Source organism: Phalacrocorax aristotelis, chromosome 4, assembly GCF_949628215.1.
Source record: "Phalacrocorax aristotelis chromosome 4, bGulAri2.1, whole genome shotgun sequence".
Taxonomy (NCBI): domain Eukaryota; kingdom Metazoa; phylum Chordata; class Aves; order Suliformes; family Phalacrocoracidae; genus Phalacrocorax; species Phalacrocorax aristotelis.
In genome coordinates, this window is record NC_134279.1 from 63,201,127 (window position 1) to 63,345,305 (window position 144,179).

Sequence of the window (144,179 nt, forward strand, 5' to 3'; positions counted from 1 at the left end):
TACATTAAATCAGTATATTTCTTCCTAAGAATGCTTTTCTTTGAAAGAAATATACAGGCTGACTGAAACACTATTTGTTTTACAGCTACTGTTCTACAGATTTACAGCATATGATTGAGTACAACAGCATGAAAAGAGTCAAATTGAGCCTGTACTACAGAAAGTGAACGCACGCTTTTTATTTTTTTCCCTTTCTGAAAGAAATGTTCCTAATGTCAGCAATTTATTTATCAGTTTGCAACTCTCACCTGCTTGCTTTCCTCTTTGGTTTTAATTCAAAACAGCTGCATGAAAAATTATGTATGGAATAATATACTGAAGAGCATCAATTGCTTTGAAAAAATCACCATCAAGGTCTTTTTTCTGAACCTAAGTCCTACTGCTCTTCTTATGTGCATTTGACTACATTGAAGTTTAACTCAAACATTGGATGAAACTCAGAATCAGAGAGAAGTTTTAAAATAATCACGGGAGTTTACAACAGGCACCAGATATAACCTTATATTTAGATATTTTTAATTTTTAATATTTTAGTATTTAATGCATAATCTCATGTTTTTATATGAAGTAGCTACTGTTATTATTCCAAATGGTATAAGACTTGCTACCTCTTCAGAGAACATTTATTTGTCTCTTGACAATGGTAAGAAAAAGCTTTTCACCAGGATTTTGAAGAAAAATATGGTCAGTAATTTACTCCAGTAGCCTTCAGAAATCTCTGAATACCTGAGAATATACATTAACAACCTTTTGGAGTCTCAGATCTCCAGAAAAGTAAAATTCCATTCCATACACTTGTCAAGGCATTTTTATAGTTTCACCAAGTAATTAGTGTTGATTTGAAAAGGGAGATAAAGACATAAACTGGGATATCAAATTATTCTCTCACACACAAAAAAGCAAATAGCAGATTATAATTCTATCCCTCCCATGTACCAAAAATAGACCTGAAGGGGAAAAAAAAGTAAAAGTTAAGTTCCCAGTCAATCTCTTCTTAATAAACCTGCTCTAAATGGATTTGGACTTGCCAACAGTATTTATCTGTTTTTATCTTTAATTCCTTCTTTTCAGAACCACTCATTGTTTTCCTTCATCATACTCTGTCCTCTGAACAGGTTCTTCCCAGATATGTCTCATTAATTTTGAGCGGTATCCGTTAGCTTGCACCTCTTCAGTACTGCTCATCTGCATCCCAGTCCCCCATTACTTCAGTTTGTTGCCATGATCCAGGACAGCATTGAAGCTTTTTGGTCTTCACCCTCATCCTCTGAATCTCTCACCTCTCAGCTGGAACTCATTATTGCTTCAGTGCAGAAACACTCATCCCTAAAACTCACATTTGAGGGAGAGATCTGGCTACACGTCAGACATAGCATAACTCTGATGAAGGGCAAAGATCCTTTCCAAAATCCATGCTGTTATCTAGGGAGAAAGGGGGAGAATGATTTAGTAACCTAATACAAACCTGAGCAGCACAAAGACACACGAGCTCATTATGGAAAAATTATCTCCCACAGTAGACTTGCTTAGAGCACGCTCTTTGGCACAGCGATTGTTTCTTCTTCTTTGTTTATGCAAGGATAGTACAATGGGGAGCCAAACTTCATGGGCACCATGGGGCATCAACATGACATAGAAAATCAGCATCTGAAGGAAAGAGCAACTCTCATGACAGTCTATGTGAGACTGATTACCCCCAAATTTAGTTTCAGTCATCAAATAAGTCAGCTGCTCCTACTTGTTGATATGTATTGGACTGAAAAGGAAGTGTTTTTGTTTCCAAATGAAAGTGGATTAAGAAAAGCAGGTGTCTGAGACACTGAAGCTTCCCCTTTTTCTACACTTTTGGCTGTTCATCTCATTTTCAGTTCTGATAATTAACAGAGCTAACCTCCAGTCAGTACTCTTCTTTCCAGTTCATTGTTATAACTGGCACACAACTCATGGTTTCTCTGCCTATCACAAAAGAATTGCTTTCCTTCTTCTCTGCCTTGTCCCTTCCTCATTTAAATTATATAGGGTTTTGTACATTTCCATTGGCCCAGACTGCCCTTGCTGCTGGCTGCTGCCTGTTTCTGCAGCCTGCTCTCTATTTTGTTGCTCTGCCTCCAGAGGTACGGACAGGAGGTTGAGCATTTTCCAAAGCAACTCAATGAGCTTAGCCGGAGTGAGGCAAAAACAATAGCAGTTGGCAGCAAAGAGTAGGCAGACTGACAGAGGCTTCTAAATATTATGGTGTTAGAAAGCATACAGGAATTGTAGAGACGAAGAAAATGGAAGAGAAAAAATGCAGGACAGGAGAAAGCAAAACATAAAAGACAATGATGTGGTCAAGTGACAACTTCAGCAAGCTAGGAACAGTCTATTGTATTAGACACCAGAAATCTGGTTTACATGTAGACAGACAATACTGCTGAGAGAATGGTTCCCCTTGTTCTGCTTTCATTGTCCTCTCTTTGTTCCCTCCTCCTCCTTTCTCACTTCTTTTTTCCTTCTAGTTCTTTGAATTACTTCTTTATGCTATAGATTTTTCAGCTCTTCAGTTTATCTCTCTTAGCTTTTTGCTCCTGTGTTTGAAGGCGAGATGAGGAAGAGGAGAGGAGTTATACAAGCTTTCAACGCTGAGGACAAATGCTTGGTCTTTGAAGTAGCAATAGAGAAGGAATCAGCAGAGAAAGGAAAGCACTTGTTTCTTTCTCTAGCTCTGGTGTTAAATTTTGTTCCACTATCCTATTAAATTTTTTTTAAACATAGCACACGTTACTTTTCACACATTCTTTGCTCATTTCCAATAGCACACAATTATATGCATACAAACCTGGCAACATCAGGTCACTACTGTGCATAAGTGTTATTACCAGTTCTCACAATCTTATCACCATTCTTGTAATATTTAATGCTTTTCTTGAAGCCCCATCTCTCATATTCATATCATTATGTGACAATCTCAAGTTATATTCTTTGAAAAATAAATGAAGGGTGGGATTCATCTCACTTAATTTAATATGTGTAGAACGTAGACATCTACATCTCAGCTAACCCCCTAGGCTGACTTTATAGTCAATGAAGAGAATTAGGCAATTTTAAAGCATGGCTCATCTGATCTATTTTAGAAGTCTATTTTAGAATGAGGTATCCTTCACTCAAGAAGTGCCTGTTTCTCCCCACTGATACAGAGGAAGTCCAGGATGAATAGCTGAGCTGCAGATGATTACATTTCATCAGATGAATCCTTTTTACTTCTGGGCTTTGCAGAAAAAAAATCAGAAAGTAATGTCTAATATAGATGACCTTCTAATTACTACAAGATTAATATGCAAATAAGAATAACCCCAAATATTTCCTTTAAAAACTTACATAATTTACAAGAATTTCAAGCTTTAATTTCTTTGATCTATTTGATGACCAGGGTCTTTTTTGTTGTTTTGTTATTTTTTTAATACCTGAAACTGGTATTAAATACTGCTTTATAAATACCATTTCCCCTTCACTTCAAATCTTTCTTTGTCTCTTACTTCATCCACCTTGCATTTCACTTACTTTTCAGGGTTTTTTTCATTTTCTGAAATTCACTGTATTGACTTCTGCCAGGGTATGTGGAAGGTAAGAACATCTGCTTCAGAAGGTTATCTGATCAAGGACCTTTTTAATGCAAAAGGAGATAAGAAGTAAAGGGGAAAAGGATAATACAGAAAGACAAACATGGTAGACAAAGGATAATAGAGACAACGGCAAAGACCAAAAGTCTGCAGCTACTAATCGCTGGACCATTAAGAAACTCCAGGCTGTGCTTTGGAGAGGATCAGCCAGTACTTTTTAACTGACAAGAAGGGGGAAACATGGGTATTCAAGATATTTCTGGGGAACTATGCAAAATTTATGAAGAAAAGTTTAGGAGAAGGGGATGAGGAAGGAACAAAGAGGTGATTGGACAGAAACAGGCATAAAAAGGAATGGCTACATGTAAAACATGGCTGGTCATCGTGCTTCTCTGATCCAGCCCTCTGCTTGATCATCAAAATCTGCCCTGTCTTCTCAGTAAAGCCTTTCTTAATGATCTCTCTGTGTACACTCACGTTCTCTCCTGGTTCTATGTGAATGCTGCAAGAACTAGGTGCCAGCTGCCGCAGGGGACACCAGGCTGAGTGGATTTGGGGCCAGCAGCTAGACTCACGCCAGGGGTGTGGGCACCCGTGGCCTGTGGATTCAGCTACTGGAGCCAGTGTGGTCTCTGTGCCACCCACTGGAGTGAGTGGGGTTCTTGCCCCAGCCACTGGGGTGGAAATGGTGTGTGTCCTGAACACCAGCTACTGGCTGAATGGGGCAGGCATAAGTGAGGGGCTCAGCACCGGCAGCTGGAGCAAGACTGGATCACAGCCTGCGTGCTTGGTGCCGGCTGCTGGCGGGGGTGAGTGTCTGTATCTCCCCCAAATCAGGTGTGTGGGGTATATGTGTTTACTAGCGAACTTCATGCAGGGCCAGCCAGCGAGCAGGGGACCTGTGGAGGGGATCAGAGGGTGCAGGATCTGGGCAGGGGTGTTGGGTGGACAGAGGGGCTGTGCCGCTACTTGGGGGACTAGTGAATACACAAGTGCTTGTGAATCTGGAGTGGTGCATATGTGCTTTTACTAGTGACATTTAGAAAACTTTAAAAAATAACTGATATTTTTATAACTGGCTTTAAAAATGAGATATCCCTCCCTCTCTCTTCTTTTAGTCAGAGTTTGAGGTTTTTTCTCTTGTTTATGCACTACATCTGGCTGCATTTGACACACCTTGTAATACGTGTCCCAAATAGAGCTGTGTGCAACTTGGCAGTTTCACTTCCCAGGAGCTCATGCAATTACAGTCTGTCAAATATATATCACTTAGCTAAGCAACAACTAAGGAGAGCAATAATAACCTACAAATTTTTCATGGGAAAGAATTATCGAAGGAGAGGCACTATTCCAAGTGACAAAAAAGGGTTATAGCTCCAGGAAGAATAATGAGATAAAATTAAGGAGGGTGTTTGGTTTGATTATTTTGCTAAATATCAGGGAGGGAAATCATCCTGACTGGGGAATTATTCACCTTGTTACTCCTCTAAGAGAAATATTAGAATCTCTATCACTTGGAAAATGCATTGGCAACTGAACAAAGGGGAAAATAAAGAATAATCCACAGGATAAAAAGGCAATGAGTTTTTGGGGGAGTTGGATGCTTTTTTCAGGCTTTTAAAAACTGTTTTAGCCTGTGCACAATCTTTTGTGAATGTATGAGCAGCTTCTCACAAGCTACTGAATTTGTATTTTTTAACAAAATTCTATGGGAAAAAAATATTCAAAAACATTGATCGTAAGTAAGTTGAATATTTTAGTGTCTGTTTGAGATTGCCAGGGAGAATTTTATTATTGCCATAGTATTAAAATTATTGTGGATGGAAAGGGATAGGAAGGGATGTGAGGGTGGGATGTTAATACTACGCTGAATAATAAATATTATTCATGATGAATAGGTAGCGAAGGCTGGACAACAGTATGAGTAGGGGGATCGACACTGCACTGTGAAGGATCCCCAGAGCAAAGCTGTGGGGGAGAACCTGTCCTCACTGTGGACAAAGTCTAAATATCCATCACCATCTTTCAGACTGATGAACAAAAGAGCTCTTAAAATTCAAGCAGTGTTGGTCCAATGCCTTGTGGGCAGAGTTGTAAGAAAAGCCCCCCTGCCTTCTTATATGACACCAGCCAAATCCTGGCTTTTGGGGCAGAAAAGATTGTGAAGCTTTGTTGTCTCTGGGTATTCACTCACTGTCTACCAAATTCTCCACAGATTAAACAGCCCTGCATTTTCCTGAGTTGGTGTTTGTGGTACAGCTTCACTCTATTTTCTGTCTTCTGATAAAACAAAATATCTACTTGTTTTTCTTTTTCTTTTCTTCTTATTTTTCAGTATTATCCTTGCTGTATGCTAAACAAATCACCATTAAACAGTTTGAATATGAAGAAAAGAGTAAGAAGTTAGTGTAGTTTCATCTCAAAATGAAAATAATAAATAGTCTGCAAAGGGCAAAGGTTGGCTGTTTCTTGCAGAATCTAATTTGCTAAGCTTTGCAAATTAGACCAAGAAAACTGAATATGTGTGAAGTTTTTACCTCATTCTGTACTCTGCTATTCCATAAATGGTTGCAGGATAAAACTATTCAATTAAGATAAGGCACTGTATATTGTTCAGAAAATATATTATGCCTTTTTGAAAGTAAGTTTCTGTTTTCTCATCTTTTTTTCTGAAGTTTTTTCTTATGGAAAAAGTTTCTCTTTCTGTGTTCTTGTTTAACTCAAAGCACTTTTTGTGATCTGAAATAAAAAAAATCTGTATTAAAAACATTGTAACACATTAAAAAATTATGCATTAGTTTACTGACCCCTGGCTTCAACAATAAGCCATATGTCATATTTCCAGTGACAGTGTTAAATCTGTGATATATTATTTGATATCTTATTTTACAACAAACATTTTATCTATAATTCTATATTATCATGTCTTTATGTCTATAATTATATAATCTATTATACTGTTATATTATTATATCTTATTATACAAGAATAATGCAATATTACAATCAAGAAAACAGGACCGTTATTATAACACAGTAATCTATTGTATATTAAAAAGCACATGGATCGTAAGTAAAGACGAAACCATGACTCAAACAATTAATGTTTTAAACTTTGTAAAACCCTCCCTGTCAGCAATTTGTAAACATACGTCAGAAGACATTTGCAGGATATCTTCCTGAGATCAACTGCTCAGTGAAGAAATAAATACACAGATCTGATCATTAGCATCTACAGCTGAGTAGATGAAAAGGACAATAATCTCATCCTACTCATTTTTATTTCTCCGCATAACTCCAGAAATTTCACAGTAATCTTATATTCATGGGGTTCCCTTACTCCACCACCATCATACCAGAGCACGCACCTACATACATGAATGTGTTCTCAGAATACCTCTCAGAAATATATACGAATTATCAGTTATAAGATACATTAAAAATTAAACATCCCAACATTACACAGAAATTAGACAGATTTGTCCCACTCTACAGTAGCAATTAAATTAAAATAAAAAACACCCCAACTCCACATTTAGAAAACAGCATTGTTCTGTAAGGACTGAGCACCCCTGTGTTTGATTTTCAGATGCTCAGTCCTGCAGGTGAAAATTGGGGTCCCAGCGCGGTTATCACAGTGTCTTAGAAACTAAAGTGTTTGGGAATGGAACCCATTCACCAACCCATTATGTTAAAAAAATTATAAACACTGGAATGAGAAAAAAGGGTTCCATGAAAAGTCCTACTTTTGTTGCAGTCATAAACACATATGTCAGCAGTTACATGCATCTGGCACCTCTAGCTGAAACTAGCGTTTACTGGGTGTAGAGTTTACACTACAGTCCAGTGTCTTGACTGTGAAATCTCAAGCAAGTCTTAACCTCTGGCTAAGAAAAATCTGTAATCTTATCAATGTTTTCCATTAAGCAGAAAAGCAACATGTGAAGGAAGTCTCCTCTCCTCCTCTCTCTCTCTTCTCTCTGCCCCCCCCATCCCTCTCTTTTTTTAAAAATGCAAACCCTGAGAGGGATTTGTTGCAATTTTTTCCTGTAGAACAGGAAATGTAGAAGCCAAAAATGCATGTTTCTGCCTCCCAGCTGAGAACTGACAGTGCTAGGCCACCGATTTCAGTACGTTGAACCCTGCATCCTCTTCTGCATAGCAGAAGAGCTTCAATAAAGAGACCATGCTGGAATCTACAATCATGTTTCGGTTTCAGAATCTATAGTTTCAGTGGTAGACCAGCTGACGATTACTGCTGCAATATGCACCAAGCCGAATTAGTGCTAATGTTCTGAGTGGGAAGACTGGTGCAATAACAAGAAAATTTATTTTGGTCTTGCTGTTACAACCTTCCACTCCTGGGGGGAGAGGGAAGGCAAGGGTTGCTTTCCTGATCAGGCATCCCAGAAGCAATATATTCTCTGTTACTAGAGGTTAAGATTAACTTGAAAATTGACAGCAGGAAGCCCCAAGCTCTCAGTCACAAAAGAGATACAGAATTATCCACAAAATAAATCCTTGCAAAAAAAAAGCCCATCCTATGTCTATCATTTGACTCCGAAAACTGATGAGCATTCCTTACTCCTGGTGATTTTAAGAGGTAGATGTGACCTGAAGGTATTGCACCTAGCTGTACCATCATTAATTACCTTCAGTTACACAGCATAATGTAATCAGTGGGTTTCAGCTTATCTTTCCCACAAAAGACTGGCTTTGTCTATTAGCTGGTGCTGTCAGAAAGCTTCGGGAGGACACTGAGGAGATAAACTCACCTGCTTAGGTGACTTTAGACTCTCAGTTCTTGAGATGGAATCCACTGCCATTTCACAGAATCAGTCTTTCTCACAGCTACTGGAGTAACACAAGAAAAATGTTTAAAGCACATTATAATGATGTAATTGCATACCATCTACTCAGCTAAATAATGGTGAAACATAGGCAATATACTTTATCATCAAAAAAGTCCCATGCTCACCATAATTTTGTCCAGTGGGTTTTTTGCTAGGCAGAATTCATCTTGCCCTGTCAGAAATGGACATGTGATAAGTTTTTATCCTGAGCAAGCAGGAGCAAAACAGAAGAAGGTATGTGATAAAGAATACACAGGAAGAAACTGAAGTCAGATGCACATGGTCTGCACTGCTTTCTTTTTCCTAAGGCTCCAAGACACATCAAAATGCCTGAAGCGCTACGGTGTGTGGGGGCCCACCAGAGGCAAAGTCTGTGCACAGGTATAAATAAATTCTATGGCATCACTGCCACAAGAAACAATTGGTGTAGGTAATTTGGCTTACCAATTAGTGTAGGCACCCCACAGAAGTACAGTTTATAATAAGTAATTTAAGCAATCTGTATGTAAAAATTAATGAATAGGAACACACAGAATCTGAATAATTTTTAAGCAAGTGAAGTAAGCTATTTTCCATGTTGCACAAACATAATAAGGTCATTTAAGAAACAATTACAAGGCACCACAGAGTGAATAAAGTATAAAACCACAATGACTGATGGCCAATATAACCTTTCTTAGTTCCCATAATTGCCTATGTGTTCTACAAAGTTAAGGGACACATGCAATTTAGCTCCTCCAGTATGATTAGCTATTACTGAGGAAATAGGATGATTCCAGAGGAGGCATTTGGCTCAAGGAATATAGAATTAAACAATAGTTTCTTCATACTGCCGGTAGTTTTTTTTTAAATTCTATAACTTTTTTTAATTTATACTTTGAGAAGATGTTCTTGCCCACTCTAAAATGTCCGTCAGACTTTCAGAATCCATCACTGAGTGCTAACACGGTAGCTGTCATTCAGAACATAATTCTTGACAATTTTCTACCAGATAATTCAACCTACCATGTTATCTTCTCCAAGGGAGTGAAATAGCAACACAACAGGAGCTTAAATTGTAGTTTTATCCAGAAGATTATTTCGCTTGTGAAGCAGCTGATTTTGAAAGGTTAGAAGTCCTAGAGATGCTTTACATTCTGCCAACAACACAAGGTACTGATAAAAGTGAAGTTAAAGCAGCTTCTCCAATTATCATCAAATAGCACAGGATATACTCGTATAAAGCTTCCAAAGTCTGCTAACTTACCTGTACTTCTCTGACTCTCAGATGCTTATGATTACACAGTTTTACTTCTTATAAGGAGGAGTAGATTATACCTTACAAGTTGCCTGGAAAAAATCTTGATTTTACAGTCTATCAAAGTCTGACATAAGAAAGACTTAAAATATTTTCATATATCATTACTGATAGAAATATTGATTTATTTTAAGCAAGTTAATATAACTCTTAATTATGGCTTTTGCTTAAAGAATGATAGCCATTTCTCTAGTCTGTTGCAGTTACCAGATTTGATGTAATCAAACCACAAAGCTTTGCAAAGTAGAAAAAAATAATACAATGTAAACAGACTCTTATAATAGAACTATTATGTCCTTGAGATTCAAATGCTTGTATTTAAGTAAAAATCATGGTTCCATGCAAAAATTCAACAACAGAGCTGGAATGTAGCTGCCTTTTGATACATTAAACCTGGATGACTTATTTTAAATTAATCAAAAATGTAGAACTCAGCAAGAGAATGCTTATTAAAATCCTCCTTATGTGGATATTTCTCATTAACTTTGAAAAGCTACTTATAGCAAACACTACTCTAAGCTGAGCACCTTTCTATTTTGTTTGAGTATTGCACTTTGTGGTTTCTTTTACAGACTCTGCAAAAAAGCTTTGACCTATTTTTTTCTACTCCATTGAATGGACTGTCATAAATAGCATTTCTAACCAAATTCATAATTTGTGGTCCAACCAAATGTACAGCCCTCCTCAGCATTGCCTTGTAAGATTAATACCATTTATCGTTACAGTATTCTTATAAGTAACTATAATTTTTCCCATTGATGAATTGAGGTAATGGGAAGTGAATGCTTTACCAAGGATCCCACCAAAAATCAAAGGGAAGATATCCATGCCAATCACCTAGGTCCTAGTCAAGATAAAATCAATAATCCAAAATATCTGACACCGTACAAGAAGAAAGCTGACAGTTTTTAGACAGCTCACTATTTTCCACTATAACCCATTCTGATTTAAGGTATTGTCATGGCTATCTCTAGAATCACACTTACAAAATATCCTTTTTCTGACATAAACCACCTGCAGTCCCAGAAACAAAGTTCTTCTGTCTCTATTGATGGAAAAGGAGAGATTTTAGCCAGTTTGGAAGTTTGGGGTTGTGGTCTGAAGCCTGGGCAAGAAGAACCTGAAAAGTGATCAATATTTCTTCTTTCAACTTCAATCCTAGAGAATTTTTGAAAGGCCAATTAAAATCTGAATAGATAGTACAGATTTGGGTGGGCTTTACCATGAGAATTTTGAAGTCCAGTGGACTCAGCTGTAGAAATCTCTTCCCAAATACTTTTATCTCCCAGTCAGAATGAGTCCCCCCAGTCTGCCAAGAAACTATGCCCCACAGCAGCCTCAGAATAATTTACCTGCCACCACTTGAGCGTAGCTTCCACATATGAAGTCGTATCTATTCTTTTAACAACAGAGATTTGTCTCTTAATAAATTATATTTCTTCAAAGGCTTCCGTTGATATAAGAACTAAATATTCCCTTTGTGTTCAGCATTACCATTTAAGTTGAAAAAAATTTAAACTTTTAATCTCCTGAATAATTGTAATTATCTGTTGTCTTTGATATAATTTGCTCTTTGGGACAGGAATTGCCTAAGAATTGTCCTCCAAACCAGACATTTGGCCCAAATGGAAAGCAAACCTGTATGTGCAGCCTGCTTATGCCCTCCAAATCATGGAAGTGTGCCAGGCAGGTTTGTACACTGCTAGGCACACTCCTTGCAATCAATTCTGTGTTTCAGATATGTGGATGGCAGTCAAGCAGGACACAGAGAGCACTGCATTCAAAACCTCTTCAGAGACAACTCTTCGTGAGCAGTACAGACATGTCCAGGCAGTCTCATTCCACATAAAGCCTAAGCCACTATGGAAATCTAAAATGATGGATAGGTGGTAAAACATTTCTCAGATAAAGGGGAAAAGTCTGTTTGGTCCCACACCATGTAACTGTGTTTCACACAAACTTTGTAATGATTCCTGAGCTGTGCTGTTCCACAGAAAGAGTACTAGGTATAATAACAAATTATAGGCTTTACAAATGGTGTTAACTAAATGTTTAGCAGCTAAACAGGTTAGCCAAAGGTATAGCCCTCTTGCATTTTGTAAGATAAATCTAGGGTAATATATTTGCACATAAAATAGTTTTTTCGAGATTCTGTAAGTATATAGGAGAGGACTTTGACCTCCACTCAGTCTTTAAGCTGCAGGAGGAAAAAAATCCTGTTACATGAAAATACTTACAATGAACACATTCAACATTTTTCTACCTCTTAGAAACTATTTTCTAGCTCAGGCATAAAAGTCCTTCAGAAAAAGTATCTGTCTTCATTATTTTTCCTGAAATGCGTAGTACAATGGGACTGAGACCTCTACCTATACCTACTGAAAATAATAATAATGCATATGAAGGATGTCTTTCATGTCTGCAAACACTTTCTCACTCTAAAGAATGCGGTCTATGGTATGTAAGTACATAGACTTTCATTGCATAGTCTTAAAAATCATTTATTTAGATGATGCAAAGTGTTCTGAGAGATCTTATATTCATCTCTTCTTGATCATTGGCAGCGACAACCTTGGAGTATTTCCCTCTCATTTGGCACGCTGATGTGTAGGCAGTACACCTGGATTCTCCACAGGTAATAAGAGCCTTTTATAAAGAAAACTCAGCCTATAGGATCAGGTTTGTTCATTGGCACAAGTACTCATCTGGAGATCAGTAGTCTCAAGGGCCCCATGTCTGTTCTGCAGTTTGTAGATCATGTCTCACTCTATTTCGGGCAGAAAGGCCAAACTGTTCCCCTTCAAGAAGTCTTTTTTGTCTGCATTAGAGCTACCAATTCCAGCACCAGAACTAGAGGAGAAGGCAATTCATGACCTTACTTTCTGCTTCTCGTGCCTTGGGACACTATCAGTCCCAGAGGTCTAGCTGAATTTTTTTTTTATATTGTCTTATGATTTGAAAGTAACATAGAATAAAACATTTTCTGGAAGAAAAGAAATGTCTGTTCACAAAATCAGCATGGGACTAATTCTGAACAAGGAACAAAATCCCATTAAATTAAGGCCTGATAATAGACAAGGCCATTTGAGTTCTGAACAAAAACACATACCAGCATATTTGTTTTCCTCCCTCTAGGAAGATAAGAGAAATGGTTGTAGTCAGTATCTAACTTCCAGTAATGCGCAGGTGCCCATCATCATTGTAGGATTGCTAGTCTGTCTGACAATTAGCCAATACACTGATTTTTGTCACTGGCCCAACAGGGTCACATTTTCTTTTCCTGCAGAAGCTCTTTTTAAATAGCATCTTTTGGAGACAGCTGAAGTTCATCAGTCGATGACAGGAACTAGACAGTGCCATCTGCCTTAGCAGCAGTTCAGGTAATAGCAAAGAAAGCTAATTGCCAAATGTGAAATGTGCAGGAGTGGAATATTTTTTTATAACTTCCCATTAAAAGTAGTTCTGTGTGGCACTATGTGATACTTTGAAGAAGCATTCAAGTCTGCTCTAAAAGAGCTTAGCTACTAGTCTAAGTATCCTGTGTTGAATAATATGTAATCACATTTTTGTTGCTTTTGATATCTGAAGCAGTTGGATATCTTTGGTTAATACCCCACAGCATTAAGATGTGAGCTTTATACGAGCATGATAACTGTACTTAAGAGATATATACACAACCCAGTGGGGATTCTTATTAAGTATATTTATTAAGTAAGAAGAAGAAGAAGAAGAAAAGAAAGCGGGGACGGGGGGGGATGGCAGGGAGCGAGAGAGGAGGAAAAAGAGAGAGAGAGATGGGGAAAGATAGAGAGATATCACCACCCTTGGATCCAGCGCCAGTGACAACAGACATTGACGATGCTCTGGTGGGTGGGCACATGCCAGCCTCTTTGTTGTAGTGTCTTTTATAGTCTAAGCCCCACCTTCAGTTATGCCTCCTTACATAGTTACGAGCTTACATGGTTCTTGTTCCAGAAGTTTCATGATCTTCTGCCCAGGTGCCATTGTGAGGGGTGGTTGTGAGGGCAGTTGTAAGCCCCTTCCTCAAATAAACTTTGTATGACCTCACCAAGTTGCTATGTGAGGCCCAGCAGAACCTGGGACTGCGCATCCTCCAATGCACCTCCCCACACCCTGTGTCCATCAATTTCCTGCCTGCAGTTCGATACATCCCACTTTACAACAATGTTTGAGACGTTAACTCTTTCAGTCCCTTACACAGAGGCATCTCCAGGATGCTGCAGAGTAGAGGAGAAGCATTACTGAATTTACTAAACAGGTGTCACATTCCCAGTTCTCACATATCCCAAGTTATGGTGAAAGTGCTCAAACCAGAGCAGCAGAAGGTGCCTGGAAAAGGGGTCTGAGAAGGAGTTCGCTTTGAGGAATTCAGTAGCAGCTGTGACAAGAGATGACTGCTGACTCTGGGGTAGCCCAGAGGTGTGATCGTCTCCTGATGGAAGGACGCTCTAGGTGGGAGAAGGGACAGAGGGAGGGACAAACCACCTTCATTCCTCAACAGAGCAGGGCTGACAGCTCAGAACTGCATTTCCTCTTCTGAGGTAACTTTGCAAGTATGTCAAAGGGAGAGGAAGGAACAGACTTAAACTGTGATGGAGATGACAGTAATACTGCTTCTGGTTTTCATTCAACAACCTTTTAGTTTAAAAGGCATAAACATATCTGCAGTCAGAGACAATATCTCAAGCCTACCTCATCCCAAATGGATTTTCTCAATTCAAGGCGACAGATTCAAGCTTTTTCCACCAATCCATCCTATCATAAATACATAGTTTTTTTCACACAGTAGCCCAGGTTCAGCAAGATAAATTCCTTAGCACTAGGTAGTCTACAGCGAAAGGTGGAAAGCACAGGGTTTGCCTACCAACAGTGAGGCAATCCATGGATCTGGACCTACTCCTCCAGTAATCATATACTCACCACATAAACTAGTATATCAAGAAAAGATCAGTACTGTTTCAAAAGGGAGAAAAACAAGCTCTGGTCACTCTAGGAGACTTAGCTGTGCTCAAGAAGAGGTTGGACCCCCTGGAGCTGCAGAAGTCTTGCCAACCTTGCAGCTGTGGATAGGTGGGCCCTGAAGAGTGCTCTAAAATCACAAATGTTCCTCCACTTAGACTAATTTTAGCTCACAGTGTGTAGCATCATGGAAAAAGTATGAGTCTGGGTGTCTGGTGCAGGCCTGTGAGTACTATCCAGGGAGCCAACTGCCTAACTCTGAGGAAGAGTACAAGTAAAACCAGAAGTTTATGTAAGAAGCAAAGAAAGGTTGGAACTACTGCCTGTTTCTTAGAGGTTACGTTAGTAAAAATCTGTAGTAAAAATTTAGCATACACCTTTCAGCACTATCTTCTAATCTAGCTCCAGTAGATATTTATACTGAGTAAAACTATTTCATATTTAGAAGATCCGTTTGCCGGCATGTACACAAAATTTTTTGGACTCCTGCACTGATTGGAATATAATTTCTATATTGGGGATCATTAGAAAAATTAAAACAATGTCTCCTTTAAAATTAAACACAAGCTGCATGGGGAATCTGTAGAGCTCTGTTCTCACTTTACAGTTTGGCAATAACACTTAGCCCTTTGGGCCAATAACTGGGTAATCGAGACGTATTATTATTATTTCTGAATTGTCTGTAACACTGGTATCTACTCACTGAGGTTTGCCAAGAATCTGAACTCCCAGAGCAATGCCTTTCAAAAACTATTCAAAAAATTACCTTTTCTACTACATTCTAAACTGTAGCATACACTTTCTGAAAGTTTGTCATATTCTGAGAGTTTGCATGGAATAGGCTCCACACAGCAGACGTCAAGAGGAGAAAGGCATTACTTATTATTATTATTGTCTGCACAGAGACATTGAACCTAATTAAAAACATGAGAATTATAAAAAAATAATCATGTCCTGTTCTGCTTCTGAGTCACCAGGGATAAGAACACCCAGATTTCTGCCTACTAGTTTTAAGTTTAGTATCAGCAAAATCTTTGCTCCATCATAGATCTAAAAATGAAAATGTGTCCTTTTCCAGAATACAGGATGCCTGTCCTTTTATTGAACTTTTTAATCTCTTAAAAAGTCTTTTTTTTTTTCTCCCCCTCATCTTCTGAATCAGAACTGGAGATCTGGGAAAATTCTATCAAACTAAGTTCATCTTTAAGACAATACTTTTACCCAAGATTTTCTCTCAATCAACGAGAACTACAACCTTCAGCCTGTGATAATGCAGACTGTTTTTTACAGGATTACAGGAACCATGTCTAAATTATGCTTCTCTATGACGTAGTCTTGGACTGCCACACTCTCTGATCCAAATTCCCATGAGCCAAAAATGTTGGATTTGGCAAGTTTGCAGTTACACATGGCCTCCAGCTGTTCTATGATAGGTTAGGAAATAAACTGGCCTCCAGCCAGCCCAACGTATTCATATCAAAAGCTGTATAGTAAGTATTATATGTGTGCAAATGTAAACATTCACATTTTATTCCCCTTTCCTCAGCAGTCCACAGATCATTTTCATATTACTAATAGAACAGGAAATCATGGGTAGGACTTGAAAAAGAAAAGGATATATTTAACTCCAGCTGAGAACTATATGAAGTCTTCAGCATTAAGCGTAGCCTCCTAAGAAGCATATATAAAAATTACAGCTATTCCACAGTTTAAGCAACATATACATAGCTTTCATACAGAAAGAGTGGTTCAGAAGAGACTGAGCATTCATTAACAGAGGCATAGGCAGATGTATTCTTGTTCCAAATATTAGCAGTAGTTTAATGGTATTTCTCAAGCTTTTAAAGGCACACATACATTACAGGAATTAGTGTGCATTTTGTTATAGGAAATTAGAATGAGTTCCGTGATACATTTTAGTGACAGGATGTATGGTCAGTTAAAAAAACAAACAAACAAACAAACAAAAAAAAAAAATCACAAACCACCCAACCCTTTCAAACCTTTTAAAATTAAATGAAAGTGCCCATAATCAGCATAGAAATGAAAATCCATCCATTATACACCGATACTTATCACCAAAAGACACTATAAATAGAACCTAATAAAAGGCCAAGAACAGTGCTCTCTGGCATGCTGTTTCTGAAGCAGCAAATACAGATACAGAAAACATCTGAACAGGACACACAAGATTAAATTCAAACCAATTTGATAATTAAACAGAATGTATGGCATCAGTTCTTAAATGAAATAATAATATAGAGCAATAAATGGTCTCAGAGAGACAACTAGTCAGACTAAAAAGTCTAGAAGAGCAAGTTAGTAACTGCATTAGCACTTTTTGCTAGTAAATCACTGTAAGAATCTAAGCAGGTCTTACTGTGGTAGTGATTTTGCTAGAATCATGACTGAAATTTGTTACCTACTTAGCATGGATCAAAAGACAGATATACAAAGAAAGAACTGCACTTCATAAAACTTTTGACAAATAACAATATTCTAAGACTGGTATGTGCCTTGAATGTAACTGGCTACATTTCAGTAAGGTTAAATTTTTATTAAAAAGCATTTTCCTCCTTTTTTTCCCCCTGCGGTAGAAATTTATATACATTCCTGTTGTGACAGATTTCTTACCAGAGAGAAAATAAAAATTATTAAGGAAAAAAATTACCTAAATAATAATAATTTACATTTCCAATAATAAAACATGAAATTTTAAAAGTATTTGTATCACAGCTGTCACTACACAGCCCAGCTGAGATTATGCTTAAAATGGTGAGGTATAGATCTGACCCTAAGAGTTTACAGAATAAATGAGAGGTATCAAGGGCTACAGTAAGTGTGTAAGTGGCTTCCACTAAGTTTCTACTAGAGATTTCACTACTGCTGCTGACATCACGTACAGAGTATTACAGAGGGTTCAAATACTATGCTGCTGGCTAGAGCAGAGTCTTAAAATGGATTCCAGGATCTTAGGATATCTAGGATGACATAATTAAGATATATAGAGGAAAAACAAATAAAAGGAAATAGAGTAGACATGTCTATCTAACTGGGAGATGTGCATATGCACCACCAGCCCTCTAGTCACACTCTCATCCATATTTGGTTACCCTGGTGTCATAGTTTAACCTCAGGTGGCAACTAAGCCCCACACAGCTGCTCACTCACTCCCCCGCAGTGGGATGGGAGAGAGAATCAGAAGAATAAAAGTGAGAAAACTCATTTTAAGATAAAGACAGTTTAATAAACAAAGCAAAAGTCACACAAGCAAAGCAAAGCAAAGGATTCATTCACTACTTCCGTGGGCAGGCAGGTGTTCAGCCGTCTCCAGGAAAGCAGGGCTCCATCACACGTAACAGTTACTTGAGAAGACAAACACCATCACTCCGAACGTCCCCCCTTCCTTCTTCTTCCCCCAGCTCTATATGCTGAGCATGACATCATATGGTATGGGATATCCCTTGGGTCAGCTGGGGTCAGCTGTCCCGGCTGTGTCCCCTCCCAGCTCCTTGTGCACCCCCAGCCCACTCGCTGGTGGGGTGGGATGAGGTGAGAAGCAGAAAAGGCCTTGGCTCTGTGTAAGCCCTGCTCAGCAGTAATGGCAGTATCTCTGTATTATCAGCACTGTTTTCAGCACAAATCCAAAACATTTCCCCACACTAGGTATTATAAAGAAAACTAACTCTATCCCAGCCAAAACCAACACACCTGGGCATTCCTGCCACTGCACACTGCCTGCGAATCAGGGGAACTGAGAGATCGGGACCCTGCCAAGTGCCACAGCACCCACCCACAGACCAGCTCAAACATAGCCTAAGTGACTTGTTCCAAATCAGAAAAAGAGTTAGGGATCATTCTGGAGGAGAACCAAGGATTCCTAACTCCTGGCCAAAAAACTGTACAGATTTATATTGTGAAAGCTGACTGGGAAGAAAATGAATACATGATTTAGGAGTATCACAGAAGTGCATGGAAGTAAAGGACCTCCAAGCACAATCAGTGTGTGTGTTACCAGATGACCAGACAGGCTCTGGCTGCACTTTCGCAAGGAATGTTATGCTACCTCCCTTAATAGATTTACCTTCTGATCAATAATAAAAAATTTGCTTTCCCCAAAAGGCCAGGCAGACTGGAAGTAAAACACCTTTGTGTGTACTCAAAGGTAAAGTAAGCACATGGAGCTTTAGCTGATTAGTGATTACAAGATTAGCCCTGGGAGGAAAAGATCTGTAAGATTTATAACAGGAAAGCACTTTTATAGGCCTTTGCGGACCATCTGGTAGAATTTAACAGAAAATTATGCATATCATAGAATTCTTTGCTGGAACTTTCCATTACATCTAGGGTTTTTTCTGTCAAGGATTTCTCCATACATTGTGCTGACACAAGGATTCCGTGGGTGAACAAATGAGCTCTGCACTCATCATAATGGGTAACTTCTCTCCACTCTTTCATTCTATCACAGAAGACATAGTAGTGACACTAAAAAAGGAAATTTTGGGCCATTTACTGGCAATACATTATGCAATTCTGCTCCTTCCTTAACCTATAGGGCAATACATACTGCACATCAAATATGCCCTATAGCTTCTCTGCTGTCCCCTTTACCAGAATCTTCAAAAAAAACAGAGGCATGGTATTGCCATTACTTGTGTCCATAGGATAGCAAACTATTGCACATTAACCTGTATTTTCAGTACCTGAAGCTTTGCTTCTTTTTCTTCTCCTTCAGCGTTTCCTTCCTGCTCCCTGCTTGAGACCAGTTTCTCATAGGAGACCTAGTTTGGCACAGCAGTGCAGTAAAAAAAGGCATCATGATAGATTCTCCATGACGTAAATTAGAGTGCTGCAGTCCAATCACATCCTCATCAAGGTCCTCAAATGAAACCTCCCACTGAGATAGAAGCTATTGGATTTCCATCTGTGTGTCTCTTGCTGTCGGTGGCTATTGTTTAAGTAAACATTGGTTTGTATTACTTTCTATTTTTTTATTCAATACATGTTGATGTCTGGTTAAAAGGAAAGAAAATTGCAGTATTAAAAGACTAGTATTTTCAGAGTCTTGTAATGTAAATTGCTAATTTAAAACCCAAAATATTGTTAAAGTGTCTTTATTTAATAGCAGACGATTGCAAGCTGTAATTTGCAAGCTGTAGTTGCAGATGGCAATGTTTTTCTCTTTTCAGCAGTACAGTACAGTATTTACTGCAGTGATCTGCAGACAATGACATACCAACTGCGAAAGAAATGCTCAGGGGTAATACAAACTATCAGGATTCCCATGAGGTCCAGCATGTGAGGCACCTGCCACTAAAGCATGAAATTTAAATGCCAATTAAAATGTTAAGATCTCTTACCTGGTCTCAAACAACTCTTCATAATATACATTTTTAGTACTTTCGATTACCAAGTATATTTCTAATACAAAACAACAGCACTTGTTTTCTTTCTTGATTTTTAATCCCTTTGGATTGAACACACTTATTTTCCAATTCAGACCTGGAGGCCCAATTCTGGATTTGAAACTGACAGCCACCATCTGGACCACACTAGCAGAAATGGTTGTATGTGGTCTGGCACATGCCTAGCATGCCGTTCCCCTTCTTGTACATAAGGACATGCCAAAATACCAAGCATGTAGCTTCTCTTGCATGTATTAAACAAAATCTTTCCCTTCTATTTCATTTTGTTAAACAACTCATTAATGTTTATTTTTCAAGAGAAAAATTATTTAACACTGTCTATTTAACAGCATTGTATAAAACATTTAAATACTGTATTCTGTAGTGCCATCTAGGGGATATAAAACCTGGAATAAAGCGCTCATCTGATAAAGAAACAATAAACACTAAGAAATCAACTATGACTACCAGGGTAATTTCTTATGTATATCTAGTGTTTTGGATTATTTTTTCATATCACTATAGGAATATTTGAACAAGGTCACACGTGTAGTGTCATATCTGTAGGATCCATAAATAGCAGAAGATATATTGTGCTGTACTTCTGCTTTATAGCCCAATAATTCACAAAAGCAATCTTAAAAAAAATATCCCCAATAAAATCAGTGTCATGTTCTAAAACAGGATTTAGAAAAAAATTCTAGCTTTAGTTCAGTTACCAGGAAATAGATGGGATTTGTGTGAACTAAAGATATTTATAAAAAGATTAGACATGTTATTGTATAAAATTATAGGAAACTGGAATAAAACAGGAGAGCTACTGGCACTTTCAACACTCAACCTCATTCAGATTTTTTTTATCTTAAGTTCCCTGAACCAGATGCCATTACATAGAAATTTCCAACACTTCACTGAGGAAATTTTTAGAAAGTATTAATTTTGTATCATATTGATAGCTAGAATGATCTATAAGCTCTTTGATCACATTTGCATTCTTTGTTCTTAAACAAACCAACTATAACAAGTTCACACATTAAATAAGTGATTGTTCAAAAGGGGACTGCAGAGCAAAAAATTGGAGACTATGAAACCAGAGAACGATAAGCCTATCTTCACTCAGACCACAGAAATGTTTCATTAGTTCATACCAGCACATAAAAAGAGATATCTCTGGATTATCAACGGCATCAGCTGCCAAAACATCACTGAAATTTTTTGATAATTTACACAGGTAGATAACTTGGCTACACACTCACATGATCTTGCATTTTTTCATAGTCCCAGTAACAGATCGTTTTCCAACCATCAGAATGAGAGACAGGATTGTTGTTTTTCTTTTGAATCTCCAAACCTTACATTTTGACATTCTATTTGGAAACCATGTACATTAAACATTTACAACGATGTGCTGAAAATCATTTCTTCATAAGGGTAAGATTTGAAAAGCACCTAAAATGTGTCCTAAGAACACATATGCAATGGCTTTAGATGTGCCTTTTATTTGGAGCTATTTTAGGCAGTTATCAGCCTTTGATCCTGAGACTAGCTTCCATATTCAGCTGATTGCCCCCAGCTCCCCCATCCTCTCACTGCAGACTGTCATCTAGATGCATTATCCTTTATATCCTCCAGTCACCCACTCTGCATCATAAAAAACCATATTCCTCCCTTCTCACCTCCTCTAGCCCATGTTCCTGTAACTTCTTTACATTTTTTACCACATTTAAACAACATGCGCTACACTCCATGCCTTCCAAGGCCTCTACCCTGTGCTCCCACTTGGAGGGACAAATTGCACCCATGCCTTGGGCACTTGAGTGTGCATAAGGGAGCAGGCAGCAAAGTCAGGCTGTTACTACACATCTTCTGATCAATAGTAATTGTTTACTGGGCTCTTGACATGAAGATCAACAGGTATACTGTAACTTAATGAAAGGAGAGGCAGAAGGTTCCAGATGCAAATTCCTATGGGAGGTCATTCTGTATGTACTTAGCCCACAACACTCTAAAAAGGATTTATAAGAGATGATGCAGTATCTGAAGCTTTGATTCTGTTAAGTGGTGTTAGAGCTGGTGCTGCCTCCCCCAGCAGCTCCAGCTCAGGGCTCTCCTGCCCAGCTGCTGGAGCCCAGCTCGGTGCTCAGGGACACAGGGTCCCTGTCCAGGCTGAGGGACATGGCTGCTGCTTTCCTGCTTGCATGTTCAACCAGTAGTGAAGCTGCAGACATATCCCAGAGATGCACACAAACACACACACACACATATATGCACAGGACACTGAAATGGCTGGTCACACAGACTGCCACAGAAAAGCTGCTGCCTTCAACAGCACTTACATACAGAACTCATGAATCACAAGCCCCGCCAGCCAAGTACCCTCCCTTCCTCTTCACCTGGTAGAGACAGGAGGTCACCAGTGCAGACACACACGACACTCTTTCGATTCATAGGCACGCACACATATGCAGATCTCACAAGTACCAGCACAGCTCCTATGTCCATCCATCACCCCTACCCACACCTCAAGTCCCCTTACCTGCCTCACAGGTCCCCTACTCACCAGCTGCTCCAGCTTGATGCTCACAAGAAAACACACACTCTCCAGCCACCAGCACTGAGCCCCTCACTAGCCTCACTCACACCAGTGTGAGGCACCCCCCAGCAGGTGGGAACACACTCTGTTCCCACCCCAGTGGCTGGAAGTTAAAGACCCCCACTCACTCCAGTGGGTTGACACAGAGACCCCACTGGCTCCAGTAGCTGACACCACAGGCCCCCACACCCCTGGTCTGACTCCAGTAGCTGGCACAAAACCCACTGACAAACATACAGGTCTCACCAGTAACTGGCACTTAGGCCTTGCAACACACATACACATGGGATAGAGAGTGACGATACACAAAGAGGTCATGAAGAAAAGATTTAATAAGAAGATGTAAGAAGATAGGACAGACTTCAGTGATCAGACACAGGGCTTGGTCAGACAAGGGCAATGACCAGCCCCATTTTACAAGTGACCGGTCTCCTTTATATTCTTTCTGTCTACCCACCTCTTTGTTCCTCCCTGATTCTCTTCCCCAGCACGTTCCCAATGGGTTTGTACAGCTCTATCCATTCCTGCACACCTCCTGGTTTGGGACCCCCTGGTTTAAAACTTTATCAGTTGCAAAGTCCAGGATGATCTTCCTGGAAGTGGCAGGAATGGGTTCTTGATAGCCCATGAGTTAGTGTGCCTGGTGAGGTTTGTTTCTTGTCACTGTTTCCATGTTTGCTTTGTCAGGTGTGTGTCTTGGTATATTTTGTTTTCTGACTTCCCCCTTTTCCCTTGAATTCCCAATTGGCAAGGTGCCTGATCAGGTCCCAGATAACCTCACTGGAATAAACATTCTCACACTGTCTCAGGCCCTCTTCAATTAGTGTGATTGACCACCTTTGGTTCCCATCACTGCCTCCCTTATCATTTGTCTGTCAGATTTGTGTCTCTTTATGTTCTTGTTTATGGCTTCTTCCTTTTCTGGTTATCCCGCGCCTCATTGACCAGATACCGTTAAAGCAGCAGACACTCTCCTGCCACACACCCTTATAGATTCTGCCACCTTGTGAAAAAGCATAGCAGAAGCTCTGTCTTCCCCATGCTGGCTGATGTTGCTGACCCACCTGCCTATTTCTCCTCGCTTTCTTTTTGGAACTACTTTCATAGTTTATTCATAGCTTATTGTTTCCTTTACACCAGTGCTGACCATAGGTGGAGTATTGTTAATGGGAGAAGGAGGTATTTTCAATTTTTTTTTCAATAAGCACAGAAGGACTATGAAGAATATGGCACAAAAACAGTTGATATGTTTGAGATTCTCCAGGATACAGGACCTGGATTGGCTCAAAAACTTCAAATGAAATAAAGTTTGAAGCAGTGTTGATATAGACAAAGATGCAAAATACAGGCTTTACAACAGCAATTATTTTTGAGGATAACAATCTGTTCACATAAAACACCATCTATATTTAAAATAAGAAGTCACAGGAGATCAGGGGAATTACAAAGCAATGAGACTTACTGTGCTTTCAGGGAAAGTAATTAAGAGCCTAATTAAGGATAAAACCATATAAAAACAAAAGTAAAGCTTGATGGGGGGAAAAAAAGCAAAACTTCCAGAAGGGAAAGGCACTTTTTCCTACCCTGATATACTTCTTTGAGGCAATGAATACTCAAAAAAGGTTTTGTGGGCCAAACTCAGAGCGGAACTTGGAAAAAGACAACTAATTTGTGGAAAGGGCAACATTTACTTCATAGTAATATAAGGTAGAGTAAGGTACCCAAGCAGTTAGCTGACAGCCTGGAAAATTAGATCTTACCATACTCCACCATAACTAGATTGTGTACCCAGAATCAGATATCCATAACAAAGTAGGAACTTAAGGGGATTCTAATTGACCTGCTATATACTGCATGACAAAATTGACAGTTAAGGTATCTATAAGAGTATGCAAGAGATATAACATCCCCATATGGATAAAGTATTGAATTATATATTATGGTTTTACTTCCCCTGTATGGGATGGGATAGGGTGGAGTTATCTGTCTGGTCTAATGTCACAATAAATGTCAGTTTGGGAATAGCATCTGGGTCTCCAGATTGCCAGTAACAGCTGTATTTTTCACTTTTAATACCTGTAGGAACTTAAAGGCTGCTGATACAAACCCAGTATGATTTTCAAGTATTTCAATACCCACCTCTGTTTCTTCTAATACAAAGCTGAATGCTTCTGAAAAATCTCCTTTGGCATCTATCTGAATCTTCAGGCACCTTTTAAAATTTAGCCCTAAATTCTCTAAGCTCCTTTGGAAAATCCCAGCCTTTATCCTTTTAGGAATGAAAAGAATGAACTGCACAATTTGAAGTTAAGAAAAAGTAATAACTCATGCTCACAGTATCAGCAAATTAACTACAAATACGTGCTTAACATTCTTCAAGAGAAAAGCTCTGCAAGAGATAGGACACATCAGAAAGCTTATAAAGCAAGATAACAATTATTTTCAATATAATTCTTCTAACCTGATTCTGAAGGCCTCATTTTAAATTATTTAATGGTTTTGATCAGGCCACAGTGGGTTTTTTCATCATTTGTTTCGCTGACTAACATAAGAAACATAATTATCCATCAATTTTATAAAGTTTGCATTTCATCACATTTTTAATATTGTAGAATTAATCATGCAGGAAATTCAAGTGCAGAGACTAGAATGGATCATATTAAATAAATGATAAAACTAGGGAAAAAAACCTTATTTTTTAAACAAAATAGCAGGCTAGCAGGACTTCATGTAAAAGCTGTTACCAGTTGTGAATGATTTCTTCCTTCTACCAAATGGAACGAATAACTTTTAAAATAATATTCATAAAGTTGTGAGGAAAAACGTAACAATAACACTTTAGAATTGTACTACATCTTTCACCAAATATCTATGAAGATCTTCCCAGCCATTCAATTGCACTAGCTATGCAACTCGTCTACTAGGCACTTCTCAAACAGGACTGAGTAAACTGAGGCAACAAGAGTTCTCATTGTAGAGGTTGAAATAGAAAGTAAGTGTCCTGCTACCCACTGCTGTACTTTTTTATTTCAAATAATGCTTTTGCTACCTCATTTAAGAAAAATTAATCCTTAATTTTCTGGGCTTTTTGAGCTTCACCCAAAACCTGACAACATTCCTTGGGGAGAAAATACACTGATATTGCATGACTTTGGATCATCCAGTCTCAGACTTTTCTAGGTGAAGAAGGACCATGACAGATTTCTGTAGAACACCACACTACCTAATAAACTAGGAGCAGAAGCAAAGAGCCGACATGTATAAGGAGAAAGAAGCATTTGTAATTATGTTCTCAGGGTACAAAAAAGAAGGTTTCCCGTTCATCCTATGCTATAGATAACCTTCTTTGTGTGATATTCACAGCCCAGACTTCTATCATGGTATTAGCAGTCTCTTAACGTCAGAAATAATGCTGGTGAAACTTGTCATCTAATCACTTCCTCACAAGTTAGAGTAGGATCAGCAAGAGAAAACTAGTGAATTTGTATTTCTCTGAAGTTACCTCTTTAGAAATGACTGATTTAATCCCAACCTTCAGTTTATCAGTTCATAACTTTGTTATAAAAAGGAACTACTTCTAGAGCATGATACACGATAGTCTCTATTAATATTTTTGTCTTTTGACACATTGCACATCCCCACTGTAATGAGACAATTAGAACTGCAATTGTAAATTTGCTGCAGCAGCCAAAACATTCCGAGTGCGTAGAGTCCTGTATTGAGCAGCTAGCCTGGGACTTCTGCCCCTTGGCTTTTCTCCCCATACTGCAAGTCAGCCACGTGGATAGGTGAAACAGTCATTATTACAACAGGTCGAGAAAGTACAGTGAATTAAAGATCTGGAAGCATGGTAAGTGATATGTAGAACACCTATTTGCTGAGTTCAGCAGCACGTAAGCATTGCTAATGTGACTTCTCTTTTGCAGGAAGTGTAGCATTTCATTGTCTCAGGTGTCACCTGGCAGTCCTACACATATTTAACTCTTTATACCAGCCTGCATGCCAGTCTCCTGCAGCATCACATCTGTGTGCTATTCTTCCCAATATCCCCAGCTTCTCTGTTTCACGCTGCACCATCATAATACCCAGAACTGGAATCATCTAGCTGCCATGATACCCAGGACAACAGTCCTCACATGGGACCCCACATACCATGGTTGCTACTGAACTGAATGAGAAGCTAGCAGAGAGTGACCCTACGGCTGGGGCCAATTACAGGCTAGTTATTCTGAATCTTGCTATGGCTAAGATCTTTGATATACAACTGTATACCCATGCCAAGTGACTGGTTATTTCAGAGGTGTTTAGCCTCCCTTTTGGCACTCTCTGGGTGTGGTACATGCAGGAGCCATGGCAGCTATCGTCTCTCACAGTTGCTCATCACCTCCATTTCAACAGCTTCTGCTCACTTAGGAGTCATCACACAGAGAAGAGGAAACTATAAACAAAATGGGCCAAATAATTCAAGCCAATACAGAAGAAAACATATTCTAGGGAACAGCAGCCAGCTGAGAAGAAAAAAAGTCTCTCTTGTTCTCTTTTTATGTTCTTTCCCTTTCATCTATTTTCTACTATTACAATACCTTTTTTCTGTTGAATTTTGAACTTAAGCAGTAGCTGTGTTCCTGAAGTGATTTTCCTGTCATTGTCTGTTGCCTCCTTTGTTTCTTTCTCACTTCTTGCCCAAGTCTTTTTTCCCCACTCTTTCATTCACTCCCTCCTCATTTTAGCTATTTGTTTGACTCTTCAATATCCCTCCTCAATATTGTGTCCCCTTTTCACCTTCAGAGAGCTCTCTGCCTGTTGCTAGTCATGCAGAAAAATTTGTCTTATATGATGTGCTGTAAAAACTTAGACACTAAACAGAGGCATGTCTGTACAACACCATAACTGTTTAGATACGTATGTGACCAGCTGGATCCTTCTATTTAATTTCCATCCCAGGCAAAGGTGATGCTGTGACTTCATTTCATGCTTTGTCTAAAAAAGCATTACTTTAATATTAAAAAGGAGCAATGGCAGGAAAGGATTAAATGGCACAAAAAAATTTACGGAACATGCTGACGCTATCCCTGATACTTGAAGTTAAAACATACCATTAGTGCCCCAAAATAAATAATCTAAGGCATCATATTTCTACAGTCATTTTTCTCAGTCAGGTATGTGCAAGTTAATAAATCTGTTGCCTGACCTTAGTACAGATTACCTAGCTAATGCTCTGTTTATGATGGGTAAAGCTCAGGAAGGATTTTGCACCACGAAGAAGCTATGACATCAGTCTTTTAGGAAGGCAAGAAAAGAAAAAAATGAGTTCTAAAAGCATAATATATATTCTATGCCAAGAGTTAGTAAGCCATTAATTGTACTTGTCGTAAATTTAATAAAAGCAACTATAATTAAAAGCTGAGCAATTCACAAGCAAGTACTATCCAGATGCTGAGCAGCTCACAAAATGAAATACTGGCTATCCCCAAAAGCAGCACGCTAGAGGACCTATACGTATTTAATGAAACAGTTGAGAGGTCCTGTAAGCTGTGCAAAATATCTGCACAGATGCCAACAATTTTTCAAGATGCTCAATTAGTCTGTTTAGGATCAGTCACTTGCATGTTTTTTAGGAATGTTACAATGATCTTTTAGACACAGATGAATTAGAAGTATTTAATTGATACTGTGTTATATTCAGAGTGCTGCTGGCAGACACAGATCTATAATACGGCTAAAACTATCTTTCTGGAGAAAGATAGTCTTTCTCCAGAAGAGTCCAGAAGGGCCGAGGCCATAGCTGGATGTTAAAACTAAGCTTGAAGTCCCCTCTCCCATGCCACCAGGCTCCCATTCCCACATTCTCTTTTCTTCTTTACTGGACCATGTACAGTACTGTACAGCTACTTTTGAACCAGGAAGGGCAAATTTTCAATACACACATTCTGGGCTGCTTGTTAGATGGGTCAGTTGCCTACTTAGGTTCACTGAGCAGCTGCAAAAGAAGTACCAACACAACCATGAGAGCAGTATGGGGATTCCCTCATGTTCATGGAACCCTCTTAAAAGAGAGGCAGTGTGAATTTGTATCCCAACTTTAGAGGGGAAATACTAGCTATTAGGTTGTAACACAGATGTAACCTCCTCCAACTGTGTTTTTGAACCGGATACACCTTTTCTTGAGTCTAATAGGACATCTCTCTAGCTGGTGAGCCCTATGGGAGTCTAGGTGAAAAATTAGCGCTAAGTCCTAAAGCAGATACCATAAACTAGAACACAAACAGTTCTTTGTACAGCGCAGTCCATGCAGCAAGTGGCGGCACATAGCAGGAAGCAAAGGAGAAGCAGAAGGAACAGATGTGAATACGAAGGATATACTGAAACGTGAAGGAAAAAAAAAGTGAGATGGAGAAAAGGGCAGAGAGGAAAATGGCACCTATCATCTGAATGATGCTTTGCATTTTTAGACACTGACACTCCTTCAGAGGCTTTCTCTGCTTTGTTATTCTGCTTCTACCTTCTGCCATCTAATAAATCTGTTGTTGTCTCTCCCTTCTTTCCCCCAGTACAAAACAGAGAAAACTCTATATGTATTACCATGTTCAAGATGAGCACAGACTCAGTTTCAGAAGAATATTTAGCAAAGTTAGAAAAATAGAGAAGATTGCTTCAGAAACTTGTTCAGGGAGTTTGACATTCGCATTTCACCTACAGCAAAATTATTACCTGATATGGAACATGTTGTGTACTCCTATAAAAAAATTTATATTTTCTTCATTATTGAGACAGAAGGAAATAGCACCATGCCTACTATTTAGATGACAATATATTAATTTTTCTCCCCAACCAAAATCCAGCAAATAGAGCCTAACAGACTAAGCCAGCAAAGGTGGCTTTTTTGACAAATACTTTTATGGGGTCTCTAATCATTTTAATTACACAATATCTTCTGCAGTCAAGGAAATTCAATTTCACCCTATCTGCAGTGTGTGACTGGTCAACTACCTCACTTTGTTTCTTTTGTTCTGTGACTGGTTCAATGAATAGTGAACAGCAGATATTTTTCTTCATGTATAAATACTCTTGTTCTAGTCCAAACATGATAAATTCCCAGGTGTTTACACAATCAAAATCCATTAGTGCTAACTTAGATCAACAGCTACAGAAAAGTGATAGGGACGTGGTTAAACCAAAGATCTGATCACAGGTCATTCACTTAGAATTCATGAACACACCATTGGAGGTATTTCAGCACTCCTGACAAGATGTATGTCAGGCAGGATGGGATAATCCTGAAAACAAGGGGCAATGGGCACAAATTGGAACACAGGAAGTTCCACCAGAATATGAGGAAAATCTTCTTTCCTGTGAGGGTGCCAGAGCAGTGGAACAGGCTGCCCAGGGAGGCTGTGGAGTCTCCTTCCCTGGAGACATTCAAAATCCACCTGGAGGCGTCCCTGTGCCCCCTGCTCTGGGTGTCCCTGCTCAAGCAGGGGAGTTGGACAGGATGATCTCCAGAGGTCCCTTCCAACCCCTACCATTCTGTGATTCTGTGATATGTACCCTGCACCACTGAAGTTGATGGGTGCATTAACGCTATAGTCTAGATTTTCAAACATAACTCAAATGCACCAATATGGAGACAGGAATCATAAGTACTGTAGGATCAGGCGTTGACTGGATAGTCACTGGACCAAGATTCAGTGGTGATTTCAGGAAGAAATATGCTTCTACTTTCTGTTATAAAGAATAATTCTATTTCCCTTATAAAGAAAAGAATAATCTCTTATGAGAATTTAGTTAGAGCAGCAAGTGTTTTCACTGGTCTATGGAAAGGCCAAGATAAAAATTTCTAACACTTTGTTCTTGGAGAGATAGTTAATTAACTGAGAGAGCATCCAGCTGCAGGCCTCATGAGTATATACAGCACAAAGCACATCCTTCAAATTTAACGGGGTAAGCATAAACAAACAAAACCTTTTCTTTTTTTCTGGCAGTATATATGGCTTCTCAGGATGCACTTACTTCTTGCATTCTGCAGTATGCTCTTATTTCTTCTCTGGAAACCCCTCATCTAAGTTATACATCTTGCCTAGTATTTTGTCATTGGCTGTTTGTTCTGGTGTGGACTATCAGCTTTGTCCCTGGCTGTAAATGTCAAACCAAGCATTCCCAGCAACACCATTGCAGCCAGAAAATTATTAGCAGAACTAAATTCGGCAGCCTTATCTAATTGCATCACCTCAGTCACCCTTTCAGCACCCTCAGATGAATCTAATCTGGTCCAAGGTTTTTAATACATTCAGTTTCTCTAAGCAGTCCCTAACCTGTTGCCCTGTCCCCTGTTGTTCCTCCCCACCCCCAGATGTGCTGGTACAGAAAATTTTGCTTGTGAAGACAGAGACAAAAAACTCATGGAGTCATTCAACCTTTTCTGTACCATCTGTTTCTCCTACACTCATCAATGGACCCACATTTTCCCTGAACTTCCCACTGATTCTGGCATATTCTCCTGTTACCCCTTATGTTCCTGAGTACTTTGATCTGCAGCTGGGCTTTGGTCTTTCTGATTTTGCTCCAAATGCTCAAGCAATTCTATTTGTATTCCTCCTTTGTTGCCTAGTTTCCACTTCTTGTGTGTTCTTGTGTTCCAGTTCATCCAGAAGTATTCTGCCTAGCCAAGCGACTCTTCTGCCAAAATTTTTCATCTTCCTGCACAAATGGAAGAGAGTTCATTTCTGAACTTTCATTAACTTTTCTTTAAAAAACAACTATTTCAGTTATGCACTTTTTCCCTCATGGTAGCTTCCAAAGGGAATTCTGCCTAACAAATTGAAATTTGGGCAAAGAAATTGCCTAAACAGATTTAAAACTGCTTTCCTGAAGGCCAGAGTCCTGACTCTGCTGCATATCTTCCCAGCTTTCCTTCAGACCCTGACCTCAGTCATCTGTGAAGAGCAGGTCATGTACACCATTATACTGTTTGACCCCTCCAGTATTTGCACTGGGAAGTAGCCAATATGCAGTATAGTAACTTCTTGGATTGCTTGCACACTGCAGTTCTTCCAGAAAATGTCTGGATGGTTAAAATCCCACACAAAGGTGAGGGTGTACGAGCAGCAACCTCCTGCTAGTTGTTTTTAGAAATCTTCTTTTCCTGTTGGCCCGGTGGCCTGTAGCATACTCCCAGTACCATATCTCCTACATCACTCATCAGAAGACCATGAGAAACACATTTCCAGTTTCAAAGGAGAGGTCTCCAACAGAGCAACAGAGAGGTTTTCTTCTTTTCCTAATTTTGCTAGATAGGCTGTAACCACTCTCGACAGTGTCCAGATCATGCATGGTATTGCACCCGATCTTCATGATTTTGGTCTTATCACAGGCTTATGGAAGTGCATGGACTTCCAGGGCTTTCTTGATAACCAAACTCTGCACACTGGTGTACAGGCACTTGAGGAAAGCCATGTATTGGCCTGTTCACAACTTTCACTCCTACAAATGGCTTTGTTCCCAGTTATGTTTGTTCCCTCCCAAATTTGCAACAAAATAACAGTTTCCTAAGCCATTTAGATACTACCCATCCTTTCTCTAAACCCAGCTTTGTGCTTTGTGCTTTGACTCCACGTGTCAACACCTACAGAAATGCATTTCTGCCAGATCTTCCTTTTGGTTCAATCTTAGCATAGCCAGGTCAAAAGCCAATGGAAACAAGGCAAAACACTAAGGGATATAACACCAATGGTGTGAAAGAAGTTCACAGGAAGTAGCAGTAAATCAAAGCTCAGGGCGTACAAGCACCAAACCACACCACTATAGCACAGCTCGTTTCTGTGTATTTTGCCTTAAATTTGTCTTTAAAATGTGCTTTAAAAAAATAACAGCCACTTTGTTGAGTTGAGCACCTGGAAAATGCATGGCTTCCCAGTGAAGATGAATGTTTCCTCTTATAAAAAAAAGCAAATGTGATCAAAAACCTTCCAAAACAAAACTGCAAACAATGAGAAATTTATTTTTTATATATATATCTCTATATGTCTTTATGATAAGCCATGTCCTTTAAAGCCTACTGACCAGTTAAAGCTAGGCAGCCTATCCCTACCCTTTGTCCCCCTCGGATGCAAAAAAGCTAGAAGAAATATCGACTTTTAGATTTGTCTGAAGTAGAGTACCTCATTTTAGTTTTACTCAATAATAGGAAAAAAGCACATACCACTCCCCACCGCCACCCCGGAAATAAAAAAAAAAGGCAACTCTCTCTGTTTTTTATATTCCCCATGAGGAAATTTAAATATGTCCAGATTGAATGCTACATTAAGTCTAGGTCAAAGAGGTATGTCTCAGCTTAATAAGGTCCACTTTATTTGCCAGTGAAGAGACTCCTCCAGGATGTGAGAGAAAGAAATACCACAATTTGCTCTCCAGAAACTGCTAGCATCATTTTTGGTGCATATTAATGCAGTTCAGTACTGTCAATGAGGTGATTATTTGCTCCCTAGAGATCTCATCTCACAGCTAGTCTCTAGGATCCCTAGGAGTTTTCACTTCATGTGGTGCAAGGTTATGAATTCTATTCTACAGCTGATTCCAGCAATGCAGTCTCACAGAGAAGCCATCTCCAGTTCTGCTTTATCCACTAATTCACAAAGGTATAGAAACACAGGTGTAATTTTTCACTTTACACAGTTAAATCAGATACTTCTTCTTCTTATATCTGTGAAGCCATTTTACCTCCTTAGAGGAGGTTTCATTGCTGTTCATATAGGTACTCTGACACTTCTCTGGGTACCAATAGCTGTAAAGATAGAGTGATACTAGACCCAGATTCCCTAAGAGCAAAGGGTCCTGGCATGCTTGTGTAAGCCAGTTTCTCTGCTTTGGTACACAAGTCAGAGCAACTGAAGCTAGCTGAGACGTGGCTAAACAGGCTTTGATCATATGTAAGCATTTTTTTTTAATGTTGGACCGAATAGAGTTGATGTATTGACTGGGGGCAATGAATTAAAGGATGCATCTACATTAGTGCTTTAATTCAGGAGCATGCTTTGAAAGGATTACTTGCTGCACTTTGGCTCAAATCACAGAGGAATCTTGGAGCACACAGTCTGGATGTCTTTTGGATGAAACTAGAAGTACTCCAGGAGTTCAACTCATACACTCCAAGCACAAATGCGCATTTAGTCCACTGGACCAGACTAGTGCTTATCTGAAGCAATCCCTCTGAAATTCATGCTGCTAAGACACCAGCTGTCAGCACTGATCATATCACTCTCGAAACTCACTTTCTTGAACATACTGTCCTAATACAAACATAACTGGACTACAGTGGACTTCACAGCTTCTTGTGTTATGAAGAAATAATATTTCAGCTATTATTCTAATCTTGAAGCCACTGCAAGATATAATTTTTTGTTAATAGTTTACAGCAATTAAAACACTTAAATTTTAATGAAAATACTTCTCATTTTTTATATCCACTTCCCATTTAAGTCCTCCAAATTCTTTTTGTATTCATAATTTGTATATAGTAGTGGACTCAGGCCAACATGAAGATACTCATGAAGTCTTTAAAGAAATTCCTCTGTCACCCACCAACCTGATAGCAGTATTTCTTTTAGTTGATACATGCAGCATAAACACGCTGATACCTACTGAAAACCAGCAACCTGTTCAGAGCTCTGTCTGGAGTATATCTAAAGGATCATCCCGTCCTGGATTGTCAAAGTAGGAAGTAAGCACACCTTGTCATGCTAACAGCTGCTTTCAAATGCAGCCAAATGGACATGTGAAGACAGTCACCCAGGATGTAAGCTCAAAACTCTCCTCAGCAAAATAGTTATATGACCCTAGAGCTCTCATAACCAGTTGCGACTATAATCCTTATTTTCTCCTTTTAGAAGGGAAGCAAAAGGGATAGGTACTGGCTATGTAAGGAGCTGACTGCATGTAATACTTGACTCCAAAGAAGATTCAGAATGGGATTTTGAAGTCAGCTACACAAAGTTAAGTAGCTATACCCTATCTATTTCCTCTGCATTTTCCTTTCTACATTTAACAGATTCTTGCCTAGCTAGTTTTGATGTTACATCAATTTCACAGCCCCTCTTTCTTGCATAGCAAGAATGGTAGGGCAGCTACCTACACAATAAGCATTTCAACAGGAGTACAAGTTCTTCCTGATTTAAACTTAGGTAAACTTGTTTTATATTCTGAGGACTAAGACAGAACTTAGCACAAATATATTTCTGTCTTCTGACTTGTGAAAATGAAACAGACATTTTGAATATTGTTCTTAAAATAGTCCCAAAGAATTTCCTCTGCATGAAGACAAGCTACCATGATCTGAGAAACTCCATATAAAGTAATGTGATTCTCTATGCTCTCATGCCATTTTCAAAGGGAGTACTTGTGTCCAAAGGTTGGGTTTTCAGCTGGTCATTGGGGTTTTTTTATCATCCAAATTACTAAAATGAAAAGGAAATGCTATACCTTAAGCACCTTTCTAGAGGCTTCCTTTTCATACCTTATATAAAATATTGCCTTCTTGTCACCAAAGCACTTAATAAACAGACTCCACTTTGTATTCCACAACCATTCCTCTTAGAGGCATAGGATGCTGCAGTAGTTATGGAAATTAGCTCTGTGTCCCCACTAGTACACATTTTAAAACAGCATTATCACCACAGCTTTGTGGCATATCAGTTTCTGCCGGTGTTTGTGTATCTTCCTGTAAACAGTCCCTTTTAATCTTCTGAATGCAGAATCTGTAAACTCCCTCAGCAAAAGAAATAGCCAAAGTGACTGGTCACAATGCCACATACACAAATCTATATATGCCTGCATCTACTCATATATATCCATTAAAACAAACCCCCTGTATCTAATTCCAAAAAGTTAACTCTGCTTGATCTCAGAAAACAGAATTGATGGTTACAATTGCTATAGATAGACTATAGCTAAGTATCCTCTTTATTTATCTTGTTATTTTTCTGGTCTCACCCATCAGCGTGTGCCATTTTAGGAGTCATTAGATATAAAAAATGCCTCCTGTTCAAAATGGCTTTTAAATGAAAAGGCGAGCTTGATTCCAGTACATGCTGTATAAATTTAGAACTACTGCATGTTTGTCTACATCAGCAAGCACAAAAGAGTTACCAAAGAACATTAATCCCAGCTCACAAGCACACTGAAATCAACAACAAAGCTTTTCTAGCTTTTTGTTGCACAACTCAGATCTCCTATAAATGACTATGAAAAATCCTTCTCCTCCCTCTACCCCAAAAAGGCTCTTTAAAACTAACCCCTTAGAATAATTATCTTCCCATTGTAGTATTTATCATAGAATGCAGCACTGATGTGTGTGAAGGAAAAGAAAATGCTATATTTCTGCCACATAAAATGAAAACAGAGTTCTTCAAGCATTTTATCTTTGCTACTTAAAATCCTTGGACATAAATGCTATGCCCATTACCCTATTCTATGTTAGTCATAGGGAAAATCTGCTTAGATTTTTTGTCATGCTCTTCACTACAGTGCATTAAGTGACCTGATTAACGTGTGTTCTTTTGTCAGAAGAGAAAATATACATGAGTGCTTCATTTAATAGGATTCTTAACATACTTTTTAATGTATAAATATAAGCACATTGCTGTCTATTTTTTTCAGGGAGGAAAGACCGCAGAAATATATGGTCCACTTAGAGCAAATTTGAATTAATCAGTACAACATGCACTTTGTGTCATTTGACGGCAGACAGCCTGCACAGCTGCACAGCTCTATCATTGCTGTCCAGCTGCATTCCAGCTGAGAGGTGATGGATCTTTTTCTGATCCATATAGGAAAATCATGCCATAGTTACAAGCTCAAGTTTCTGAACAGATAAATATTACACTATCATGGAGAGCTTTATTGTGTGAGAGTGAAGTTATCTAACATCCTCCATCAAGCATCTTCATCCTGGAGCTTCAGGTGATTGGGATGGGCTATGCTTAAACTGCAGCATCCAGTAATATTTCCTAGCTCCTTGTCCTGGCACACACTCTGGTCACATCCAGGCATACAAGAGCCCCAGCTTCTTGCTCCCTATTTGCCATTAGAATTAAACATCTCTATTTTAGCCAAAAGAAACCTTCAGTATAATCTATCCTGACCCCAAGTTGGACAATCAAGAGAACAGAGCTCCAGGACAGACCCTAGAATATATGTCTACATGCAAGCCTATAGTATCTTTTTGTCAGTCTTTAATGGGAAGTCTATGCAGCGAGAAGATAATAGAATTATTTAAGAAAAAAACTAGATTTAAAGCTTCGGTAAGCTCACTGGCTTTCCGAAGCTTTCTGTTCAAGGTGTCATAGTCCATGTGAGACTCAACAAAGGCACGGCAATGGAGGGAAGAACATCTGTCAAGGTGAGATAGATTCTCCTAGCTAACCAAAGCCAGTATAGAGCACAAATGAATGTATGAGTGGCCTCAGTAATCACAAGTCAAATTTATCTATATTGCTATGGAAATTAACTGCTTACAAATTGTGCAGTGTCCCATACTCCTCTTGCCTAGCAAAAATAGTCAACTACCTGCAGCTGTAGCATCCAAATTCTCTGAAATGGAGCTACTCCTCAGAGCTCTGTTGAGACAGTATAATTGCGTCTGATTAGAAACTCTGCCTAAATAAAATCCTAGTTATAGAGCTAAATAATATAATACAATGGGCTAAAAAAATAAATCAAGAGAAGGCAAAGCTGTTTTCCCTCAACCAGCAAAGTTCAGGTGTTCCTGTGCAAACACGCTCATTGTTAAACAGTGTCAGCATATTTGGTTCTGCAAGCTGTTTTGACTTTGTCTTCTTCTAGTTAGCTCATTAGTGAACAGCTCTTATAATCAATAACTTGCCAACTGGGAAGCTAAGAGTTTCTTATCCGCAGCTTTGCATGTTTCAGAGTTCTCAGAAATATTGATGAAATTGCATCCTGTTTTCCTTAAACAACATCTCTCTTTGGGGTTCATTTTAGCCTATGTATCAGAGCAATTGAAATATTCTTGATGTCATGAATAGTCTTACTGTGCCCACAGTATTTTCTCTATATGCTAAAAAAGCTAAAATAGATGCACCGTATTCTGTATTTTGTTTTTCAAGAGATATTAGTTGTCTACCCCCAATATTCCCCAATTAAATCTATGGATGTGCAAAAAAGTTATTAAAAAAAATTCTTGGTTTGAACTTGCAGCATGTTAATTATTCTAGTGGAATTTCCTGGCTGAGTACATCTTCTGACTCTGACAATTCCTGATAAAAATAAAGTATTCCTTTGCATATACCGTGGGGTAGATAAACAGACACTTGGTCCACAAACTTTAATGCATTCTTAGCTCACACCCCAGCTTACCCAGCACTAATTTGTCCACATCCATACCTTCAGCAAGTAGAGGTTTAGTGTGAGATTTTTATAGGTTATGTAAGGCACAATTTAAATTCTATGTTGTGTTTCTTAAGAAACACCTTTGTGGCTTTCCACGTGGCTCTAAAAGGTTTTATAGCACCCAAGAGTTTCTCATCCACAGTATTGCATGCTATAGTATTAATGGGGCTCCAGAGCATCTCACATAAAATTATCCCACTTCTTTGAAGGGGGAATTGTTTATAACGGATACCAGGGTCTGGCCCTATATATTTCTGCATACACTTGTCAAAGTACTTTAAAACTAACAACCAGAATAAGGAGCAAACCTAAAATTCAGTTTAGTTGTTACTGAAATGTATGTTAATAAAAATTGGTTCTTCCTAAAACATTTTCTATAGCCAGTCTGATTATCAACAAAGTATGCTGACTAACACTTTGAGCTCTCTAACTATAATCTCTTTCCAACCAACCCAAGTCATTGCCCCATATGTGAGTTGACAATGCATCTGGCTAAAATTCCTCACTATCAGAAATGCCTGTTTGAAGCAATTTGGCTCTCTAATGATGTAAGCTTAATACTCAGTGTTTCTTAACACCTTGCTTCATGATAATTCTGCTTTCCCAGAGCTATGCCAACATATTTACTAATATAGAAACAAAAGAATCAAAATATTAGATCACACCAAGGTCCATCAAATCTTAATGATCTCTAAGAGAATCCAATTCAATTGTTTCACAAGAAAGTGTAAAACCATTACAGAGTGGAATGAAACCAAGTTTCATGCTGGTCTCACATCATTAGAGTTAAGTTTAAGCTCTGAAATGTGAGATATAATATGGTTTACAAAGCTCATATAATTCATTGTAATGACTCTGTAGATCATGATTATCATTATAAACGTACAATCCTTTTTTAGTTTTGCTAAAGTTTTAGTCTCATTCCTTTCTGGTGCACTATAGTTCTACCATTTAATTACATTATGTGTGGGGGAAAAATTATCAGCTTTCAATTTACTATCTTTATTACACAATCTCCTGAACTGTTTCCTGTATAGCATGTAGATGACTGTCTGAGTCCTTGTGGAACAGGTTACCCTAATGCTGCTTAGGTTTTATGTAAAGATATTTATTGTGTAATTATGTAAGGAAGCCTAGTATCTTGGCTAGATATCTCTATTTTTCTAAATCTAAGTAAATAAAATAAATTTTTTTTTAATGCCCCTTTTGTTCTTGTATTATAAAACAGGAGGGGAAAATGCTTTTAATCTTTCTTCATTGTTCAGTATTTTGTATACTTTTACTATGTCCCCACTTACTCATTGCCTTTCCAAGGAAAGCCCTCTCAATTTTCTTACATAAGAGCTATTCCAGATTCTCTATAATTGTTAATGTCCTTCTCTGAACCCCCTTATAGTTCTCTGATATCTTTCTGGGATGGGGTGATCAACTCTGTGCACAGTACTGTACAAGAACCCCTATTACTGACTCACAGAAGCATAATAATCTCTCTTATTTTTCTTTATCCTACTTCATATGCATCCTAATATCATGCTAGCTTTCCTGACTGTGGCTCTGCACTGAACTGCCTATAATTATTTCTTTCCCTTAAGCAATACTCTTAGCTTAGCAAGCTGTAAAGTGCACAAGTACCTTTAATTTTTAACTTCAGTATGTGCTGCTTTGTATTTATTAACACTGAATTTCATTTGCTTTTTTGTTACTCACTGAGCATTTTTAGGTCTCTGAAATGTTCTAGTGTCTCCTGTGGTCAAGCAAATTTCCTTCATGAGGGATTAAAGTGACTATTGGAATAACTAGATCTACTTCACAGGCCAGAGTATTATGACTAGGGTGGATAGATCAGTCAAACTGGTCAAGGGATGGGCTTAGATAATAGCTTTTGAGTAAACCTCTCAGATCTCAGTAAACAACCAACAACAACAACAACAAAAACAGTAGTTGCTAGGAAATGCAGATAAATATAAATCCTTTTTGAGTTACAAACAACTGGCATTTGAAAATATGGCAAGAGAAACACTATACATGGTGTTAAGAAAGATACATCCCATGTATTGAACAAATAAGAGATAACTGTTAGCATTCCAACCTTGGTAACTTGATGGTAGCACAGATTATAAATGCATTATCATGTTACCTGGTATTGTGGATAAGATTTTCTTTTTATAGCTGAATCAGAGCAGTAATAAGTGTGAGTCCAGCACTGAATTATATTTTCAGTCTGGGGGGGTTTTTTCTGAAAAAAAAAAAAAAAGATCTGTTAGCCATCCTCTTCTTTTCTTATTTGTATTCTTATAATTCTAGGACCCATAGAAGCATGATTCATCTTCTAAATGTAATCGCTTATTTTAGACAGAGAAAACATTTCTGACTAAATTGTCAGTGCTTCACGTCCTAGCAATGTGTAATCATTACTTTCAGAGCCATTTGTATAAACTACAAGCTTTCATATAGGCAAAGAACTTAAATTTCCCCATAACATTTTAAATTTGCATCAGAAGTTGTTTATGGAAAAATGTGTTTTGGAGAGTATGCAGTTTAATTTTAATCTTAACATAAGAACTCTGATCTACATAGGTCTGACTCTGCCCTGAAATATTTTTAATAAAAAAAGCTACATCACCACAATAATAAGCAAATTCGCTCTTTTGTCCTACACATTCTGACCTGAGAGGGGTTTTTTTCACATATTTGCCCATATTGATGGAGTCTTCTTGCATTATTCCCAGTGTAAACCCAGAGGCATCAATGACTAGGAAGAGAAAAAAGCATAAATGTCACCAATTACCACATCCCACCTCTGGATATGTCTTCAGTTCATTATACAGAATTCACATCTCTGTTCAGTTTGCTTCCCTGTGATGGCATTTGCTTAGCCTAAACATTTTGATCAATTAAAGATAATGCTTTATTCATTTATTTATTTATTTATGGGGAAGTTTAATCTCAAAATTTCATTTGGGGTGAAGCTAAACATCTCATTTTTCTTATTTTGGGAGAGGGAATGAAATATGTTTGTTTTGTTGAATCCTGTTGTTTGCTTTTATTTTTTCTGAAGCCATTTATCAACTGCATTAAGATAATAAATCAATACGCTTTGTGGTTTTAAAAACCATTCTCCTGAAATATTTTAGCTGGGTCTAATTACGGCATCATTTAGTTTCTTCTTGAATTATAATGCCCAGACTAATTGCATTTACCCTCAAACATAACTTTCCTTATTTTTCTTTCCATCATTCCCTCTAATTTTATGACTTGCTTTTCATGAATGCAAGTGAAAATAGCATTAAGCTGTTCACTCAATTCAAAACTCTGTTTTTTGTTTACACATATTTTTCAGAAGTTTCAATATAGAAAGAATCATTGATACTTAATCCTTACTCTACTAAAGCTAATCAGTGATTAACCATGGCCTTCAATCAGACCAGGACTGTATCCATGATTTCTGCACAAAGATAAAATGCGGAAGCAAAACCAACTTGAATAAGATCAGGTTTGGCACTGTTATGGAAAAGAGGGTAAAATGATTGCATTTCCATTATAAAAGAATTCTTGCAGAGCCTACTTGAAAAGCTCTAAAACAAAAATGTTGCAACATTGACCTAAAAAAATCTCACCAAAACCCATCATTTTACATGTGAACTAAGTCTCTGGTGAAATTTGTTTTGATTTTTTGAGGTTTTGTACTCTTTTGCGCACTTATCTTCCGTGTAGCACATTTCACATACAGCTCTTTTCCAGTAAATACCTGTAAAATACCACAGAACATGGTTCTAGTACAAATAGAACTAATACAGCTCCTAAAAATATGAAAACTAACAAAAATCAAAAAACAATCCACAGAAAGGGATATTGAGAAGGGAAATATTTACTCCTGTCAAACCACTAACCTTTTTCAAGAAAGTCAACTTTTTCTTCTTATTCCTTTTTGAAATGTGTTGTGTTATTATATATAATATAATTCCTAACTGCAAATACATGTTATAGGATTTTGCCTTTGAAAGGCTTTACTGAAATGCCTTCCATTATAAAAATCATACAGGAACAAAATATAAACAACCCATGCTAAAAGCACTTTGCATTGTGAACTGAACAAACCTGTGGTTTACAGCCCATGACAGACATACACAAAGCACCACAACAGCTTGCATACCTGACCCAGTGAATGGCAGTAGAGTTATACCAGGGATGATTTGGGTCCAATGTATGATTATATCAACTTAGTGGCCTCAGTAAGGGAAACTGGTTACTTTCAAACTTTCTCATTCACTTTGAGGGGGACAAAATTTTGCCATAAATTTCTGAAGTCGAAGGGAGTGGGAATGGGACAAGGAAGACAAGGGACAGGGACTGAACTCACAGAGTTATGAAAATGGGGGGAGGGGGTGTTTTTCTACTTAGGAGTCTGGGTGATATAAATAACTATGCTCTCTCTCCTTTCTCCCTGTGTGATTAATTAGGACATCCTAATACTCATCTAATCTGTACACATCGAAAAAATGCAAACAAATGAAAAGAGGTTCTTTAAATGACATTTTGCATCCAGATGGAGGGTTCACGCAGAGGCTCTGCAAAGAAAGGCCTGGCAGATCAATCAGTCTTTAATTCACAGTTTTCATTACTAGGTATTCTCAGTGAAAGATGAAAGGAAAATCACTGCTGACACTGGAGCAGGTTGGCACCTCTGTATGTGAAAACCTGCTATTTCTTACTCAAAAAGCATGGTCAGTTGAAGTTACTCCTGTATATTCACATTGATACTTACAAAGACATTAAATGATTATAGGATTGCAATGCTGTGAGCAAGACAGTCCAGCATTTTCAAGTTCCTTTCCTCTGTCTGAGGTGAAGAATTTAGTCTTTTCAATAAGCATAAATGTGAAGAAAAAACTGCAGCCTGAATGATTTTCCAAGTCAGGGCTGATTAAAACTCAGTATGAGCTCACAGGAGATGAGCAGCTCATACTGGCAGAACAGGTGTTCATCTTTGTGTTTAAAAATCCAAGCCAATGGGAAGATACAATGGGGTTGCAAGAGATCGCTGTGTGAATTAGGAAAGAGCAGTAGGAGCTTGCAGTCATCACACAGGACATGGGTTATGTCCTACACCAAAACGTTGGAATGCAATTCCAAAAAGTAATCCTAAACTGTGTCACATACAAGTTCCCCATATATCTTTTAAGGCAGCTTGTTCCACAGCAGCATATGCACTTCACTATTGCTTACTAATACCTCTCTAGGCTCTTACTCTGAGTGAACGGCTTTTTACATTTCACTGAGATCCTTTCTCATTGCTTTTGGCACTCAGTGCTGCATGAAGGCTTTCCTCAGTCAAGTTCACTACAGATATTTGCCCTTCCCTAATCACTTCCAAAACAGAAATCTCCCTAACTCTCTGCCCCTTCCACTAGTTTTCCCTGCACAGTTTGAATAGCTCTGCAACAGCTCCTTTAAAAATTTACTAATTTTAACACCCAATTTTAAATGAGATCTGATGTACCAGAGGTACCAAGAAACTACAAACTTCAGAGAAAATATTCATGTGGCATCTTTCTAGGACCTTTGTTGATGGCTGAAGTAAATTGCTATAGTTTCCTCCAAATAAATAGCTGAGCAGTGCTTTGGGAGTCCCCTAGACACATACCTACATGCACATCCAGAGGCAGGTTTAAGTGTTTCATTAAATTAATAACTACAGTTTATTACTTCAGACTATTTTTCTTCTCTTTCTTCTGGCTCTCTGTCTGTTCATGTTAAAGTACATGTTAACTTTCTTCTTTTTCCTCTTACCTTAACCCATTACATTTCCATTTTTATTTTTTTCCTTTTCCTAAGCTACACATACCTTGTGCTCATTTTGCTTGCCCTAGGTGGTTTTGCAATGTTACACTTTAATATCTAGCAGATCAGTGGAAGAAGAGGTTGTAATTTGTCGGTAAACAGATCAGTAAAGGAGAGAAGCATAAATCATTATCTAGGAGGATGTAATTAAAGTGGACATCTCTATAAAGGAATTTATAATTTACCACTTATGTGCTCTGTGCTAAAGGTTTCTGTCTAGAATGCGTAAGAAAGTTACTCCCTTTGTATGTCCTTCAAATTCATTTTGAACACACCAAGGTGCACTGTCTCCTCAGTTATATGAACTTCATTCAGAATCAGTTCCCTGATTTACTGAAAACTGAATTTGGGAAGCTGGATATAGAGATTTTGGTGTCATCATACCATAGGGCCATTGCAAGTTGTACAGCAGTAGACACTGAAACTATAGAAAACAGAACTACATCTCTGCGCAAGAGGAATCTATCAACCAGAGGCAGTTCCTACTTCTTACAACATTGCAAGCAAACTATGTGCGGTGGGTTAACCTTGGCTGGCTGCCAGATGCCCACCAAACCGCTCTCCACTCCCCTCCTTAGCAAGACTGGGACATAAAATAAGATGGAAAAGCTCGTGGGTTGATAAGGACAGGGTGATCGCTCACCAGTTACCACCATGGGCAAAACAGACTCTAGCTGGAGAAGATTAATTGAATCTATTTCCAAATAAAAATAGAGTAAGATGGTGAGAAAAAGACAAACCTAAATACACCTTGCCCTAACACCTGCTTCTTCCCAGGCTCAACTTCACTCCTTCATTCCTGACCCTTCTACCTCCTCCCCGCTCTAAGTGGCGCAGGGCGATGGGGAATGGAGGTTGTGGTCAGTCCATAACATTTTGTCTCTGCTGCTCCTTCCTCCCCATGCTGTTCCCCTGCTCCAGCATGGGGTCCCTCCCATGGGATACAGCCCTTCACAAACTGCTTCAGCGTGGGTCTTTCCTATGGGCTGAAGTTCTTCGAGATCTGCTCCAGCATAGATTCTTTCCACAGGGCACAGTCCTTCAGGAATGGACTGCTCCCGCGTGGGTTCCCCACAGGCCATAGATCCCTCCAGAAAACCTGTTCCAGTGTGGGTTCTCTGTGGGCTGCAGCTTCCTTCAGGGCATATCCACCTGCTCCAGTCTGGGGTCCTCCATGGGCTGCAGCGTGGATGTCTGTTCCACCATATTCCTCCATGAGCTACAGGAGGATAACCTACATTACTATGGTCTGCTCTACGGGCTGCAGGGGAATCTCACCTCTGGCACCTGTAACACCTCCTCCACTCCTTCTTCACTGACCTTGGTGTCTGCAAGGATGTTTCACGTTTTTTCTCATGCCTCACTCCCCTGCTCTCACAGCTGCTGTGCAGTGTTTTTTAACCTTTCTTAAATACGTTTTCATAGAGACACCACCAGCTTTGCTGATGGGATCAGTTTTGACCAACAGTGGGTCCATTTTGGAGCCAGCTGAAATTGACTCTGTGCAACACAGGGGCAGCCCCAGTCTATTCTTACACAGGACATCCTCGCAGCACCCACCCCTACCCCCACCATCATCCCTCTCTCAGTATCAAACTTTGCCACGTAATCCCAATATACTATGAAAAATAAAGCAACAGTTGGTTTGCCCTATTTATACCCTGGACTCTTTCTGAAATCACTTGGAACATCTGTTTTCTCAATTTTTGCTTCTACAGAATTACTGAGAAGTGAAAAAACGGTAGCAACCAGAACTTGGAGATAATTTTAGCAATAAGAGGGAGCAAAATGAGAGAGCTGCAGGATAAACAACGAGCTGAATTTTTACTCTAACTAAGACACTAGGAAAGGAAATCGTTAAATATTTGACAGGTCCTGACAAGTGTGAATCTTGCTAATAGTGAATGAAACCTGGGGTATACAGAATTGTTGGAAAGACTTACTGGCAAATTGGTACTCTCATTTGGTACTGAGACTTTATCATCAATATAAAAGTAGTAAGTAGGCATTTTTTCTGCAAGTATTTTATGCATTAAAAATTATCCTTAGTTTCAAAGTCACCTGGGTATGAGAACTGAGCAAAAAGTGAATTTACTGGAAATACAGATAAAAATATGTTTGATGCCTATAATCAAGAAAATCAAGCACAAGTGTTCAGCTAATTTTTTGTAATTCTCCATTGTATCCCTGTATCTACTCAAAAAGTCATCCTCAGAAAACTAAGCTGGATGTGGTTTACTCACACATTTTAACAGAATATATAAAAATATTACTAAAGACAGAAAGAGATTTTAATATTGACTAAGAGTGAGAAGCTTGAGTGAGCACTGCAGTTTTATACATGCTTTGCTTTCAGCTGACTCTATACTGAAAAGAGTTGGAGATAGCCTCCTTCTTTTGGCTCCTTCTAGAGGCCATTTTCCTCTTCTTTTATCTTCCCTAGCACTCTGAACAAGAACAGTGTCCCACCTTCAAACAATCACAGCCTGAGTCTAACCATCTCCAACACGCAGATGTGTTTTACCAGGGAAGTGGCAGCACAGGAGCCTGCTTTCCAAGATGACACAATGAAGTGGATAACAAAATAATAAAGTGGCAGTTTAAGACAAAGAAGACAGAACCAAGGTTGCCTGATGGGGAAAAAATGTAGCTTCTATGGAATCTCAATTACAAGGTATTGAGAGAAATACCACAGGGGACAAAGCAAGGCAAATTACATCAAATGCTTTAATTTATGAAGCTCACAAAGTAAGTAAGAAGAATACATTTCTTGTACTTGCCATGGTGGAAGTTGGTCCTGAGGCAGGATTATGATTGCAAACTGATATCAAATACACACAAAAAAAATATTAATATTAATGATAATATATTTCATAAACACATAGAGCCAATAAGTGCAACCCTAGATAACCTGGTGCTGTTAAATCTAAACATAAGGGTGTTACAAAGAAAATGATACAGCATTTCTATGTAAAATACCAAATGACATATTCAAATAAGCTGTAAGAGTTATTATATATGGTATAGAAAGGAAATGAAATAACTGTCACCCATTACAAAAGACTTGTTAATGTTTCAGCACCAGACTACTGTGTCCTCGCAGAAAAAGAGAAATTACCTTGAGGGGTGGAAGAAAGCACTAATTTAGTCTAAAACTTTAAGTAATAAGCAGAAAAGAAAGTAACACACAGTCATGTCATCAAATAATCACCAAATAGATAAACCATATCTAATCAGCAGGAAGTGCTGGCTAAAGAAGATCCAATAAAGATAGAACATGTGAACAAAGTACAGCCTCAGCGGCTGTCACGATTTTTCAGGGGAAACATGTAAGAATGGAAACTGAAATCTAAAGAAAGAGTTAATTTCAGAAATGGAAGGGGAGTAGGAGCCCAGTTCTGATAAGCTCATGGCAGTTCGGAGGCCAAGTGAAACAATCAAATCTTTAGAAGGCCTCCATTGAGTTGCTTTCTGGAGGGGCTGCCACATACTCAAAACTTTGGGAAATCTAACCCCGAGGGAGAAATAAGAAAACATCAAAAGTAGACAGAGTTTTTCATGTCACATTAGAACAAAAGCAGCACCAAAGCAACCAAGAGCCCTGACTCTGCAAAGTGCTTTGCACACTGTCCCGGGGGGCAGAACAGAGGCAGCAGGAGGAAATAAAAATTGTTCATTAAGCAGTAAGAAGAATCATCATCAACCATGTTGCTAAACATTAACACCCTAGAACAGAGGAACAGGGATAGAACAACAACCAAAACACCTAATACAACATACACATGCATGCAATCCCAGGATTTCAGTTTTAAATTCTTCTAGGTATGTCTACTATACCACCTACTTTGTCTGTCAGAAGTCACAGTTTGGGGAGGTCCTAAAGATCTACAATTCAAAATTATCTGTAGTTTTCTTATCACAGCATGAGATGATCTGGCATGTCAGCTGTTCAAAGAGAAATTTTGTTTTCTACAGCTGCATCCTGTGTTTAATTTGTATTTTGTTCTGTACGAATACCATTCAAAAAATACCTGCAGCAAAATTTCCCTGCATCTGAGGTAGTTAAACTTTTGAACTATTTAAACACATCAGGAAGGAATAAAAAATCACTCCTCAGAATCACTGTATTTTAGCACTTATAACATAAAGCATGTTGTGTGTGTTCAAATAACGGATGAATGTTAGATGACTTTACCTGCACTCTTTGACCAACCGTATCAAGCACACAGAGTGAAATTTCTACAGAAAACAAAACACACGACTTGCTTTCTGCTGCCATAGTGATATAATGACTAATTTTTTTTAATATAAAATTTTAGGGTGGTCTCCAAACTTCCTATGGAAAGGAAAGAAAGCCTTCTGTCTCTAAACCCCTTGGCTATATCTATTTTTTGTAAGAATACAAGGCAGGAAATTTTCTATAGTACATTTCATACCTTCAGTGTCTACCTTGCATGTACATATGGCCAGATGGATTCCAGCTAAACAGTAAAGGAATATGACAAAGTTATTTTGAATTAGTATATGTTACAGAAAAGCTAAGCTAAAGCAACAAGCAAGACAAGATTTCAGTCAGTAATATGTAAGAATATACATACTGACATGCCTTTGATTAAGTAACTTCAGCACATTTAGCGGCAGTGCTGAAAAGAGTCAAACGAAAACTTGCAGTTTTTCAACAATTTAATCTATTCCAGAGACTGCATGAGTGTAATGTGGCAGTTGCTATAGTAACCACATTTTTCCTTGAAACTCAGAGTAGATACATGTGTAAGCGATTTCTTCATCTCACTGTCTAAGTTCCTGTTGTGCTATGATGCTGCAGCAGTAACTCTAACCCAGAAACCTAACCCAGCTGGTCGTTATTTAAAATCTATTTAATGTTTTCCGAAATATCTCGTTCTGAATGCTTAATTCTAACCGTATGCTGTTCTGACTTGGCACCCTTTCATAAATCCATTAGATGACAATTCAGAAAAAGGAAAAAAGTTGAACAACTGCAAAAAAGTTGTAAATCTAGTTGTAATTTGTAAATTATATTTAAATTATAATTTACGTGTATAATATATAAACATATGTCATCACTTATTCTTAAATTTTCTTCTTAAGGTGTTCTTTGAAGTATACTGTGGTGGCAATGGATCCCAAAGGATTTGTCTCTGTTAAAAAAAAATCTTTACTTATTGATGGTCACTGCAAAGCATTTTTATTTTGTGCCACATTTTCACTTAATTCACTCTGAATCAAAATAGTCCAGAATCAAAACCATGTTGGCAATTTACACCTTCATAAATGCATTAGCAGACTCTGCTGTTTTGATGCCTGCCTTTCTGATACAAAAGGTGCAAGTTGCAAAAGACTAAATCTGCTAAATTTGTAGAGGTGAAAAGGCACAGTGGTACAGGAACAAGAAAATTTATCTTTTTACATTATTCAACACACCAGCATATTAATGAGCTAAAATGTAGGGGACTATGCACTAAAAACTGCATTGAAATAAAAGGAACAATCTGAATACACGGTGTCAGGGATTTCAGGGGTGCTAAGTGTCTGCAGCTCCAAGTGAAAACAATGGAAATTAAAGTCAGTGGAATTATACCAGCACTCAGCAGCTGTAAATTTGGCCTCAAGGTGATCTAGTATGTCTTTTCCATCTTTCATTTCTGTTTGACAACTCCACACAACCAAAATATTTACTCCTCTCTACAATTAATCTAAGCGGGTAAGCTATATAGAATAGACCATTCAATGCATCAAGGCAATTTCCTATGTAAGGATTGTTAAAAGAAAATGGTGATTTTCTTGGTTATCACTACTCTTGCAGTTCCTCCATGAATATTTTTCTATAAAAACTCCCATAAAATCCTCCCAAGCAAACAAGGCAATTTAAAAGTCAGGTAGTGTATATTAATTTCGATTGGGCACAGAGTCAACTGCTTATATCTTATCTCTGAATGAGTTCATACAGATCTTCAACTACAATTTTTAGTCCTCATATTTCTAATTATAAATTAGCCTTTTGCAAAGGGTCTTTTCATTTTAAGTTTTTCAGGTGGTACTAGCCTTGTCCACTAGACTTCTAGGAGCAGGGAACAAGACGCTGAGGCTTAGAATCTGAGTACCATGCTCAAACAAGACTCAGTGGAGCTGTTGATGCAGCTTTAAGGAGGCTTGGTAACAAACTCTCAGTGTCCCAAGGGGTTTTATGGCCTTCGTTTCCAAAAGCTGGCCATGACTCCCGTGATAATAAATGTACCCGTCATGCTGGCTGCTTGTTACAAAGCACTGCCTCTGACACAAGCAATACCTTCTTGTATATAATAATAGCCTGCCTGATAACGCCAGGAGCCATCAGGAAGTGGGAAACGGTGTCTTCGTGTTCTCCTCAGTCTCAGATTATACTTATCACTGGCAGACCTCTTCTAGGAAAGAAATGGGCATTTTACCACTTTTATTTAAACCAAACCAGCCCACAGGAAATAATTCAAGATGTACTGATAAGCAAAAAGAGCAAAACCGTCATTCTTCTGCTCATGTTTGCATGTCCCATGCATAATCCAGCTAAACTGGTAATGAAAACAGGTTAATGTGGTGACAGCATCTTAGCCACAGGCTTCTGTGCAGGGTGCTCCAAAGAAAGACGTGTATAGGGATGAATGTCCTCCTCCCAAGGAGTCATCCTCCTCCCTGCCTCACGAGCTGGTTTGGCGGGGACATCTCAGAGCCTACTGGTCTCAGTGCATAGACACAACTGGGTGCTTTGGTTTCCTGACTGTAGCTGCAGAAGCCCCAAATTTATATACTCCCAGTGTCATCTGTGTCACAATACTGAGCAAAAAAATGCTTCAATGTCTTTAAAAGTCTCTAATTTTCAGTTTTACCCTCTGCAAAAATGATGTTGTTGGCAATGTTGAAAATAATGATCTATTTCACAGCTTTGTGGCAAGGACTAATTAGTTAATGTTTATGCAGTATCTCAGAGATAGCAAGTAATGTTGGTAGGATATATGATTAAGTTTGGAGCTAACATAAAGCCTCAGGAAGTTTTCTAACTTTTGGAAAATGAGGGTGTACTGATCTTGTGCAATGTGACAAAACACTGTTAGTTCCCAGTGAGTGATGAATAAGACAGATGTCTTCCTGCGAGAAAGGCTGGTTGTGCACCCTCCCCTAGTTACCATTCTGAATTAAATTGCATTTTGTAATCTACTCATATGTGCAGTGCAAAGGGCAGATATTTCTTATGTTTCTCAACCATAGCAAACCACCTGTCATCTTTTTTTATTTGATTTACTACATAACAGCTTCTAACTGCACCAGACCTTGTGATAAATTCCTTAAAGCAAATTTGCTATTTCTTATCTAATCCAAATAGCAGTAATTGTTTACTATACTTCTCCTATCATACTTAAAATACGAAGCCACCTTTGTCAACAGCATTTTGATTTCCATGTAGACAGCACTGTTTCCTGGTATAAAATTTTCATTCAGCATGCTGCCTGTTTCCATTATTCAGAGTTAAACTTCAGGTTCCATTTTGCTCCTCTTTCTCTCATTTAGGGTTTTTTCTCCCTGTTCTTCCTCTAGCTTCTTTCTCCTACTCCCAGTATACATGTATCTATTTAAAATTAAGAACTTACATAACTAAAAAAAAATCATCTTCGTTTCTTGCAAAGAATGCTGGAATACTGACACATGAGTTAAACTGGAGTTGTCAGTACATTTGTTTTCAGCTTGAACCCAGGTCAGTTTTTGCTTTAACTTAAAATAGTATTTCTGTAACTCAGGTCATTATGGTAAATCCTAACAAAATCACCAAGAAGGTACAACCAACGTCCTATCACTGCTTAAGCGCTCGCAAATGGATTTCTTCCGTGTCCTTACTAAATTAAATTGAAGTGTAATGATTTATAGTATTACCATGTGACAACAGTCAGTACATTAGATGTTACATTATCCATTAAGCTCAAAGGATTTTATTTATATTGCTTTGTTTTCTAGAAGCCTGTGATGACCTCCACTAGTAAATAAGTATTATGTCACCATAATAGATTCCACATGTAATTTGCAACTCTGTCGGTAATACAACTTTCCCCAGCATGCCCAGTCTTAGTCAAATAAATATTCTTACTAAACCAAGTAGGTTGCTGCTCTTACTAATCTTGAAGAGGGATTAAAGATTCATATTCCTTGAATGTTAATCTTCTTGCCACATTAAAGGTTGGACTAGATGATTCCTGAGATCCCTTCCAAGCTGGGATTCTGTGATCCTGTATGATTCTGTGATTCTGCTAATATTTTCTGAAGTGTTCAGAGCCCACATTGTTATTTAGGCTCCCATACGAAACCAAGGGGCTTGTATGATGCAAGCTTGTGGGATTTAGGACTTTATTCCATTTCAAAAGTGACCCAAGCACTATTCCATTTCAAAAGTGACCCAAGCACACAGATCAGATTCACAGGGCTTTGGGAGAAAGATTTTTGGTTCTGCCTTCTTTCCAATACATAGAAATACAAATCATACAATTTCTAAATATTTGAAAACATCTGTGATAGAGGTGTAGAGCTCCAACTTGGAAATCAAGAAGTTTTCAAACTGATAATTTAATATTTTAGCAGAAAGAAGAAGAAAGGTTAAGAACAAAAGGAAAAGGAAGGCAGGACTGATAATAGTATACATAATAATCACATTGGCATTGATATTATTTTGCACTGAGAGGACATGTTCATCAGCTATTTGTTGTTGTGATTTTAGTCTGTTACTCTGTTTTTCTCAGTTTGCAAGCACAGGCAATATAGACTTAATAAAGATGGATCTGTTCCAGGGTCCAGTGCAAGTCAAAGATTAAACACCATTAAATATCTCTCTTTCATCAGAATGAATACAGTGTGCTAGCAACACAACACAAAAGCTACTATACTCAGCTGTACACATTATAGGAAGGCCATAAACTGTTATCACCAGCCTGGGAATATAACACTGAATTTCCCTAACTTCCTTTGTTTAACTTTTTCAGCTTTTTATGAACAGAGAGTAGATTTTTGTGTCAGTTTTCTTATTCCTTCTAAATAGTAGGGTGAGTGTTGGGGTTTTTAAATTTCTGTTTTGTTTTATAAGATCATGTATGCTACAACATCAGCTCCAAGTAAGTGAAACAAGACGACTGTGGGTATGACAATGTTTTTACAGAAGTTCTGCTTTAGTTAGGGTGCCATATTTAGTTACTCTAAATGCAAATGTATTAATTGCCTCACAACTGAAATCACTTCCTATGGGATCAAGCTGACTTATGGGGAACCCCCATCTATATAGAACAAGCACAACCTATTTGTTTGACTTTGCTTGAGGATCACAGTGGTTTCAGTCACCACCTCACATAATACCCTTTGGAATGTTCTATTTGCCACTTGTTGATCATTAAGAGACTAATATGATTTATATGATCTGTACACTATGAATCCAAAACCAAGGTTTAAGCCATTTTACAGGCACAGAGAAGAGCATTAAGAACAGGAAGTCTTATTCTGATGTACCTGCATCTATTTCAAAATACCTCATGACATTTATTTCAATAGACTTAGTCCCAGCAAGATTTGGCTTAGATGATATGATATCATCTATATCATGATTCATCATGATATGAATCCACCCTTAACACAAAAATGAAAGGTTTTGATTTATTTTTTTCTGAACTTTTTTCCAGTACTGCCATAAAATTATAATCAACATCTGCGTAACTGTAGACAATTAAAAAATAGATACTATTTTTTAACCTGACATAAGATTTACTTTCAAACTGATGTTTAGAGAGGACATTGACCTACACCTTATCATTATGATAGCTTGTTAAATCTCCCTGGCTCATGTTTTTCTCCTTTTCATTACCATAGGTTTTCTGATTTCTGATTCCTAGTTGTCATTTTATTTTTTATTCAGCAGGCTTCTGATTTCCCTCCACCACCTGCTAATAGCAAAAACAAAGTTTCACAGATTGGGGAAAAAAAAAAGCAAGGAGGGAAAGGAAAGGGAATTGGCTGCTGATCTTCCTAAATTCACCTGTGAGACCTTTCAGTTTTGGAGGCATGAGAAAACCACCAAGTTACCCATCCTTCTGGCGAGACATAAGCACTCCCACTCAACCAAATTCTGCTTGCATACAGATTAGTGCTACTTTGATTTCTGAGGATAATGGTCTAACAAAATCACGCAACTGTAGTTGCTCAATTTACGTGATATTATGCCACACAGTATCATGCTTAGGGAAAACCAATAACAAATCTAAATATAACACCGTAACGCCATCACCCAATAACAGTACAGAGCCACTTTTACTTAATTAGTAGAACACTCTATGGCACTAGAAGACATCACACTGTTTGGTTACCTGACTCCCAGGGCTGTGACTACCAAAGAGTTTTGCTCTGTATTTCTAAGCACAATTAAAGAAGGCTACCTGACACACCCTGAGACTAGCACTGTTTTAACTAGTGATGTACCAGTCAATAATCCTAAAGTCCCTTCTCTATATGAAAGGAAGACTAGGAAAACTTTTACCATCTTGCTAGCTTGTGCTGATAAATATTTAAATTTGGTCATAAAAATTCATATGCATACCAACGAAAGCCTCCACACAAAATTCCTGCAAATGATTTGTCAATATGAACAGAGCAGAAGAGAAATTTCAAAGAAAAATTCATACCTGGCTGTGGTTTTCAAACCTTCCAAAATCCAGGAGGCAAGAGGCAGATAGAGAGGGTTAAATCTAAGTCTATTTTGAAGAACTGTTATATGATAAAGCTGCTGAGAAAAGAAACAAAAGATTAACAAGGATGAATCAGGGATAAAGAATACAGGAATATTTTTCTTTCAACTTTAATCCCACCAATTGCATACAAACATACAAAGCTTTGTAGTCAGGCATAAGATTAAATTTCCCACATAATTGCATTCCAGACTACTTTTTTTCTTCTTTCTCAGGTATTCATCCCCTAATTAGGCCTAGGAAAATGACTAAACATATTTTTATCTCTATTACTATGTATGCAGAATCCAGCTACATGTTATTAACCACAGACCTTGTCAGATCCATCCTACAATAAATGTGTAGCTGACTTAAATTCTGATCTACACATTTTTTAATATTGTAAGTTATTTGTTGCAACATAGTGTTTTGGAAAATCTCTGTGTCTATTCACTTTGCAAAAGATAAATCTAGATGCAACGTACCAATTCTCACTGGCTGTGCAATTAGTCTTAAAGTCCTTTTCCTATGCTACAAACCAGTACAACAAAAAACAATCTTTATGCACTTCTTAGAAACTCTGTTAAAGCATACAAAAGCCATAAGAAGTTACTATGGTTGGAAACTTTACTTTTTTATTGTTTTCTTTCCAATGAGTTTCCTTGGGGAAATGCAACTTTTCTTTGTGGACAGACGTGCAATAATATAGCTCTAAAACTAACTGGGATTTAACTCTTTGAAACAAAAAGATTGTCTTTGCTATGCCAATTTCATAATTGTGGCTGTCAAATCTGAGCTGCTGCCTGAGAAAGGAACAGCAGGGAGATGAGGGAAATAGAGCATTTTTCAATCAAGAAGTCAGGTTCAATTTCATTTAGCGACATCTCCTTTCTCCTCACGTACTTTACACTACCAATTTACATCAGGAGCAGCAGAGATTCAGACATATTTGTATCCTGTGTAAAAATTCTGGCCATTCCTTTTTTCCTGTACAACTACACATACATACAAACAGAACAATCAAAACACTCTGAAATCAAGGTTATGTATAAACTGACTTTCTACATTCTAAAAAAAAAAATCTGTCATCAGAATAGAATTCTGGAGCTTTTCATACTGCTGTAGTTAAAATTGGACAGAACATTTACAGAATACATAGTATATTTTCTATGAAACCATTTAAGTTAGAATATACTTCTTTTTATTAACCTGAAATATTACTTGCAAGTGCTAAAAATACACTGATTTCTTTGAGTTTATATGTTGACAACAAATAGTCACAATATACCAATGGCTATTGTCCTGGTTTCAGCTGGGATAGCGTTAACGTTCTTTGTAGTAGCTAGTAGGGGGCTATGTTTTGGATTTGTGCTAAAACCAGTGTTGATAATGTAGAGATGTTTTAGTTGTTGCTAAGGTGTGCTTACACTAGTCAAGGACTTTTTCAGCTCCCCGTGCTCTGCCAGATGCACAAGCTGGGAGGGGACACAGCTGGGACAGCTGACCCCAACTGACCAACGGGATATTCCATACCATATGGCGTCATGCTCAGTATATAGAGCTGGGGGAAGAAGAAGGAAGGGGGGGACATTTGGAGTGATGGCGTTTGTCTTCCCAAGTAACCGTTACGCGTGACGGAGCCCTGCTTTCCTGGTGCTGGCTGAGCACCTGCCTGCCCATGGGGAGCAGTGAATGAATTCCTTGTTTTACTTTGCTTGTGCGAGTGTCTTTTGCTTTACCTATTAAACTGTCTTAATCTCAACTCACGAGTTTTCTCACTTTTACCTTTCTGATTCTCTGCTCTGTCTCACCAGTGGGGAGTGAAAGAACAGCTGTGTGGGGCTTGGTTGCTGACTGGGGCTAAACCACAATGACGACTATATGTAACCACAGGCAACAGCAGCCATTTACTGTTGATGACACTGCATGTGTCTTCTAAGGTGCAGATCTGTAGAACTCAATGCAGGGCCTTGCAAAAATATTCGGCTAGCACAGGCACCAAACACAATACTACTGTGTTTATTACTGCACTCGCCTTAATCTTATGTTGCTTGATGAGAAGCACTCATTAACCTTGATAGTGCCACACTAACACAACTATATTGCTTTCAGGATCCTTAATAGTATGCTCAAGCCTAACTGTAGTATCTCTGTGCAGTGCTATGTTGTGCCATGCAAATATAGTCTGGAAGGACACTCCAAGAATTAATGGTGGGTTTAATTTTGGGTGGTTATATTTGTTACATTGCAAGGCCAGACTTCACCTGCTTCAGCAGATGCCAGGCCTCTATATCAGTCTACTTTCCACTGGAAGTAAATCATCTTAAAAATGATCTCACAAATTATCTCAAATATTTCTCCTGATGGCATGTTGAGGAGCTTTGGCAACCACCACCATTCTCAGATAACTTCCTTAAACTTCAAAATTATGCCTATTTGACTGATATAGAGAAAATAGGTCCCTCTCCATGTGCAAGATAATCCCCCAAGTATTATAGCTCCTCTCAAACACTTCATTATCCCTTTAAAGACCTCTTGAAGAGTCAGGTGAATTCTGAAGTGTTCTGTTTGCAGAAAAAGATTAATTTTAACTGTTTTCTGAATTATTTAAACAATCCTTAATCTACACCACTGCAATATCTCATTTTTATATATCTAGTTTATCTCACAACCCTTTCCATCACAATTTCAAAAAAAACCTAATAATACCTGTGGAGTGATGTTCAGTGCACATTTATGAGTCCATTTTGTTTCCTTTGACAATTCTTTAACTATTGGCTAGCTAGAACAAGTGTAACCAAGGGGGAGAGGTGTCAGTTTCCTCCTCCACCTAACTTCTATGAAAATATGCAGCAGGATAGAGGATGGTTTGTATTAATATCTCCACTCATGAAAAGGCTGTAATCTGAACTCACATTCATTAACACTTTTGATCATCTAACAGGTATAGCACATCATACCTATTTGTTGGCACTGTGGTAGTGTGAACTTACCTCCACAAAGGTGCTTACTCTCAAGTCATAACTCCATAAAAGTCAGGCCTTCTTATTGCCACAGCTCATTGAACTACTTCTTGTTCTTGTTATATGAAACCGTATCACATAAATATAAACCGAATGCTGTTTTATGTTGAGTATTCTTTACTAGAATGAATATACTATGCTATTCATAATACTGCAAGCAGAAGTATAAACCTAAAATTGTGGCATACTATTGTTACATATTTAGTGAGTGATCACAAAGAGAAATAGATTAGAATTTCCCAAACTGAATGCATCTGATGAAAGATCTATGGTGAAGTGCCAGTACAGACAAATTGCAGGCTGACAAGCAGCATATTCACTACTTCTTCTTGCTTTGTGGCTTCTAGGCAATATATGAATACAACATCACCAGTCAAGAGAGCAAAATCTGCTGATCACAGACTGTGACAACATAAGGCAGTCAAACATTTCAGCATCTGCTCTGTTTCTGTATGGCTGCTGCGGGTGATGTGTTAGGCTACATCTCCCCCTTGCTCACCAAAGTGAGTCAACAGGGTGACGTCTATGCAGGACAACAGGGAAGTTACTCTGGATGCTATCTCCACTGACATCTAAAAAAAAAGGTCACAAAGTCCCAGCTGAACAATTGCATTGACTTTCTGTTCAATTTAGAATCTGTTAATCTTCTCACAGAACTCACAATACCAGCTCCTGCTGAGATATATGGGACAAACAAAAGAAATTCAGATTTAATAGTAACAGCTGCTGACAGTACATGCACTCCCAGACACTCTCTTGGATTCCCAGTTGCCTTTGCTACACCCAGAAAGCTCCTGATCTTGACAGGTACTGGCAAGCCACAGAGAATTTTGCATGATTTTTGCTGTTCGACAGATCTGAAAGTTGAAAGAAAAAAATCTCAATCCTGCAGAGTTTTCACTGATCTGATAAAAGCGATTGTCACATTAAGCTGACTTGGACTTCGGAGCCTCACAGAAAGAATATCAAGGTGTGGGAAACAGGGTCCCTTGATAAAAATAGCATGCCAGTGGGAAAAGCATGTCAGGTAGAGGATGCACTGTCAGTGGATAACTACAGCTTGTTGAGGGTATCCCAAGGAACACTGTCTAAATGCTTCAGTATAGTAATAACTCAGGGAGTAACACCATTGTACTGATTCTAATGCCCTCTAGATAAAATGGTGTACAACTTGGTGTACAGTACTTAAAGAAAAAAAAAATAAGCTTACATTTCTGAATCTCTCTAAGTTTTCCCCGTTTCTGATGTCAAGAGAATAATGAAGAATGGAAAGTGTTTCCAGAAACACCAACTTCTCTTTCAGTCCTTAGTTTCTTCCCGAATTTGACAACAGGCTAGATGGGCTTCTGTTGTCATGGAAAGAAATGTGAATAGGAGTAAAAAAATAATTCTTTGAAGTTGAAGAACCAGGTCCATAATTTACAGGGAAAAAAATCAATTTAAACTATGTTTAGTTTCTGTTTACAAGAAGAAATATTTACTTCACTTTAGTAAATTATATTTGTGCAAGCCAAACATTATTATGCGACTTTGAATAACTCAGAAAATTATTTTCATAGCACTGACTGAATTAAGGCAATAATGTCATCAGGATTTGAAATATATTTTTCCTCCATTGATACATTACTTTTTTTTATTCTGTCCTTGCTGAACTTTTTGGTCATTCTTTATTCAGGTCATGTCAAATAAAAAAGCAGAATGGACTGGTGAGTAAAAGCACTCTAACAAGCTAAGATAAGATGCTCCATCACTTTGTGATGAAATATTCAAACACATTGCCCACTGGTATCAACTTATTCATGACTGATTTAAATGATACACTGAAAAATGTGCTTTAATCTTCCATATAATAAGTCTTAAAAAATTAAAAATGAAATCACAGTTTAAAGAAAAAAGCTAGCAGTCATCATTTACTTGGCTGCATGTTTTCTGCCATTAAAGTGGCTGGTTTCATTAAAGAACTTAATACAGCTGCAAGTGTAATGCGGTTTATGATCTAGAGTGGATGATTTGTGAGCTGTTGAATATCTTGGTCGGTATTGATGTCATTACCTTTCACATTAAAAAAATAATGTTATTCCCAATTATTATTCACCCGTGAAGACTTTGCTAACAAAACTGAAAAGAATATATGTCCTTAACCTGTTCTCTGCTCCTTTGAGCATTTTTCTTCAAAGTTCAAATGAGAATATTTAGAATAGCTGCTGATTCAAAATAATACACCTGACTTTGAATGCCCTTCTGCCACTTACTTTTTCTGCAATATATAGTTGGCACGCAGAATGACTTCTTTACCACAGATTTAATCAATGCCAACTGAAAAATATATGAGCATAAAGGATTAGAGCACATGGACAACAGAACTACATAGAGAACTGATTCTTCAAACTGCCTTTTTTTCTCTATGAAATATTTCCATTTTAACAAGAATTTTGGACTTCTGTTTTTTAATCAATTCTGTTTCTCCCAGAGAACTAGAGAGAAGTTAACTGTGAAATTCCTTATGACTGTGGGAGAAACTGGATAGACATTGCTTGTTAATCTATCTGTGAATATGTTAGCTTTGCCAGACTTCAGTTCTCTTTTTATTTGGATGATCAGAATAATTTTTTTAAAGTACTAATTTCTTGGGACAACACAGGCAAACAGTAAAAATTTACCTGCCTCCATTAGATCACTGGTATGTATCCATTGTTCCTTCCTTGCTGTAAATTAGGAGTTTTCCGCAAGAATTAATCAAATGATAATCATTAACAATTATTCAAGCATGGAACTGACAGACAGAAATTTGCAAGTTATGACTCCATCCCACGAGTCTCATCTGCACGTTGATTTATTAAAATTTCATGGAAAGGACAATAAAGTCTTGCTATACTAAGAGCAACAATGCTTAACACTGTCTTCCCTAAAAAATTAGTCACAATCATTCATTTAGTATTTTGTAGTAAATTTTTTTTTAAATTCAGAAAGAGGAATTACAGCACAACAAGGAAAAACTACTTCAGAAACACATTAAAAGCAAGAGCATTAGAACTAAAGGAATCCTATGGGTTTACAGAGCTTTTTGCTTCTACACTCGCCAGCTAGTTCAGGGCAGCACTGACTGAAAGCTGTTTACCCAGAGCAATCACGCTTCCAACATGAAATCAATTGGCAGTCTCTTTCAGCTCTCTTTCTAATACTCAGAAACACTGTCATGTAGTTAGTATCTGTGCTAGTAACAGATGCAAAAAGAGAAATCAAGGTCTGAATAGGTAGGAGTCAAACCTGACTGATTGCTGAAGAAGATCTCCACAGATCCAAGTTAAAACAGGCTGAGTGAAAAGGCTGGTTTTCCAATTTTTTTCAGGTAGACTCGCAGACTTTAACTCTTCTTCAGGTTTAAATTACAAAACCTGATGAAAGGCTCTTGTCCTAAAGTTTTTGCATTTTTCCAATTACATGAGGTGATTTTTTTAAATAGCTACTATCTCTGCCTATAAATATTGCATCATTTATAGTCCCAAATCATTACAGTTACAATAATACTACTACCTACAATAGATAAAAAGGATGTTGTCAGAAAGCTTATGGAGTTATTTGCCTTGGCAATGCCATATTCTGTTCAGTAAAATGGACTCCATTTTCCAAATCTTAAACACCGAGGTTGCTTAAAGCATGACTAGGAAAAGCAGCTCTACAGCCTCATATAACTTTGTGGATTTTGGTTATATTTTCTGTCTGCAGGACAATGACACGTACACATCTTGTGAAAGACATAATGATAACAATAGAAATACTCTAAGTATGCCTTTCTGAAAAATCCATGGCAGATTTGAAACAAAGGTTTTACTTTCTGTTTTTTATCTGACTCTGTTTTCTTTGTGCACTAAATGCTCAACTATACTTGAAACTATGTTTTCAATTATGTGATTAACTTTATGCATTTGTGTAGCCCCATTGAGCTTCATAGGATTACTCAAGCAGAGAAAAGTTTGCAGAATTACAGCTCAGACTTGTCGATAAGGGTTTTCACAGTGAAAAAACCAGACTTTGTTCCACAGTTCATTCATTGAGGAATACGTAGTTGCAAGTATTTTAGTTTTTTAATTACAGTAAATTATAAAATAGTAAAGATAATATTTCCCTGGAAACTGAGTGTTTATCTCCATTCTGTAATTTTACAAGGATAGAAATGTCACTGTCTCTACTATAAGAATGGCCCTTCTGAATTGGTTTCCATTAAAGTAATCATTGAACATTACTCTGAATCATAACAAATTGAAGTAAATCGTCCATTAGAATGAATAAGCCCCAAATTTTCTCAGAACATACTGCGGAAATACACACCAATTTTACAATTTCTGCAGAAACAAAAAGAAAAGTTTCACTTTCAGGAATTGCATTTGCCTTCTCATGGACAAAATGTGCACTTCCATTGAAAAAAGTAATCTTGTGTAATCAGTTTAAATTCAATCTTTTTTTCTTTTAAAATTTGTGGCTTTTTTTTAAACACACTTCTCCACAGAAATAAGTCAAATAATGATCTGATAAGGGACTATATAACTTACAGTATTTGCCAATTTACTGATGTAACATGAATATGCACAGCAAAGAAAAAGTGGCTAGATCCTAAGTGCATGCAGTAAGAGTAAGCTGAAACAAAAGGATAATTCCAGACTACCTTCATTGCCTCAAATTAATTTGGGAGGCTAGGTAAATGTTTAGCTACATCATTTTCTCTAAAATCTGGTTCAAACTGAGGTCGTATCCTATTCTTTCTTCATGCCACTAGGGTAATTTGATCCTGACATAGAGGCATCACAATTTCTTTGAGCTGAGCTCTGTCCTAAGATGCTAATAAAAATGTTTTTGTGTCCCTATGATTTCTTTTTGATCTGCTACTTGCAGTTTTACATATCCATGTTCTAGCATGAAGTCCTACTGAATCAACCGTCCTGGTATTGTTAAAAACTGTTACAAATACTTCATTACAGCTGGAAATCACTCTTACACCCATAAAGTGAACATATATAAATGCGGTTAAAACTCTGGACTGAAACTCATAAGATCTGGTTCTGACAGACATCTTTTGAATGATTTAATCTTTCTGTGACTGAGGTCCCCAAATGTAATACATCCTTTTATAGTTCTTATCTACAAGGCAAAGGTCCTTAAGTACAGGTTTTCTCCTTATTTTCTATATGTACAAAAAATAGTAGGCAAAATTCTTGTTTAAGATTTCTAGATACCTCCATAAGACAGAAAAGTATTTTTCTTCTTGGAAATAACATACGACAATCTTGTTCTCTTTACATTCCATGTGAACTGACATTGTGGGCAATGGATAAAATGTTTTTTTCTCTGAAGTTATTGGTTAAGATGCTTTTGCCTTCAACATAGAGTATGATTTCATTGAAAGTGTTTGCAAAAGATCAATTAACTGGATTTTTTTCTGTTTTGCTCTTCTCATCTTAGTCTGCCTGCAGTAGCTGCAGCACTATTATTTCTGCATCAGGAGAGTTTGGGCTTGCTCCTGCTTGCACTGAGCCAAGTCTCTCAAGTGGTCCAGTGGGAACAGAACAAATCCACTGTCAAATTCAAGCTACAAAATTAATGATGGATTCTTATTAAGAGCCACATGCAGACACACAAGCAGGAAAAAGACAACTCCATTTTCAGACTGATTTAAAGAATTGTGCCTATCAAGGCTACCCTAATGATTGACAACTCACTTTATCAATTGAAACAGAAGTCAGGATCATTCATTATACCTGAGCATCACCAATAAGTGACAGTGATCTTCAGACCAAAAAAATACCATCTTATCTGAATGCACCTCTGAAGTGATTAGCGCCTTATTGGGTCATATAATCCAGACATTAGGCTCCTGTACTGACAACTCAGCCAAACATTTTATTTTCAGAAAACCAGCCAGGCAATCGAGCATCCAGTTTACAATTTTCAGGTGTCAGTCTATTCACATGAAGTACACTTTAGTGAGTACATAAAGAACAGTTCAGCTATACAACAGCCTTTGCTTAGCATTTCTGAAAACCAATGTATTCTAAACACCTTTGGAGAGACTTTTAATTGGGAAAGGACAGAGAACACCAGATGTTGTACAGCTTTCTTACTTCAGCAGCTTCCAATATGTAGCTGTAATCTTTCTCTTAGCATTGTCAAGGCACAAGATATCAGAAACTGGTAGTTACATTTCAAATAAATAGTTTTCCATAACAACAGAAAAATGAAGTCAATGTGCACTTCACAATTGGGTCTTGAATTCCAGTGTTTCATGATAGGCGTAAAGTTCATGTTATCTCTAAGACTGACTTTCACATTAGAGCCTGTAACTATTTCACTCGTATGTAATTAAACAAGCTGTATATGGGACTTGTTAGTGAATGCTGTTTTCCATTATAAGGAAAGCTTGTTATTTTTAACACAGCATGAATGTTAATGGATATCTGTAAATCCTACACACATTAGCATTAGGTAGATCTCAATGTACGGAGAAACAAATTTAATTGCAGAAAGGCACCGTACCAGTGACATTAAGACAAAGCACAACAGTCAGAGAACTTGGACTGGACAGAGGCCTTTTTAGCCACACCAGTATACTGTGATGGAAAATATCCTTAGAGATCTGCTGAAGGGCATGAAACTTCAAGTCTACAGAAAAAGCACCAGTACAGCCTATTTTCCACAGTTTCCATCTGATTGGAATTCCCATTAGAAAAGGTCAGGCTTAATTTGACACAGTTGCATTCAGGAAGCCTGTGGTCCATCGTGGCTCAGGTAAGATAAAGAAAAATAAATGTTGTTTAGCCCACTCAGTAGGAAATCATTCTGTTTTACTATGCAGACAAAATATGTGCTTAAGGGCATGTGGTTTTACTGCATAGCTACTGAACGTTAAGAGCATGTAATAAATAAATGTTGTTCCTAGGTCATGAAAGGAAGAAGATTTCTGAAAAATAAGACAGGCATTTTTGAGCATATATGACAGAGGAAAGTCTAGCAAAACTTAACAATAGGTATTATTACTGCAGCTGTCATATCAGGATTTTGAATTTTTTAATATCCATTTTAAGTAGTACAGAGCTATTTTGTGAAATCCCTATTACATAATTAGCTTTAAAAATTACTCAAGTCAGCATTTTGTCTGTAAGGCACAAATGGAAGATGGAAGTTTAAAATAATGCTGCCTATTCTTTACAAAACTGAAAAGCTGTGCCAATATTATCTTTGTTGAGGTAGCAGCTGCTTGCAAATGCCTTTAGAACTGATTTGGGTCTCTGTCATGTGCTAATGGAATCAGACACAGCCTTTAATAGTATGTGTTGAATGTATACAGTTCCTGGGTGATCCTAACAGAGCAGATAATTTTCTAGCAGCACGCTGAGTGTGCAATTACAGCATCATCATATCTGCATGGATTTTTTTTCTTCATCTAGAGCTACTTTTGTTTTTTAGCATCTATCTTCTCCTTTAGCCAGCCATTGTTGTTAGCTGTCTGGGTCTAGCTACATAGCTTTGACATGTACATCCAATTGTTGTTTTCCAGCTAATACAGAAGGAGAAAAAAAAAAAAAAGCCCCAGAGAACCTGATTCCAAACGAAGGACTAAAAAGCTATTCAAGTAAACATGTATCTTGCCGTTTTAGGCATTTTGACAATTCCCTTATGGACAAAATTATTAAGATTAAGGAAAGACTGTCACCAAACACCTCCTGAATCAAGTCTCTATATTCTTTTGGGGTTATGCCCAAGATTCCCATTCCTGGGCAGCAACTTCTGTGTCACACCATGCATCTTGCCCTGGCATCAGTATTGCCAGGCGGTTCCACAGGCTGTAACTCTCACTGTTGCAAAATCCATGACTGACATGGGCCTGAGAAGCCTAAAGCATAGGCACATGGATCCGCGTGACATATGTCACAGCAGAAGAATGAAGGGACGTAGGAAGTGAGGGCTGTGCTACAAAATAGCACAATGTGCTTACAGGGTCTTTCTGCATAAAGCAATCTAACAGTCCTTCCCATTTTTCATATGTATTGCCACTAATTAATTGTTGTTCCACTTATTCCTTGCAAGTGCGAAGTGATAAGGTAGACAAAACGGCACTGCAAAAGGACCATAGGAACTGAGATTTTAAACTGAGATCTTTAACTCTCAGAGTGTAGGTATGTCTATCTAGGATTTAACAGAAATTGTTTCAAATTATATCAAGTACATGTGCTTTATTCACAGACAGGTCTTTGAAAAACTTACCCATTTAAAAATAATGTTTTTAAAAAATAAAATCAATTGTCCAAAGAAAGTTAAGACAAGTAGAAAAATTCTTGTCACTCCAGACTGGCAGAATGAGAGCACAGTGAAAACTGGGACGGGGAATAAATCAGGTAGTCATTATTTTAAATAAATGCTGATCTGGTTAAAGAAACTATTGAAAGTAAATTAGGAGTGAGACCGAACGTCTCCTGCCTGTGTGGTCATCCCATTAGCACCAGCTAACCAGTTTCATTCAGAAAGCATTCCCGAATGGAGTCTTATTGTCATGGGAACAACAAAGAATTGATGGTATTGCTTCATACCACCGGTCCACCAAAACATAGTATTTTGCTGTCCACCATCTTTAAAGCACTATGCTCTACTGTATGGAAAATTATTCTTCTGATTCAAAGAGCATGGCATTTTTCAAATATATTTTTTCAGTTGCAACAACTGCAAAAAAAAATAAAATCACAGTACTGTAGCTGAAGTATAAAAGTAACTGCAGTTCTCTGGAAAAGTGATGACTCCACATGACAGCCCCGCAGACTACACTACAGACTGATGACCTCGTACAAGAGTTTAATGAAAACTCTTTTGTTTATAATCTAAATGTTGATATTTAACACATTTTACCTGAATATAGTCTAGTACAGCATATACAAATATATACTAATATCCACATATTGAATAACTGAGTGAATGTATCGGGTCATGTAAAGGCACGAAGATGCAACCACGCTGCAATCTGCATGCTTATTTAGAGACTCCTTTTAACACAGAGGCAGTTAAGTGGTGTCTCCTCTCTCCTACTCGAGGATTACACACTCAGCAAAGCTGGTCAGTGCAGTCTGTCACGGGAGAGCACAAGTCTTGAGTCACTTAAATTTGACACTACAATCATAAAATGAAAATAAAAATGAGGCCTGTTCATTTGACAAAGAAGAAAATTTCAGAGTTCACTGGGTGAAAGGGTTACCCAGGGAATTCTCTGAAATACTGATGGATGGGAGGAACATGAAATTTTGAGGTATGGCAGGCCAGGGGCATCAGGGTTATAAGCAGAAGGAAATGAAGGGAAATTGTGAACTGGCTTTGAGAAAATGGCAGATAATAAGGACATGAGAGCAATAAAAAAAATACAGTTTTTTTCACAATGCTCCCTGTGCTGTGAAGTTGGGTGACGATTCATTCTGAAGGTACAAACAGTGGGAGAGAGAGAAAGAACAGTCATTCTCATTCTTCCCACACTTCCCATAAAATCTTATTTATTCACTGGCTAAAAATTAACAGAGATACCTTTTGCAGCCATTTGCTCTCATTGCATTAACTTTTGTCCTGCTTTTAATCTTGGAAGTGTGACCAACCTGCAAGCAGAATAGTAAGTCAGTTCCCTGAAGTACACCACTTATTTTGTTATCAATTATTATCATTCCAAAAACTGTAGTGTATTTTGCTGCAAAATTAACTTTATGTGGCATGAGCAACATTTATAATATCAAGACAAAATTTAAATGTTTATGAACGTTCCATTTTTAATGCAATAATAAGTTAAATAAGCCTGAAATTTTCTGGCATTAAAAAAAAAAAGATTTCTACAAACACTATTTTCACAGAAGCTTAGAGAGCTGCTTATTATATTCCATTAGGGGTAAAGAAAAATCCATCCAGCTTTTGTTTTCAGTCATATATAGCCTGGTTCAACCTTTTTCAAACTCTGTAATGTCCATTAAATTCAAAGGATATCTGAACAGAACTATATTATTCATCACTTACCTTTCAGATTTACTGAGACAGACCAGAAACAATGGATGGAAAAGAATTATAATGTGAGTTTCTTGAGTGTGTGGATTAGGACTTTTCATGTTCACAAAGAAACCCAGCAAAACTTTTGATCTGAGAGACTGTGAACGTTAATGATCAGAAAGAATGTCATGGAGGATTTGTTTATATTTTTAAAACTACATAAATATTATTTATAAAGGAAACAAAATGCAGGCAAGAAATGAAAGACATTCTTTGATAAATTAAAAATGTTTGCTTTCTGCTATAACGTAAGAAAGCTAGATGTAAAAGAAGTATATTGTGTGTATGTTCAAAGGCTTAACAGCATGAGGTATAGAAGTATTTAAAACGGTAACAGCTCAGAAAATAGTATAGGTCTTGAAATTAAATCATCCTCATAAATAAATCATCAAATAAAGGTAAAATGACAAATTGGTATTAGTCTAATACAGACTTAGCTAAGTATTAATATCTTTTTTTCCCCTGCCTCAGAAGGAAACTTGCTATTAAACCTTGAGTTCGGATAAACGTCTTCAGGTCTAAGTACTTGTGATGCAATTCTTCATTGCTTTTGGTCACTAGTAAGAATTTTTGTGAAGTCAAACCATCCTTAAGATGTCGAACTACAGAGCACACGCTATGATGTCTCTTTGAAATCTACTCTATTATTTCTGAAAGGAAATTACAGGTTCCATAGCCCTCCTCTTACACATTAGGCTTTTTACCAATGTCCTTGGGAAAAGTTCCCCCTACTCCTTGATATGGACCCACACTCTTATTGGCAGCTGTATGTTTCCTCCGTGTCTGGAGGACCACATGCCACCAACTACATGTAAAAGCCTGGTAGGCCTGATACACATGAAGGAAAAGACGGCCCACTTTGTATGGCTGACTGAACCCAAGATTTCACGGCAATTTTTCTATGAAAGACAGATGAACCTTAGAAGATAGGGCACAGTATCCAGAAGAACATCTCATAAAAAAAGAAGACATAAGAATAAGGAAAATCCCAGCTGCCTGGTTCTTATCAGAAGATAATTCTCCTCACAGTATGCTGCTGGAAGGAAATTTTACATCATGTCTTTTCAGCATACTTCATACCAGCTTTTGTTTTTCCACATAACCTTTATTCATAGAACTCCTATGATGCTTCTTGCTTCCAGTGTCAGGCCTCTAATTGTTTGTACAGAAAATATCCTAATTAGATGGTGAGATCTGTAGGGTGTGGACCTCGCCTAATTGTTTGTTTTAATAACACTGTGGGTGTATAGTTTTTATACTAGTAATAAAACTGAATTTTGTCCTGTGCTTTATTATGGTTTTTGCAGAGAAACAGTTAGATGTCTTGCTTTCAGCCTGCTTTCTAAATTAAACCAGGCTTATATGATCAAGCCTATGTACATCTCCATGTACGTTTGTAGTCTCAAAATTTCAGACCCCTCTGTCCAAGTTTAGCTACATTTATGTTGCCACAAAATGGGAGTGAGCTCAGCGATAATAAATGCCTACCATGCTTCATGAAAACAGGTGTATTGAAGATATTGCTTCCCCAAGAAAAAAAAAGCTGCAGTACATGCTCAATACTTTTGAAATATTATAAAACAACACATAGGCACACTATTTAGAGCTCAAATCTGTGGGAAGAATGTCAATCAGAGCTTACATCTTTCACTTGCCAGAATCAAATATGTCACACACCTATAGAAAAACAGATTCGCTATTTGTGATGCCCATACAGCTACTTATGAACTTACAAATGGGTCTAGTGGGTCATGCCAAAGATTTATTTTGTCAGGCAACCCATTACTGGCTGTGATTAACAGCAGGCACTCAGTGAAAAGCAGAACAGGAGATACATAGTGGTATTTCCCCAGAATACTGCCTCCAGCAATGTATGGATCAGGGACATCCTGAGCCTGGCATTATGTCTGTGTGCTTAACAGCCCTGCCCCCCTTACAAAGCTGGGTTCAATTGCTTTTGGCACTTCTGTAAACATCTGGCATCCATAACTTCCCATGGCAAAGGAGTCCCACAGCTTACCTACATGCTTCACAAAGAAATGTCTTGTTTTGCTTGCCTTGTACTGCCACCCATTACTCTTACATGATACTCCCTGGATCTTACTTTTTAAAAAAGAACAGCTCTTCCCTGGTTATCCACAATTTACAACCTGCGATTCTAATGACCTTGGTCATAGTCTCTCTCAGCTGCATCTTTCCCAATTAGTTCTAAATCTTTGCCCTAAATGAGTTAAAAGACATTGGAGCATCACTGACTTCAGTGGCCTTTGGATCGTTTTCAAAAGAGGTATACAGTACACACTACACTAAGCAAATTATTAATTTCCCTCTGTGCCAAACCCCAACTACTACCTCTTGAGATATTTTTAACATTCTATATTATATTTCTGGTAAAAAATATGGAAATATTTCTGTATTTTTACATCTTGAATTGATATCAATATATTAGAGATAATTCAGGTCCCAAATTTGAAAGGAATAGTACAAACGTTGCAATAAAACTATTCTTAGCCAATTAAAATAGGCTCCTGATATTTACCTGCAGAACAGAAAAGAAAAAGAAAAAGCCAACACCTTTCACCTTTTCATCAGAGCATAAGGTGTAAAAGAATAGAAAGCAGTATGATAAACAAAACAATGAGGATGGCGTAGCTTAGCACCATTTCCAGGCTAAGTTCCAAGCCTTTTCTATAATCAAGTTCCAATCCAAGTACATGTTTGCCTCATTTCCTTTGGATCTGACAAACTTAAGTATAGGAAAGTCAAGGGCTTATTTTTTCATTTTCACTTTGATGAAAGCATTCTTGCTTTTCATGCAGTTTTCAGATCAGATCAATTGTTTTATTTTTCTAAAATGCCAAAAACAGCATAGCTAGGAGGAAACTTATGCAGGAAAAGAATGAGCTGCTGCTTCTGTACTTATTGCACAATGTCACTTGCTTTTTTCATGTGTTGTATTAGTTCTAGTAGATCCCACGCTCTCTAAAGCTTTATTTCAGAAGGGAAAAAACCGCAGTAATTATGGCAAAAGATGTCAGGATACACAGCACAACTATTCTTTGCAACACAACTCAAGGAATATGGCATTATTTTGTCACATACCTCTTAAACATATGTGTTCTGCAGTTTGTCTTACATCAAAAAACACTTCTTAATGCAATGCAGAAAGACATTTAAAAGATAGCATCAGTGGCTGTGAGTCACTTAGTCTAGAAATAAATCTACAGTATTCCAGTGGAGTAGCACAAATAAAAAAGCGTCTTTTGAATGCCAAGGCCAAACATACAATACTCTATAGGCATGGTGCTTGCTATGCCCTTTACTGGCAGATTGATTTTCATGTTCTGACTAAACTAGCAGTTAACAACATTACACTGCTGGTTGGATAGCAATGACGGCCCAATTAGAAAACACAGTCAATGAATAGGTCAGGCAGCTGGGGTCCACATATTCTAAGCAAGGCTAGGTCTTTCAGTTTGTAAAACTTTCTGTTGACCTTTTCCTCATCATAAGTGACCCACCATAAAAACACGTCAAAATTTTCTGCAGAAACAAATCAGAAAATAAACTATGACTTATCCAAATAAGCAAACAGCTTAAGAAAACTTCTTGAGGAATTGTTAGCATTGGAAAAATAAAGAAATGGGTTATAGATGGATTCCTGATTTCCCCATAAACATGTGCACTTGTACCGGTTGTTGGCTTTGGGGAAATGTTTTCAGGTAGCCTATGCTAATCAGACATATAAAAATCAGATATATCTTGAAGGCTTAGACCACCAAAACTAGTAAATGGTATGGCTGTATTATTTATGCCACTTAGCTTTCCATATAAACACAGATAATTTTGAATTTTGGTTTTATCCCACTTAATATATATATATTTATAATATATAAACAATTCCATATGGATTTGAAGTTATGCAGCCTGAAAGCAAGCAGTAGAGATTTCTCAACATATGACATATAGAAAGTAGATGAATGTATGGATCAGGAAAGAGTTATAAATGCCTGTGTAGGACACTACATTAATTACTGTGCTTTTAAACTCAGAGTGGACAGCTAGTTTTTTTCTATCATCACATTGAGAGTTCAATTCTGAAGGCACAGTATTAGCACTAGGGCTGTGAAATCTAGTATTCGCTACACATAAAACATATGTCTCAGGACACAAAGTTTCCACCCCTTCCAAATCAACAAGGCCCCCTTGGACTTTCAAAAGGGCCAAGACCTTTCCTGAAGATTACTGATCTTTTTTACTCAGGATAGATCTCTCTGTGATACACTAGCATGGGATTTATTGTCATAAATACAGATTTTCAATACCAGTTATCTTCATTAAAAACAAATTGGCTATAAAGAGCAATTTTTTGAAGAGCAAGTCCTCTTATATTCAGAAATGCCTCTCCTTGTACCTTAAAACCTTCCATCCCTGATGTTTCTTCTAGCATTATCTAATCTCACCTTCGTGTTTCATCGTGAACCTAGCTAGACTTAACGCTATGTGTGAGCAAGAAGAGTTCTCAACTTTTATTTTATCATATGTCCTCAGTTTTCAGCCGAGGTTGACTGTTTCATTGTGGTCTTCGCTATGCTGCAGCCTTTATAAGAGATGGACTTATTTTCCTCTACATTTCCATGCTAACATAATGGCTACGCGTAAATAGCGAATTTTATCAATAACAGCATGTATTACTGCTCATTAAGCTCCTTTCAAAATTGTGTCAGTGATTTTTTGTTGCATAAGCAGCAACGTCAGGATGCCATTACAAAATCTAGGAACAGCTTTCACTGAAACTGCACAAATGTATTGAAGACTCTGGAATGTGCGTGATGCTGTTCTCTGAACTGCAGTGTAGGTACATCTGAAATCTGCTTGCTCACTCTACAGAAACTACTTATTAGCATCTGTATGTAACACATCATCACCACAGGGAAAGCTAGTTTAAAATCATAAATGTCAAGACATAATTAACTTAAAGGTCAGGTTTAATTACAGTTGTTGAAACTGAAATATACTAATTACCATTACTATGTCAGAAAATTTCTTAAAACGTTTTGAAATGTTTTGTTGGTGCCCATACTTTTCCATAATTGACATCTTTTGTTCCATGATGGAGATGTTTCAACGGGCATTTTTTTTACTAACTTTGAAGCAGAAAGAGAACAAAACAGAAAACCAATGAACAAAGCACCACCACATAGCTCAACAAAACCGGTTCTCTGCATTATGATATTATTAATTACTTTCTTGTAATTGGCACTTCAGATAATCATTGAGATAATGGAGTTATTTGGAGAGTCTGGTGTACAGATGAAACAGATTTCACTGCGTGGCTTTTAGGTTTAATGACAAAACAAATCAATAAGTGAAACAGACTGGTGAGAAAATAACTCAATAACTGAAAAATTTGCTCTACCTGTAGGCTTTTCCAAGGATTCTACTGGGAATAGTTATTGACTCACACAAGTATTTTAGTTCTCTCTTTCCCCCAAGGTACAGAAAGTTTGAATGCTGTGATTTCATTTTCTCCTCTGTTACCTAGTGTTTATTCTCCCCTCCCCACCACAGCCAGAATTTCCAGCTTACCTTTTCCTATACTTTTAGCAGAGTGATAGATGATTTTTTTCCCTGAAGAAGCCATTCCTAACTAGGTAGAATGCAGCAGAGAAAAGGTTAAGTTATATAAATTTGAATTCCCCACAACAGCATAGATTTTAGCTACTGTATAGCCCCTGTGAAAAAATTCAGAAGTCTAAAAGTGAATATAGCAGATGACTCTAGAGGAAAATATCACTAACTGATGAAAAGACGCTATCAAATGTGCCGATAAGAGACACATACTCATTTATTAAGTTTCATTCATCCTGCACCTGAGGTGCTGGGTCATAACAGCAGCCATGGTGCTGCGAAGGATGCTGGTGCCCTTCACAGTGTACAAATCACCTGAAATCAGTGAAGTCTTGTGCCACTGGAGGAAGTATTTCTACTAGGCAAGTGGGCAGCTACCCATCCCTTTACCTCTCCTCTTTCACAAGCCCCAGTATTTGGAGCTTCACACACAGTAACAGAAAAGAGCTCAAAAAGCTGAATATACGCATCAACTGAAAGAGACAGTGAAGGACAGTCTTAGGTACGAAACACAAATATAGCAGAAAAGTGGCTGGCAGTTCAGAAACCATTCAAAATATACCAAAAAAAGCTTTGACTGTGCTACAGCGAAAGGCAAAGAAGGTAAGGGAGTCTGTGTCGCCTTGCATCTCAATAAATGGGAAAGAATGGCATTTAATTAAAGAGTTTCCTGCCTCCCAGGTACTGATGACATTGAAATCAGTGTGGACATAAGGCATTAAAGCTGGCATCACCCAAAAAAGTCTCTTATTTAAGATTTACAGCTGACTGTTAGAGAAAAGTGAAAATTTATTAAAGGCTTCCATCTGGCAGAATGTATCATTAGTATTCAAACTGATAGCAGGAGTGATTTAAATTTAATAATCCGAGTGGAGATATGCATCAAAAAGGAATTCTTCTAAAATATGTCTAATAGCAATAACTGACTTCTTTATTATAGTCTGCCTGTGAAAAATGCCAGATATCAAAGAATAAGACATCAAATGTTAATTTCAGTGTGTTCTTCCAGTTGAAACTCACATTAAAATAATATACTCGGTGCAAATCAAGTAGCACAGACTGTACCTGTTTGTACCTTTCTCAAGCAAGATTTGAAACACTGGGACCCAAAAAAGAAACTAGGAAATTTCCCTTAGCTGAAGAGAAGTTGGATTGACTGTAGGTGCCCAGGCACTGGCAGCAGGGGCGGCCTCTGTGAGGAGAGGCTGGGGCTGCCCCATGCCGCACACAGCCGGTTCCAGCCGATCCACAGCAGGACACAGCTGAGGCCCTCAGCCATGCATAGAGCACCTCTGGGAAAATGTATTTAAGAAAGAGCAAAACGCTGTCCAGGAGAGAGGAGCAGAGCAAGTTAAATAAAAAAAGGTGAGAAACAGTCCTCTCAACACCAAGGTCAAGGAGAAGAAGGAGGGGGAGGAGGTGCTCCAGGTGCTGGGTTAGAGATTCCCCTGCAGCCTGTGGAAGAGAGCATCGTGGACCAGATATTTATTTCCCTGAAGCCAGTGGAGAGAAACACACCAGAGCAGATGTCCACACCGCAGTCCGGGAGCCCCTACCCAAGAGCAGTTGGCTATTCCCTGAAGGAACTGCAGCCTGTGGAGACCTCATGTCGGAGCAGGTTCTCCTGACAGGATCGGCAACCCATGGGAAAGACCCACACTGGAGCAAGGGAAAATTGTGATGAGGAAGGGTGGGCATAGAAGTGCTATGGACTGACTGCAACCCCCATTTCCTATCCCCCTGCACAGCTCGGTGGGTGCAGGAGGCGGACAAGATGGGATTGAGGGAGGGAAGCTGAGCCTGGGAAAAAGGGGTGGAGGCTTGGGGAGCAGGTGGTTTAGTTTTTGTCATTGTTTCTCACTATCCAACTCTATTTTAACTAACAATACATTATATTAAATTTTCCCCAGTCAAGTCTGGTTTGCCTGTGATGGTAATGGATAAGCGATCTCCCTGTCCTTATCTCAGCCTATAACGTTTTTCATCCTATATTCTCCCCCTGTCCTGTTGACAAGGAGGAGTAAGAGAGTGACTGGGTGCTTGCTTGGCAGCTGGCCACAGTCAGCCTACCACAGAGGTGTTACCGAATCATATAATTTTATGGGGAACACATCCTCTGAAGCAGTAATTGTGTGTCCTATGTAAGAATCATGCCAAGGAGACTGCATGTAACATAGAAAGGCAATACCTAGCCTAAAGCACTCTTTTGATTGACTGTTACAATACCAAGCTGTATTCTGTCCCTATTTTAATTAATTTTATGAAGTTACTTCGCTACTTCTGAGTTATGTGGCTGAGGTTTCATGTGTTAGGTAACATCCACCTCTCATTCCCATATTACAGAACCTTTTTATACATCATTCCTTCATATCTCAGCTCTTACTTGATGACATGGGGTTCAAGAACAGCTCATGTGAAGCCAATGTGACAACACGATGCACCTGCAGATCAGTCTTCCTGTTTATTTTTACTAGTGAAACCAAAGAACACTCCAAAAGTCACAGTCATTGCTATATCATCCTGTAGGTAAACAAATGAACAAATGGTAAAGAACAATTTGTTCGGGAAAAAAATAAACATAAAAATTAAGGCAAAGTGCAAGCATCACAAATTGAAGAGGCTGGATAAAAAAAGTTGCAGTTACTACAAGAACAAGCCTAAATTAACTACCCAGTGCACAATTTTCATCATAGGAGTTGCACAAACAGAAATACCCACAAATTAGTCACCCTTTTAATGCTTTTTTCTTAATTGCAGATTAATGGGCAGCTCAACTTTACAGGTTGGTAATTTGCCACTATGGTCAGCTTTTTAAAAGTTGAACAAGAAAATAACATCAGAATGCTCCAAATATGCTATTGATAAGAAGCCTGATTAGGCTGTCTAAATTGGGCCAGGTGCTTTAAATGTTCTACAGCCTTCTTGCAGGAAGGCAGGCACTAGTTCTGCATTGGCAGTGTTATAACAAGTGATCGATATCAAGACATTTACTCTTTTGTCACTCCTAGCTCAGCAGGGGTGAGCACAGCCAGAGTCTGAAGGAAGAAGGCTTTCACAGTCATCAAGAGGCTGTACAAAGCATCCTGGGCACATATAACAGGGGTGGGGGGTAGGGGGTGTATGTGTGATGGTGGTTGAGGCCCCCCAGCTCCCCTCCCCTAGACACCTGTGAGTGCTCAGTGCTACAAAAAAAAAAAAAGAACATATTTGACTTTTTTATTATTTTTCCTAAGACTCCTTTTTCCCTAGGGCTTTTTTTCACCAGCAATGAATATGGAGTCATACTAACTACTCTGAAAACATGACACAGGTTTACCAAAAAACAGGGTTTGACTTGCATTTACAAACTCTGGAAACATAAGCTGAAAATTAAAAGGAGCTCCTTCTTATCTTTTACAAAATGAAACATTGTATTTTTTACTTGTATGAAATGACCATTTCAGAATGTTGTGATGTTATCTTTTAAATTTCAGTTTTAAAAAGCTATTTTGATTTCCTCCCATAATGCTTTCTTCCAGTTGATGCATTCTCAATTCATCAGAAGAAAAGTTTTAGTTTTCATTATAAATGAGAATGATTTGTTGTATTCTTCACAAAAACTCAATAAACAGGAAAAAGTCTTTTTTTTTTGCTTAGCTGTATGACAAATTCAGAGGAAAAAAATGTTAGAAATGCAGATTCTTCACCAGAATTTATTCTACAATAAAATACTATACAGCAGCACCAAAGGTGCTCATACTATTCCATGTATAAGTCTCAGCTTGCAAACCACAAAGTTTCCACACAGTCTTTGAACTCAAAAACTCATTATCTTATACAAACTAGACATTGAAAGCTGGGGCATTGTTAGGGAGATAATGGGTGATGTTACACTGGGAAAAGCAAGTGCTTAAAGAACACAGGACCGCCAAGAATACATGGGGAATGCAGGCATTCTAGCTAATAATATCAACTTCTTAAAGCTACTGAAAATATTCCTTACAGTGGCACATCTCAGCTTGCACAATTCAGAGCTTCTCAGCCAGACCCCACACCATGGTGCCAGAAGGTCCAACTTTACAGCCAGTGAAGACGCACCCTAATTGGCTCTGTGGGAGCCAGTTATGGCCTAAAAACATTGGGCTATATTTGAATTAGTAAGTTAATTGTCATTGGAGATGTTTTCTTATTCTCCATGAACTTAAAAAATCATAATTATTTTACTAGCTCAAGTGCAAAACTACATGAATGAAACTATGCTGCTTCAACTAAACAGCACTTTGTAGAACTATAACAAAATCTGTACTTTAAGCATCTTGTTCTATGCGTGACTATGTATGTCTGTCTTTATGAAAAGTCATTAAAGAAATAAAAGTATGGTGATGGAAGTATAGAGTTCATAATAAGTAAGCCTATGGAGTTCAGCCCCACTAACTGCCATGACTTTTTCACAAATCTTTGTCAGCCTTTCATAAAATTGTATTGCATATTTGTACCTTTTCTTAAATCACCAGTGCTGTTTGAATCAATAAGAATTTAATCTTTTCTTGAAAAAAATATTGTTCATGACTAAACAGCACACAGCAGTGGGGGAAAATCATCCTTTAACAGCTCAGAAATTACAGGATAAATAAATAGACTAAAGCCTGTATTATGTTAAAATAAAATCTCAAGATTTCCATGCCATGACTGTGATTACTAAATATGTGGCATCAGTGATACCAACGCAGAGAATTCTTTTGTAAGATCAGAAATGCAGAAATATTCACTTTATTTAAAACCAAAAAAGCAGAAGTCATGTAAAGAAAGACATTTCACAGAGCTGAGGCAGGTGAAGATACCCACAATTTTTTAGTACCAGCAGGTTAATAAGAACAGGATAGCCAATATGAGTGCATGCTTCTGCTGTATGCACATACAAATTGGATAAATCCTCTACTGGACAAATTAGGACGAGACATAATCTGCATACCCTTGACACTTGGTGATGCTTGATGCAGTAACCTAAGCATAAGCAATATATGCACCATCTGAAGTTCACTGAATACAATAAAACTCTATATTATTGTTAAAATTCCCAGTCTAAGGAATCTTACATTTCTACACTGGAAAAGTTTGAAATGTATGAAAAACTGTAAACAAACCAACCAAAAAAAACAACCCAGGAGGAAAAAACAACCTCCTTTGGTCTATTGGTTGCAGCTCAGATTTCAAGATAATGTATATAGGAACACAGAGCCAGATTCATCAGAGCTTTATTGACTCATTAACGTAGCTCTGAATAAATGAGATTTTCTGTGTAGATTTAGTTTGAACGATAATTGCTAGGATCAACAGTGTGATACGTATTTAAACCTGGGACTACTGCCACTGAATAAATGAAGGAATCACTAGTTAATCTTCATAGGACAGTGTGTTCCTGGTTGGACCACAAAGTAGCAGCAATAATTTCTGCAATGACTGGAAAAAACTCCATCATTTACAATCATTAGAAGATTTTACCATTTTGCTGAGCCAGAAATACTGTAAAAGTCCTGGAAGATTTTCTAAGCCTATTGTAGTTAAAAACAACAGCAGATAAAGTAGAAGGACAGACTGCTCAAGTGCTTTAAAATGTTCCCATGTTGTAGACAGCAAAGTCAGTATTTTTAGAATAATGTGTGTTCTATAAATACTTTCCATTTGTTTTACTGTCAGTCCCTAGATTGAGAGAGACTATCTGAGGGTTCTGGTACAGAAATTGGTTCCTTGGGTCTGGAAATAATAGTCACCATCTAAAAGAATTTTTTAAATCTTCTGCTCCAGAATAACTTTTAAAATAATATATTAACTAGATTGTAAAAAATTATGAGCTGTTATGTCATTTAACCTTATTTTTGGATGGAGATCTGTTGCAGACAGCTCCAATTTGGAGTATCCAAGCTTCAAGATAACAAAAGCAATCTGATTAAATAATAATTTTCTGAAAAATAGTTTTTACTAGAGCTTGAAAACTAACAAAAATTGGAAAATAAATGGCAGAGCACTTGTACATCAGTTTTGAATGGCAGAAGTTATTGGGCCCTGGCAGATTTTCTGGTGTGAGGTGGAGATATCCTCCACAGTGAAGCCATTAGCTCGGAGCACCCAGCCTGGGTAAGGAACTCTCCCCTGATTCAGGCCAGAGATGTGAAAGCTGTTACCTGCCCCTCCCTGTCTGAGGTGATTCACTTTCTCTTGTTGGCAGGACTTCATTCTATACGAAGAATTTATTGCTCATGAACTCCAGCTTCCCAAATCCCATGTGACTTTCTGTCTACTAAGCTATAGAAAAAGCCTTTCTTTCCCCTTTTCTCCATAGCAAATGAAACGATGTTGTAAAATATAAAGATTTTGGTTTAGACTCAACTCACAGTGAGAAACCATTTATTACCTAAACTCAAGAAAATTACTATAAATCAATTATAAAATGGAAAATACTTATTATACTTTAATAAAAATTATAAATTATCTACATTAGAACAAACTCCAGTAGAATATTTCTCTTTAGATGGTCACTACTGACATTCCACTGAGATGAACAGAGTTTCAGCCATTCTCATACAACTAGTCAACAAAAGTTAATTTCAGAATTGTAAACCTCAAACAAAATTTTATTTTTTACAGCTTTAAAATGACAAAAAAATTGAATGGAGTCAGTGGCTGACCTCCAGGACATTGACTGCACACTTCCATATGACCTAGAAGGGTTGGTCACAAAGGTAAGGGACTTTACACCAGTAATTTCACCTTTCATAATAACTATTTTAGGTGACAGTCATTTTTAGGTAAACACAGAATGTTAAAACAACTCAAACCTATGAATGCTTTTACATTTCAAAGCAATGAGAAATATTGAAACTTGAACTCTAAAATAAATAGAAATATACAGAGGAAGTAAAGAAGAAAAGAACAGATTTGACTAAGTTATTCCAGAAAAAAAGACCATTTTCTGATTACAATCAGCTAAAAATTGTGTGAAGAAGGAAGAGAAACAAAAAGCCAACCCTGATCATTGAAATGAAAAGCCATAAATAACTGAAAATTTCTTATTCTGAATATACTTAGGTTTTCTGAACACCTAGAGAAGATTTTACCAGGTCAAAATAACAAAACTGAACACCTAAGCATGATTTGTACCTTTGTGAAAGCATCCATCATAACCAAATTGAAGTTAGTATGATTTTGCAATTATAATTGTGTTTTGCTCTTCATTATTGTTGCACATTTCAGTAACATTTTTAACAGCTTCATTGTTTTCCCTGGACCATCCATAGACACCCAGGTCAAAATGTTTATAAAAGTATTCCCAATAAATGTGTTGAAGGAAATAACTGGTGACGGAAAATATTGAATACATCAAAATCAGTTTACTGTAGTTAAGATTATGTGCTAAATTTAAAAATACAGCATTAGCATTGCATGTTAAATCTGGTTATAGCAAATTGAAAGAAAATGCTTTACAAGCACTGCTGGGTTTTTGGTGTTTTTTTTAGTAAGTACAAAGCCATAATTTTATATTCCAGTAAATATAACTGATTAACCTAGCTACAAAAACACATTAGCATATATCTAATGCACAAAATGTTACACAAGAGACATCATACAGTCACTGATGAATGGTGATTACAATGGTGAGGAGAATGAACAAACAAGCTATTGAAAAGTGAAATTGTCAAAATGACCTATTCCCTCTTGCTGTCCCTCCACCACCCTCTTAGTCCTGCCCTGTACAAAGAGCGACTATGTTTGGCAACCCCCATGCAGTCTCACTGCAGTTAATAGAATTGCATATAAACGTGTGTATGTTAGCTTGGGTATTAAGGTTATATTCAGCTTTTATTTTACCCAGTGCCATGTTGCTTCAATTCTCCCCCTCTATCATCACTACACAAGAGAAAAAGTCTGAGTCTCTCTCTGTCCACTTCATATATGACATATCTTTCCATTTTGCTGTCATCAGATTTTGTCGTCACCAGATTTTGCCCATTTTTTATGTCTCCTGTGTCCAGCCAGGGTCACTCTACTTATAGTTGTTTTTCTGTTGTTGCATAATTAAGCTGAAATTTTAAGATCCCAAAGAAATTTTTTTTTGTATGCATTCGGCTTAGCATGCGTATGCATGTGTATAGATATCCGGAATGCTCAAAAGAATTCAAAATTCAGTGAAACTAGTTTTTCCTCCTCTGATCAACTAATTTTAGCCTCCAGGTATTACTATTAATAAGTAATTATATCGCATTTCCTCCTAGTAACACTGGTCAAGTAAGAGATTATCACTGCGATAGGATTTATGTGAAAAAAGAAAAAATAGTTCTTATCCTGGAGGCCTTTCAAGTGAGCAGTCTGTCAGTCTTCTCTGGAAGTCACTTCAGAGGTCTAACATGCTGCCTGCTAATGTGAAAAGGAAAAGTTATGCAGTATCAGAAACTGTCCCTGTACCTTGCTTTTTTCCCAGTGTTGCACTGGATTGTATAACTCCCTGTAGTATCTGTAGAATGTCATTTTTCACAGTGAACTGTAGAGGTTTAGTGCTGCATTTAAAGATATATGGTAATACATATTGCACTTTCAAGATTAGCCCTGTTTCTTCTGCTTTTGTTTTTGCTGGTTTTAAGTTTTTGTTGTGTAGAACAAATGCATTGACTGCACTCAAGCAAATACATTGAACTGGTGTCTTGCCAGGTACTGTGTTAAAAGTGAAGCCCAGGAAATGAGTCAGTGGAGCAATTATGTATGAAACGTCTTTTAAATATATTTATTCATTACTACTAATAAAAAAGCTTGTCTTTAGATGATTCCTTCATTTGTTCCAGACAGCAATATTTCTAACTGTCCAAACCATAAGCATCTCCTGTTGAAATTTATGTTCTTATGGTTATTTAGAGAACGTGATTTCAGAATATGAAGTTGTGTCATTCTGTTTAGATAGTTACATGTAATCTCTAACATAATAAACTGCAACATTCATACACCATTTTTTCAGCCTAATATTTGGCAATCATTGACACTAATGAGGTAGACCTTCCAATCACACAGCAAGTATTATTGCTATTTCACAGATGAGAGAATAGAGGTAAAGAGAAACAAAGACAAATAGCTCCAGGGTCTCCTTCCCCTAGAAAAAGACTCCAAGTTCATGACTTGCAGGCCGGAAATAAGATCACAGCTACACCGTTTTTCTGTAGGCTTCAAATTATTTGTAGATCTTTGTCATCACAGAGCCTAGAGTACTGCAAGGAAAATATGCCCATTGCACTGGATACTCACAGATGTGTAACACACAATTTAGGTTTCACTTGAGAACTATTTGAAAATTTCAGTGGTAAAAACACAATCCCTATTAAGTATTGAATTTCATTTTCATAATAAATTGGACCCTGATATAACAACATGTGACAAAAAGAAGGAAGAAAGAAAAGTCATGAAAGCCAGCAACTAATAGACTCTATACTGTAGCAGTGCCTAGGTGGCTCTGTGGTGGAGGTCATTGATTAAACTCTCCATACATGTTAACATGTATGTTAATATGTATGGAGATAGCATTGCCCAAAAGCTTGATGTTGAAAAAGGTGGAGAATTTGTAACTAAAAATTAGATGTAAACCACTTAAGGATTCTTTTACAGCCTGTTTCGTTGTTCAGGGACACTGTACTGTGAAATGCCTACATGCCTTGCCAACAAAGCCAGGCAAGGAGTCCCTGCAGCCTTGTGACTTGTCCCTGCCCCATAGACCACAGCTCATCCCCCATGTATTTGTACTGGTGTCCCTGTCATAGGAGCAAGGCTGAAAACTAGCTCAGCAAGTTAAAAGAATAAATATTCTGGGAAAGTAACAGGGAGGGAAGCATACCTGAACTCCAAGAGTCCGAGAGTCCCAGGGAGCTGATGACAATTTTCAAAGATCCTGGTGGAGGCATAGGAACAGTTGTAAATGTGGTAACAAAAAGTACCACACATAGATCTACTGGATGCCAGGGTGCCCAAAAAGTTTCTCAGCCGTTTCTTAGAAAGGCCTCAATGCTCTGCCAGATGAAAACCTACTGGCACAAAGTCCTGCCATCCTATATTCTTTTAGGCCAAATTTTGACTTCACATCTTCCCTAGTGTTCATTTCCCTTGCCTTGTCTGTGAGCTGGAGCCAATATTAACAGGGCCTTTTTCATTGTTTTTCTTCACTTCCGTAGATAACTATTTTAATCATCCTTTCATCCAATAAGTGCAAATATTTGTTTTATTTTTCATCTTTATCTGCTTCCAAATTGCCATAATCACCACATACATCTCTGTTCTCTGAACACTGTAGCTGAAAGCAAAATAATCATGTCACAAATTGGCTAATTTCTGAGAAATCACAGGTATCTGATATATATCTAAAGTTGCAACACACATTTAGTACAGAGAAATAAAATTAAAGCTACTATTACCTTTAAACCCTTTGTGATCCTTTCCCAGTTGCCTCAAGGATTAATGGCACTGAGTTCCCAAAACATCTGAGTTTCTCTCTTTGAAGAGCTATGCAAATTGCTATTTGTATGCAGACTGGAACATTAGCCTTTACTCTCCTAATTTTAATTGGTACACCATCATGCAGAGGGCTCCTAATGGTAGCTTGATTTCTAGATCAAGGTCAACAGACCCAAACTGCAGAGTGTTATTTATTTCAACTAAAAAGATCAAAACCATAGAATAATGATAAAAAGCACAGAGTTCAAATCAGAGGAGAGACTAGTTCCTCACCTTCCTAAGGGTCCATAACCTCAGCTAAACATTAATCTGTAACAGGAGTTAGATAAATTTTGTCTGCTTGGTCAGATAATTTCTGAACAGCTGGCAAACTGAAATGATTTGCCATTTATATACAGAGACTATTGACAGATCCTGGGATCTTACTGAAAGATAGGCTTCCAAGTGACATTGTCAAAACTAATGGAACAGTTTCTAATGTTGGGAAACAAATATTGGAACTTTTTCTGGAATCAGTTACTATTTCAAGTAAGTATTTTTCAAAGGACTTACGAGTTACTTTTTCACTTTTGTCCCTCATACCAGTAACGATTCCCATCAAAATATCTCTATAGGCACAAATTTCCTTCCAAAGTGCATAATTAAAATTGGTAGGAGATGCCTATGGAAAAAAGATTCTTATGGACTCTAAAAAGCAAACTGTGGGAAAGAAATTCTCTACTAATGTGAAGATTTAATAAATTAATATATATTAATATAATATATTAATATTAGCATATAGAGGCCTTAAAGATTTTTTTCTGATGTAAAGTTATGCATTGACTTGAATGAGCGTGGTACAATTTACACCAATAACAAGAACAAAATTGGGTTTTATACCTGACTGTCTGATTTGATCAGAGGAGTTGAGACAACTAAAACATTGGTTCAAAAATGTTTGGTTCAGACAGTCTCTAAATTCAATATATTTGTTTCTAAATTCCCATAAAAAGGGAAAGAATGGAAATGAACTATTCTTGTTTCCACCTAATTGTATCTCTGTACCACAAGACTCTCTCCTAAAGAAAAATTAAACAGCACAAGATACAACTCAGTATGTTTCTGCAGGCCCTCAATTAACACAAAACTATACCTCCCTTCATCTCAAAGAAACTATTAAAAAGGGCATACAGTAAAGAGCCCCCATTGTTCCGCCAGACAGGGCATGTAACAACATACTCACACCATGCACACAAAATGTACTTCAATTCAGGAGAAGAGAATTCACGAACAGAATGTAATTAACATTACATGCCAAACCAATTAGGGAAGTGTCATAGGAGGCACAGCCATTGCATCTACAGCTCCGAACTTCTGGGCCAAGGTCTGGAAATTATACCACTTGAAAGCCCTTAACAGGAAATAATGAACATTTTTATGGCATCAAAGCCATAATTCATATCAGCCATTTAATGTGTGAACATAATTAAGCAGTCAATATACTTTGGTGTAATGGCTGGTTTCTAAGCTCTCCTCTTCCACTCTAAACATTACAAAAAGGAGCTGAAGAAATCATCAAAGTGATTTAAGCATCATAGGGCCTGGCAAGCTCTTAGACATCAGGATCCTAAGGAGATCCTCAGTCAAGCATCCAGGAACGTGTTGTGAGGGGGCTGATATAATAAAAAGCTGTTTGTCATCTCACTGAAAAGAGTAGAGTTAAAACTGAGCTAGAAAATGCAGCAAAAGGAGGATAATTTTCAAAGGTCAAAAAAGAAAAAAAAGTCTGGAGGATTTCCTTAACAGAAATTAAAACAATTACCATTTTTTTGTTTGTGTGAAAGGCACTAGACTTAGACAGTATGCCTATAATTGTATTCTGAAGATCATTTCTATTCATATGGCTTTGTAATACAAGCATGGGGAGACACTGGATGAAATTAAAAGAAAGTAAATTTTATATGTATAAAGGAGAATAGATTCTATGTGCCATATAATTACCATAACTGCCTCAGCCCTGTAAGATATTACTAAAGAAATAGCTTGGTAAGACTAAACAAATTACAAAGGTCACCACGCCTCATGCTTATAGTACAAACTAATAACCAGCTGAAATAAGAAGGAAATTATTCTTCCTCTGCCCCTTTGTATCCAAAGTAAAAATAATGTATAGTATTGTGCCTGACTGTGCATGAGATGTGACTTACCACCTCTGAAGCACATAAAATGTACAGACTACTGTAAAAGGAAAGACCAGAGAAAATTACCCATGCAGCCTACTTTGGAGTAGAAATCCCTGCATTCCTAAATTGGAATACAGAATCCAGCTCTGTAAATTAGGGAGTCTTTACTGCCTGGGCAGTGCGCATACTGCACTCATTTTGCTGGAGTTGTAATGATTGAGGTGTTCAAGAAGAGTATGATTACCATACTAAGTGTGCTTGGAGAAACAAAAGATCAAATACTATTTACATACTAATAACATAAAACATGGTGGTATTAATATTTTCTTCATGCTTCTAGCTTGCACAGTTTACCTTGATGGTTATAGCTATACTGTTTTCCAGAGTGCAGGTCTAAAAGCAGATTTGTTGTACTCTGTGGTCCACAGTCTATGTTTCTATAGCATCACAGAATTACTTCTGTAGCTCCATTTATAGGCTTGAAGGTACTAATGTTTAGCCCTTCTGGGAAGAAGTCTACATACCCTGATTGTCCAGTGTCAATCACAATGCATATCAGCATTTGTACTAAAGAAACTAGACAGAAGTAGCTGTACTTGTGACTTCCCCAGTCACATTGAAGTTATAGCAAGTCCTATTGGTACTATACTTAGCGATCACAAAGCTTAGTGTTTTTCCCTAAACATACTTCAGAGCTGGGTCTAGCAAGGTCATACTTGACCTACACTTTAAAATTCAGGGTAAGTATATGTTATGTGCAAAGTGCTGTGGTGGGTTGACCCCAACTGGATGCCAGGTGCCCACCAAAACCGTTCTATCACTCCCCTCCTCAGCTGGACAGGGGAGAGAAGATGTAACAAAAGGCTGGTGGGTTGAGATAAGGATAGAGAGAGACCACTCAGCTGTTAACTTCACAGCAAAACAGACTCAACTTGGGGAAATTAGCTTAATTTATCACTAATCAAATCAGAGTAAGATAATGAGAAATAAAACCAAGTCTTAAAACACCTTGCCCCATCCCTCCCTTCTTCCCAGGCTCAACTTCACTCCTGAATTCTCTATCTCCTGCTGGGCAGCAGGGTGGGGGGACGGGGAATGGGGGTTGCGGTCAGTTCATCATATATTACCTCTGTCACTCCTTCCTCCTCAGGGGAGGACTCCTCACACTCTTCCTCTGCTCCAGTGTGGGGCCCCTCCCACGGGAGATAGTCCTCCATGAACTTCTCCAGTGTGAGTCCTTCCCACAGGCTGCAGTTCTTCAGAAACTGCTCCAGTGTGGGTCCCTTCCACAGGTTCAACTCCTTCAGGAACAGACTGCTCCAGCGTGAGTCCCCCACGGGGTCACAAGTCCTGCCAGCAAACCTGCTCCAGTGTGGCATCCTCTCTTCATGGGGCCACAGGTCCTGCCAGGAGCCTGCTCCAGCGTGGGCTTTCCACAGGGTCACAGCCTCCTTTGGGCACCTGCTTTCTTCGCCATGGGGTCCTCTGCCAGCTGCAGTTGCCATCACTCAGTTTTTTTCCCCCTTCTTAACTACATTATCCCAGAGGTGTTGCCACTGTCACTGATGGGCTCAGCCTTGGCCGGCGGCTGGTCCATCTTGGAGCTGGCTGGCATTGGCTCCATCAGAGCCAATTGGCTCTGGGGGAATTTCTGGCATCCTCTCACAGAAGCCACCCCTATAGCCCTCCCGCTACCAGAACCTTGTCACACAAACCAAATGCAAGTGTTTTTCCACAATATCTTCATTTCAGCCAGGAAAATTAGATTTTACTATTAAAAAAACAACTGCATGAGTAGCCACCTCTTGCCATAGTGGACATCAAAACTGACTGATCCTATGAAATATGCTACTGTAGGTATGAAGATATTGAAAGAGAAACAGCAGCCAACAGTCAGGTTTTCCTGTCTCAACTATTTCCCTTGTACTAAAATTAAGATTATAACTTTAAATAAGTCCACCACAGTAAAATATGGAACTACAGAGAGGCTGCACTCTATCAGACTCAGAGTTTGGCATCTCTACACCTTTCTTTGAATCCCACTAACAGAAAAAAATGCCAGGTCCTCAGCATCTTCTGCAGCACTGAATTCTCACTGCACTCCCTTGTAAAACAGAAGCCCCCATATCCCCCCAACTTCCAACACACGGAGTTTCATTACAACAAATTACTAATATTTCCTCTGTTTTCTGAACAGGCTGAAAAGCAAGGGAACCATCAGCCAGTTGGGAAAACACTAAAGGGGAAAAAAAAAGAAAAAAAATGAAAAAGTGTGATAATTCATTCTCATGTCAAAGACTGTGAAGAGGAGAGAAAATGTGATAAATTAATCCATTCTAATAAGGAGAGATTGTAATAAGAATAGAGACTCATTCAATTAATCCACTTTTAATATAATCCTATAAGAATGATATGGACCTCCCTGGATACCATATCTCAAGATATGACAATTCTTTTTTTCTTAGCCAGCAGTTCCTGATTACAGAAAAGTAATTAGGCAAAACTGTCTAATAAAGTGGCAGCTGAAAGATAACCAAAACATAGTACAGAAAGGACGATCTAAAAATGTAGCAGATTAGTTTATAGGACCTTCTTAAAGACAGGTCCTGGGTAGGGTAAGCAAACTGACTCACAGCTTGATTCAGATTCTGACTGAGAAAAGATTAGTTTTTTACATCCACTGAAAATATTCTGGTTAAAAAATTAGATGTATATTCCAGATTAGCTGGTTCCTCTATATATAAAGAAGAATTTGGAAAATTATGTAGGAAAGATATTAGAAAACATAGGAGAAACTGTTTTTCACGTTCATTCTGTATGACCCAGGGCCAATGACCAAGAGTCATAAGATTTTTCCACAGACTTTTATTATCTGTTAGTTTCCCACTGAGCAATGTGTTAAGAATAAAATACCTAGATCACTGAAAAATGCTAAAATGCAGTGGTCTAGTTGGTTAGCTACACCAGAAGTCTCCAGGACCTATACTAGCAAGCTTTACTATGCCTGCACCAGTCATTCCTGCACACCATGGCCACAGTTCACCTGTCCTATATCCAGCAAGTCACTTGAAATAAATAAGAAAAAAAAATCTTATTCTCTGCTCCTTGATGCATAGGTGCACTCTAACACATATCCTCAAACCAAATCTCCTGTCAATTTAACAAAAAAAAAAAAGAAAAAAAAGAAAAAAAAAAAGAAAAAACAAACTGCAATGGGATCCTGATATATCCTCCTCAAGAGCAAACCAAATGCTATCATCCCATTAGACATAATGCAAAACTGTTAGAATCTGCCTTTCTTTTCCCCTGTCCATTGCATTAGCTCAATATAATTTACAATGTATCACAGTTTATGTTCTGGTTAATTATAACTTGGTTATTTTTTGTTTGAAGTTTGATAATACATGATAAGCACAATCTTTCGGAATCCTCTTTATCTGCACGGTTTCCACTACGTAATGGTTATTAATGAGGGCTAGCATCTAGTCTGCATGTCCTTTTTTTGATAATTTGCATATCAAAATAGACAGTAGACCTGTGTTGGATCTACTCAAGTTCCTCCGGATGCGTTAGTGTGATTTCATATAATGAATACAACATAAGTTAAAATTCTCATTAAAATTGCAGTCTTCTTAACTGCTTCTCTCTGCATCTATTTTACAACCAGTTCTCCCTAGTCACATGTTCCATAACACCTTCTTAGAGCTAATTTGTCCTTTGAAAAAAATCACAAAACCTGATGCACTCACTAGTGCATATAATGATTAATATTGGGAAGACAATCTTTTATCATGAAAACTTGCTACATATAAATTGCTGTTACAGAATTTAATATCTATTTACACAGTGCTAAGTTTAATATACTCATTTATGTTACAAGGGTGTTTATTTTTCCTTGTACTAGAAAAAATGGGCTTTTTTGCGGTTTCAGAGGCACTGAAGGAAAAATAACATTTTGGTGATGGTTTTGGGTTTACTAAAAACATACTTCCTTTTGATTTTAGGATTTTTCACGGCATAGAGATTGCCCTGTGGAATATGGCTAACCACCTGCTTTCAACACCAACTGGCATTGCTACATTTATTATCTTAGATCTTTCCGTAACGTTTGACATCAGTTGACATTGCTCATCATGGGATTCTCCTGGAGCATCTGGAATCTTGTGTTGGCTTAAAAAATCATTACACTACACTGTCCAAAGCAGTCAGTTTTAATCTTTTTAATTTATATGTCTTCAGTACAGTGGACTTAGCTGATAGGCTCCTTTTTTTGCCTGAGGCTCCTGAAGTCTGCATTCTGCTCTTGGCCATAGTGTTTAAGTAGCAGGGCATTTGCTACAGCAATTAATTCAACTGCAGCATCCTAAGAGTGTTCATTAAAGAATAATAAATAGTAATATTTTTAAATTATAGTAAAATTCTTATTCTGCAGCATATGAAGTCATGGACGGCCATTGTTGGACATAGCCGCAGAAGAATTTCTTAGGAGCGAGTCATTCGGTGAATATAATATATGTTTTTATTATTATTTTCTATCTATTCAGAGTTTAATCATTTTTTATTCATTGTATTTATATAATAACTACCAAACTAATGGTGGTTAAAAAGGGAGCTGAAGTACGTTCTTTGTTCAGTAACTGTAACCCATTATTTGTCCATACATTTCAGGATAGTGAATTACTGATATTTTAAAAAAATAATTAAGAACTCCTTTGTGAATAACAGAAAATTATAAATATCTTCTTTGCACATACATAATTTATGCAGATATAAACTCTAGTATTATTATGAAATAATGCCAAACACTCCAGACAGCAAAGCCACTGCTTCTTTAAACAATTAACTGGGCATTAATTTGTCCAGATCAGCTAGCTTTGATTCTTTTTCATCATTGTCACTAAATTCTGCTTTGGAGATTTAAGCTTTGTGACTCTGAACTGGGCTTCCCATCATAACTTTCAGTAGTATTACAGATGCAAGATATTGCTGCTGGAATGGATGAGGATTTGGATTGATAGCTTTTTATAATGTGTGCCTATTTAACAGACACATTGCTTGAGGGTTACATTAAAAGTGGGGAAGCAGCAAGAAAGAACAGGGTACTGGGCTGGGATGAAGGGAAGAGAGGTAAGTAGATTTTCAAGCAAAAAGACTGGAAGACATATTAGGATATCATATGACAAAAAGGCCTGATCAGACTACCAGGCTAAACTAGCACTGCAGAGAAGAGAATCAGTGTTGCCAGAGAGACATCAGGATGGTTTCAGAGTCCAGAACTGGATTATCTCTATCTCCCAGTTCCTTTTTCTAGACAGTTAAAATCTTCTTTCCATCCCCAGCTGATCTCAGTCTGATTTTTCTTTTTGAAAGATGCTGAGACAGACAAGCAGTATGAAAATTAAGAATTTTTAACCACATAACAATTTTGTGCATGCGGTGGAAATACTGATATCTCTAGAAACTTAAAGGTCTTGAACCAAAAATAGCAAGCCAGTGATCTGTAAAAGTCATGGTTCTGATTTGATGTAAAAATGCCTGAACACAGGATATGGGAGCACTGAACCATTCCAATTCCAGAAATACAACTTTTGAATACACTGCTTTGCTGGAAAATTACTGTCTACCTCTAGTGCTCTATGCTGTGTTCTTTACTTTTTTCACTGATGTGAAAATGAAAAAACTATGGTAGGTATTAGTAAGTTTCAACATCTAGATCACTTTATTCAGTTTTTTTCATAAAAAAAAGACCCTGATCAATCAGGCTTAAAAAGAGCAGCCCTTAGAGTTTGTGTTGAGCCTCTTCATTACAGTGCCAAGAAATGCGGCTGAACTGAATTGACTCTGTCCACACAAAGCCCAGTTTTTGCTCTTGATTGCATAACAGATTGATTATTATAATTCTCTGCTTGCTGTTCTTCCTGCCTTTCTGCTGAACACAGACAGGTGATTCCAAATGCTACAGCAAAAATGCTGCACTGAAAAAACTCTTCCAGTGTATTAGCTCTCCTCTTAATACCTTGGATTGGCTTCTACCCAAGGGTCTGATTAATGTCATACCACACCATCATCCACCACAAAAACATCTATGGCTCTGGATTTGGTAGCCAATTACACTTTTTTTTTTAAATGCTTCTTGCCAAGCCAAGAGATCTGATGATTTAATACACCACTCCTGATTATTCTGTAATTCCAGCTGATCGTTGATTACTCTGTTTCTGAAGGTAGCTACTGCAAGGGCTTTTTACCATTATATTATTCACCTTTCCAACTCAGCTTCTTCTGACATCAGGAAGATGGATGCAATAAGCAACTTTAAGGCTAAGTTTAATTCATTCTGCCTGAAACAGTTTTTAATTAGATATCATTTGAGATTTTTTTTTTAATTACTTCTTGGTGCTTCTGGTCACTGAACTTTGTAACATGCCCCAGTATGATAATGAGAAGCATGCCTTAGAAGTTGAAATGCTAAAAAACTAAGCACAAAACTCACTCGTAATATTATTCTTAGAGTCAGAAGAATTCTATCATTTGCCTTTTGAAAATTATTTTAATAAAGTTTCCAAAAACACTGTGGGGAAAAATATAGCATGACCTCTCCAAATCCAGAGACAATCTTTTTACAGTGCTTTTTCACAGAATCACAGAATGGTAGAGGTTGGAAGGGACCTCTGGAGATCATTTTGTCCAGCCCCACCTGCTCGAGCAGGCACACCCAGAGCAGGGGGCACAGGAACGTCTCCAGGGAAGGAGACTCCACAGTCTCCCTGGGCAGCCTGTTCCACTGCTCTGTCACCCTCACAGGAAAGGAGTTCTTTCTCATATTGAGGTGGAACTTCTTGTGTTCCAGCTCATGCCCATTGCCCCTTGTCCTGTCACTGGGCACCACTGAGAAGAGTCCAGTCCCATCATCCTGACACCCACCCTTTAGATATTTATAAGCATTGGTAAGACACCCCCCCCCAGTCTTCTCTTCTCCAGGCTAAACAAACCCAATCTCTCGGCCTTAAAGAGTCTCAGCCTTAAAGTCTCTCAGCCCTCACTTTTTAGGGGGGAAGAAGACCCTAGAGTGTTATTCAGAAGGCAGGGTAAAGTCTTTTACTTTATGCAGACGAAGCTGAAGTCAAAAGATAGAATCAGTGGAGATTAAACTAACCAAGAAAATAAAAAAGTACAAAACCAGACACACCACCACCCCAAAAAAAAAAAAAAAGAAAAAAGCTGTAAAGTCTTTTCTGCCTATTTCACTAAACTTTGTGCATTCCAGAAACAGAGCTCATACAGTTCTCTCTTGTCTAGGACCTTCTTTGTAAAATTTGTGTACAATTTTTTCTTGCAATTAGGTTTGTGGAAATTGTAGTACCATACAATGAAGTTATAGGACAAGTTGTTTGGGGGTTTTTTATAACTACTAAGCCAAACTTGTCATTTTTGGTATTGAGTCTACCGACAAAAACAAGCACGTTACCTTCACTAGCAATGCTGGGTAACTGAAACCAGAGATTCCATAATGGAAGTAAACCCAAAATATTGTACAGATACTGTCATTAAGACTTTATTCTAGTAGCTCATTAGAACCAGAAAAAAAAAGAAAAGTGCAGAAAAGTAAGGTAGTGACAGACTGTCTTTGCTTTCAGCAGTCTCTCTTACACAAAAGAAGCTGTCCTTCTCAGGAGAGGTGAATCTCAATAACAATTAGGTAATAAAAGCAACCAATTTCATCCAAACAATCAGAAGACGAATGTTACTTTATGCAAGAAGCAGGTGTCGTCAGTCCAATCCTACTGGTAAAACACTCACAGACATCTTTAATGAGCTTCTCACACTGCTGTCATAGGCACCCAGAGCTCTCTATGATAAAATATTAACACTCTATCATAGTCTAGTTCATGTGTTCATATACTATTTTGGTGCAGATATTCTGAAAGCAGTCAGAGAAAATTATATTTCAACAAAAATTATCCAGAACAGAAAGGAGGACTACAGCATGAAATAGCTCTTCTCCATCTCTGAATTCTATGACTCAGATATAAAATCTTTCCTACAGTGTTGCTCATCCCTGCTCACACCATTACGTATAGGAATAAACAGCTATTCTATGAAAACCAGAGAATGGAAAGAGATGCTGTTATAGTCACTTACAGAAAAGGGGAAAGCAGTGCTTTCCCGGAAATGTTTGTTTCAACCCTGTTACACTATACTCTTTAGGATTATCTTTATCTATAAATTTTATGAGCTCATTGAGTGTCATTGACACCAGCTGGAATTTAATCAAGAGTATGGAAGTCACTTATATAACGCATACCACAACAATGGGGCATATGGTCACCCCGTAAACTCTCATATTTCAGACACAATCTTTCTCCAGGAATGATTGGAAAGCTATGATCAAGGCATCAAGGTGTCAAATGCTTTGGCCAAGACAAGACAAATTTTTTTTTTTTTGCCAGAAAAGAGATTAAAGAAAAAAAATTCATTTTAATGTAAAGACAATGAGGAAGGCAAATCAATCTTCCTTGTCCAATAAGCATCACACACAGAAAAGCAGTACTCAGTCTGTAACAATTCTCATTCAGTACCAGAAAAGAAGTTGTTTTAATAAGTGCAGAGAAAGCATTTTCAGTGGGAATTTATATAAAGTTATCTTCCTATTGACCTGAATGGCATTGGGTCAGACCTTTAGTCGACATTTCCATCCTCTGGTTCATTTTCAGAAGTCTTCTATATCTGGGTAAATCACTTAGTCCTCTAAGTCACTCATCCCATCCTTGGGACAACTGAAGCCTTGGGATGCTATCTGTTAGCAAAAAATACAGGAGAAATGCAGAGTTACTTTAACTAATCAAGAACAAATTGCTATATTTGTGTAAAAACTAGTATAGCTATTTCTAATTAAACTTGTCATCAGAAGAAGCAGCTGCTAATTATGGTAGCAACAGCAGTTTAATTGACATGGGAGCTTAATATCTTTGTTTGATTTCATACTACTGACAAATAACAAATTGAAAAAAAATGAAAGAACCAACATCAGGCATTTGGTTGGAATTGATTAACATTTAGATATGATCAATCCAAGACATGAAGCATCATTAATCCAGGTAGTGACCCCTAGTTATGTTGCTCAATTGCTCACAGATCCACAAACCTTGTAGCTGAATTAATAGCATTAATTTTATCCTTTCCAACACAGGCTAACTACAACAACTGTACATTATTAACAGTGGTATAAATAAAACCAGTGACACAAACATCTTGATACAATGCAAAAACATTTATGCTCACTTTTTACAGTGCTTTGGTCCTCTGTAGATCAACTCCGTAAGTCTTCCTCGTTTGAGAAATCAACTGTCAAGGAACAATTGCAGTTTAAACGTTTTCACACTTGAACTCAAGTATAAGGTTAGGTTTCTGTCAAATTTAAAACCAGTGTCCTACATTTCTTTCCACTTTTCTCAAAGCAAATAATCCATTAATCTTTTACCATATGGCTTGCTAGAGATAGATTACTCACAATCTTTCCCATGAATGTCATGATATCTGGAAATTTACAGCCAAAGCATTTTGTTTACTCAGAAGGGAGTGTCCTCAAAGACACTTGTATTTCAAGAAGGCATTACCTTTCATTATATAATACTGAGGCACAGTATTAGTTACATATTTTTCTACAAAATTCCAGTTGCAGACATCTATGTCACAATAGAAAACTTAAGCAAAGCCAGCCACCACTGCAGCAAGAATGCACAACCAACACAAGTCTATCCTGGGTGGAGAATCTTAAGAGCCTGCTCTATTAAACTATACTTTCTAAGATGACACAGAGAAAGTACTGAAGAATTTAAAATGCACACTGATCAGTCACTGACCACTAAAGATATAAGGAAGATAGGTCTTTTATAAGAAGTTAACAGGAAAGCAAAACCAAGCATCTAAAAGAATTTGGTATCCTGGCCTCACCAAAACACTTTCAGGTTTTGCCATTGAATTCAGGGAAAGCCAGAAATTTTTTAAAAAGTATGTGTTCAAAGTAATATTAAGGCTGTTTTGTAAAATGCTTATATAGGCATAAATATCTAGATACGGAAGGCTCTGGTCAGTCCTTTTCCTACATGAGCATATTCCTGTAATTCCAACATTTCCGTTACAGCACTAGGCCATCCCAAGCTTAACTTAAGCTGTCTGAAGAGACTGCAGCCAAAAAACCTACACAAACAAGCATTAGTAGAAGATTCAGAAAGACACAAATTCCATTCTCTCATTTACCAAAAGCTTTCTTTCTGCTTGGGGAATAAATTCATTTGGGCCCAGTTCCCTTGTGGGCCAGTACTGCTACAGTAAGTTGTTAAGGAACTTGTTCAAAGTCTGGATTCTATGTAACTAAAAGGCAGATAAAAAGACTTTCATACTTCACCCAGATATCAGAAGAATGATGACAATGTATTTGGTCACTCTGGAGGTGGTCACGTAAGTGTCACTAGCTTGTGGAGTACTAAGACATGTTATCGGAAGATCTGGTTGAAACCCATCTAATCTTGGTGAAAAAAAATTAGTGGTAAATAAATTCTTCTCTCTACGTAACTCATTTTCCTTTCTAATAATAATTGCCCTGAAAGCATAAAAACTGGGAAGTTGTCTCTGACAATGTCTGTCATTCTGGTTAGTTTGGGAAATGAAAAGAATCTTTAATCAGGTCATCTTCAAATGTCTTGAAATTATATTCTAGCTCCTCTGAAGCCAGTCACCCTAAGAACATTAAGATACTTCAGAATCCCAAATTAATTTGATGCAACTGCCACTCAGCTCCTGTCCTAGTACTTTCTGTTTGCTAGGCACAACAAACTAATGACAATTCAGATAAGGCAGCGTTTAGGAACAATGCATAATGTGCTTTTAGAGAAAATATTTTATTGCCTACAGCATTACTAGACTCAGACTTCTGAATAGAAACAAAGTGTCACACCTTATATTTACAGGAAATATGAGATGTGCCATACAATGTGTATGTGATTCCCACTTTGTAAAGACAGTATTGTGACTTCATTTAACCTTAGAAACAACCATTGTTGTTATTAAACTTGCACTCTTTTACAGTCTGTAGAAAAGGTATTATTTTACAGCTACCTGGTACTTTCCTTTTTACCCCTCAATAGTCAAAAATCTTATATTCTTGTACAGCTCATCTTCAGGATACAAGCAACTTCCCCGAAGTATCTGTCATTAAGGGCTACAAAGCATGAACAATTGGATGCAGATTACCTTGTCTATCCACCACGCTTACGCGTTCCTATTACCATGGTGCCTGAGCACTTCACAATCTTAAAGGCACTTATTCTCATAAAACAAGAGAAGCACTACTGTCAGCATTTTCTAGAAAGAGAACAGAGGCACGGAAAGTCTGTGGGACTTTCCATGAAGTCAGTGAAGGAGGCTAGCACTCAGACTAGTGGATGCACCTCTCCGCTGTTTTATTTTGCCCCAAGCAAAGTATTTGGATAGAAACAGTCTATATATAAAGTTCTCCGACACATTAATCTGTGTATTTGCGTGTGTAATGCAGAGAGCCTGGCAAAATTGTGCCCTGACCTAGTTAGGGGCTCCAGATGCTTCTGTAGGCTAAATAATTATGATAGCAATTATGTTAATTTAGAATAAAGTTACTGAAGCCAATCAAGTTATTCCAGCATTACATCAATCCGAGATGAGAACTGAGCACTGAGTGACACATCCACTAATGTTTTTGGACCTTTTTAGTGTTGATAGCCCACATGATGCATTCAATTGCCTCCTTAAATCTAAAGTGTGTCCAGAGTAACAGGAAAGTGCTGTCCAAGCAGAAAGCTTCTTGTGTTCAATAAACTTTGTCCTCTGAAGTACTAGTATTACTGGAGGAGAAAAGCTTCTTTAAGCTTTCTTCCGTTATCTCAAATGTTCTAGAACTGTGTAAAATTGTTTAGAGGTTACAGCAGCATTTCTGCTTTTACAGCTCATTTAACTATGCAATTAGACATTACAATAGATATGGAAGATTTAAAATTAGATATGCTTATCTTCAGTGCACGGGTCAGTACTTTTAACTTTAAAACAAATTAACATTTTGCTTCTCATCCCCCTCCCCTCTCTACCACAAAATGAGGGTGTTTATCTTAACTCAGCAATTCTCATGACTTCCATCAGATGGTAGGAGGCAAAGGGATAAGTTTTCTAGATTTAAAAAGAAAGTGTTGCTGCAAAGCAATCGCAAGATAACCAGACCAATAACGTATTTTGTAAATGTGGAAGGAAATGTGTATGAATACAAAATTTCCATGATAGGAAGGTGAACAGCCTGTCCAATGACTGGTAATTCAGTGCTGGAAATTACATCACCCTGAACAGATATACAATATTATATTTCTATTTAAAATAGAGAAACCGAATGTCAGCGCAGCAGGGGACAAAGTAGCAGAGGAATATTGCATCTTTAATACGATTTTGAATTCAAATATGCTGAGCAAAACTGCTTAAAATTGTATCTGAATAATAAACAGATAACATTTTCATTTAAAAAACAAACCAGCTGCTGGATCAACACATAGCTATAAAATCCATTCTTTTGAAGAGGATGAGAAAATATAACCTGGAAATAGAAATGAGAAGTGAAATCTCAGCCATATGGCCTTCTTCAGGCTATGGAAGGAAAAATATAACAAGGTTAACTTTGTTCTTTTTTGTCTGCAGCCTGAAGAAAGTCTCAAAGCCACAATGTCACTTCTCATCACAGTTTCTATTTCTAGCACAGAAAAGGGAGGTTTGGGGGTGGAGAGGGGAGAGGTTTGAGCTTCCCCCCCCCCATTTTCCCTCTCAGAATAACATTACTTGATTTTATGTTCTACATAATCTTGGAGTATTTTATGTGAGAAATTATGCATATTAATAAACAAGAACAGTGTCACAGGCTACAGAATATCCACATTTATGGGAGATTAAGTCTACTGAATCCAGAAAGAGTACCTGCAGTGACCAATACCAAGTATGACTGAAACAGAAGGGAATAGATCTTATATTCTCTTGAGGCTTTGTTTAAGACACATCAAAATCAATAGAAATTGACTTTTTTTTTATTTCAGTGGGTGTAAGATCAGTTATTTATCTCTTATTCTCAGCAGTTTCCAATGATGTGTATGTCAATAATGACGCCTTATCCTCATTGATATTGAAGCACCATTGGAAACAGATAATCTTTTCTACACAGAAAACAAAAAACAACCCCCTAAGGCACCCCTGGTTTTAAAACAATACCAAAAGTTTAGTTTCAGGAGTCAGAACATTGTGGAATTAGGCACAAATTTTCAAGCAGCAATGTTTTTTGGATGCCCAGCTAAAGAACGTAAGGGCTGAATTCCTTTCATATCAGTTGCAGAGCTGAGTGTCCAGTATTACTGGAATGACACCTATCAAACTCAAAACCTGGCACTTTTGTTGGAAGTGTTGCAATAGCTTGTGGCTTGTCTCTCAGAACTTGCTGAGACAACCAGCAGCTGTGCAACAAAATACGATGAGACATGCAAACTGTTTTTTGTCAGACAGGGATCCACCAACTAAGGTGGAACACACCCCTCAGGGATGGTGACCCATACCACTAATGGGAGAAAAACAAATAGTCAGTCACTAATTCATTACTTGAAATGGGCATCTCAAGTCCTGAAACAAATACCTCAATGTCACTGTTGGGGTTCAACAGTTGTACAGTAACCTACACAAAGGATTTTATTGCTGGATCAGGATTTGTACTTTTTTTTTCTCCTTTTTTTTTTTTTTTTTTAATCTCAGGAAAATCACTGACAGATTTTCATATATTACCCCACTCCACTAGGCTTTATTGTCAGGAATTTAAGTCATTTTCACAACAATGCTTAGCTCCTGATTCAATTTTATTTGTCTTTATTTGATTAGAGGTAGTAGAAACTGTTTTCCCTTAATCAGACCTTATTTGAGTTATGGCTAGCAAAGTGCTATGAACAGAAGAAATGGGAAATGCAGAGAAAACTCAGGTTTTCCTCATCACTCCCCTTTCCAAACAAAATCCCCATGATTTTTTTAAATTTTTTTTTTTAATTGAATACTTCAAATCTGCACCTATTTGGCTGTAACATCACACCAGAGGCTGGTAAATATGTTTGGAAGAAAAACTTAGTGAACATGCTGAAGGTAAACACATTTTTCATGAGCACGTCAAACTTTGTCCCGCAGGGTTGCAGAGGCGCTGAACACACAGAGTATTTTCATTTAAAGGACTGGTAAAGCTCTTGGTGTTCTTGCTATCAGTGCTCACCTAGTTTAGCTAAGTTATTGAATTAAAATTTAATGAAGGACCAAGTTTGAAATTCTGCCCCACTGCACAAAGCTTATAAATACCCTACGATACTGCATCATCATGATAAATTATACATGTAATGGTGCTGAAAGTTAAGTAAATTCAAAAAAACTCTAATAAAGTTGTACTCTAACTGACATTGATTGTGTACAGTTGCAGACACAACTTTATCAACTGATTCTGAGCTGCAATAAAAGAGAAATATGTATTCTCTTCTCTTGTTTATTCCCTGGAAGAATAAACTGAAAATCACCAAATTATCCTCCCTTCACAACTGTCTGAATATTAATTGCAAGCTTGAAGGGCAACAAAACACATACAGCATTGCCAGGACTGGTAATTAATCTGAAAGTTTCAGACTGACATATTGTGTACACAGTGCTGAAGTGATAACCCAGAGAATGTATTCCTCCTTTGCTGCTGATGGTCTATGATCATTCTTGTAGATACATTCAGAATTTAAATTTTTCAGACTACAGACAGAATATAATGCAGATTTTTAGAAATTAACCCTAAGCAAAAAAGACACTATAGAGAGGAATATTCTGTGCCATTTCTAAGAATTTTTGTGCTTAAGTATTAATAAGGATTATTAATAAGGATTATTTAATGTATAAAATTAAAAATTTTATTTCAACCTATTATATAATAAAATTGTGGTTAAACCACCATGCCAGTTGGTCAGTTTTTCAGTGGTTTCACTATTATCCTTTACAGCTGATTCCAACATAAAGAAATTTTGGCAACGCAGACAGCTCACAGAACGCTGACAAGCAAATTCTCCCACTTTGGGGAAATTTTTTGCACTTGTTATTGTTGCAATTACTGCAGCATCTGCTGGTAAGGATCATTTTTCCTTACTCTGATTATTTGCACAAGGTTTAGTCCTTTACAAGCACACTGTAAAGAACTAAAGGAGTCTGCTGACACTACTCTCTAAGGAAAACATTTCCCAAAGAGCTAGTAAAAGGCGATGAGGACAGATACTAGGTATTCCAGTTTTCTCCAGTCTTTCTCTATGGAGAAAAAAGTCTATTCCTGTATAACTCAAAACTTGCTTCCCTCCCAAACCTCAAACTTAGGTATAAATTATGCAGATACCTCAAAGCTTGCAGGGAGTCTGTAACAATAGCACGTAGGCATCAGCTGCACTGTGCATGTTGTTGGAGAGTAGATCACTGTACTCATTAGAAAAGATGTAAAAAGAAAGATGAAGACACAGCATGAATGAATCCAGCTCAGTAACTTCTCGTTTTGGTATGCCTCTAACAGGTACTACAGAACTTGATTCTTGATTGATATCATTTTCTGAAGAACAGTTCAGTTTACAAAAACTGGGAAATATGCCATATAATCGGGTTGATGGCTATACGCACACTAAATTTTAGTATGTCCATATTTGTTTCACTTGCTCTACCCAGCCTGGCTAATGCAAGACACTTGTAATCTGGAATCAACAGACATATTAGTGAAACACTCAGAGAACATAAATGCCTCTTATATGCAAGGTGCATCATGACTTTCATAATTTTTCTAAAAATCAATGGTAAGCACATATTTAATTATCAGCAGAACATATTCGCTTTATCAGAGCACAACATTATCCCACCAGTAATTCTTACGGTATACTACATCACACATTCAGGGTTCATTTGAGCATTTGCATACCACTGTACTGTGGTCACGGGTGCACAGAGCAAGACTGCTGACTAAAAATGTAGCTTTCTGGGAGTGTTAGCATTCAAAACCTAGACTTTTGATTTCCAGGTTATCTAAGGTAGAGTGAATTTTGGATTTGCCATCTTATAACGTCTAATATCACCAAAAGTTCTTCAACATAACAATCATTAAGCGGGGGGGGGGGGGGGGGAGATAAAAGACATGACACAAAAGCATCATCAGATCATTTCATCAAACTAATCAGAGATCAGTGATCAGAAGATAACAGAACTCAGACTTTGAGAGCATGACAGTTCACTTATATTCAGGCAGTGACTTAACTCATCTTATTACAAAGCCAGAGAAAAACAGATCAGGTTCAGAACAGAACATGTCCTAGGAAAAGAAACAGTCAGATACATATTTTTGGGGTGGATTCATTTGTCCTTCTAGAGGAAAACAGTAAAAGTGGCCACACACCGCAGAAGCTCTTAAATAAATGACAGTAAAACTCTTATTGACAGTATTAGACACAAACTCCACTTTCAGCAGGATAGTCTTTAACGTGATGTGCCAAAGACTTTCTTTAGTAAAAACTTCTTTCTTGCTGGGCAATGGTATGGAGAAGCAATTATTCCCTTATTCTCTGTGGTGGCCAGCTGGGAGTTTCAGGTTAACACCTGCAGTTGCCCTTTCTTTGCCCCCTCCCCATGGGCAAATGAACTATACAAGTCACTAAATCTTTTCATCTTTGTCTTTCAGCTTCTTAAGGAAAGCTAGTTTCACTTGACCCTCCCAAGACCTGAAGTTAGGGGTGGAGCATTTCAGCATTCCAGAGCTGCTAAAGTAGAAATTCAAAGGGCATTCCTCCCACCTCTTCAAACCTAGCCACCAGCAACTCAGTAACCTCTGGCCTGAGTTGTTTTATATAAAAGTACCAATAAATCAGCATGACACCTCAGTACAATAACACCTCAGGTGATTGTTTCTAAGTTTTAAGATCAGGAGTTGCACAGAAACTTTTGATAACCAAGTGTCAAAAATAATCAGAGTAAGAAATATGTTGTTCGTAGTCCTGCCTGGTACAAATTCTCAGACGGCCAACAATACCTTAACCTCCACACCAAGTCGAATAAAGTTCCCTCCCTACAGTTATATGTATATTCATTCCTGGAAAGCCTAGGTGTCAAACACAATATTTCTGGTGGGTAGAAATATTCTCATTTCCTCTCCATATCTGCAGACACTGCTTTAGTTTGTTTATAAACAAATCTCTTTCTCTCTCTGACATGCCCATATCCATGTGCACCCGCTGTGACCATGAAAGCATCTTATAAAAGTGGAACTAAAAGAAGAGGAATTTCAGATACTTTAAAGGTGTGGGTAGTTGAGCAGTGCCAAAACAAGGTGAAAAATGGGAGTTAATTCCCCTTCCAAATATGGAAGTGGTACAATTCAGATCTGTAACGCTGTATAGAGATAGCTCTTAGCGCTTGTTTTGCAAGGTTAAGGTTTTACCTCTGTCAGCTTTTGACTTTAGTCTTTCATTTTCTTTACTTTCTCATAAGCTCCTCAGAACAAAATATTTTATTTCACGGTGAATGGAACCTTTTGTGTTAAATTAAATGAAATGTTTCAATCTTTCATTTCAGCAAGAAATATTCCATTCATTACTATTTGAATAATTCTCTCCTGTTCCATTTCCCTTCCCCTCCCCTTAATTTTGTAGTCTGATTTGGCAAAGAAACATCTGACATGACTGCACAGGGTGTCAGACATTCCTCTCTCTCATTGACTAATCTCTATCAAATTTGACAGTCAGAGTTCAAAGCTACTATGCGAGTTTTGTGAAAATCAGTGTCTCACAAGATGGTAGAGACCGTATTAGTACTCCACTGAAGAAAAAGCAGAAAGAACTTAGTATGTCACGGCCACTGTTGGGCTGGTCAACACATATTTACTATCTGGTCAGTTTGCACGCGTTGTGCTTTAGGCCAGCCGCAGCCTGTACACTGTCTCTCACCCAGTGAGTAAACCAGAAAGCAGGTTGAGGTTCAGAGGGACTAACAGCAGTATAAGAATGGTCCTCAGGAACACAGAAGGGATCCAGAAATGTCTCAGTGCTGAGTTTGAGGTTCTTGCAGGGGGATGGGAGGGTGTCGCAGGAGACGTTAGACATAAACCCATCATAATCCAGGCCTCCGTTGCTCCTTTGCCTGTAGACCTACTTGTTTTAGATGGGCTGCTAAAACAAAATCAACTGTTTACACAACTTTCAAATTCCACCAACCTCAAATTTTCAAAAATGAACAGTTATCAACTGAGAAATTTCAGGTTTTTCACTCCACAATAATGTCTCCACCTCTGACTTAATTTCTGAAGACAGTACTAGTAAGGCAAACAAGAACCCCTGTAGGGTTATTTTCTCCGCAGAAGCACTAAAAAAGTCATTCGCTTTCCCAGAAGTCCCAGGCACAGTGTTTCCAGATCAGTCCACTCCTCCTTCCCATGAAACCCTACTGCACTGATTAAGGCATTGACCTGCGTTCACTAAAGCTTCCATCTCTTTATTAGCCCTTAATATAAAAAAATGAGGCTAGCCATGATTAAGAGGACCACCAACTGCCAAGTGTGAAATATATGCCTTGTAGGCACATGACTAAAGCCAAGTTCATAGCTCATGTAACATGTTCCATTTTCTTGGATCCACCTAATCAGACATGTCAGTTTACTAAAGACATTTGTCTGTGCCTGCCTCTGTATTCAAATTCCTCCCATGCCAGGGAGGAATTAGGTAGGAATGTATGCTCTCTTCTTGGAAAATACTTTCAGACTATGTATAAATAAAGGTGTAATGAAGGTCCTTAGTTGATATATTCTTGAACCTGCAGTTCTGCTGAAAAAAAAATGTTTTTTATATATATCTCTCATTTCTTCTCTGATTCACAATAGGAGCAGGATCCTTTAAAAAACTGTCTTCTTTCTCATGCAAATCTTACTAAAGTCATCCCAAACGCCTATGAACTATAAAAAAATACAGGTTCTCAGCTTACTTGCGAACATAATTGTGCTTAACTATCCTCACTCAGGCTAAGCAACACAGCCCATTACTGTATAGATAATCCTTGTAATATTTAGAGTGCTACTCAATGCAAATAAGGATGCAGATTTCACAACCTGAGTAACTTTTGGGGGCTAAAAACCAAGAACAAAACAAGTAAAAGAATACAATAATTTTTATTATATTGGTATATACTTATGGATCCAAGTGACTAATTGAATGGCTAGCATAAAAACACACTCATGATTGGAAATTGATTGTATTTTTTTCAAACAGAGCTAGAGCTTTCCTGGGGTTTAACCTGTCATTTGCATAGGTTAATTTTAAATGGCAGTGCAAATTTAGTTTGAAAAGATAATTATAATATTTCACCTCCTTTCATCTCAGGTTATGTAAATGAGACTTTAATCTTTTTGCAGTTCATATTATATTAATAAGTTTAAAAAAATCTTGATTTATGTTATTCTGTCAATCACTTGATAGCAGCGGACGTGAATGAAAGCATGTGGGTACAAATCAGGCTAATTTCTAGCTATCCTCTTATGTCTTTCTTTTTATCTATAGGGTTATGGCACGTATTCCAGCTAAGGAAGTGAACAGAGAGGTAGTTTTGACAGGTATCTTGTTAGATTGATATGTAATTTTTTCAGTAGTAAATGAATTCATCTCTCTGATAAGTAGACCAATTCTTAGACAGATGGTTCTTCATGCAGTATTTCATTGTCTAACACTTCACAGTTCTGCTCAGGATCAACCACCTCACACATATATACCTACAGTTGCTAGAAGTCTTCCTTAACCTGCTTGCTCTTTTTGTTGTCCACAATGACAGTAAGACCCAAATCATTTTGCTCTGGTTTGTCCTTTCCATTTTAATACAAGTTGTGGATTTTATTGCACATCTAAGAGCTTCTGCATATTGCAACATCCATCACGAATTGTTCCAAGAGCAGTGCAACTCAGCTGGAATCAGGATGGACCAAGGCACTAATGACTTAGCTTTGCTTTCAACTGACCTTTTTATTCTAAGGATGTGAAATGGAATAGGTCCAGTTCCTAATCATCACTATCAGGTGACACTGGTTTTTACCTGTTTGTAAACTTTGTTCCCCATTTCACAGCCAAAATGGTTTCTGGGCCCTGTGACCATCAACCTATCACAGCAGGAATCAATGCTGAGCAGTTAGAGATTTTCTTACTGTCATTTGATTTCTTTGCTCTACAAAACATAGACAAGGCCTGTTTCCTTCATAAGAAATATTGCAGAAATTATTTCTTACGGAAAATCTGGAAAAGGCCTTCTCTCTCTTTGGAGCACTCCAGAGCTCCCATTACAACTTCCAAACAGATCCAGGCAGTGAAACTGTCTGTCAGTGGGACAACTGTCTCACTGAGCCTTACATTTACTCCTAGGAGTAGGTATACTTGGACAACGTGAACTGGACGAAAATGTGTCTCCGTTCACACAGCTTCTCTGTGACACAAAGGAAGAGTGACGAGATGTAATAGTCTGAAGAAATATAAGTGATTTAATGAGCAAAACAAAGAGGTTTTTTAATATCCCTAATTCTTTCTATAGGAATCTCACATATAGAAGTATTTGTACATTGGCATTGCCAGCAGCCTAAGAATAACTTCTCATTTCACCATAAAACAACTTTTACAGTTAAAAATTCAGTTTTTAGGACTGTTGTCCCATAACTGCAGTTTCATCAGGCCTTGGTACACTCACCTGTCACCTAAGATGTTTTTAACATGATTCTTAATGCATAAATGGAAATATTAGAGAGTTCATATAATCCTCTAACTGCCTAAAAGTATTTGAATCCGGGCCATCTTCTTTTTTAACATTTTCAAGTCTATTGTTCTCTAAAACTAGTTTTTCACATTACAGTGTTCTCATGTTATTATCTCGATCAGCTCAAACCAAACCAAAGGCAAACAGAATTTTAATACTGATGCCTTGTAAAATAGTTCTTGATAATCATTGTCCAGTCCTTGAAAAGAAGATTTTTCATTTAAAGGAAACAGTGGACTCTCTACAGCTATATAAGATAACTGACACCTGAAAAGAGATCATCTAAGAGAAAAAACTATACAGACAGATTCTCAGTTGCTATAAATAAAAAATAACTTTTATCAGTAGAAAATTTGGCTTATGATTTATGTATGAACATTACCTAAGTCAGCCTTCACCCCCCTCTTACACCAAACTCAGCCTTTCTGCAGATTTCAAAGTGGTTTCTGTATCATTTCATAGATTTCAAGGAGAAAAGTAAGCAGAAATGCTGGAATGAGAAAGTCTTTTTTCAGTATCTGATCTGGATTGAAAGAAAAAAAAAATCACCAAGCACATTCTTACATGCTTTGAATCAAAAGTTTTTGGATTGTCATCAGACATTGTAGTTGGCATATGTCTAAACTACGACTCTAGTTTGAAATTTGCTTATTACAGTGCCCTTCCGAAGTAAGCGATCTTAAAATTTTCACAGTGGTTTTCTAAAGTAATTTAATAAAATGCAACATGATGTTGTGCTTCCTGACTATGTGTGGGGAGGTTCCACCTAATTACTTTTCCTTCGTTTTCTCCCACACATGTACAAATGCATGCACTCTTCCTCCCACGTTTTCATAAATGTGCAGTGTAGAATTACTGCACTGACAAGAAAATAGAAATAATTAAGTCCTCTGCTTTACCACTAGACCATCCAGGTCACATTCCTACACTCCACTTTCAGTGTAATAAAGTATTATTAGACACTTTGACCCATTAAAATCAATAGGTCTACTGCTGGACATAGTTGATATTACATTTGCAGAAAAGCATTTTTCCCCAGTAAGAATATGGATCAGTTTCTTTTATTCTTTTCTTCCCTCTCTTGTTTTAACTGCTACTCATATGAAAGCAATGACAATTTTGAAAAATTAAGGAGGGTTTTCTTTGTCTGCTACTCAAATATTTTTTTTCTAAAGGCTAAATAATGTTTTTCCACTGGACTTTGTCTTTCAGCCATGCAAAACAACCTAATATGTAAGAAACCTCTTCCAAGGCCTAAAATTCAGTGTAGTGAAAAAATTGCCTTTTGCCTTCTCTTACAAGGTGAAACAAAGTACAAAAAACTAGAAGTTTGGCTTTGGTAATGACACTAAAATATTCAGGGATGTAAAAAGGAGAGATAGTGCATGCTAGAACTTTACTCTATGGCTTGCAGTGAACATGTTTTACAGTAAAAGGTTGTTTTACTCTTGGGAATTAATCTGCTCTCTGTTTTTAATGTGTTACATAGTCTACTCCAGAGTAGTGAAATAGTAACTCCAGTACTGAAAGCATTTTTGCTATTTGTTTGTTCTCCAAAAAACAAATCACCAGTTTTCACCTGGGAAAAGCTCCCAGCTGAAAGGCTCAAATATTCAGTGGATCAGGTTTTGCAAAGCAATGTTCATTCTTAGTTTTTCATTTTTTTTCCCCAATAAGAAATTCTTATTGCTCAGAATTACATCAAAGGGCGATCCTGCAAAGTAAACAATCTTTTTTGTAACAGACATTAAGAAAAAAATAAAATAAAAATTTAAGCACTTCATTCATAGAAGCCAAGTCCCCTTTTTAAAATAAAAATCTATACTTTTTATGCTTATCACACAGTTCTTTTCTTGAAGCCAATCAGACTGTAGCTAGTGTATCGAATAGGCACACAATAAGCAGCTGTCGTTTTACTAAACTAATATCCATTAAACAAAATGGTCATAAGTGCATCAATCTAATGTAATAGCAAGAATGTCATTGAAATAGAAAGTTGTCACAGGATCAATGTCCCCTGCCTTGAAAATAAACATTGTGGTTTCGACTCAGCACTTATCAAGCAGCAGGAGACCATTATCCTGTGATAACATCCTATTCTATTGACATTATCTGTTAACTAGAGATACTCAGATAGCAAAATATCAGCTTTGTTCACTTTAGATAAAATAAGCACTCATTTTACATCTGCTATACATAATTATTGGGTGTGTGCATTTCCCACAAACCTGAGTGACTTTAAAAACACAAGGATGATTAAAAATAATTTACAGCATATACTATTACTCATATGGCCATTGAATGTTCTTAAATGAGCAAGAGGTAGCGAAGCCATTAGAATTATAGCTACCTCCACATTCCTTTCTACTGCTGCTAAGCCCTTCCCTGGCTATTATTCTGTCATTTGCTCATCACATTGTTGAGCTATGATTTTTCCTTGGCTAACGACTTGTCTAAACTACCCTTCTAAAATCCATTCTGACTATCATACAGTCTATGGGGTTTTGTGGATAAGGAGGGCTGGGTCAGGGAACCTTTTTTTGTTTTGGTTTTGAAGTAAAAACTTTTCCCAGATCATCTGATTAAGCAAGTACATCAGGACCAGATAACATTTTGGCTGATAAAAGAAGGGTTACTCATCCTAGGATGAACTCTTCCTACTACTAAGACTTATGTGCATCTCCCTTAGAAGTCAGAATATCATTGGAGCACTGTCAGACCTTTTACAATCACCCAATGGATTTCCGAATTCAACCTCTCCTTCACAATTTAGTTAATAACTAACTGCATAGCTGAGGCTGCTATCTGGTATGCATTTTACTCATTCCAGTCATCATGTCGTTCACAAACTAGGATTTTGGCCCCCCCATTCACCATCCTCTCACTCAAATGCCTGTAGATAATCACTGACAATCATTATGTGTTGCCTTATGAAGTCCTTATTTTTGCCTCCTTTTGTGCTATTTTTACACTTAGAAAATAAAAGTTCTTAATCCCACTCCTTGAAAGTGTGGAAATTGCTTAAAATGTCATCTAGCCTTCAAGAAAAAGATCCACCCTTTTAAAGCCTAAGAAGCTTGCAACATTATTGTAAAAAATAGGGTAAGATTAGTTTGCACATTCCAAAGTGAAGTGTTCTTAATTTATTGCAAAAGTACCACATATATCTATGTTTGATTAAAAAACAAATAGAAAAGTCCAGATCTCATTATGGGCATATGATAGGCCTGTTCTCTAGGAGGAGTAACTACAACACATATTTTTCCTGTGGAGCTGAACTAGCTGGTCTGCTGCATAATATGGTGTAGAGTATTGAAGCAGAACAGTTTTCCTTGTTTAAAGTTTAATGTCAGCTGTATTCTTCTGCATGCATAATGTTTCCTATATTACTCATCAATATTCAGGCAAGAAACAGTTGCAGAAGTGGTGAATGAGGAGTAAATTAACTTAAAAAATAAAAATAAATCAAAAAAAAAAGAGGACATCTTATATAATGAAGAAAACAGAATTTATGCAGCTGGCTAAGCATCCTTCTACTCTGCTATATGTGGGCAAGTTCTCTCATGACAGCCCACATCCCAACACCACATTGCCTTATGTATTGCAGTTAAGCATGTTTGGCACAAGGATTTTGTCCTAGCTTTCTTAGCGCTAGACAGATTGGGCTTTCCTGTGAACTGGCTTACAATTACCATGCAAGTTTTTGCCTTTCCTTCAAAACTCCATGACTACTTGACACTTATTCAAGCTTTTCTTAAGCCTGCACACTCCTGTCTTCTGTCCTTTCCTACTACCTACTCCTGCTCTTCAATGCCCAGCTAAAACAAACTATATCATGGTCATCTGAGGCTCAACAGAACTTTTTTCCTAGCATATCGATGTCCCATCAGCACTACCTAATCTCATGACAGAAGAGGTGTAGGCCTACCATCCTCATCTCACCATTTCAACTGAGTCCATGCTTAGATGTCTCTTTCTTGCATTGTTCCAGCTAAAGCACCCCGATATTTTCAAAGAGAGAGGGAAAACAATGCAGGAACAAGAATAGTCCATGGTACCAATGGGTGAATAGCAAGTATTCCATCCCTTAGAGCCTACACCGAAGCAATGCTCCATGGACAAAACAGAAGTCAGAGGCAAATACGGTATCCTGTTCATATTGGAATCTCCACAAAAACAACAAATCAAATAGTATCTTGAATTTGCTCTTGCCTTTTTTTTTTTTTTTTTGGCTTTCCTTGCTGATCAGTCCTTACTACTGATCATAACAATTTTTACGCTCTTAACAAATAATATATATAGTGAGTAGATCCTATCTGAAGTTGAAATTTTATAATTAGAGGTTAATTACTGAATATATTCCAGTACATTTCTAATTATTCTTCAAGATGGACAAGCCAAAGTAACAGATATTTTTCACTAGAGAAGAAAACATGCTCTCTTACAAAGGCATAGGGAAGAGGGTGGGTGATGCTGGAAACAACCCACAGATGTAACAAATCTCATAACTCACTCATTATTCCGGCATGTCCCAGTGCATTCACTCCCCTCAGCAAGGCACTAAAGGAACCAGCCTGATTGATACATAAAGCACAGTAGAACCATGCCAGACATATGTGAGAAGAACATTTAGATGTTTCCCACTTCACAGAGTGACAGAGAGGCTAAAAATGGTAAGTTTCAACTGTTTCATACAGTAGGATATCATAATGTTGTACAAGCTAATTTATGCATCCCTCCTGGGCCTTGTTACCACAGTGGTACAGCAGAGAAGGACAAAAGGGTAGCTAAAATCTATTGCAATTACACATATGCAAGCAATTAGGGGTAAATTTTGTTTGCCCTTTGTGAGAGTACACAGTAGGAGTTGTAAGTACAAGAAATACCTACACTCCTTGGCATATTTTTGCTTGGTATCTCAGAGCTCACAGCAAAATTTAGGAAATGAATGGTTACTAATATACACTAATATATAAAATGAGGTCATGGCTGCGCTTTTGTAATACATGGGGTTTTTATTAATATTATTTTCTGTAAAATTCGTAGAGAGCTACACAAAAAAAATAAAAACCACACACAGAAACCCCAGAGATATTAATTAGGATTGTAAAGGAAAATTTCTGTGAAAATATTTTCATTTGGTTTTGGGTAGGAGAGCAAAGGGAAATGGTTTGGGGTTACTAGGTTTCATGGTGGGTTCTAAAACACTGAACAAAATTTTTAAGCATGTAATGCTGCTTCTTTCCCAGAAGGAATTGCTTCTTAGAAAGTCCAGCTCTTAAATAATCAGTGGCTAAAAAGCTTGGCCATTTTTGCCTGCCTGCAAGTCTTTTATGTATCCTCTTCAGACCAGGGATTTCAGCCAGAGTTTCCCACATGAGGTTAGTGCCTTTGCCAAACAGGCCGTTAGCTGCTTTGAGGTAGATCTCTCAAACTCCTTCTTGGATCTGTTCTACTCTATGAAATTAAAAACTCATTTAACCACATCAAGAGGCAGCATGAGTTTGTATGACAGTGATTAGAGCACTTCAAGATGCAAGAAATTGATGTTAGAGTACTTGTTCAATGGAAGTTTGATTAGATATTCAAAATGGAACAGCCCCAACAAGGGAAATGTATCCCTGGAAACAGAGCATGGCAGTAAAGGCACTCAGATGACTGAAGTTCAAGTCTGTAATTAGAATGAATTGAGACAAATTCATGTAGCATAATTTGCAGTGAATGCCCTAATATTTTGAGCATTTGCTATTAGTGTGTACACAAGCGGTTCTCACTGCTTTTTCGTAACTTTGAAAGACCTCACCTTAATATTAAAAAGGAAACAAAACAATTAAAGAAAATTCTACAGCCTTTAATCAAGCTCCGTTAGTTGCTGAAGTTTGCCCTAACTTCAGACCACACTTTTCAACATTACACCGTTAACAGAACACGTACAGCAAAATTCTCTATTCTGTTCCAGCAAGTTTATGGTATGTTTTCAGTGGTTCTGCAACAATTCTGTTCAGTAATCAATCATGATTACTAGCTATATACAGTACACACAGCAGAAGAGATTAATTTGGGACAGTCTGGGGTAGCATGCTAATTAGTGATATGCTGAAACTGCATTTGTGCATGGCTCCTTGAAACTGCAATTTTTCCACTGGCACAATTGCCTCACCCTAAGTATCTCACCTTACAAAAGATGCACCATTTTATCAAATTAATTGGCCTGTTACATCAACACAGTCTGGAAGGAGACTGGTTTTGCCTGTGAAATCTGATTAATTTTATTCTTCACATTATATTGTATGCTGCATTTTACCATGTTTCTCAAATATCACTGGATACTTTCTACTTTTTAAATCCAAATGGGAGAGCAATAACTTTTTAATGTCATTATTATACTTAATAAGGTAGGATACATAGTAGTATCCTAGTAGCCTTTTGCTGCAGTATATATTAATCGTGTCTCTCCCAATACCAAGAACCTTTGTAACCATATTTTTGATGATGTTGAGTCACTTTGGAGACAGACGATCAGAGCTAGAGTAAAAAATTAAAACTCCAGAACCAGTGGCAAGTTTTAACCTCTAACCATCCCAGGCAATGTTAAAAACCAAAATCCAACACTGTAAAAATAGTTGGGTTTCATTTGTTTTTTCAGGGTTGTTTTTTTTTTTTTCATTTATCATCACCCAGGAGCAAAGGCTGATCTTGAAAGTACTAAAGAGAACAGCACAGCACGAGTAGCCATACCCCAAAGGCATTTATAGACTGAAGAATCAAGAACTAATACCTTATTGGCTACTTAAGCAAAACAGCAGCCCTTATGCAAGCAGTGATTATATACACTGTGCTATTTTCCTTGAGATAAGGGCTACTGGCCTGGATTTCTCAAAAAAATGTCTGAAGAGTGCCAGAGCAGTCTTACGGTAGGATTTCATGCAGTGTCTGGCTGAATTGGTACTGCCAGATTACATCCTAAACTGTTCTGTAGTATTCCATTACACTCCATCACCAATAGCCATAATAGACCATATCCAGGATAGTGGTTTTGATCTCAGGACTTTATGGTCCTAAATAAACATGCATTACCAGAAGAAGTATGCCTTCTTGAAACACAACAGAAGACACAAGAATTAGAAATTATAAATAAAATTGTTTCACAGAAACTTTCTTAAAGGGTCCTTATTTCTGCTGAAAATGGTGTCAGATCAAAAGCATGATCAGTAGGGGTTTTTCCTCAATGTTTTGCCACATTTTGTGCAAGGCAGAGGGAAAGAAGAGTCTTTCCATTTTAATTCCTTTCTTGAGATTCCTTCATTTTTTCCTTCAGGAGAGGGAAAATTCAAAACTCTGTGAGAAATATTTTTTGGGGGGGAAAAAAGAATACAAGAAAAATTTCCCTTGAAATTAGAAAGGTGTGGAAAAAAAATATTTTTTTATTCTAAAAATGTAAACAAAATTCCATTTTTCTTCTACAATTATTAATTGAAATTATATCAACCTTCTGTACAGAAAGATATATAGCAGAAGTCAGCTACTGAGTCCAGAATAGCTCCTGCTATTTCATATAATTAAACCAAAACCTACTAAACTTTAAACTGAGTACTTTGGAGAAAATCTTGGACATTTGAAGCCATGGTTCAGCATTTATCGATACTTAATATATGTTTTGTCTGACCCGCTGGCAGAACAAATGCGATCTGGATCAAGTGCAAGCACACAATTACATATTTCTCCAGCCACCCACACAGCAAGCAATACAATGCTTATGCCAAATCTGTCTGCTGTGGGAGGACAGACACTAAACAACTGAACAAGAACTGCTGAGACAGCAGAGTGAGCTTATACTGTTTCTGTGCTTTGCTTTGCATTTGAGCAATTTTTTGTTTGTTGCTCTCCACTTGAAAGCCAGATTTACCATCTTATGGAGCTGCAGCCTGAGGCACTCTGGTCATCACATCAGATAGCACACACATAATCAGCAAATTACTACTTTTTAGCATCTACTGAGATGGCCACCTTTGGAGAGGAGATGCATAATCCTTAGGCATATTCAGTATCTGTCGTTTTATTGAGACCATTAACAAGGAGCAATTACAATCAATTCTGACAATGCCTTTTGTGCTACTGATGCCCATCAACTAGAAAACTGTCTGAGAGCAAAAAAGTTGACAGAATACAAGGAGCTCTTTGAAAATAAGTAGTTTTCAGAGTCCAATTTCATTCCAAGGTCCACTTGACCCCTTCCTGATATTTCTCCTATACTATTTTTATACAAAAATCTTTGATACAAGTTTGTTCAGTTTTTAAGGGCAAGCTTCTGCAGAACCTGCATGCTTTTCATCACACTGAAGGCAAAGTCAACCTAGTATTTATATGTATCTCCCTCATCTTCCCCATTTTCCCCTAAAAGAAAGAGAAGTTTTTCTAGAGGTGATGGAATTGACTGGAAATAAATCCTGCCATTTCTCTGTACAATTAAACATGAAAGCAAGCCTTGGCCTTCTGCTAAGTACCTATGCTGTAGGCAACCACTTGTACACAAGTTAACTTATTCAAAGGGTCCTTCTACGTGGTTTGTAGTGCATGAAAGACAGCTTCTGCAGCTATCCACTTGTTACAGAATTCAAGCAACAGCCCACAGATTAAAGTTTCCTCAATTAATTATCTGTGCTCAGAAATACCCAGTCACCTCCAGAAAGCGTCTGCCTGCTGAACTGTAAGCATGACCATCATGGCATTCTGAAAAGATAAGCGGAATACAATAGAAAGTACAGCGAAAGGCTTCAGTTACACAGTATTAGGCTCTTAAGCAAAATTGGACGTGCAAATTCATCTCTTCTAAAATTTAAGGTTTGGAGAATACAGAAAACATGTACCACCATAGCTGGAGGGTTTCTGTAATATTTAATTAATTATAGTTAATTTTCATGTAGTAGTCACTAGCCTTCTGCCTCAGTGGCTATTCTAATATTAAAACATCTATCAGGTACAAAAGATGACCTTTTGAAAAAACCCAGACGAAAAATAAACAGGGGTGAGTTCAAAGTACAAAACGCGTAATGCTTAGAGACTCACTGTTTCACCTAACACAATGCCAAACTTATGATGGGCAAAGCCTACTAAATGGTTAACTCCCATCTATATTTCCACAATATCAGCAAAGCACAGAAAGCATCCATTCCCTTGAGAAAGTATGGAAAAGGCCCATTTATTATCAGAGGCATGAAAAACACCTTGAGTAAAGAAAACCAAAATAGTAACACTAAAGTAGAGCAACTTAGTAGTCTGCTTCTGCCTTATAACTAACCTTAGCATGAAATGGTGGGATTCAGAGGAACATATTCTTTTCTGAATTAAAGGTGACATTTCCATATTTCTTTCATTAGTCTTAAAACATTTTTTTTAATAAAAATCTCCCTGGTCTATGGCTGTCAGAAGCCTGACTACTGAATTAATGTAGTTTATTTTCAGTTTATTCCACTGAAGAGGTTTTGGATGTTCTCTTACAACAGTGTTGGAGATGTTTTCGAAGGTGTAAGGTAAAATGGGGTACTCACTTTTTCAAAAAAAAATTCCATTTTATTTTAATATCTAACACCTATTAGTTGATATGATATGTAGCCTATTGACACAGAACATAATGATCTGTAGGAAAGGGCATGTTGCCTTATCTTTCTCTTACTATATTTTTTCCTACTTTTCATATGTTAATAATGTATTGTGCTCTTATTAGCCTTTCTTCTACCACAAAAGCATCTATAAGCAGTGGTGTTATTTATTGGCTTATTGCCCAGTGTTTGAAAGTATTCTCACCTGTATTAAAAATGTAGAAGTCTGAATTAATTTAATAATAATTGATCATGAGTCACCTGAAGGTTCTGAAAATCCCAACCTCCCTAGCAATTTAGGAGTCTAATTTTAGACTCTCCCTTCTCTGGGCAGGGAGAATGTAAAATGCTTGTAAAAATATATTTTGTAACAGAGGGTGGTGAAGTTCACTAAGGTTTGTTGGGTGTTGAGATATATGCAGAACACAGCTGACACTTTACTACCACAAAGTTATCGTTGAAGTAACAAGTAAGTGGACAAATAAGAATTTCAATATTACTAGCATATTGACCGACTTTTGCATTTTAACAGAACCCAGGCTTGACTGAAGACACAGAAACAGTTTTATTTTTTTCACAGAGAACATGAGTTCCCTACATCCCCACTAAATTCATAGAATCATAGAATGTTTTGGGTTGGAAGGGACCTTAAAGATCACATAGTTCCAACACCCACCCCCCATCCCCCCTGCCGTGGGCAGGGACACCTTCCACCTGACCAGGTGGCTCAAAGCTCCATCCAACCTGGCCTTGAACACTTCCAGGGATGGGGCATCCCCAACTTCTCTGGGCAACCTGTTGCAGTGCCTCACCACCCTCAGAGTGAAGAATTTCTTCCTTATATCTAATCTCAGCCTACCCTCTTTCAGTTTAAAGCCATTACCCCTTGTCCTAACACTACAAGCCTTTGTAAAAAGCCCCTCTCCAGCTTTCCTGTAGGCCCCCTTCTGGTACTGGAAGGCTGCTGTAAGGTCTCCCTTGAGCCTTCTCTTCTCCAGGCTGACCAACTCCAACTGTCTCAGCCTGTCTTCGTAGAGGAAGTACTCCTCCACATGAAAATCATGTTGAACACATTTGATCAAAGGCAGAAGAGAACACAAGAGTGAGGAAACCATTTCTAATTCAGGACTAATGGCAGATAACAATACTCCATTTCCCAAAAATATACAAAAATGTCTGCAGACTCCAAGGCAATATATATTTACTCACCTGGATATGAAACGTGGAGTTAGACCTAATTAAAACTACACACAGATCCAAAATATGAACCTGTCTGCGTTATGTGCATTGCACTGACAGCAATGTTAGTTGGTTGTTATGTTTAAACTAGCATTAGACGTTTCACTTGACACTAGATTTTGCACAGCTATATTTCTATAAAAATAAGATGTTTTCAAATATTTTTATAAAGCTTTTATTGCTATGATAGAATTTTTGTAACCCGCACCAAGTCTTTCTTATCTTGAGCAAGGGAGCTGTAAAACTGCTGTTTCTAAAATCAATGTATTCTCAAGTCATCTTCCACTAGCAATTGCAACCTTGCTCACTGCTACCTTCAGTTTAGTACTTGCATTTCTATAGGAGTTCCTGCAAAATGCACTTTTCCCCCCCATTCTCAATTACAGGTTTTGGAAAGAAAACTATGCTGACAAACTGACACTAGAGAGACCTTTCAGCAAGTTATCCCAGAAAGGGTCAGCTTTCGTCTCTGAAGTACTTAGAAATGTATTGTACGTGCCTCTACCATCCTAACAACTGAGACCACTGCTGCTGGCTATAAAATCCATGGTCTTCTCTGATATTAGCCTTCACAGTGCTCAAAACATAGTATATTGAATGCCATTTGTGATGAAGTGCCAGTTGGAAGTGGAAGGAACAAGAATAGTAGTGAAGGAGTTTACGAAACCTGGCGGGGGGGCAGTGGATGGGGAAGACAGCCTCACAGATACACAGATAAAATGGAAGATCTAAAAACATTATATTCTACCCAGGTGGTACCTACAGTGGTCCAGTGATAACAGGCAGGAAGATCCCAGAGGTCTCTACCACACAAAGAAAATGCTTCTGCATTGTGCAAAACCAGCTGCTATACTCTTTCATTTGAGGGTGGAGCCTTTTTTCTGTTGCAATACTTTTGCAACTGGTCGAGGTGACATGCAAAGAAAAGTCTACATTTGGTAGTTCATTGTTGTACATTTTACCAATTGCCTTTTAAGAAACAGAAGAAACACTGTGGCAGAAAAATAAAAAGATTACTCAGTGTCAAAATTTAGCTTGCAAGTCTGTTCTAGAGCTAGAATTTGAAGCAGGATCCTCAATCCCAAAGGTCAGTGCCCTCTTCACTAGCCTGATAGCTATTCTGTGACAAATGCCTCTTTCTCCACCCTCCCTCTCTCTCCATTTCAAACCTGAGATAACTTCCTGACAATATTTTCTGCAAAACTTATACCTCTGTTCTCTCTCTTTCTTCCATTTAGTATGCCTCCACATAATACTAGTTATGCTTTGAACCATAGAGCTGAGCTCACATGTAAGCATTTTATTGACAGAGACATAATAGGTAGTTTAGAAGAATTTGTTTAAGAAGTAAGGTACACATTTAATTTTCATACTCAAATACTCTGCTTCTTAAAAAGTCATTCCAAAGATTTCAGATTGTCTCCAGAATAGCAAATACCTTCCCAAACTTGTAAAAAGTATCAACTTTCCCTTTTGTTGTGAAAGACAAAGTGACATATAAACAGAAAGATCACAGCAGATGAAACAAGATCCATTTCCTATAGAGTCCTGTCCTCTCCTATTGGGGACATTTGTTTTGTTTTTAGGATTAGCCGTTTGCCAAATCCACCAAGGTAACATTAGAATGCTAAAGTGCAAGAGGCTACCCCATCAAAATGTTAAACTTTTTGCAAAAGTTGCTAAGAAACAGTCACGACAATGAATTCTTACTTGTACAGTGTAGTACAAAGTTCCACTGATATTCAACAGTGTAAGTAGATGGATTTCAACTCATTGCTTTTGAGTATGAGTTCACCAGAGCCAGATGCTTACTTTGTTCTTTCAGAGCTTACGTGCCATTGGGAAATGAAAATTCTAACACCGAAATGTTCAAGATATTTTTTTCAGCTCAGATTTATTTCTGTTCTCTAATTATTCCAAACTCTCTATAATATATTTTAATAACAAAACAAAACAAAAACCCAGACAGACAAAACCCCACCAGCTAAGGAACAATAATATATTAAGAGAAAAAAAAGAAAAAAAAAAAAAACAAAAAACAAACCAACCCTAAAAAGAAAACAGCTTCCACAAATTGGAATGCTAATCAGCTTTAACATAATACAACTTAATGACTTTGAAAAGATCACTGCAGTTAATAGACTTCATGTGAAGAATTAAGTAAGGTAGTTGTCTCATCTTTCATGTGCTCGGCACAGGAAACTGAATCCAAATAGTCTTACCTTCCCTTTCTCCCCTTTGAGAAATTTCTCTAGCAAGAGAAATGAACACAAAGAGCCCTGAAAAGAGATTCCATGTTAGCAATTAAACTCTTTTCTCAAAACCTGTTATTTCACAATGGTATTTGGTGAAGGGTGGTGAATAGCAAGACAAGCAAGGAAAAATGCAGACTGCATTGCTGTGGGCACTACCCGAAGAGACAGAAAAGTCAGTGAGTACCTGGAAGACAGTGAGGAGAGGAAAGAAATTATGTCCCAGGTACAAAGTTTCTGTTTGATTGGTTTTCTGTCAGTTATGAGGGAAAAAAAGAAACAACTTATTAGATGTGAACTGATACAGCTTGCAAGGTAGCAACTACCAAAGGGCCCAGTTAATTCAGGAGCGCCCTTATAAAAGGGCACTGTGTGAGTCTCGCTGAAAGAAAGCACCAGGGATGTATTCCTGGCCGGTTACAACTTTTAAAATAATTAACTACCTCCCCTTGCAATGCCCTAGCAACCTGATAGCCCATCACAGATCCAGCACATCCTTTTACTCCACTGCAGAAAACCATCTCTCTTCTATGTGAGTGCAAAGATGCAGAATATAAAATCAACATACATGATAAGTGCAGAATCTTTAATTACACAGAGAGAAAAAGGTCCAGTCAAGGCTCATTGGCTCTGAGTATGTATCACTGGCATTCAGAATTACCCCTTACTGCTGGCGAGCCTACTGCCCAAAATATGACAACTAGCATTCTCACAGGTCCCATTTGTGGAGATCATAAGGTGAACACTCAGAATCTAGGTTCTGTCACTACCTCTTAACTATCCAACACTTAACACCTTCTGAACATGGGCTACTCTTGCTCTGGAGGCCGTTGGCTTGCTCTTTCCAATGACTGATTTTATTATGGGTCTGGGGCAGGTGCTTCCAAAAAATCCACATCTAGGGAGCCTTACTGACCAAATAGGGGAGCCTATTGGAGTGTGTCATACTTTTTCCCTGCCCAAGACTAGTTCTTCCTTTCTTTCAGCATGAGATCAAAAAAACAGCCTCTGTGTATGCCCAGGACACATTGTAAGTGTACACATTTAGCAGCATAAAAATAGGTTAAAATACATGACAATGGCTATGTTTACAGGTACCCTCACACCCTTTTTCTCAATTTGTTCAGCAAGTTCCTCTATTGTAGATAATTTCTTGAAGTTCCACATATTTCTGATTTTTAACACTTTTCTTTCCGTTAAGAGTCTGACACTTATCTGCCCTTGAGGCTACAGAAATCAAACTTTTTTTTCAAAAATTGTTAAAATGACAAGTGTTTACCAGCAGTGTTTCTGGCTGAGTTACAGACAGTATGAAATTGGTGCTGTAAGCTACTAGTTCCTCTAGAGGATCCTGCAACTTAACTGTGCGTATTAGTGGAAAGACATACCATTTTATTCTGTATTACTAAATGACAAAACTTAATCACAATAAAATAAGTGACTAAGGAATAAGATTAGAATAATTTCTCAGTTCAGCTATTTTTGTTTTCATACTTAATTCAGTCATTTTTGACAGCTGGCTGACACCGTCCACATGTAAGAGCAAGGTTTGAGCTGAGAATATTCTACTGACTATAACCTCCCATCCCCACAAAACACATTTCCCATACACTCAGGAGTAACTCCACCTCCTATAGCAATAACAGTTTACATCCTCTTAAGTGAAATGCAGGTCATACTCCTCACATAGGTAATCTTACATCCTCTCTGTGAAGGATAGTGCCCTCACTAGAATAGGACAGAGTTAAAGAAACCATCTCAAGGTTCAGTACTGTGAAAGGATGCAATCATGGGTGACAATACTTGGAGAAAATCTCATTAAAGTGAAAAACATCTATACACAACTGTAAACATAACTGCTATTAGATACCTATATATGCTGCAGCTGTTGCCATGAGCTAGGCTTCTAAAAAGCTGGAGTAGTCTACAGACTAGCAGCCATTTTAATTTCATTTCAGTGAAGGCTGTGAGGAAAAAACAAATGCACTCTTTCTCTCTGATGGAGCTTCATTTTTGTTCTTATTTTGTTGTCCTTAAGTTAAAATGAGAGTCATTCCAAGAGAAAATATCTGATTGCTCTTTGAATGCAGAGAAACACAACAGAACAGATTAGCAAGGTGGTTTGCTGGTACCGATGCCTGTTGCTGGAATATGTTGTCACAAAAGTATTTTCAGAAAGCAAGTAGAAACTGTCAAGGCCTGACTATTAGTCTCTTTCTCTCTGACAGTATTTCCACAGATTAATTAACTCAAATGTCATTCTCTTATAGCTGCATGCACTCTACAGAAGAGTACTTGGTAGCTGCTGTGTGTTTTGGACCAAACAAAGCTCTGCAGGGATACAGTCATAACTCCAGTAAATTACTACTGCAGTGGAATGCTACAGAATAGCTTTTCAGATATATTCTGGGAAAAATCTTAGCCCAAATGCATTTTCAAGGCAAAAGATTGACCATGGCCCTTTCTTCACCATTAGAGGCAATCTGCAGTTGCCTTTCTACATACATTCTGAGGACAAAAGATGTTATAGTTTTGTAGACATGGAACCCCTACTGGGACCATTACACATCGACAGAAATACTTTATTTCAGAACATTCATACCTAAGGTACAGATATATAACTGATATTTAGTAACATGGGGGCTTGTTATGAATAACTCCTGTTTGTTTAGTTAACCTGCATAACGTAAGCAGCACATGCACACACGTCCCCTTGTGCAATCTTACAGGTTCAGTCCTGGCGCCAACCCTTGAAAATCAGACCCAAAGTCGATCTCCACATTCAAAATATCTGAAAGACATTCAGTAACGTATATAAAATTTTCTTCTTACTCTGTTCAGGCAAATCCCCTTGTATTTTCAAAAACATAAGTGTGTCTTCATCTTCACAGAATAAAACAAAACAGAAATAACATGACCATGCTGGTCAGAATATAAGTCCTAGAGAATAGTTCACCAGGCTCAAATTTTGCAAGTGACTTCACACGAACTTTCATTGCCCCTTACTGACTTTGGTAAGTCTGAGTCTTTCTTTGTCCTCATCCATGGCTCTTTCCTTCTTAATATCCATCCTCAGATATAAAAGATAAAAGTTTTTTTTCTTTTTTTTTTCTGTTCATTGATAGTCTTAAAATAAGACCAAGAAAAGGGCGTAGCTCTAGTTATTTCCTTCCAAACAGTGTAATGATTTCCCCTTTACAATTTTTGCTGCTATGGTTAGAATGCAAAGCAACTCTCCACTGGCATTTGAGAGTAAATGACACCTAGTATAAAACCTACATAGGTAAATCAGTAAATATACAAACAGGTAGAAAAGCCACATTGAAAACCCCCTATTTTGTATTTGAACCTCGTACAAAACGAGCCTGAATATTAGATTTATTTTAACAAAAACCCTATCCAGTACAATATAATTACTGTAGAAGCCAGAGGGATAAAAAGTCCTCCGAATTCTTGCCACTCTCTGAGCAACTACTAAACTAACAGTTAAAAAGGGCTGAACACTTTCTAGGCTAATATAGGGAAGCATTATGACAATCCTGCTCCTGAGCTTCTCTGAGCTTAAATCAGCATGGGTATATTAAAATAATGTCACATAATTTTCCTCATGAAACTATCATTTCGTTGTTACCTGGAGGGATACTGTAAGATACACTGTAGTACTATAAATGTAAATATTCTGTACACCAAACATTCCATGAGAATGGAAGCTTAATGATGTTTATATTACAGCATCACTGCTGGAGTTAGGGTTGTATTAGCATTTCTGTGATAACCCACCCCACCATTTCCCAGAGGTTTATAACTCAACTGTAAAAAATTTACTACAAGCTGAAATTTAACATATCAAGTCCACCCCAGGAGCAATTTTTATTTTTTTAAAGATTACAACAATCTGATGTTTTGAGATTAAGAATTTATATATAAATACGTTAAACATATTTTTTGGTGCTCAATTTAATGAAAAAAGCCACTAATGAAATGGTTTTAACAATGATCCATAACCACAGCCTGATCTGAAAGCATCACGTGGAAAAATATGATGACCAATTGAAATATAATTTCAGAAAACAGTTTATGAAGAGTCAAAGTAATGGCTAGAAATAAAACTTGATGAAAGATGCCAAGATCCTGAATTTCTTTAATGTGTGTTTATTTTTCTGCCTTGTAAAGGCCTAATTTTCATCCTGTTCTGTTTGAGGACACAGCATTGATTTTGCTGGTACAGCTACAGATTCAATCCCTCGGTTACTGATATGCTTTTAAAATACAGGATACACTGTAATGTAAGCTGAGCCATAAAAGAGTTTCTTTTCAAACATACTTCCTTTCTCCCCAAAGCTCAGCATTTTCATAATACTTATTTAGCTCACCATGGTAGTCATCATGTCCGGCTCAAACCCCAGATAGCTGTGTAGGGAACAAAGCCTTCACCTCCTTATTCTAGTGCCTCTAGTTTTTGAAGTTAGTTCTCAAGAGGCCTTTTGTTTGCTCAGATCATACCTAAAATGACTAAGACAGACACCGTTCTTTCTATGTCTGCACCTGTATTGTGAAGCTTTAATACTCACTTCTATTTCCATTTATTTTTCTTTGTTATTGCTGCTGTATAAGTTTTACCTTCTTGAATATAAATGGGGTTTATTGCTGAGGTCTAGGTTATTGCCATGAGCCGTTCTAAGGAAATGTAAACAATTCTTTCTTCTATAAGACTCTGGGAATGATCTAAGCCCAAACTCAATATATATTTTTCCTCATAAGAACAACCACAAAGTTCTGTAGCACAGCCCAAAACTGGGAAACTGGGGGTGCAGTGGGTGAACACACACAAATTTGAAACTAAGATTTCAGAACTACCTTACACTTTGTTTTCAGAAGATCAAACTACCTGTGTGAAGCTTCATTTTTTTTGCCTAGAAAGTTAAGATCATCTTAGTATTTTCCCATCAGCTAAAAGTGTTTGTATTACAATTGGGTGTGCAATGGAATTTGGAGCAGAATTTGAAAGATAAACACTGAAAATTGCTTAGTAATCAAAATCTTGTTGTTTGGGGAACATTACAGATTTTAAGTGTGAGGGCACTATTTATCAGCTGTTTATCACTGACAAACCTCTGCATTGTACAACTGCAGATAGACCATGCACTGAAGAGCATATGTATAAAATACATGAGGTACACAGAATACAAGTGAATATTAACATTAAAATGTCCAAATCTAAGTATTTCATTCTTTAACATTCTCTGGTTTTGTTGAAGAAGGATGACTGAGAGGCCAAAGCAGTGCAATACTTAAAACAGGACCCTTTAGGATGGATCCAAGCAAGAAGAAGAAATTATTCAACTGAAAGAAAACTTGTGATGGCAACAGTATGCATTGATGTGCATGAAAAAAAAAATCACAAGTTCTTGAGCATAAATATGAAAATCAGAGCAAGAAGTAGTCACTAACTTGAGGCTGACTAAATCCTCTTAAATAAAAACATATATTCACTTGGTGAAGTAACCATGAAGCTGGGAACTAGAAAAGCACAACAGCTTTGAGGAGCGTGATCAGACTATCAAATAGTGATGTCTACTCTTTGAAAGGATTTGGTTGCACTTTGTGATCTGTCACATGCTATTTCTCTCCTTAATAGTTTCTAATCCTAGCACTCCAAACATATGACAGTATTTGTTTTTCTTCAGGTGAAACCACTGCACATAACTCATGTTACAGAAGTCTCAAGGAATTATTGCTATATAGTCATTCAAAAGGTAGCCAGAATAGACTTTGAGAAAGGCAGGACCTGTGCATAAGCATTATAGAGAGATCTTTGCCAACAGTAGTCTTAAGAAACCTTTGGTGATGTAGATACCATATACACTTCTCCAGCAGTCCCTTCCTGCCCACCAAGTGGCCCTAAACCCAACAGGGTGACTAGCCCATCTGTATGAGAAAAGGAAGAACAGACATCCAAGTGAAGTTTAAATTCAAACTCTGGTCTCCCCACCAGACACTTACTTTCCAGACAAGGTGTATATTGGCTCTCCAGCCTCAAGTCTTGCCAGATTTGATTAAGTTGCTACTTCCAGGTTTTCAGAGGGTCTCTTTTTCTAACATTTCTCATTTTTTCCCTCTTACAGCTCCCCTTGCAGATGCACTGAATGATACTGTTATACAACTCAGCCTGGAGAACTCTCATGGAAATCAATTTGACTAATGCACACACAGTATGAAAGGGGATATTTAACTGCAAAGAGGATGTTTTTTCCCCTGGACTGGAGAACAAGAGCAATCATTTGAGCTAGAGTTTCTATATGGAAGTTGGAGAGGAGTGATGGTTTCCCCATGGATTAACATTTCCTGACTTTGCTCTTCACACAAAGGTTACAACTACTTATGTTATATGCGAGCTATGCATAATAATTAGAAACAGGGCACACTGTCTAAATCATCATACTTGTTAGCATTTCAATGCAGATATCATTTTAATCCTTGAATTTCTAATGTCAACAGCAGCTGCTTAGAGTTGTCATTGAAATCTTTAATTTCTCTCTTCTTCATACTGCATCTATGTGCACACATTGTTCATTGATTATGATTTGGCATTTCTTCTAGGTTTTTATAACCTTGCAGTAGATTTATGCACATGAACACTTATACTGGCAACCTAGTACATGCTATACAAGAGAGAAGTTATGTTTGAATTAAAAGTATTAAGATCCTGTTCAGCAGAATTATAATAAAGGTCAGCTGTGATACATATTATTATGTCAACATGCAAAAGGACATGTAGTCGTAGATGATGGGAAGGGTTTGTTTATTATAAAAGCAGGTCATGCTTTAGGAATAAGTTTCAAACAGCAGTAGACAGACAGTGACAGTAAATTATTATAGGCTTATGGGAAAACCCATTTTCATATCAGATGAAACAATCATTTTAAAACTGAATCAGAATCCCAAATCCTCACAGAGCAAAGAAAAATACCTGAGTAGCTCTAGAAAGAAGCTTCTGTAAGGGCTCTGAGCTGGTGGGGTTGTTTCCATCAGCAGGTTTCTTGGTAGTGGATCTATCCATTCATATTAAACTCATACTGAGAAGTCCTTACAGTGACTTTTGCGCATCATGCATCAATAATACAAGTATTTTCTGTGATGTGCTATAGTTAGTAACAACTAAATCAGGACACTCCCTGATAATTAAAAATAAGCAATTTGGACATCTTTTGACCGATGATTACCTCCATCACCATTCTTCCAGATTTACTGTGGTTTGGAAAAGAAAGTGGGAAGAATTTGTCTTCTCTGCAGTTTCCTTATGGAAGGTGATGAGTGTTACTAGGTACTTAAGGCCCTGTACAAGTCAGTTCTGAAACACAGTTCATGCATTACTTATGAGATTTCACTGAAATGTAAATCTGAGTGATTTTCATTTGTTCCCTTGGTCTTAAATGAAACAACACTTACTAAGTCCAAGGAATCATTTTCAGGGTTCAAATTCTAAAGAGAAATGTGTGGTATGGTAAAAATTATTAATAAAAAATAAATACATGTCCAAGCAAATAAAGCTTCTGCACTATAAAACTTCACATTTGTCTGTATTAATGTTTAATGCATTTGTAAAAAGCAGTGCTGCTTTGCAGAGTATAGCCACAAAAGTGTCCTGCAACCTACTAGCACTTACGATCACAGCATGGGTCCAAAGAGGATTGTCAGAAATGCATCATCCATGTTTGATAGATCAGAGGAGCTGTACAGAGTATACTAAAGCTATATGATAGTTACTAACAGGAAAGCAAATGCAAAAATATTTCTGGGTTAGCTCTAAAATTAGATATTAACTTATCTTTTCATTGGCTTAAGCAAACTTAGGTAATTAGCAGTAAGTGTGGGAGGTTGCTGAAAAGACTCAGTTCTGACCGACAGAAACCAACTGCACAACAGGGACCTAAAAAAAATTAAAACCAATATGCTAATCATAATGTTTTATAAATAGTATGTCTTTCATTACAATAAAACAAAAAGATGCCTTGAAAGACTCTGACTTGCTCTACAGTAACCAGTTTACATCCATGCTATTGAGGGGAAAGCATAGCCCATAGTCCCTTAGACATCTTTAAAAAATGTCTAATAATTTGTCTGGACTATTTTGTTCCACCTCTGAGTTACTAAGATATGTAGCATTTAAAAACAATAAGAATTTAGAACATGGACAGGATATATTTGCTCTAACATTTATTCAGATGGTTTTGCACGGGGTCATTTCAGTGGTATAGCTGCTGTTCCTGCATTTGTGTCCAGGTAGGAGTGCCACAAGCTGCTAGTGCAATAGAAAATATTTCCAACTACATTTACAATATATTTCAACTGTAAAAGATATTTAAAGGGGCTTTTTTTATATGTAAGACTATAGATAGATAGCAGTAAAAATTAAAGCACTGAACTGAGTAGTTGCACAGAATTTTAAAGAAGTGTTAATATTCGAAGTAAATGTGATCCCAAATAAACATGTTAGATTCAAACACCTCATAGAAATGCAAGTTCAGGTTATTCTCCCTTGAAAGACTAAAAAGAGCAGGGGATCTGAGCATAGTCTCAAGCTTGTTATACATACACACATGTGACTAGTTACAGTCTGAACTTGAGATTTGAATTTGTTATTGAACAAAAGCTTAATCCTCCAAACTTCTCAGGGAAATAGCTTTAAATAGGTGAAAATAAAATACAATTAACGAAGAAGTAAAAGGATATGAAGAGCCAACTGAGGCAGTTTTTGAGCAGTACAAAATTGAGCCGTACAAAAAAAGAAAAAGTCAAAATAAAATAAACTTTCCAACCTGAATAAATCTTTGTGGGAAATACTAAAACAAAAAAAAGATAGGAGGAAATAATTAAATAGATCTGAAATTATGAGTGCACTAGAAAACACAGCACAACAAACTTCAAGCCAGCCTCTTGGGGAAAGATTAAAATAAGAACCGTAAACTATATGAGAAATATTTTGTAGAAAACCTATCTTGTTCAGAAATAAAGCAATCTAACATATCTTCCCAGATGGAATATTCTACAGTTTAATTTGGTAAGCTAAGTATTGGGTTTGATCTTTTAGCTGATTTCTGCCTAACTAGCTTTAATTGTAATGCTCGCTTTTAATTGACATTCAGCAATTCTATGAGTTATTATGCAACAATAGGTCTTTACTACGTAAAAAGGTTCAAAAATATCTTGAAGTCAGAACAACCAATTCAAATGCTGTTCAGAAATTTTCAAAAAAAAACTAAAGAAGAGGTTCCAAAATGGTCACAAATTCTTTCTATCAAAGGAGGAGTCCAGAATGATTTACAATCCACTCTTGTAGTTAATGGCTCGCACACAAGAGAAGCAGGGCATAATACCACCACACCTCCAAAACTGTTTATGATTGAACCATAATTTGTAAGATAAGAAAGTTTCCAAATATATGTCTGGTGATTAGGAATGCACTTTTGGGCATTGTGCAGAATTCACTTGTTTTTCTAAGGCAAATCAGTCTTAGAGGGGGATTTTCCAAAGCATGCAGCATAGCAGGGCCAAGGGACCAGGCAGATATTGAGTATTTCCAAAAAAATATAGTAAAGTCAGTCAGACCAAGACTTGCTCCTATCAGATTCCGTAGGATTACAGTCTCAGTAAGGGTAAATTCCCATTTATAGGACAGAACAGGTGGAGAGTTAACTACTGGAATATCTCATCTTTTACCATTAATTTGGCAGCAAGGAGAATTTTAGCCAAGGTTTCCAGTTTCATAGGGTAGCTTACATCAGCGAATGAAATGTACGTGCATACCTTTGTTCTAGCTTCAATATGCGCCATGATATAGTAATAGAGATGCAGTGACAGATTGGCAACCACGTACTTTCAGCCCCCAGAGAGTTCGATTTTTAGTTATTAGCCCTTGTGCTGTTGCATATATAGCTGGAGAGATGTAAGTAGATTCATTTTATTCTTAGTATGTTACAATCACACCTACATTTTGCTTTGTAGTTAGACCTTTGGGGAGCAGCTCTCAGGCTGATTATGCTGGGAAACTTCCCAGGAAAATGTCATTCAACCTTTGTATCCTCTCTCCTATCCCTCTCTGCCTTATCCACCTCTCTTCCTCCTGAAATTTTCTCCTTCACATCAAAAGTTTACTGTTATTTTGAAGTAATAGGAATCAAGGACAAGAGAGGGACAGGGTCTCTCAGAGCCTGTGTTGAAAAGTTCCTGAGGATGTGGGGGAGAGAAAAGAAATGTGAATTTTTGCAATGCAAGCTTAAGACCTTGGAGGCTGGGATGCAAGAATTTTTGGACAAGCCCATGGAAAGGGGTGTGAGGAATACATATATTTGCAGGCATATTTGAGGAGCAAAAGGAAGTAAGATTGCATAAAGTTTCTGACTTCTACGGCAATAGGCTATTCATTAAATCCTTGCTTTGCCTCCATTCAGTCAACTTCTTGGTACCATTTCAAAATGAACCCAGGCTTAAACAAGTGATAAAAAATATCTGTGAAACACTTCAGAGTATGTACAATAGGTGGCAACTTTTTGGAATGACAGGGAGACAATGTTGATATGTTGAGGCATTTCATCCATTTAAAAACTTTCTTCCTTTTATCAAGTGTGTTTTAATTTTTATAAGTTCCTAGAGCTAGAAAGAGACTTCTTTAATTATAAATGTGAAAGAATAAATACAAATCTTTAGCTTGCAACACTACACTTTAGATTCAAGAAAAAATGTGTTTTAGAATACTCCTTTCTGTATATCAGGTTTTAGGAACTGGCAGTCAAAGCCACTGAAGACTGAAAGAACAATGTCACCTCCACTGGCTTTGAGAAATTCAGGGCAATTAAGAGGCTCCTCTCAGACAAAGACACAACATGCAGATGCCCTAGAATTTGTCTGGGAGAAATGCTGTGCGCTCCAATATGCATTTCTGCAGGTAAAAATGCTTGTTTCTCTTCTTGTAGTTTGCAAAATTTGCTCACTGCAATCCTATGAATATTCCTTTGAATCAAAAATAGGTAGAGTTGCTAATATCCAGTCTGATGTCCCATCTTTGAAGACTCTCAGAAGAGAGCAAAATTTCTTCCTTTTCCCTTCATCACTACAGGGATCCTTAACAAAGATGAGAAGGCACCACAATAATAATAAAGCCCCAGCTGTGTCTCCAAATATATGAGGGCAATTCCAACACTGCAAAATCAATAGCCCGGGCTTCACCCAGAAATGAAAGCAGCAAGGCAAAGATTACATTGTATTGATATGAACAGACAGGACTGCAGCTCCGCCAGTTATCTCGCCATCTGGACTTGGATGGAGCAAGGAAACACAGTCTGGAGTACAAGCTATTTCCCCTAGCCACAAAAGCAACAGCGTCTCCTAGACCCTGCACAGTGGTAGATGTTAGGTACCATTTAAACAAAATAAATGTATGGAACATAGCAGAGGACAGGGAGTGGAACAGGTACTTTTGTGCTAACCCTTATCCTCTGAGAAGGAGCAGCTCTGGTTTCTCTGAACCACTTATACTAGAAATAGATAGAAATACAAGAAGGTAAGCTGAAGATCAGCTGCTCAATGATATCTGCAAGTCAACATCAGCAACAGCAGCATGAAACTTCAGTGTTTTGCTGAGATATAACAAGAGGAATAGCTGCTGAGTAGTGGGGGTAAGGAAAGCAGAGAGTTCAAATTATACATACTCCTTGATCATGCATATCGTGCACGGATCCTGCACATTTTTGCAGCTTTCTTCTAATTCTATGGAATTTCACAGCTCTAGCTATCAGAGCTACAGAGAAATCCTTTAAGTTTGAATCATGTTCAAAAAGCAAGCAAGAAATCCAGAGATGCAAGAATATCAGAAATTAAAAACTATGCTACTAATCACTCTTTGCATGAGCAACACATCAGTTTGAGGGTGAGTTATTGCCCTCCTCCCCTCACCACAGCCTAACACATGAATAAAAAAAGACAGAGGAAGGGTCCAGAACACCCAAGTTAGGAACAAAACTGAGAGACCACACCATCAAAAGATGAAAGGTCTAGCCCGCTTGAGGCCAAAAGTGGCAACAAGCATGATCTCCCTTGAATTTATCAACTGCAAGTCTTCCTTCCATTGGATTCTCTGCACAAACTTCAGATGACATCACTGCATAGATTACAATGGTCAAGACTCCTTTCATAACCAGGAGGGCAAGAAACATGATATCCAAGAATTCAAGCCTAATTAAATTCATATTACTGCCAGATTTTAAAAAAAAAAGAAAAAAAAAAAAAAAAACCTAAGTGGGGAATAATCGCTGGAGAAAAAGAATCCTAAGTGGGGAATAATCGCTGGAGGTGACTTAGAAATTAAAGTTATGTTTTTAGAAAAGGTACAGCATTGAAGAAGCTGTCAGGGTGAGGTGCAGCTGATGTGAGGAATCCATTCCACGGAAGTTCCCTAGTAACCATAGATGTCAGCAATGCCAGGAGAACTTGGCATACTGATTCTAAGAGGAGTTGTCCGGAGGGTGGAGCGGTGTGGAGGCATCGTGGCCAGGCTCTGTAATAAATGGGAACTCAAGGTACCGTGGAGTTGGTACGCTGCATATTTGCTATCCTGGGCCAACAGTCCATCATACTTTTGACAAAATGCTGTCCTTTTGGTGAACTTTGCTCATTATAATGTCATTATAATACTGAAACACACCTCCATCCCCAAAGTTAACCACCTCTAAGGTGTGACCACCCCTCACTGGGCATGTGCTTTGAATTTCTTCTAGTCTACACTTTTAAAAGTAAAGCAATAAATTTTACACCAATCATAATAAAGGTATGTATGGCTAGAATCACTCAAACTCCACCTGAAAGATAAAAGATAGTACAAAATGTGTGAAGAGAAGGAGGGTGTTAAGGAAGATACCCTCACGTACCACTCTGACTTCTGGGACCTGTCGACGGGCTGAGCCTCTCTTCCCCCCCGCACTGGAACGCCTTTGGGTAAGATTGAAAAACCCTATAGGGTCACCTTAAATCCCTAACATATTAGAGTTGCTTTGCTTCATATTAGAGTTGCTTCATATTTGTTTTGCATACTTGTAGCCTAGCAGTGTACTCATATCTTTGGCATTTATTTGTGTCCGGTAACCAGCAATCTTATCACTGGTAATCTAAAGAACCTGTGTATCTGTTGCTTTAATAAATTGCACTATTTGTTAATCTAGCCATGATTGTTCTCATTAAACACGACCAGCCTGGGCATCTGCCAAATTAGTTACTAACAACAAATACTCTGATGAGTGGTTACACCTACAACCCTTAGAAAATAAACCGTTGACTAAGTCTGAGACTAAGACTGGGCTTAGCCACACCTAGACTCCTCTTGGAGAAGGAGTTTAGAAAGCAAGGGGATCCTGTCTGAACCTTGTGACTCAATGGCAGGATCTCACTCTAGCCACTCCTCAGACTCCTGCCATTAATACAGCCCTGAGTCCTGAGCCTCATAGATATACCCTTACCAAGGGGGGTGCTAAGCTTGGACATTTCATAACAGGAATTATGATCTTCTGAACATATGTAGAGCCTGTTATGTGAGGATCATAGGATAATTCAGCTTGGAAGGAACCTCAGGAGGTGTCTAGTCCAACCTCCTGATCAAAGCAGGGCCAATTCTGAGGTCAGACCCCTGAAGCCTGGCTCCATCTTCTTGACCTGCTTGTAGGTACTGGGAGCTGCTGTTAGGTGTCCCCAAAACTGTCTCTTCTCCAGGATGAACAAGCCCAGTTCCCTCAGTCTCTCCTCACAGGGCAAGTGCTCCAGCTCCCTCACTATATCTTTAAAGTAGTTGAACATTAGCTTTAGATAGAAATAGGGTACATCACAAATTCATTCATTCATACAGTAACAATTTACAGAAGAAGTATAACAGAAGGGCTAGAAACAAGGTAAGACACAGTTTTTGATAGCAGTGCTAAGATCAATACTGTTGCAGTCAAATAACAAACTGCTATATTGAAAAATATTGCTATAGCATCTCATATAGGAGATAATTCATAAAATCACAGGAAAATTTAGGTTGGAAGGAAGCAGTCTAGACCAACCTCCTTCCCAAAGCAAGGTCAGCTATGAAGTCAGGGTTTTAATTCTTCAGTCATCCATTATCACTGGCAGCAGATGAAGAATTCAACCTTATTTCCAAAAAATCCATTTCTTGCTAATTCATATTATAGGATTCTAAGAAACGAAAATATTTCATTATGAACATAGGAATTATAAGGCAAGAGGGAGGGGTAGCCATCTGTAGTAGAACAAACTGCTCCTGTTTACATTCATCTCATCAGTTTGTTTACAGTGAACCCTCCTGAACCTCTCCTTGCTAGATAGGATGCTTTCCCTTTGTGTTAAGCAGGCTTATGCTTAAAGTCAGTATGAGCAGATGGAAAGAAAAGTTTTAACAACAAGAGTGCTCTTCCATTGTACTTATGATGACAAAACAGTACGAAGTGTCAGCAGTAGGCAGAGTCTGCTGCCATCTACAATGTTAGGTATATTGCTGGTTTTCTTAAATCCAGAGTGGGCTGTTTCTGAGCAACTTAAAATATGCAGAAAAGATTTTTAAAAAACCTAGTCGCCTGAGAACAAAATTCAAAGGAAAGCTTTCATTCTATGTCCAATTATCATGGTTTAATCCCAGCCAGCAACTAAGCACCACACAGCCACTCACTCACTCCACCCCATTGGGATGGGCAGAGAATCAGAAGGACAAAAGTAAGAAAACTTGTGGGTTGAGATAAGAACAGTTTAATAATTGAAACAAAATATTATAGTAATAATAATAACAACATAATAAATTATTATTATTTGTGGTGAAAAGGAAAACAACAAAAAAGAGAGAGAGAGAGGAACAAAACCCAGGAAAAACAAATAATGCAACTGCTCATCACCTGCTGACCAACGCCCAGCCAGTCCTCAAGCAATGATCGCTGCCCCCTGGCCAACTCCCCCAGTTTATATACTAAGTATCGTGTTATATGGTATGGAATATCCCTCTGGTCAGTTGGGGTCAGCTGTCCCAGCTGTGTCCCCTCCCAGCTTCTTGTGCAACCTGGCAGAACATGGGGAGCTGAAAAGTCCTTGATTTACTATAAGCGCTACTTAGCAACAACTAAAACATCAGTGTGTTAGCATCTTTATTCTCATACTAAACCCAAAACACAGCACTACACCAGCTGCTAGGAAGAAAATTAACTCTATCCCAGCTGAAACCAGGACACCTATCCTTTTGTATGTAATAAATCTAAAAGCGGCAGTCAGCCTACAGCCTTGGTTCAGAGGGAGTGCACAAGTACAATTCATCTACCTCTCCACTTGTTGTTTTTCAGTCAGGGCACCTTAGGCATAGGCAGGAGAGGAAATTAATGTCTCAAACAGGCAATTACAACGTGCTTCTAGCTGACCGTCTCAGTGTTACATTCAGACACAGCAGTTTGCACAGCAGTTTTTGGGCTCTGTTTCTAGATTTTCCTGAACTCCTGGGGTTGCTGGAGGACCCCTGGGAACTCTCTGAGGAGCATCAAGATTCCTGCTGCTGCCAGGAAAGGATAGCTACAGGAAGCTGCAGCTTCCAGCAAGCCCTAGCATCTTCTAACAAGACCTAGCCACTGTTCTTGATCAAAGGGTGTTCTAGCTCTAATCAGGAGATCATGAAGTGTCAAAGCACCCTTTCAGCAGGTACTAGAGAGAGGCCTAGAGTGCAGCAGTTTTTGCAGAAGGGGGCCAAACAATCTCTATATGTGCCTGTGCAGACACAGCGACGTGACAAAGAGCATGATCCCCACCAGTGACTGGAGCAACTGACCATGGCATCCTCTGATGACTGAGGACTGCTTTGAACAGACAGGATCCACCCAACCAAGAGGAGCAGATGCATCTTTGCCAACAGGCTGGTCAACCTGGCGAGAAGAGCTTTAAACTAGGAACAAGGGGGCCAGGTGAGATGGAAACACTCAATACAGCAAGGAAGTGATGGACAGGGTTGGCAAGTAAAGTGTGCAGCATGATGTGGACAGGAGACACCTCATTCAGTGGAACTGGGCTGAAGGAACCACCCCAAGTCTATGCACACAAAGGAAGCACAAGAAGGATTGCATATATTTTTTCAGAAATCAGTAACGTGGTGCCTCTCTGAAGTGCTTGTACACCAATGTTCACAGCATGGAGGACAGGCAGGAGTAATTAGACATCTGTGTGCAGTTACAGGGCTACAGCCTCATTTGGATCACAGAGACATGGAGGGGTAGCTCACCCAACTCAAATGCTGCAATGGGTGGATACAGGCTTATTAGGAAGGTGATAGTGGGTCCAGATGGATCTACCATTAGGAATGCCAGGATGGTGAGGAGGGGCAGTTGCCCTTGTAAGAGCAGCAGACGGGTGATGAGCCAGCTGATGGCTTATGGGCCAGAATCATTGGGCAGATCAAAACTGGTAATGTTGTGGTGAGTGCCTGATACCAACCACCTGATCAAGAGGAAGTATTGGATTTTGTGGCCTTCTTCAGATAGCTGGAATAAGCTTCACATACACAGGCCCTGGTCCTCATGCAAACTTTGACCACCCCAATATCTGCTGGAAAGACAATACAGCAGGGCACAAGCAATTGAGGCTGTTTCAGGTGTGCATTGAAGATGACTTTCTGACACCAGTGATCGAGCAGCCAACAAGGGCAGATGCTCTGTTGGACCTTATACCTACAAAGAAGGAAGAGCTGACTGGGAGTGTGAAGACTGGGGGCAGCCTTGGCTGTGGTGATGATGAGATGTGGAGTGCAGGATCCATGGAGAAGGGAACAAGGCGAATAGCAGGATCGAAGCCCTGGAATTCAGGAAAACAGACTATGGCTTTTTCAGGGACTTGCTTGGAACAATCACATGGACTATGACACTGGAAAGAAGGGTTCAGGAGAGCTGTTCAATTTTTCATGGACCACTTCCTGCAAGCTCAGGAATGGTCCATCCCAATGTGCAGAAAGTCAAGCAAAGGTGGCAGGGAGCTCCTGAAAAACTTAACTATCAAAAAGATTAATAAGAGGTGGCAGCAGAGACAGGTGACCCAGGAAGAATACAGAGACACTGTCCAAGTGTGCAGTGATGGAGTTAGGTACACCAAAAGCTGTCTGGAGCTGAATCTGACAGGGAATCTACAGGGCAGTCAGCCTCACCTCAGTCCCTGGGAAGGTAATGGAACAAATAACCTTGGAAGCTATTTCCAAAAACATGAAAGACAAGGAGGGAGTAATCAGCATGCATTTATGAAGCAGAAATCAGGTCTGACCAACCTAATAGCCTTTTATGATGAAATCACTAGCTCAGTGGATATTTTTGTCTTGACTTTAGCAAGGCTTTGGACACTTTCTCCCATAACTTTCTCACAGACATATTGATGAAATACAGACTAGATTAGTGGACAGTAGGGTGGATTGAAAACTGGCTGAACTGCCAGGCTCAAAGGGTTGTGATCAGCAGCACAAGGTCCAGCTGAGACCAGTCACTAACAGTGTACCCCTGGGGTTGATACTGGGCCAGTATTGGTTAACACATTCATTAAATGACCTGGAACATGGGCCTGAGTGCACATGAGTGGGGAGAAGTGGCTGGTACACCAGATGGTTGTGCTGCCATTCAGAGGGACCTCAAGAGTCTGGAGAAATGAGCCAGCTCCTATTGGTCAAATACATGAAATACCATTTAACCATCAGAAAAAAGAAAGGAAATTCCACCCCAAGTTTTTACTGTGAGGGAGATTAAACTTTGGAACAGGTTGCCCAGAGAGGTTGTGGAGTCTTGGTCCTTGGAGATATTCAAAACCAGATTTGACATGGTCCTGAGCAACCTGCCCTAGCTGACGCTGCATGGAGCAGGGGGGCTGGACTGGACAATCTCCAGATGTCCCCTTCCACCTCAATGACTCTGTGGTTCTGTGATCAGTCTGGTCACCTATCCAAACATGTAATCAAAGTGCAGGAACTTTTCATTGCATCATGTGTACACTTGTAACTCGATGGGAACACTCATCTGTTCTAGCTGTATTACAAGAGTGCATTCACATCCATAACAGAAGAGTGTCATGACATATAAGCCCTGGAGTACTGTAGAAACTTGTGTATGCCACACTGCGCTGGAAACATTGGGAACCGCTGGCAGAGTAGATTCTTTTAGTTAAAAAGCCTAAGCGATAACAGACATTATAATTAGCTGCGGATTCAAGGCTATATTTGCTGGTAGTGATACACATAGGAAGAATTACTCTGATTTACAGGAATTTGACACTAAGGGTACCAAACTTCACAAAAAAAACAAAAATCTAATGAGTTCATAATATAACAGCAGAGATGAGGAAAATCCCCAGGAAGGTTCTCTGTGTTGGAATATTTTTGCATCCTTTCTCCACTCTGATTACATACAAGACTGTAGTTGCTAACAAAAGAATTAGAAAGATTGAAAACATATTCACTAGAACCAGGGATGAACAAAAATAGTTGTGTACTTTGCAAAATATTTCTAGGTTTCAGATTTTTTTTTCAATGTTTTGAACCAGAAATCATTCCAAAGAAAAGCCCAAAAAAAGAAAGTCCCACTTCAGACTAACGCTTTGACACTGGCACCTGCAAAGGAAAGCAGAGATGGAGGTTCACTCTCCTGCTCTAAATAAAAAAAAAAAAAGCAGAGACTTGGTTTCTAGGACCCTAGAATCACAGTCAATTCCTTTATGGGCTAATTCAGTGGAAAACGTTACGCAAAAAAAAAAAGCCTATGGAGCTAATATGACTTTACTATCCCTTTACAATACCAAGCACTAAAATAAATCAGAGTTCTAATGTTCACACGGTTTAGCTCCTTAGAAGATAACTGTTATAATTTTTTAACATTTTATGGAAAAAGAGAAAAATAAGCAAAAAAAGTTGAAATCTAAAGGGGAGGTATTTCTAGATGGGTGGTTTTTTGTTTTATGGGGGAGTCATTTCTACCACCAAGCACATTGCACAGAATGATTACATAGTTAACAGAAGTCTGTTTTAGGAGAGCAAGGCATTCTATGGGATGAATTAGGTTAATTTTAAGAAAAGAAAAAAAAAGACAAAATAAGAAGCACCTACAAAATGAAAAAGTTAGAACATATAATACCTGTTTGTGAATCTTATAGCACCATGTGTTACAGTTACACATACCCGCAACATGTGCACAGCAACATGCAATATTACTACTGTTTGCATAGACACACCAAAGCTAGATTTTAAACTAACTAGATAGTTGTTGCTATGAGCATAATCACAGCAGCTCAGTGCAGACTGGACTACCTACCTGAGAAGCTTACCCAAGACCCTTCGGTAACTCCTACTAAAACCTACACTTCTAAAGCAATACTAATAACTATATTTGAAATAATAAGTTTAAAACTAACCTCTTATATTGGTACAAGGCATAGCTAATTCAATACTGCTGGAAAGATATTCTTTCACACATAAATCATCCAGGGACAGACAAAGTAAAGGACCAGACTATAGAGCTGCCAAAGAGGCAGTGACCTTGTAAACTTACACCACTTTTACCGTCACCTAAGAAACATCTATCTGCATCTTTGTTCAAAAGGTTCACATCACAATGTTTCAGAAGATGTAGTCTTATCTGGCTTAGAAGCATTTCAGACAACTGAGGCCCCTTAACAAAAACATCCTCTAGGATCCCTTCCTACTCCAACTGTCTGATCAGTCTCTCTCTCCCAAGCCCAGAAGTATCTTGAGGGATCCCACAATGCGGCAGGCGCTGTGAAATTCAAGCTGTTCAATCGAGCTTTCTTCCAGAAAGGAGAGAGGTAAATGGACTGACATCTAATTGTTTCAACCACCTGTGCTGTTTAATCACCAATTAGACCTCATTTCTTATCTGTTAAGTTCAACTTATCGATTTCTGGTCACACACTCCTCTTGTTTACTGTAAAGATAGGCCTCCTCTCTGCTCAGAGAAAGCAGCCACATGTGGGGCCCACTTGTGCCCCAAGGCAGCTGGGTGGGAGCCCGCTCCAGCTCAGCACTCGGCAGCCCCATTAGCACACAGCTCTGCCTGTGCATAGGCGTCCACCCAAGGAGCAGGACATTTTATTGCAGGCATTGCTGCACACTAACAGGTCTGAATGCTTCAGGCTGAAGTTGGCTCAGAGCAAGCTTCTGAGTATGCAGTTACAAAAGCAGCCCTTGGGTCATGCCTGCAGAGCTCTCTGTTCGCATTAGTTTTCTAACTTTTTCAGACTTAGAATACTTTTACATAACAGGTTGGGATGGCGCTTGAGGTAGGCATACCTACATACCCCTTTATACAGGGCCTGCATGGAGGCCTCTGTACAGCATAAGTGCCAAACTAAAAGCAACACTTGTCCTCAGTGACGGGCTGTTAGCTGTTCTGAGGTGAACATATTTTTAGCACTAGCTCAGTATTCCTGATGCTGAGACACCTTCCTGACAAATTTTTATTAGAATCATTGTTTCCACAAAATGTTTCAGCTTCAACAAAATATTATTTCCTGACAAAAAATAGTGCATCCAGTAATGCTTAACGGTTCTAACAGCTTCTTAAAATAAGCAAAAGTATCAGTATCAGAAACAGTGAACTGCGGTCATGTGCATGGTAGGGGCAGGAAAAAAAGGAAAGTCACAATGTAGCCCACAAATTAAATTCAAAAAAAGGTTTGCATTTATTGTCTGGCTGTTTTATATGACAACCACTATAAATCTACTGTTGCAAGACATCAAGTCATCTCGACTATGTACTATACACTTTCCTGTTGTGGAAGATGGAATGGGTCGTTCTTATCTACCTTTTCATGGTTTATATAGCTTATTGATATGATGAAATCAAATTTTTAGCAAAAGGATGATTTGTCATTTTGTGGAAAGTAATGTATAACAAAGCTGTGCTTCTGTTAGTTTATCTGCATCTATCAGATTAATCTGATTATTTCTGAGCTTTCCAAAACTATACGGAAGGAAAAACTCTGTTAGAATTAGGAGTTATCATTATTATGTCATTCTAATGTGCTTAACAAGACAAATCATTACAGAATTCAAACACTTTGGCAAACATATTCCTGGCAGGGGAATGGACATTAACATGGCAGCAAAAGCAGTTTCTCTTGCTCAGGAGACACTCTAGAGGCTTTCCTGGAACACAACTTTAGCTCTGGATGGGCTTAAGTCAGATAAAACCAGCTGAAAGAAATAAAATAAACGAGAATGTTGGAGAACAGAAATTTCAACAGTTCCTATGAAGAAACAAAAAAATCGCAAACCTACCATCACAGATAGCTGTAGAGACAGAGGCTGATTAGTGAAAAAATATAGCATCTGATCCTGTGTTTGGCTAGATGCTGAAAAGCAAAGTCCATTTATTTAGAAGAACAAGACGACAATGATACAATCTGTTTAGAACAAGAATGTAATTTTCAGTTGCATGTCCACTTTCAGCAAGTGCAGTTGCTGGGGGAAAAAACAGGAATCGAATCACACTTGCTGCTAAATACATATTTAATTGCTTATGGTTTTTTTATATTTTGTTTTGCACCAGACTGTTTACTCTGCTTGTGATGATGTGGAATTAGTGTTGCAAAGTTTTCTGCTTCCCTCAATCAGTCTTAAAGTGCCCCCTAGTGCACGTTTAAGGAAATATCCCAGCCTAACAAAGCAGTGCCAGGGTTGAGCACAGAGAATTCTGGCAGATTTTATTTCATGTGAAAACATTTAATTGTCTCCCTCCAGTCGATTTCATCAAATTTTAGTGGCTGAAGTGGATTCTGTATCTCTGGAATGTGACTTAGTAAAAGTGAATCCTGTAAGGTCCTAGACTTACGTGACATAAGTAGGACTAGACCTTTCTCACCTTCTAACCTATGAAGCTGTGACAGAGGACATCCTTTTACAGAGGTTGGGGCACTCCGGTATTAGCTCTCAGCACCGGCTCCCACCTGCCAGGACACTTGCAGTGCCATCAGCCCGGCACAACATGTCCAGACCCTGCCCAGGGGCCATCATCCACCCTGCAGAGGACATCCAGACTCCAGACCTTCTTTCCTCTACTCAGCAAGAAAGGATGAGACCCTATGACTCTGTTTAGATTTAGGAAAAGAAAACTTAAGGAACAGATTTACCTCCTCTGAGGCTTTGGAACAGTGTGTCAGGGCCTGATATCCATCCACAGAGTTACAGCTGGTTGCATCAAAGTAAGCAGCTACAGCAATAGATATTGCTGAAAACTACAGTTATTTAACGACATGCAGACATAACAGTTTACATCATCGTAACAATCTGTGTTTTCCTCAGGGGTGAACAAATCACTAGCACTCTGTGACACAGCGAAAGGAAGAGAAAAGAGGGATTATTCCTTTTTTAATCACAAAAATAGAGATATGATTTACCCAAAAGCCCTTCAAGAATTACATGAAAAATCTGAAATTACCTGAGTTTTTGGTTACCTGACTTTTGCTTGAACCAGACTTCTCCCTCCCTTCCAAGGTAGGGTATGTCTGAAATGAGCTCTGCTTTTCACTCCCTGATAATATTAACACTGCAGTGGTACAAAAGAGCCTGTTTCTCAGATGCTTGAATATTACTCCTGATGAAGAGGGATCTACCTGTCTTTTGTGATATGTTGTGATAAGATAATTTCTTCTGCAGAGCTTTCCTGGAAAGAAATTTTACTGCCATAAGGAAGTCAAATGGAAGAAAACTGTTACAATGTTTTCAGCTGCACAATAAAAAAAAATTAGGAGAGCCCATCAGTCATCACTATCACATATAAACACAAAACCAATTGAGGATCAATAAATGTATCCAGCTGGCAAATCTTGGTGACAAAATGTCTTCATAATTAGAGCAGCATCATCTGTGGCATGGTTTCTAACTGCTTTCCCCATCCTTCCCCCACAGAAATCACTTCAATCTTGCCTGTTTACATGTTTAGCATTTACACTGATGAGAGGAACATAAATTCTTAAACAGAAAATACTGTACATACACATCAAGAATATTTTCATTCCTCTCAGATTTCTCTTCGGGATTAAATCAGAGTTCATATTATGACCCTACATTTTGGGGTGTTATTAATATGTGTCTAGTTACTTAGAGAGCTATTTTGGCTTGACATTATTCCTACTTGGGTTTTGTTAGAAGATCTTCAACAGCTGTTCCAGATCAGTGTAAGAATTGATGTCACATCCATTTTATCATCAGAATTAATGAAGAGAAAGAAGCATCTGACTTGCTGTGTGGTCCATGGCAAGTGGCTCTGCCTCTCTGCTTGAGTTTCTACATCAGCATGCTTTCACAGAGACTTATCAGGGATCACTTTTTTTACATTCATACAGTACTAATCACAACAAAAAAAATCGCAGATAAAATAACCAACAGTATTCTTTATATTTATCTTTTAGTGGTGTATTTAAGATTTGTCTAGTGCAGATTCTGAATATTTTAAAGTGTCATCAGATCATAGATAATAGAACCCAAAAGATCATTAGTCCATCTGGTCAAACCAAGAGAATAAGACTTTGTACTACAAGATTTGAAAACACCCTATCATGCCACAGCAAGAAGTGCTATGCAGTAATGAATTAATTTATTTATATTTGCCACAAGCAGCTTGTTCTCTCATTCTCTTCCCTGTAACCAAATTACATATGCAAAGTAGGATCTGGTAGGATTGTTTTTCTCCACATAAATATATACATGCTGCTGTGTGCTTATATTAGAGAAGTCAAGGTCAAAAAAGTAGACTTTCCGTTTGAAGCAGCAACTCCCACTACAGTTCCAATAGGAGATTATTAAAAAACCTCTGCTGAAATAGACCTTGCTTTCATACTGAAGAGCAACACTTACCTGGAGAGCCAGAGTGTCTACATCTGAAGGCTTTCTTCTGAAATTTGGTGGAGTGCTGAATGGACCCAGCTGTTAAGCATCTTCAGGGTCTTGGGGGGTTCAAATTGGGTCAAGTAGACTGGGAACAGAATCACTGACATGCTGTTTGTAAGAGAACTCTGAAGATCTCCAGTCAGTCTCACCCTCCTAGCAGGATTATCAGCAGAATTGAATCAGGTCGTCCACAGAAAACCCCAAAGATGGTCACCTGCCTAGGTGCT